The sequence below is a fragment of the Meriones unguiculatus genome, chromosome 1, assembly GCF_030254825.1.
Source record: "Meriones unguiculatus strain TT.TT164.6M chromosome 1, Bangor_MerUng_6.1, whole genome shotgun sequence".
Lineage (NCBI taxonomy): Eukaryota > Metazoa > Chordata > Mammalia > Rodentia > Muridae > Meriones > Meriones unguiculatus.
The window spans coordinates 13,786,092-13,930,270 of NC_083349.1; positions in this window are offsets into that span (position 1 = coordinate 13,786,092).

Consider the following 144,179-nt stretch of genomic DNA (forward strand, 5'->3'; position numbering starts at 1 on the left):
TTCCAGCTCTCCAGAGTACAGTCCTAGGAATATGGCTGCCTTGGATGAAAGCTCAGCTTCACTGTTGATGAACTGTGTATGAAAGTCACTCAAACCCTCAAGGCCTCAGTGCTTCACAGGCTCGATTTTTATCCTGCGTACTGGACTGCTAATATGCTTATATGTGATGTGTGTCTACCTACCCAGTCATGGGACCATATCAATCAGCACTCAGTAAGTGGTGAATGCATCAATAGAAGAAACTGTGATAAGTGAATATTCAAAGACTCCAGTTGTATGCCCACGCCAAGCCAAACCTAAAGAGAATTTTTCTGGATCCCTGATACCTCACAGATGGGCACAGAGTGATATTTCTAGGCCTGGGGTTTGGAGTCTCTGGGTAGAGCAGGATGGAAAAAAGAACCAGCAAGCTGTTTTTGAGAGGCTGCTGAGAGCCCTCCAAAGAGGAGCCCAGTGAGAAGAGACAGTGAACATTCCTTCATTTCTACTGACTCCCATAGGAAGGTCTTCCAAGCTCCAGCCAGGTGGCAGCTGCAATGCTAACCTGAGGTAGAAATCTTCCTTCCAACATCTGATCATGGTTTTGGGCTGAAGTCCTGGCTCCCTTGGAGAAGTTCCTGAGCTCATGGCCTTCTTTCCCAGGTTCAGTATGACTCACCCTCCAGGACGCTGTGGCTCTGAGCATCTTTCTTGATACCTCTGCCTGGCCCAGAAGCTCTCTGTGCAGCACATCTCAGCTTATGTTTTTTTGAACAAAGCTTCTCTGCTCTCTTATAGCATGGGCTCCTGAAGCCAAGATGCTGTGTATATGGCCGTCTGCCCAGCATTTAGCACCAGGCCTGGCACATGACAGACAGTGGAGGACCATTAGTGGAACTAGCAACAGTTGGCAAGAGGTCCACAGGAAATGTCCCTGGCTGGTGATGGTGACGTTGATGACAGGCTTACGTCAGCACAGTGTGTATGGCTGGGCCAAGTGGAATTGGAAACATTTAAGCTGGAACCATCTTGGAGAAAACAAAGCTAGTGTGAGCACCAAAAACCCAGCCAGGAGTAAATGGAGCCAGTCAATGTCGGCTTGACATCTCTGTAGGCTGGTCTGGTGGGAGCTGGGGCCACCTCCACCTCTACAGCTTGAGGACTGGGGTGGGTTCATTCAAACATCTGTGTGCTGGGAGCAGCATTGTGATGCTGAGCCACTTCAGAGACATTTGCAAATAGATGACACTCAAGGCACCATATCCATGAGAGCTGGGAACAAATCCACAGCCAAATACAAGAACAACGTGTTTGCTTTTGTTCTTCTTCCTTTCTATAAAGCTCACTGATTCTCAAACCAGACATCTATGCACCTCTGAGGCCCTGGCTAACTTAGGGAACATTAAGTTTGCAGATAATTGTTTAAACAGGAAAGTCGGTGAGCTTTCCAATGCGTTTCCATATTTGTAGCACTGAGCAAAATGGGAATCTGCCTGGAGCACATCCCAGGATTGAATTCCAAATGACCTGGAAAGAATCCTAAACAAAGAGGGACTTGGGCCGTTACAGTCCAAGCTCTGCTCAGGGAAGTATGGAGGGTAGGGGGCAACTCGAGAGGAGATAAAAAGCAGAGCAAAGGGGTAGAAGGCAAGTTGACCTTGCAACTCAGCCCCGCTTCTCAAATCAAAGCAGCATTCTTGTGAGGACAGGGGACCGTGTTTACTGTAGCACTGCTTGGTACAGGCGTGGCACACAGGGCTCCTGCTCTTCATGTGGATGTGCTCTTGGCCACATCAAGTTACTTGGCGCACTGCGTGTAGACGGTTGACGTCTACGGTAGGCTCAGTCTTTACCACACCACTCTCTGCGTTCTGCCTTAGGGATCTTCTTGTGACACTGAGATTAGCCCAGAGTTTGGATCACTTTTTCATCTAAACAGGGCCCAAGTCATTAACAAAAGAACCCAGACTACCCATGTGACCGCCATATACTCATATGAAAACCAGTGCAGCTCTCAGCTGACCAAAAGCTGTGGTTTCTCTCTCTGAAGGAAGAATTTCATTGGGAGCTGGGGATGCTAACATATTGCCACTAGAAAGTCCCAGGAACCCAGATTCCTTATCGTAGTAACTCATCTCACTGACTCTGAGGAATGAGATCTCTGACTCAGCCCGTTTGGGCCCTGAAGATTTGTTTATTATTTTTTGTGTGTATATATGTGTGTCTTCATGAATTTATGTGTGCTACATGTGTGCAGGGGCCAAAAGGGCAGCACTGAGTAACAGATCCCCTGGAACTCGAGTTACAGGCATTTGATGTAATTGTTGGGAGCTGAACTGGTATCTTCTGTAAGTGTAGTGAGTACTTGTAAGCACTAGGCCATCTCTCTAGGCTCTCTGAGATGCCACCTTGTGCCTGAGCCCAGGGCCTCAAATGTGGCATCCTGAAATATTTTCCCAGAGTACCCAAAGAAACAGTGGTTGGGGGACCCCTTCGCAGCCTGAGACAGGCACTTGGAGCTACTGTGCCAACACATGCCAGGTTTTCCTCAGGGAGCTCTGTCAATTCACTACATCGCCTCTCATCTAGGAGTGAGCTCACGACAGGCTAAGGCTGCAGAGGTCCAACTGTCTTCCAGCATTCCCTTAGAGGGTATTAGGGCACCACTGGCCAGAGCTCCTTCCTATCACAGACTTCCTGACTATTCCCCAGTGAGCTGTCACATCTCTGAAAGCAGAACCTTACATCCTACATCTGTGTGCATCTCACCGTCCCTGGCACCTAGAAGGGCCCACCACAGGTATTGATAGGTTGGTAAATTGAAGTTGGCCAGTCATCACCTCTATCACTCAAAATGATGGGCTGGCTAGGAGCCCTGTGTGGCTTTGACAGCTCAGACAAGAGAGTCCTAAAAATGCAAGGCAGGAGAAAAGGCAAGAATGCCACAGGCTACAATTGTTTCGCTCAGATCTTGGAGCCATACCTGGGTGCCATGGCATATGCCCTCCTTGTCTAAAGGAAAGATTAATTCAGTGTCCTCAAACTATCAAGCATTACCTTACATTTGGTGTCTTTTAATTAGTGGGTCTGATAATGCAAACTCATTGCTAACAGCCCATCATTCCAGCAGGTCCAACTAGGAATAACCACCTCTGCTGAAGAGAATCAAAGAATACCAGGAGGAGGAAGTCAAGGGTCAGGTTGTGTGAGCCATATTTTATCAGTACATAAGAGGGGGCAGAGCCTCATGAAAGGATTCAAACAGTGACATGCGCCCTCGTAACACTGTCCTGATGTCACCAACAGGGCCAGCCAGCTCATAAACAGCAGCCTGCAGTCAACAGTGCAATTCTGTGCTTGTCAACAAGAGACAGGGTCTGGGGTGGTAAGAACTGGAGACTCATCCCCCACAGTCACATCAGGCAAACAATGGGCTTCTTTAAATTGACTTGTGTGTGTGTGTGTGTGTGTGTGTGCTAGTGTGTGTGTGGTATGTGCTTCAGTTCCGCGAATGCGCTTGTGGAGGTCAGAGGTCAACACCCAGTGTCCTCTTTCTCTCTCCACGTTAGACTTTGAGACTGGGTCTCTCAAGGAATATGGGGCTCCTGATTGGTTACGCTGGCTGGCTGGTGAGCCCATGGGATCCTCCTGCCTCTGCTTTCCAGAGCTGGTATCACAGGCATGTGTCACTGTGCTGAGGAAGAGCCAAAATCAGCTCCTCTTTTTACCTGCTGAGCTCCCCATGCCCCACACTTCTAGGCTCCCGCACAAGCACAGACAATGGGGGTGGGGGGCCTAATTCTGGTGCCTCTGCAGTATTTTTATGAGCCCGTGCCTCTTAGAATGTCAACCCCAGATAAAGGTCTGTAAATCATGCTTTAAAATACTTAATAAAGAAGTAATTTGTGTTCATTACCAAAAATTAAACCGGAGAACAGACTAGGCAGAATACACAGGAAAAGGAAGTTTCCCTCCGCCCCAATCATCAAACTGCACTGGCAGCTGGAGCAATCACAAGAAGAGTCTTAGAGTCTTTAAACACATGCAAATTAATGTGAGTCTGTGTGTATAGTATGCATATTTTAGCACATCTTGATTGTTTCAATTAAAAATGTAACTTGGAGATTGGTTTCATATCAGGGCAGAGCTCATTCTTTTAATGTTTGATTTTGTATTCTAGTTTGTGGATAGACCAACAATTATTTAATGAGTTCCTTACTGTTGAGCGATTATTCTTCTGTTCTTTTATTGTTATTAAAATAAGCGTGTGCATACATCTTTATAAAATGAGTAGCGAAAGTGAGTTCCTGGGTAAAGAGAAACACGCGCAATCATCAAACTGCCTTTCTGGAAAAAAAAAAAAAAAAAAAAAAAAAGCCCAGATTTATTGTTACACTGCAAGCCCACAAAATACTAATTTTCACCCAACTTTACCAAGATGGTATATTAAGACTTTGTTGTTTTTGTTTGGTATTAACCTTATAGGCCAGGCCATCTTCTGGGACTTATTTGTCCTTCCAGAACCCATCGCTGGTGTAACAGTGTCAGAAGACGGGCTTTAAGAAGTGTGTAGGGAGATATCAAGTGAGTTAGTTATAAAAAAAAAAAAAAAAAAGAGCTCAAATAGAAGGGAGCTCAGATTGCCAGGCAGTGGTGCCTCCCTGTAAGTTTTAGGACTTAGAAGACTGGGGCAAGAAGGCTGGGAGATCAAGGCTAGCCAGAACTACTTAGCCAGAGCATGTCTGAAAACACAGGCGCTTCCCCAGCCTCCTCTACACATGCCTTGCATGTAGTATCCCCTGCTGTCTTCTACCAGAGGAAACGCTGCAAGGAGCCCCCTCACCAGACGCAGTCTCTGTGACACACACTGGACATTACAACCCTCTGGACATTGAAAAGTGCATCATTTTTTCCCCTTCTAAATTTCTGTGTGGTGTTCTGTTAGAGCAAAACAAACTGTCCCAGGATGGCATTTCCTCGTTTCTCCACTCACCTTATTTAATAAAGAATGAGGTCGGCGTTTTCCCATGTGCACAGAGCTGTTTGTATTTCTCTGCACGTGCGAGTCACTCCAGTCTTCTGTAGAATTTCCTTTGGACATGGATTGAAGAAAACCTGAGGAACTCAAGAAGAGAAACTCAATATTTGTAAGTGGCCAAACTATCCCTCCTCCCTTTTAATTTTTTATTTTGAGCAATCTTTCATTCCAAAATGAGAAGACTGTTGAGTACTTCATGGAGATTCTTTTTTTTTTCTTCTCTCTTTAGTTCTTCCCCACTCTGAAATTATGAATAAAATTGTCTCATTTTTGGCTTCAATTAGTTTTGACAGTGAAAATTTCACCTTCAGCTCTTTTATGAACTTTTCTATAACAGGTATAGTGGTTTGTGACGCATGAGCTGAGGTCCCCAATTAAAGCTCTTGACAAATAATTTGCTGATTTCAAGGGAGCCTCAATAGATTGGCATAGTCCGTGGCATTCTCACTGACCTTACTGCCACATTTATTATATAGTAAAACTTATATATGTAAATTACTTTGGGGTTCCACTGTTGCTTGCTCCTATTTTTCTTAATCTATTCCAGCTATGCTGTGCCTGTAGCATTTGAGGAGGTTTCTTTTCAACTACATTTATTTTCACCTTCAGTTATTTTTTTTCTCGCTGTTTGCCAAAATGACATGTTTATAAAGTTTAGGGTTGGAGAAATTGAAAAACAAACAAACAAACAAACAAACAAACAAAAAACTGTTGGAATTTTTATTAGTTTTACATGTTATGGAGGTACCAGAGTATTTATTCATTCCCTAAATAGATACATATTTTCTTTGAAGTCTGATAGCAAGAGTTTAGTATTAGTTTTCTTCAAATGGATGCTAAAATATATGCTTGATGTAATTTGACTTATTGTTGACTATTTTGAAATTAATAAAATTCCAAATGAGATCCTTGTTTCATGAGAGAAAAGAAACATGCGCGCGCACGCACACACGCACACACGCACACACGCACGCACGCACACACGCACACACACACACACACACACACACACACACACACACAAAGAGAGATAGAGATACACGCCCACTGTCAGACACATAGACACACACAGACACACAGTTGTTACCCATAGTTTGCCCTGCAGAAACACTACATAGAAATTCTCAAAAAGCAACAATAGTGTTGAGTACCTTTGTGAACCGTGGCACCTGCTTGTCCACTCAGGGGGCAAACGCTCCCTTTGTTTAGTTTACCCAGTGTGTGGCCTACACTGCCTCAGCAGCCATCTCAGTTCTCAGATGAACTGTCACAGCCTCACAGATATCCTGCTGACTCAACCCCAGTTTTACTGAATAATAGCCATAAAGCACAAGAATAGCGATGGCTTACTATGATGAGCCACTGGATTGTTCTGTTTTGTTAGTCATTATTGTTAGTATCTTACCGCACTTATTTTGTAAATTAAACATTAACATAGGTATGAATGGATATGAAATGATGTATTATATAGCACACTTGCACTCTGCAAGGTTTCAGGCACCCATCTGAGTCTGGAAATGTTTCTCCTGCAGATAATGACAGCCAGTGTATGTGCATCTTAGAGGAGGATTCATTGTTTAGAACTAAGAAGAAAACCAACAGAGATCTATCCTGACAAAGGCTAAAGCAAGCTGGCAGGATCAGGAGGAACTGCCAAAAGTACCACCACAATTCAGAGCAAAGCTTAACAGCCACTAACAGCAGCCTGGCAACACTCCTCACAGCATATCAGAAGAATATTCAGCACACAGCCAACCATCATGAGACCAAGCAGCAATGCGTGAACCATAAGTTGGGCTCAGTGGCACACGCCTGTAATCCCAGCATAGAGGCAGGAAGATCTCTGTGAGTTCAAGGCCAGCCTGGTCTACAAAGCGAGCCCAGGACAACCAAGGCTACACAGAGAAACCCTGTCTCAAAACAAACAAATAACAAACCAAAAAAGTGTGAACAATAGTTATGAAGAAAAAAAGGCAAAAATTAAAGAGAAGGAATCTCATGGGTAGACAAAAACTGTCAGTCAGAGGAAGACAGCTAAATTCTAAGGCTGAATCAGAAGTACCTGAAGGAATTAGAAATTCACCCAGATGGCCAGTCAGCAAGCTAGAGAGTGATGAAGAGAGTACCCCAAAACCAGAAAGCAGAACTGTAGAAACTCAGCAAACTGAATACACAGAGGAGACTGGTGTTTTTGTTTAAACAGAGTCTGACATCCAGTAGAGGAAACAGGAGCAAAGGAATAACTGTACAATCAGAATGCCAGAAGGAGAGGCGAGAGCATTAACCTCTGGAGACACAAAAATCCACTAACTGGGCAAATGGAGCACTAGGTCTGCCACAGAAAAACTGTCAAAACTAGGGGGGAAAATCAACAACACACTAGATACACAGAAAATAACAACCAATACCCAATTTCTCATTAGAGGATGAAACAAATCATACAATATAGGCCATCAGATAAAGAAAAAACACTGTTAAAGCACTGGGAGTGAGGAAGCCCCAGCCTCCTGTTTCAGCACCAGACGTATTGAAACTTTTGGGAGTCAGAGAAGTGTTGTGTGAGATGATATATACACACATGGAGCTGAAATGGCTCTTCTCCCTTAAACACGGGAGAATCAATAGCTTTCTCCTTTAAATGGGTGTAAAAGAGGAGCAAAGTCCCAAAGCTCATGTGAAAAATAAAGACCAGAGAAATAGAAATTGTTGTAATTAAAAAGAAAATAAAAACTTTTGCAGCTAACAATTGAGGTGTTTGAAAATAGTAATAAAATCAGTATTTTGTCAACTCCAAATGGATTAACCAGGCAAAAATTGGGAAGGGGAGATTCAGTTACCAACAATGTGACTCAAAGAGAGAATGCTATTGATTATTGACAGGACAGTCATGAAGAAAAACAATACTGAAATATCATGGACAACTTCATGTGAATAATTACTTCAAATCAGAAGAAAAGGAAACCGTATTTGAAACATAACTTGCCCAAATTGAAACAAAACTTTAACATTTTAAATGTAAATTGTACGTGTTTATATTGTATTCTCCAACAAACTAAAACTTCCCTCATTTGTGTGTGTGTGTGTGTGTGTGTGTGTGTGTGGTCATGTGTTGATAGCAAATAAAAATCTACTTGGTTTAAAAATATTACAAAAATTTATCTAGAATTGTATTAGTTAAATCAACTGAAGTCATGGAAAACATTTTGTTTATACACAAGCACATACACACAGACATTCAGACACTACAGGCTTTGGCTGTACACAGCATTAAACATTTAAGGGCAGAGTCAGTACAGCAACACACAGACCTCAGAAAAGCAGTGTAGATGGAGCCACTTCTTGGTTATTGTTTTCAGAGCAGCATAACCCTGATCTAAAAAACTAAATCACGAATGTAAAATACTTAATAAAATAATAAAAATTCAGCCATAAATAAAATAAATAATACACCCATCGTAGTCATTTTACTTATTTTTCCAACTGTAACAGAAATATGCTGGGAAAAGCAACTTAAGGGAGAAAGGGTTTTTCTGTGGCTCACAGTTTGGAGCACAGTCCATCCTGGGGGCAGGTAAGAGATCACAGGTACAGGAGCAGGATGCTGGCTGGTCACACTATACTATGTAGCCAGAGAGTGGACAGGCAATGAGGCTGAGCTTTGAGGCTCTAGAGCACCCCACTTCCACCTTCTAGAGGTTTGGAAACTTTCTCAAACAGCACCACCATCTGGGGACCAAGTGTTCAAACACCTCAGCCTTTCGGAAGATCACACAATGAATCCACAGCATCCTTAGAAAGAGGTTTCTGTCTCTGGATTTCATCATCCATGTAAGATCCAAAAGCCAGTCAATTTAAATCTTTCCAACTTGCCAGACATAAAGGGAGAAATGACCATTTCATTATACACAGACCAAAGCATTTGATGAAATTCAACAGCAATTGCTGAAGAATGAAACAGAGCCCCTGGACTATAAAGAGCAGTGATGTGCTCCATTAGCTGACACACATCCACAAAGCACATCTATCCTATGCTGAAACTGCCAGTGTTTTCCCTCTAAGCCTGTTGTAAAGTGATGTACTTGTTTTTAACAGTCCCAGTAAACAGAGCAATATGAAGGTAAGAAATAGAAGCCACAGACCTTTAGAAGATATTGCCATGTTGACCTGGTAGTACCTTAGGATTCCACAAGGGTCATAAGCCCTGCTAGAACTGGTATGTGGTTGAGGAAGATCACAGGATGGACAGAATGGGCGGACACTGCTCTGAATCACACCCAGAGAACACATTCCCCAGCCCAGTGATCAGACCCATTGACTTTAGCATTGAAAAAAGCAAAACATTTAAGAATAGTTTTAATTAAAAAAAAAAAAAAACACCTATGACCCATGCTATATATCTATGCAGAAAACTAAAAAGACGATTTCTAAAAGAAATTTTTATCAGCTAAATAAGTGGAGAAATACAGTTCATGGACTTTAAATTCAGGGTTACAAAGAAACCCCTCCATAGCTATCTATATGTTCAACATAATACAAACTGAAGTGCCAGGACACATTTCTGAACCATTAACAAGATACTGCCGACACTTATACCGTAATAAAAATAATCTAGGTGGCTGAAACAATCATGAAAAGGGGCAGGGAGAATTCTCTCTCCCTGATATCAAGGTCTGTCAGCTGCAGCTAGTGAGCTGGCATGGCTTTGATGTAGAGGCAGATAAACAGATCAAAGAGGCACAGTAAGAAACTCGGGAGTAGCCTTACATATGTATGGTCAAGCGACTTTTGATAAAAGCCCAAAGAAATTCAGCAAGGAAGTCTCATTTTTTTTCATCTAGCGGTGTTGGGGCAGCCAGGAAAGTACCATAGAAAAAGAGTCAACTTTAAGTCCTAGTTCTTATGCCAAAAAAAAAAAAAAAATGTATTTGAGGTGGCTTACAGGTCTAAATACAAAAGCTTAGCCTATGAAATGTCAGAAAAAAAAGAACAATTTCTATTTTCACAAGCTTGAGTCGGGGAAGAATTTAGAAGAGAGAGTGGAAAGGTTCTAGCAAAACAGTCACCAGAAGCCGGCATGGCACACAGGTGTAATCCTAGCACCTAGAAACAGCAGGAAACTTGCTACACATTACAGGCTAGCTAGGGCTACATAAAAAGATCATCTGTTTTTAATCCACAAACTGAACATCGCCAAATTAAAATCTGCAGCGGTAACACCAGGCAAATCTACTAAGAAAGTGAAAAGGCAAGCTACAATCTATCTGGGGAAAGTATTTTTGATAGACATGCAGATTCATCAAAATCTTGTCTCGACCATGCGTAAAGGACTCTTGAAATTCACTAAGTAAAAGATAGCCCGCTTTTAGAATACAGTCAAACCGTAATAAATGCATCACAAAAGAAGATGTAAAATGAGCAACAGACACATGAGAAGATGCTACATTCCATGAGCCACCACAGCACTGAAAATCAAATCCATGCTTACATGCCATGGAGTGCCCACCAGAGCAGCCACAATTGGAAAGACTGACACTATTAAATGCTGGTGAAGGTGAGGAACAGCAGACAGAGTTAGGCTTGAGTAGAGCAGCGCAAGGTGATGTGATTTTTGATCAAAACAATCTTTTTGCCCCTCTGAAGAGTGAAGTCAGGGTCTCACAGCTGCTGGACAAGCACTCTCCTGCTGAGTTACAGCCCCACATCCGACAGTGCAATGCTAATCACTTTAGGAAGCCAGCAGAATCCTATAAAGTTAATGGTGACTGGAGGTTTCACTCTTTACAGTTTACTGAAAATGAAAACAGAACCACAGGGAAAAAAAATCATACATAAATTTTCTAGTAGAATTTTATTCCTATCCCCAAACTAAATCTGATAGCAATATCTGTTAGCCAAGTGATGCATGCCAATGAACCAGACTGGCATGTTCTTGTAATGGAATAAAAGCCAACCCACACTGTTGTAAGCGGCGATTAATACTTACTAATAATTATCGTTTAGTAACGCTGCTGTTAATCCTAAACAGCTGTATAACCCAATCACCACACAGAGACTATGATTTATTTAATTAACCTAGAACACAATGCTGGGTGATAGTTACTCCATCCTAAACCTCCAAGCCCTCATAGTTTCCTAACATTTAGGTTTCCCACATTATACTTGCTTTTAATGATATATTAGGTCCAGTCCATCTCTCCAAGTCATTCCAAGATCTTTCTCCCTGCCTCTGTTTTCCCAGCTCTTGTCTCCTCCTCCTCTGCCTCCCACCTTTCTGTTCTCTGGCTCCTCCCTCTCCCTCCTACTCTTTCCTCTCTATTGCTCAACATTGTAGCTAGTTGTTTTATTTTGTCATGTTTACACAAAGTTGAGACAGGTGATGCTTAGAAAAGGTATCACAATGCAGTGTCCAAATTGAAACCAGAGAGTGGGGGAGAGAAATCAACATTTGAATGAACAAGGGTAAAGTGTATACATTTCAAAAGAACATTATACCAACAACACACACACACCCCTAAATATATCCACCTATCTATGCAGTAGCACACCAGCTTGCATATATATATGTGTGTGTGTGTCTATACATATATATGCAAATATATACACAAGCACATGCACATACACGCATTTACACACATAACATACACTAACATGCACATGCATACACACAGACATTCACAATACACTATTATCTATGTATTAACTGCTCAACCTCATGTCATCCATCATCTTTAATATCAACCCATCAACCATCCCAACTGATTACACTTGAACACTGCCTACAGGTACCTCTTTTTAAGGTACCCTACACTCTGCAGCCTTCGTCATCACAGTGAGGGTGAATCACTGAGCACCCCATGGCCTCTGAGCATTACAGAAATCACCATGAACATTTATGAGCAAAGGAGATATGTCTGTGTCCGTGAGTCAGAACACTTGTCAAGCAGAGGTTGAGGGGCTGTGTGTGTAGAGGCCAAAGGACAATCTTGGATGTTGGGGCCTCTCACTTGGAGCTTGGAGGTTGTCTTTCTGGCTAATCTGGCTGGCCAGGGGCTCCAGGGAACTACCCATCTCCCCTTCTGTGCTCTGGAATTACAAGTGTTTGACACTATGACCTTTTTTTCCCTAGTGAGACCCTGGGAAACCTCCAAGAGCTTGTAGAGCAAGTATTTCACCAACTAAGCTACCTTGTCAGCCCACTAAAATAATTTGAAGCAAATCATCTCTATCAGTTTAAATTTATATTGATTTTAATGTTATTCCACATGAAAAATTACCAAAATCAAGATACATTTTAAAATCTGCAAGACAAAGACTAAACAGACATCTCCACGGCTCTAGCTTTAGAGATGGCAGGTTGCTAGGGGAGCCATTCCTCCCAACACTTCAGGCGTCTCAGGGCCAGGCCCTTCCTCCTTAGTTGACTTGATATATCAGCACACTATAGTGCCCCAGCATTGGTGCCTGCCTGGTCCAGGGGCAGCCACCAGGCCAGTACGTCCAAGAAGAGCCAGCAATGGCCTTCCAGGAGCTGGCTTTCTTTGCTAGAGACCAGTGGTAGATGGTGGGAGAGAGACTGAGAATCATTTTTAGGACTGTGTGGAGACAGGAGTGTGGGTTTGAGCAAGCACAGAGTCAATGAAGCATAAGCGGAAGGAAAGGAAACCCAAGAATCTGGAGTCTACTAGTATCTACCAACTACCAGCAACATGGCAGAGTCTATGGCTGATCAGGTGGCGCTTCCTCTGGTCCAGATGATTGAGTCCTTTTACTTGCAGCCCAAAGACTGCCTGATTTGAGCCTCCCCGGGGAGGGTTTAGGTTTTGAACTGCTTCTCATTTGGAAGCCCTCGGTGCTGAGGAAAGACAGAGTTAGAGCACTGAGGTTTACATCCAGCCTTTCCACTGTGGGCATTTTGAAAACATGAAAGGACATGGGGAACCTGCATCTGTGATGATGAGATGTTTCCTTTTAAAGACAAATCCAGCCAAACAAAATGACCACTGAGCACTGTCTTGAGGCGGAAGGAGGTGACCTCCAGCAAAAAACTGGGCTGCACTCCTAAGTCTATTCTCACTGTTAAAGTTAAGACTTAACTTTCTAAGCTAAAAATGGATGGGACCGGTGCACAGAGACCATCTCATCTCTCCTGTGGGCATTAACAGTCTCAAGAGTCACACAACAAGACCAGAGATCCACTGAGGGTCACACAGCACAAGAGGACATAAGCTCCAAGCCAACCTATCTATAGGACCTTATCAGTGAAGGTCAAAGGAATAAATGTCCTTTCCCAGAGAGGTGTTGTGGCCATTAGGCACCCACCTCTCTCTGGCAGGTCTGTGAATTTCTCCCAAAGAGTGACTCATTTGAAGACCTTCAGCTAATACAGAGGAAAAAGTGGGCTGTAGCACATTGTTCCAAGTCAGTAGGAAGGCTTCCCCCTTCTGTTCCTGGAGCCCACTGGCTTCCTCCAGGGGCTGTATCTAGATTCTACATTTCCCTGGAACATCAACCTACACTCTCTGTCCCAACTCTGGCTTAGACCTGCCCTTCCCAGCATCCCCTGGCTGAGCCTAAGTCCTAAGGTTTAAACTTCTGCAAAGCAAAGTGCATGCACTCTGCGAGTCGGAGAGCTTCCCTTGTGTCCCGCCACCCAATTGCCCAACGGCAAATGAACCCCAGTTCCATCCAGCTCAAGTCAATTTCCTCTCTCTGCCTTCTGATCCAGAAAACCAAACCAGACAACTGGCCAGGCTGACTTCACACTACAAATTAAGGGAGGGAAACAAACATTGTAGAAAAATGTCTTAGCTGTTTCCAGAGCTTAGAGAGATGCACCACCCCCTCTCCGCAGAGCATCCCCAAGAGGTTCCAGGACTAAAATGTGAAGAATGGGTGCCTGAGGAACAGGCTCCTCCCTGGCATGTGTTTTGTACTTTCTTTCCCATACAATGCAGGATTACCACCCCGGAGCTCTTTGGGTCCCCTGAGTTGCAACCAGGCCACCCCTTGTTGTACTTGAAACTAAACTTGGCAGGATGGCCACCACCAGGTGCAATATATCAGCCATCAAGGGGACCTTCACTATGCTGCAACTCTCAAAATAGCAAAGCAATTCACATATTCAGGACAAAATTACTGAGAGTCCCAGGACCCGTTACAGAGCATGGTGCAAGAAGTGTGTGTCTATGTTGAAAACTCCATGCCCAATGTGATCAAATCAACACGGTGTCCACAACTACTTCTGGGCAGTTTCAAAATATTTCTAAGTCTTTTTACTGAAACAATCAAAGTTTTCATTTTTTTTTCTTCCTTTCTAGACAAAAAGTCCTATTTGTTCAGTCTGCTGGAAATGTCCAATCTTTTGACATTGTGACCTAATATTTTATCTACAAATGCGTTGATCTGCACTTATGGCTATTTTGTAATGATGCAAATCATGACCTCAAGTGGGACTCCTGGTAGAGGGACAGCAGGTCCATGATACCATATACTAGAAACTTTCAGGGGAAAAAGGAAGGACAAAGGACAAAATTCTGGTCTTGTGATTGAAAACATATGAAAGCTAAACGTTCAGTCATCTGGCATGGCACAAGTGCTACAACCAGAAGTTGCCCTTGCTGGGGGCACTGGAACCTGGCACAGGACCGTGGCTATGGCCCTTTCTCTCCTACTTTCATCCTTTCTGGCATGGGCACCCAGGGAAGAAGCACCAGGACTCATAATGGGCCTTGTCTCAGAGGCTGAAAAAGGAATAACCAGACTGGACAGACATCAAAACAAAGATACCTGCCAACACTCCATAGCAAAGACCTTCTAGGGGATGTTCTATCTTCCCCAAGACACTCTCCTCTACCTGCTCCACTGTCTCTCTGGTAATTCCCATGAGAGATGTTACATCAACTGGCATGCCCCAAGCCCTGGGCTCTAACCCTTGAGAGGTAGAGACAGGAGCATCGGATGTTCAAGGTTATCTACAGCTATACAGTGAACTCCAGAGCTGAATGCCAAATGTGGTTAAATGAGATCCTGTTTCCCCCTAGGGCCCCCGCCCCAGGAAAAAATTGGAAGAATGGAGGCTTTGAGATAGCTCAGCAGTTAAGAGCACCTGCTCTTGCAGAAAACCCAGGTTTGGTTACCAGCACCTATAATAGTGGTTCATCAGTTTTAGCTACAGGGAATCTGACAGCCTCTTCTGACTTCCTCAGGCATCAGGCATGCACATGGTACACATATACACGTGTAGGCAAAACACTCACATATATAGTAACTCTAAAACTAAAACTGGAAGAAGGGAAGCAATTGATGAAGAGAAAAATGGGGCCCCAATGCAATCTCATGTCTCTCCAACCACATCTTGCTTGGCTCTCCCAATAATTTTTATTAATTCTGACCCTGCTGGTAATATATTTCTTCTCTGCAATCGTGTTAGATATATTTTATTTAAATTTAATGCCAATAATCTAAAAGTTTCCAGCTGGTACAGAAAAACAAGTAGATAAAACTCATAAAAGTCACTGTGGGAACCAGTGAAATTTTCTCCATCCCGTGGAGTAGGAGAACATAACAGATACTAGCTAGGTACCGGACCGGACTTCTTCCTCCCAGGTCTCAGGTCTTAGCTAAGACCTGAGGGTCTCAGTGCCTCCAACTAATCAGCTCTGGACATCATGTCCGATAGGTCTCTGTGCCACTCAAAAGGGTCAGGTCACTCTGTTTCGTGGGGATGTAATCTTCCCACCCTTGGGGGCTCATATATTGTATGTGTCATGCAGGCTACTGTATGGACCAGGCTCTCTGGGCCTCTGATGAATGAATGAGGTGAAGACAGCCCCAACTCTAACTCCAGTGCCTGAGGAGATTCAGGGGCAACAAGTTAGGCTTGGCAAAGTTTAATGAACTTTGGTAACCATACCTGAGAGGAGCATGGTTACCAAAAGGGTGTGTTCCTGAAAGGCCTCCATATAACCTTTTCATAAGTAACTTCTGTTAGGAAATGGGGCTGAGTGAAGGTGGCGGTGGACTGACCCAAAAACCTGTTCTAATAACACGAGGCTCTCAAGAAGAGAGGGCTTCTATTAAGCAGCCTTCTAGTTCTGATATCAACTCAGACAACCTTTAAGGAAATGTCAGGCAGACTCACAGACTCCCCGTGTCAAAGCCAGACCCATCTGAGAGTTCTTGGCTCCCGTCCTGATTTCTGTACAGTGTGCTGAGTCTCATCCTGGAGAGGAAAGGCAGGAAGATCTAGGCTTCAAAAGCAGCAGAGGTGACCCTCTTTGTCTCTGTTCCTGAGAGAAGAGTGTCCTCAATCTATAGGGAGGAGAACTCAATGGCTAACCAACAACCAAGCCCAAACCCCTGTTTCTACATTTGCTTCCTGGAGAGCCTAGGGTGGAAAGGCGTGGGCCATCTAGGCTAGGGTGGAGTCTTTTATTTGGGAAGTCATGTTTTTGATAAAAATAGCAATTGCTTAGCCTCTGGCTCATCTTCACTTATGAATTAAGAATGGACAATTTGACTCATACAGGGATCCTTGGATCCTCTGGTTAGAGGCTGGTCCCTGGGGTCAAGCACAAAATAGCATGGGGCACATTTATTCATGACTTGTCATTCACTTTTATAGCATCTCTTCAGTCACACCTAACCCTGCTCATTCTCAGGGTCCATGGTTCTGTGTGCCCAGGCTTCCAAGCAGATGGCCCTGATAGGGTCTGTTAGTTACTTTTTTGTTATTGGGACCAAAGGGGCTTATGAAGAGTTTATTTTGCCTCATGGTTTCAGAAAATGATAGTCTATCATGGTGAGAGGTATGGCAGCAGGCAGCAGGATTTGGAGAGGTCACATCTTAACCACAAGCATGAAGCAGAGAGAGCAAATAGGAAGTGAGGAGAGGCTATGAACATTCAAAGCCCACTGTAAGTGGTGAACTTCCTGCAGCCAGGCTGTACTTCCTAAACCTCCCCAACAGGGCCACCATCTGGGAGGCCCAGTGTTCAAGTATAGGAATCTATAGCGGACGTTTCTCATTCAAACCATCTCTTAGGGCCATCGTTTTCCAGAGGTCTGTGGTAATAACCAGATCCCCAAGCCCCTTTTAAAGCACCGTGACCCTCCATCCTTTCCATTGTTTGTCTTATCTGTCCTTCAGACTGTGAGTATCCTCCCAGGCTTGGGAAGTAGGGGAGCCCTGTGAATGAGCCAGGTGTCTATTTTCTCTTTCTCCTCCCACAACTGTTTCTTTTGGAAGGCACTGGAATTGCAGTTATTAATTTCTCTTCATGGGATTTCCAGCTGCTGGTCACGTGTCAAACCAGATACAAATGGGAAGAAGTGATGGCTAGAGAGCGAGGCTTTTGTCCAGTGAAAACAGGTTTCATGTTCCCAAGCCCTAGTACCCACCTCCTTCCTCCAGGAGGCACCTGTGCCCAGCATTTGAGGAGGGTGATGGGCTCAAAAGTGGGAAAGTGGGGTCAGGGAATCTGCATATTATGGGGTCACCTCTGGTGTGAGGAAGGCAATGGCAGACAAGGGAGGTAACAGCTGGCATCTGTCTTCTTGAGTACAGTCTAGCTTAAATCCAGCCTAGCATGGATTTTAATCACTGCAGGATCCTAACCCAAGATTGGAAGGTGTTCTACTCTGGAGTAACTGAGAACTATTCTTTGGAGACGCCCAAAGCCTGGCCTTAGCTGGCCTGAGAATACCTCTTGACAAAAATCAAAGCGCAGAGTCAACCAGTGGGGGTAAGGATGCACACTTCACCTCATCCGGTAAAAGAAAGAAAATCGGATGTCCTTCAAGAGATACATACAAAAGCCATAGTGAAGTTTAGCTACCCCTGGAGATCAAGATCAGGTGAGAAGTTTAGAAACCTGGGGAAGGCCACAGCTGCTTAGAGATCTGGAGCATAATGAATGTGCCCAGGGAACCTCTGAAGGCATGTGTGTCTGCGGGGGTCAGGGAATGAGGATACCCCTCAGGACATCTGGAGTCTTGGCACCCAGACCAGAGGGCCTTTACACAGTGGTCTGTGAGACACTGGCACATCTGTGTATGCAGGAGAACCAAGGGACACTAAAAGTGATAGGGTGGTTGGGGTTGGGGGTGAGGGTCAGGTGCTACTGAGGTCCTGACGAAGGGAGTCTTCTTACAGAGGGGTGCTGGGTATGGGAATGTCACCCCTTGCAGGAGAGACATACTCCCTAGTAATTGAGCTCATCGCCTCTTACAGTAAAATCTAACACAGGTGATTTGCTTATCACAAAGAGAGTGCAGGACGCTTGCCACTTGTTTACACTGGGATATCAAAAGGCCCCCAAGTTTAATGTACCTCCAAGGACAGTGGAAAAATTGTGGCAAGCAAACCCTCTACCCTCTGGGATGGTACCCTCCCTTCTCCTGCAGGATAGCAGTCCTTGTCCCCAGAAGCCTTGAAGACAAGGGCTCTCTTGGGACCCTGCCTTCTGTGTATATCAAGAGAGGGAACAGGCTTAGAGAGACTGGAGTCTTAGTTGGCCTTCCCTTCTCAGCACTGGCGAGGTATGTGTAGGTCTCAGGGCCAGCCATTAGTGCCACAGCGCCCTCTGTTTAAACAATGGCCCAGGACTTTGAATGCCAAGGAAAAACCCAGCCGGAGGGCAGGGGCTGCCTGTCATGATGAAAGCCCACAGTCAGCAAAGCAAAAGTCCAGTTGCAGGCAGGACGAGCTTTGGCCACACGGCTGTATGGGGACTATCGTAATATATTCTGAAATGGCAATTCTCCTAAGTAAATCGCACATCAACTCACTTAAACCTAATCATAAATGGTACAAATTGGGCCCATGTGCAAACAGAAACCTGAGCCGAGGCTAGAGTTAAAGCAGCCATTGTTTCTCGCCTGACCTGGGCTCGGGAAAGCCTTGCGTGTACGATTACATCTGTTAAAACGATTCGAATGCCAGCCCTGTATTTTAATTATAAATATATAAAAATTTTTAATAAGACGGCATTCTGGGCTTGCTAAGCTTTTAAAATGCTCATTGGGGGTGGAGCGGGCAGAAGAGAATTCCATGTGCCCCTGATCCTGTGCCAGCGTATAATGATTGAATGTTTTCCTGTAATAAATGGGAAAAATCTGGCTTGTATGAATGGCTCCCAATCACTTGGCATTAAAAAAGGAATTCGTTACCTGGCTTCCAGCACACTGCAACCTGGAGGGAATGGTGATCACTCAGGGAAAGGACAAGAAGGAAGCCTGTGATCTGCCCTGAGCACCCCACCCCTGGAAACTGTGTGCAGGGTGTCCCTCTCACCTCATTTTCCCATGCCACCTTTTCTTCGGGCTCCTGAAGCAGAGGTTGCTTGGGCCAATGGAAAAGGGGGCTGTTAAGAACCAGAGCCAGCTAGCTCTTAGCCACCTCCTTTGTACCTCTCCAAACCTCAGGCCTGCTTAATTATGATTAATTGCCACATGGATAATCAGATACAGTTTCAGAAGGTTGGAAATGACATTCCAAGGACACCAGGGAAGACACAAGGTATGCCTTTGTTCGAGGAAAGAAAAGGCAGGTCCCTTCCTCAGCCCTGTAACCTTTTCTTATTTTAACAATTCCAAACAGAATTAATACCATCAGTATATTATTCCCAACTCCGGGGAATTGAGCTTCAACAGCACAATTTCTGCAGCTGTCAGGGTTTTCAGAACTCCTGTCAATAACGCGATGTTGGGGTGCCCTTCTGCTTGAATGAAAGCCGGCTCAAGTTTCTGCTTTATGTCTGTGCTTGCTGGGTGGTGGGGCACGATGAGAAAGAACCAGAAAAAAAAATAATAACAGCAGTTAAAAAGCTCCACTCTCAACCCAAACTGGATCAGATGTAATAGACTCGTTCTTTTCTCCCAATTTCCTCTGCTTGTTTTAGAAAACACTGAAAAGTGCAGGAGATTGTGTCTTGCCAGCTCTCCCCTCCATTTAAAATCCCTTTGGCTAAGTCAAGGATCACAGTATGTCATTTCCAGTCTAACAGAAGTGCCGGGCCGCGCTCAGCTCCTATTACCAGGAGGCAAATCCCTCGGTTCCAGGCGCCAGTGTTGCGGGCTTTGGCTCTTAGCCCAACATTGTTCCCTTCATTACGTTCCAGAGGGCCTCTCAGCCAGTTAATGTTTGCACTGGGAGGTCCAAATATCCAGCAATCAGCACTGAACTTTTCTCTTTCTGTTGAGAATTGCAGTTTTCAAATGCGATCACTGGCTTTGGAGAAAAACTCACAGGTGAACACAAAAGCCCTAATTTACATTTTATTCACAAACAATAACATTTGCAGCAGTTTCTCCATGTGTGCTCATAAAGGAGTTTTAGAAGACGCCTGGCTTTTTAAGACTTTATGGTGGCTGGAATTGGTTTACCAATTTAAGGGCAGTCATTCCATTTATTTACTTTTTAAAAAATCCTAAATAGCATAAGAGTATTTTATTTTAGCATGCTAGAAGCATGGTATGTTCCACATTGTTAGTGCATGTGTTCACGTGGGAAACAACAGTCAGAAATGGATAACTAATTTGAACCAGTTTCAAGCACAGTGCTTAATTAAATCCCCATCTCAGAGAGGATTTTAAAGGTTGGGATTTTTCAGAGCCCCTGGACTTACACGTGGCATCTTGGCCTAAGCCCTGACACATTTTGCCAAGTGGCCACACTGACCAGACAAGACTGGAAAAGAACACTGAGGGTGTACAGAGCATCCTGTGTCTTGCAGGAAAAGGGGGTACAGTGGGTATGGGTTGGAGGTTTGCAAGCTGAGTATGTAATCCTCTACCCATAGTGGGTGCTTGGAATCTAGAATCATCCACAAAGCCCTGCTTAGAAGGGGGTGTTCCTGGCAAGGTGGCTTTGAGCCTGCAAGGCACAGGATTCTCTAGAGACCCTGACCTGGGAAGGGATAGACTGAATGCATGAGCTTCCAGAGGCGGGTGGGTGGTGCTGCCATCTGTAGACCCAGGGGCCATACTGGAGGGCATTCACTTCCAGAGAGTTCTCCATGGTGCTCTGCTAAATCTACTAAGCCGGACAAGGAGCAGAGAGGCCCCTATTCCCGCCTTCTTCCTCCACCACCTTCCTTCCTCCACCTACCTCATTCTTCTTGCAGGCCAGCATTTTCTTGAGCTCTAAGGGTAACTAGGGCAAAACTACTCTCACTTATCATGAACCCAAAATAAAAAGAACCCTGAGAAAGGGTCCGCACCCCAAGTTGATTTCACCCATCTTTTGAAAAGCCACAGTCTGCTTATTTTTACTCATAGTTTTGTCCATGTTCATAATGACTTGTAGTCCTTTCTGCCCTGTGCCCTGGTCTCGTTTTCCCCTCCTGCTATCACTGAGCCCTTCTCCTTCAGGATAATCCACACTCCATTCCCCAGCTACCATTAATTGTCAATATCTCCCAAAGAGGAGTGGAGCTTTCAGAACTCCTCTCCCTTCCATGACAAAAGGCTGACAGTCTCCTTTGGTGAAGGACTTGTACAGATAACCATGGCTGTAGGGAGCTCCTGAATGGAATTGCATGTTGTGTCCAGAAGATGTTGTTTGCAGCAGCCTCCTCAATCTCTCTGGCTTGTATGATCTTTATACTCCCTCTGCTCTCCATTTTACCTGAGCAGTGCATTAGACTCTAAGGCGAAGGGTGTGACCAGAGGCTGTTCTGCTATTTCTTCCACAGCTGGTTTTATAGATCAGTGAGAAGAAAGAGCTTCCAGCCTCCATCCTATCCCACACTGCTCCTCCCCTGCTGCAGGATCACTACAGTGTATTGGAGGGTCTCAGAAGCCACAGCACAGTGCATGAAACCAAAGGTATCTGCTCATTTGCTGAGAGGATTGGGTGGGCAGATTTATAGAAGAGAAAGGGACAGGAGTGGCTCCTGAGCCCAGGTACAAAGTGTGATGGCCTGGAAGGCCAGGCAGTGGAGTTCAGACACCACCCAGAGCTGCAAAGACAACAACAGCTAGAGGGGAGGCCTTTGAGGTGCCCCAGATGGTTGCAACCTGGAAGAAAGAAAGCCGGAAGCAGATTAAGGTATCTTGCTGTGAAGATGGGGTTCACATCTTCTGGCTTCCTCACTAGCAAAATGGGCTCTATTCCTGAGGACAGGGTCTTGGGGTGAGATCTTGATTAATCATCTTTCTTCTTTCATGATCCTTGCCAAGATTCCCAGGGAAGGGTCAGGACCATTGCATGTCTGCCTTTGGTGAGATAAGGGAATTTCAGACAGCCACCCAATTCCTTGGCAGAGAAACAAGATAAGGTCAGAAAGACCTTAACTCTGAAGCAGCTACTCAGCCCTGAGCTTGTCAAAGCATGAATCCTTAGGGTACTGTTTGTTCAGCTCACTCCAACACGTGATTGGGTAAAGGGGTTTGAAATCGAAATAGATGTTGACCATTTACTCATTTCTCCTAGTTTGATGATAACAAAATCAATCAATCAATCAATCTATCTATCTATCTATCCATCAATCACATATTTTTATTACTCTCTGTTTACTTCTCCTGAGGATCACTGAGATAAAATCTTTCTCCTGTCCCATCCTCCTTTTCTTCTATGACCCTCACGAAGTCCTATTCTGCCAGAAGCTGTCTCCATGCCTGTGGAGACTACACTGGATTCTGCCTCAGGCCATTTTACTTCATTGAATGGCTGAGGGTCCACTTACCCTCTGTGATGATCAGTCTTCATTGTCAACTTGATTGGATTTAGAGTCACCTAGGAGACTACTTCTGGGTGGGAGGTGTCTTTGAAGTTGTTGTCAAAGAGGTTTAACTGTGGAACTAAGACCCACCCCCGAGTCTGAATGGCACCATCTCTTGTACTAGGGATCTATAAAGAAGAAGAAATGAGAAGGGAAGGGAAGGGAAGGAAAGGGAAAGGAAGGGAGGGGAGGGGAGGGGAGGGGAGAGAAAGGAAGGGAAGGGAAAGGAAGGGAGGGGAGGGGAGGGGAGAGAAAGGAAGGGAAGGGAAGGGAAGGGAAGGGAAGGGAAGGGAAGGGAAGGGAAGGGAAGGGAAGGGAAGGGAAGGGAAGGGAAGGGAGGGGAAGGGAAGGGAAAGGAAGGGAAATTGACCTTCCTTGCTTACAGCAAGTATGTACAGCAATTGCTTCTTGAACAAAGGTAAGCCACATAACACAAATGTGGTTGGAACTAGAATAATAAGTGGTAGAACAGAGTAGCCAGGAAAGGTGTGAAAGGCCTTAGACTCTGAGTTGTGGCAAAAAGGCAGACAAAATGAAAGCAAAGGAGACTGATCTGTGGCATTCTACAAGAACTAAGAACCTCTAAGTTTTCTTATTCCAGGGCCAGGGTACAATACTTGTCGGATTTAACTAACCACAATGAGACTCCCTCAAGAGCTAAGTAAACTCTTTGCTTTACCCAGAAAGTAGAGTTCCTTCCAGAAACTGCTGAACAGAGACTAAAAGCAACAGGACACTTCTTAGAGTATGGGGTATGAATATGCCCACTGCTGGATTCTTTTTTTTTTTTTTTACTTTTTCTTTGCTTGTGCATATATTAAATTTTCAATTAAAATTATAAAGATTAATCTGCACTATTTATGACTGGTGATAAAAACCATTTAGGAAATTATCTCCAAAAATGCATACAAAAAGAAGGTAGCAGTAACAATAACTCATGGGAAATGTAAGGAAGCCCGGAGCAGGAGACTGCAGAAAGCATAGAAGAGACAGGGCAGTGTGGGAGCTGCCACAGCACCCCTTGCTGCCCTTTCCTCTACCTTTAACGAGAACATCTGGAGGGCAAGAAAGAAAGACAGCAGAGAGAGATGGAGGGAGAAGAGCAGCCCTCATCAACAGAGGAGGCAGCAGGTCTGTTCTCAGGTTGAAAGAGCTCAGATGGGAGCTTGCACCCAGCTATTGCAAGGTGACCAGCATATTCAAGAGAGGGAGACACAGATGTTCATGTGGTGTAGGTTGAGATGCTCAGGGAAGACAAACAAGACCATATCTCCAGGACCTGGAGTCAGCTTTTGACCCTAGAGTTTGTCTGTCTGTGTCTCTGTCATTTCTAGATCTGCCATGAGGCTTAAGGACTATGCCCTTATTTCCCTTCCACGTGCAAAGTGGTTTTTACCCTCTAATTTACTGTTGCTCTACTCTTGCAGATCTCTTTCTTCTCCTCCTCCTTCTTCTTCTCCTTCTTCTTTGGTTTATACATACATTAGTTTCAAATTAAAATTAAAAATAATAAATCAGCAATATTTATGATTGGTGGTATTTCCATTTAGGAAACTATGTCAAAATTACACCAGAGGTGTGCTCCCAACCCTTCACAGCTCAATTGTGGTGCTCTTTAATAGAGAGATAAATGTGAGGAGATATCTTGAAAAGAAATCAAATGGATAAAGGGAAAAGAAAGGAAGTGGATGAAAAATGGATACTGGCTAGGACATTCTTGGCACCTGTAGTCCACAGAAAAGACAAAGTAGAAGTCGATAGTGGGGACTGGAAGGGTGTCTGAGCTGAGCTGAGTCCCCTGATTCCATATGCTAAATGCTTAGGGTCTAACTCCGGGTATCTTGGTAAAGCTGCATCTGGAGAATTTCTTCCAAAAAGTTGGGAAGTTTTTTTCCAATATGGCTGGTGTCAGCCTAAGAAAAAAAAAGAATCTAAGAAAAGAAAAAGCACTGTTGAGAAAAACATTCATCTAAGCCTTTGTCAAAGGCAGTGAAGGAGTACTTCATTCAAGGGAAGCTGAGAAGGCACAGGTTGCTGGTTAGGACTCACCACTGATTCCAAAAGAACACCTGGGGGCAATTTATAACCAAATAATAGGCTGTGGGTCAGTGAATGGAGGTTCACAAAGAGGAAATGTCAGGGTGGACAGGGGGTTTACAGCCAGACTGACATTACAAAATGAAATAAATCAAGGGGACAACCTAACAATAGTTCTGGATGCAGAAGGGTAGGAGATCTTTGCTACCTGACTTGGCAGGATTCCTAATCAAACTGAATTCCATGAGGACAGAGGGAAGGCCTGATCAGAGAGGGCCCAGAGGAGGCCTTTGCTTGCTATGGCTTAAGGAGAGGGCCTTTGTCAGCACAGATGGGGTGAAGGATGAGAAGAACACGTGAAACTACAGCGAAGATGCCCATCTACCCGCTGAGGAGAGAGAAAAGAAGCCAAGTGCCAGACTTGCAGTACAAACATGATTGAGGGGCTTGATGATTCCTAAGGATTGTGTCCTGGAGCCTGCTTGAAGTTGAGGTGTATGAAAGGGTGACCTTCCCTTGTCAGGTGGCCTCTCACTGGTTTGGCTGGCCCCCTTTTTTTTAGCACACCAATACACAGAGAAGGAACAAAACAAAACAAAAACAAAAACAATTTCACCTTGAGATGAGGGCTCCTGTCTGCTTGTATCTGTGAATGTGAAGAGGTGCTTTGTTTAAATGAACTATTCCCTAGCTCCCTTGTTTGTCTCTCTTCACACTTTCAGAGCTGCTGAAGACACACACACACACACACACACACACACACACAAAGGGACTCACACACAGGTAGGACACACATGTTCATACACATGTAGGACACACTTGCACACATACATGCACACACAATTTCCTATGAATCACACACACACACACACACACACACACACACACACAGAAACCCCCCCAAAAAACAAGAGAGACAACTAAAAGCTGGCAGGTGCTGACTTTTCTACTTAACTGCACAGATTTTATGATATTTCTCTGTGTTTTTCTTCTGGCTCCCACCTGACCTCACTCACTCTCCAAATTCTCTCCATTGTGACCAAATGCCATGGATCATGTGAGGTGGATTGAGCCATTAAAACATGCTGTAAATGAGTGCCTCTGCCCTTTGATCTCAACCCGTCTCTGCCTTCTGCAGCGATCTCCATTGCCTAAATGAAAAGCCCTTGATTAGCCAGCTCTTCTGACTTGGTGACATAGAGAAACCCCTCACATGCCCTGCCCTCACTGTGCTAAAGGAAGCCAGTCATGGTGTTGAATATATTTGCATACGAAGTCTCAGAATTTCAAGTAACATTTCAAGAACCAATGGAAGAGTACCAGCCACAAATGCCCAGCCGTGCACCCAACCCCACAACAGGACAGAAGACAAAGGTCCGCTGAGTCCTAAATCCCTATTTTGAATGAAATGGAAATAAAGAAAAGGATGGCTGGTTCCGTGGATAAAGTAAGTGAACACCGGGTTCAGATCGCCAGCACCCACTTAAAAGTCTGGGTGGGTTTTATCCTGGTTTCTCTGTCACCCATAACTTTACTTATTTTCCAGTTGCTGTTTTAAGTCTGTGCTCTGTGTTTCTAAAAGGGAAAACTGCTGGGAGCAGAGGCAGGTGGATCCCCAGAACTTACTGGCCAGTCAGTCTAGCCAAAATGGTGAGCTGCAAGCCAAGGCATGAGCCTGTCTCACAAAATAAGGTAGAAAAGCATTTAGAAGACGATGACCTAAGATCTTCCTCTGGTCTCAGCCAACGTACACATACACACACACACACACACACACACACACACACACGCACACACACACACACACACACACACACAGAGAGAGAGAGAGAGCACGCAATAAAGAAAAGACAATGCCTTGATTAAAAATTTCAGTGACTTCAACATCCAATTTAATGGAAAGCCCAGGATTTTGGCATGACACTGCGCCTGCGCACTGTGCCGTGCTCTCTCTCTCTCTCTGGCATCGAGTCCTCCATGCATGGCTCGCTGTTCAGCCGACTGATCTAGCATTTTACCGGTGGACCTAGCGAGGCACAGCCACATTCCAAGCTCAAACATGACTCTTTTTTTTTTTTTTCATGAGATATTTCTTCCAGACATCTGAGTAGATGTCCCAATTTTAACCCAATTTGAGAAGGTTCATATGCAGATGGGAAACGCCAAGTCTGAGCTTTCTGTCTCTCGGAGCGCAGGGTTGTGGCTGGAGGGAAGAATTCTAATTGTGTCTCTTATGAAACCCATGAATTATCCTGGTTTCTCACGTCACCTGTAACTTTGCTTATTTTCCAATTGCTGTTTTAAGTCTGTGCTCTGTGTTTCGAAATGGGAAAACTGCTGTGAACATGAAAAATATCCTTGGGAAAGTCTGTTCTCTGCTACTTAGCATGAGAGACCAACTGCCGGTTTTAATCTTATGCCCACTGGGACTGCGCAGAGCTCTCTCTAAAACTGCGGTGCGTTCAACTCGCCACATTTTTTTAAGCATGCGAAAAAAACAAATTAAGAATAACTTAAGAGCTCTTGCTCCCCTCTGCTTCAAAGACACCTACAGGATCTTCGGGACAGAGCAACGAAACGATGATGGGGCCGATACATGGAGCAGATGGCAGGAGGACAGGATGGCCCTGCCGGCCATGGTCTCAGTGGCAGGCTGTACATGCTTAGCCCTGATTATCCCTTCTCCGGTCAGTGGGGCATTTTGCTCTCATACTCGGGGACTTCCCACTACGAAGCGTAAGAATACAGCATCATCTGTCAGGCAACCTGCCTACCCCCCGCTGGCTCAGAAACCATTGTTCTGCTTTAGGTCCCAACTAAATCCGTGGGAATCAACTGTGTGATTCTTCAATGGTGTGGAAAGCCTCTAAACAGAAGCATGAAGATCTATGCGCAGCGTGCAGAGTGCAGACTTGAACACCTAGTGTCATTCCAGTGTTTACTAGTTTTTGCCTTGGGAAAGGCCCCAGCACAGAGGATACAACACGGCAGCCATGCTGCCTCCTCTCCTGGTTTCACATCAGCTTGTTCATATCAGCCACAGTAACTGCCTTCAGACTCTCTTCTGACCACCATCCGTTTGCACTCTTCCACCAGAGGCTCTCAAGAAGGGAAAGGAGGAGTGAGCGACTGTGATCAAAATGCATGGAACAAAATTTATTTAATGTACCGTAATAACCATAATGTAGCATTTGATATTTGAGCATATATATTGTGTAGCTCTGGCTGTCCTGGAACTCACTCTGTAGACCAGGCTGGCCTCAAACTCAGAGATCCGCCCGCCTCTGCCTCCCCAGTGCTGAGATTAAAAGAGTGGACAACTACTGCCCAACTTTTGAGCTAAATAATGATAATGATAATAATAATAATAATAATAATAATGTTGTATTAGTTCTTTGAGAATTTTCTGCTGTGTATTTTAATCACATTCATCCCTTTCCCAGCTCCACCCAGGTCCACCATCCTCTTCCCTGCCCACCTGCCTTTGTGTTTTCCTCTTTCTCTTATATCTATCCAGAACAGTCTCTGATGCCTGTATATTCTTGGATGTGGCCTTCTGTGAGAGCAGGGAAAGGCTACCAGGGATGACACTCTCAAAATAAACTGCCTCTGCCTCCCCCAGAAGCTACCAATTGTTAATGGCTCCTCAGCTAGGGTGGTACTCTGCCTACCTCCCTTCTCTGTGATGAGATTTGGTCCCACCTGAGCTTGCATTAGACTTGTTCAAACTGTCATAAATTTCATCAGTTTTACGAAGTTATTTTTGAGATTATAATTATAACATTTTCCTCCTCTCCCTTTAATTCCCCCAAGCTCGCATTGCTCCTTTTCAAATTCATGGCCCCCTTTCTCATCAGTCAACATCGCATGCGTGTATGTGTATGACTTATGGACGTGCCACAGTTTTCACTGTCACAGTTCAGTGGCAGTGGCACTCTCCCTTCAGTGTGCATCCTGCCACCTTTACTAATGCTTTCAGGCACACCTGGGCTGGCACTTTGTCCTGAGTTTGAGCAGCAAAGCAGTCGGGGACCCTTTCTTCTTGTAAATTCATAGAGATCTGTGAACTTCTTTGAGGAGGGGATATTTTATTCAGTTAAGCTGTTCTTTTGTTTCTGAGGATCAGACCCAGGGACTCTCTCACACTCAAGCAATGTAGCGCTAGCCACACCTCCTGCCTTCAGAAAGGTTGGTTTCTGCAGGAACTTTTCCATTACTGGTATTTTATTGACCTTTAATAATCAAACATACTTACATAGTGTAATGGGTTGGTTTAGCTTTTGTTTATTTTTTTTCTAAAGTAAAACCAACATTTTCTTTTTTCTTTCCTTTAAAATATCATTCATAATCAATCTCTCTCTCTCTCTCTCTCTCTCTCTCTCTCTCTCTCTCTCTCAGACAGAGGTCTCATATCTCAGGCTGAGATATGAGTGATCACTATATAGTTGAGAATGACCCTGAATTTCTGAACCTCCTAACTCCACCTCCCAATTGCTTGGATCACTGCTTTATGACACTACAGCCCTAGAAATGGAACTCAAGGCTTCATGTGTGCTAGAAAAACACTCTAATACATGAACTGCATGTAGATCTTGTTTTTAAACTCTATTTGACTTGAAGTTCCTTAAAGCCTCTTTCTTCCAACCCCTCAATGCTAAGTAGGAGAGAGCAGGTTAGTGGTGAAAGGGGGTGCAGACCCATTTTCTTCTCCCGGCTGCTTAGGACCCATGGGTTCTTTTAGGGTTATACCAATCTCTGGCAACAGCAAACACAGCCAGCAGTCTCCTCCAAGTTGCTGGATGCCAAAGAGGTTCTCTCCATCTGACTGCTCTGAACCGCCATGCCGTCTGTCTATTTCTGGTCTCTTCAAACTGCCACTCGCCACACGCCACCACCTCACTCCATACCTTTTCTTTCTGGGCGCTCATATTTATATCCTCAGAGCCCTGGGCCATGCCCCTCTCCCTGCTGCACGAGGCAGGCCTTTACCAGATGTCAAAGGTCATGTCCCACATAAGACAGTTATGGCTGTGGATGAACTAAAGCCCAATTAAAATCCCACACTTGGGATCAAAACAAAGACATGTTTACACAACATAACTGAGTTTACAAAAATTTTCATTACAGCTACATCCCTGGCCTGATTTAATTTTATTTTTTTTAGACAGTGTTTCATACATTGTCCAAGTTGTCCAGAAACACATTATGTAGCCCAGTCTGACATCAAACTCAATCAGGCCTCAACTTCCCTGGTGCTAGAATTACAGGCACAAACAACCAAATTAGGCAAGGTAATATTTCAATATGTGGTTGCATGACACTAAGGAAATCGGGATGATTGGCAAACCCACCATCTTGAAACGTTCTATCATTTCTTCACTTGAAGAAAGTTGAAAACCCTCTTTCCCAGCTATTTGAAATGCACAATGCATTGCTGATAGCTATAGTGCCTTGACTAAACTAGGCTTACTTCTCCTTCCCAACGGGAACACTTTCCTATCGACAGACTCCTACATCCTCAGCCAGGGTCACAATTGTTCTGTACTCAGCTCCTATACAGACTCCTCTAGCATCTGGGTGTGTGGGAGCTCCTGAGCTGCTGCGATTCTGCCTGTCCCTGACTCCCTTCACTTAAGTGGGGATGGGAATTAATGCAATGTGATTGTAAAGAACGGAACCTCCCTCTTCATTATGACGGAGTTCCACTCAGTTGTGCACATGTTCTGCATTTCCTTTATCTGCTCACCCAGCGGCACCAGGGTTGATATGGTGACTATGAGGAGCTGCGGCATGTTTTGGAAATTTTTATTTATTTGTTTTAGTTGCCACCCTCCGCCACCCCTCTCTTTCCTCTTGCTGGACCTCTTTCTCCACCTAACTAGATTCCCCCTTCTGCCCTTTTGTTACATATCTGCTTTATCCCCCCCCCAAGTCTCTTTTCCCTTTGGTAGTCTCATTTCTGATTTTGTGTGCTACAAATTTAACACATATAGGACATAAAAATTGAAGTCTTAGGGAAAGGGGGACTAGCCATAGGGGATGGGGACTATGAGTGGCCAGGGGGGAGTAAATACAGTCAAAGTACATGATGAAATGAAAATGAAAGAACTGAAATGAAAATGTATTCAAAACCTACCATATGGACAATGATTAATGAATATTCACCAGGAACAAAAAGAAGAAAAGCAAAGGCCAAGGGGCCAGGCAATGTGATTTCAGCCAGGATGCTCAGAGGACCAGGAGCTGTTGCTTGTCTTAAACATGTGTGAGGGAGAAGAACAGCTAGCCGTGACAAGATCTCCAGAATTCTACTGTGAGCACAGGAAACATCAAAAGAACCTGAAAGCAAAGCAGGATGTACGTGAAGGACAGAAGGTAGCTTCCGGGCAGGAGCATGGTGAGCCACAGGGAGGCAGCCTAGGTCAGGGATGGGCAGGAATCAGATCCTGCAGGCTGCACAGAACTGGAAAAGGAACGTGGGGCAGGAGTGCAGGGGCTGTGTGGTGTGCTGGGACAGGTTATTCCAGACACAGTGACAACAAAGGGTGACTGGGGGATAAGAGGGTGTTTTGAAGGTTCTTTGAAGTCTCACGAGTGGGTGGTCAGCATAGCAAGTGAGCATGGACTATGGATGGGCTATGAAACAAAGTTAAGGTGCACACAGGTCTCAAGGCTGAGCAGCAAAATAAAACTAACTCCGGCTTTCAGAGCAGGAGGACACAAATAATTTTGTACAAGTGAAGGCAGGACTTCTGTTTGAGAGGGTTGGCCTCTCTTCTGTGTGCTCCGTCTGAGAGTGTGGATCAGCACACAGGCTGAAGAGTCCCTTGATAGGCAAAAGAGTCAATACCTGGCAAAGTACCTTGGATGCCATGGAGAACGGATCGTCTGTAGCTCTAGACTGGAAAGGACTTCTTAGGAAAATACTTTGTGTGATTAAGAGCAGAAATCAGGGTGTCTCAGCCTACAGCCTTGGGTAAGTCCCAACACTGCCTTCCATCTGGAGAGCAAGGAGGCTTGCGCCTGGCCACGGCCAAGAGTCTCTCCAGCTCAGGCAGCCAAGTTTTCTTCTTTAGTCTCCTTCCAAGAACCTCGTCTTTCACATACTCAAAGACGCCTCAGAGCCATGCACAGTCACCCTTGGAACTCCCCTCTGACAGAGCTTATCACTGCAGAGTGGAGGAAGCCAGCACTCTTGTAGGAGAATGAATTCTGTGTCTGTTTTTCAGAGGATCTTGAGGCCATGGTTGAGAGTGCTGTGAGGATGGGAGCAGGAAAAATAGGAGAGTATGGGGTCACAAAGCATACCTTCTCACAATGTTTTTACTGGTTTAAGATCTGGGTCATCTCTCTCTCTCTCTCTCTCTCTCTCTCTCTCTCTCTCTCTTTCTCAAACTTCCCCTCATCCTCCTCCATCCACAGCCATTCTCTAATCTTTCTGGCTTCTCCAGGGACCATTAACAGTGAACCCGTAAGATAAGCAGGGACAAATTTGAAGCAAATCAATCTCACAGTTTATTAAAAAACTGGCTATTGCAGAGTGTTTTTAACTCCTTGGGGAAAATACGCCCAACAACCATATAAATCCCCTTGGCCTTTGGCTCTGAGCAAACATACCACATATTCAAAATGAACTTGGTTGTAAGCTACCCAGGCATTCTTGCCATCTCAGTGATAAGTGTTCGATCCTCAGAAGGCCTAGGAAAGTAGAAAGAGAAACTGCCCCGGATCTTAAATGTTTTTTTTTTTTTTCCCTAAAAACATTTTTTTTTCCTTGGGTAACATCTGGTACTTCTTGCATTGACAACATACTGTCTGTGTTTGGCTAAGAGAAAGGCTCGAAGCTATGGCACAGCTGGAGACACAGCAGGGGGTCCTTGGGCAAGAAAGTCCAAGTATCTCTTTGACCTTGGCTGCTGATCTATGAGACGGGAATCATGCCTTCACGTTCTTGAGGGGCTAATTTTTTTTTCCTCTAAGTTTCAGATTTCTTGGGACTATTTTTTTACTGTTGTTCAGGGCAGCTAGAGTCCTCAGAACTCTCCAGCCTGAAATTAGAATGTCCATTTGTGTATGAAATATAATGGGTGGGTTTTCTGACCAATATTTCCTGAAAGTTTCTTCACAATTAATATTGTTCCAAGAGTGTTATTTGGCAGTGGGGAAAGGTTGAGATCAGGGCAGGAAGGGCCCCAGTGGTGTGTTCCATAGAGTGGCCAACAACTGTCACTGAGTGAGATATATGGAAGGGCCTCTCTCATGGTGAACAGGGTTGGTCAGAATGTGAAGAGCTGCAAGAGATCTGCAGTCACCTTCATCACAAATGGAGTAGGCTATCACTAAACAAGGAGAAGCATCCACACACAGGCTCACAGAAAGACATGGTGTGAGAGGAGACTCTTTGGTTAATGGCCATCAGCACACAGGATCAAAGAAACCCCTGGGGTCAGAAACACTAAGTGAATGAAGGAAAGCCATACTGTCCCCACCTAGTACAAAGGATTCAGGCCAGAGCCCTTTCTCCATGGCCTGTCATAATGGTCCTAGTCTATTTCTATACAGTATGAGAGCTCTGTATCTTTGAAGGACCCCCGCATTCTGATATAGAAGGATACTGTGTGGAGCTCACCCATCCACTGCATAGTAACCAGAGTAACAAAGCTGACAATGTCATGGCTGAGCAAAACCGCAAGCAGTGTCTTCACAGAAGGCACTGAGCTGTTCCAGACGCTACAGAGAAGATGGGAGAAGCATGCTCTATCATAGGATCCACTGGGCAGATGAGGGGCATGGCCCTGATAGGATGAAAAAAGATTAGAAACTGAGAAGGAGAGGCTGTGATTGCCCAGGCTCTCAGCTCCTTGGATGTCACATACAGCAAAGCTCACCTCACATGTGCAGTGGTCATGTGCATTCTAGAAAGTCCAATTGCCCCTTCCTATGTGCTCTGCGGGTGTTAGGAATGGATTAGAGAGTGAGACTCAAGGCTTTCATGGGCAGAGTGGATGGCTGGGGGAAGACTAAAGACTAACTAAAGAAACAGGATGACACTGTCTCCCTTAAGCCTGAAGAATGGGTGATGGCAAAATGAAGCACTGTAGATGGCTAAGGCCCTGGAGTGTTGGGGAGGACCGGATGTAGATAGATGGCCAGGGGCATGTCTTATGGAGCGAACACAGAGGGGCACTGGTGTAGACTAACTGTGTGAGTGGCTGAGAGGACACAGGTAAGAGGGGCTGCAGGGGTTGTCTGGTGGGTCAGGAGCATGAAGAGAATCAAGGCAAGATGACAGCTATGCAGGTGTTTGCCTTCACTGAGGGCACAGTGGAAGCCAAGGGGAGTTTTTAAATTGGCACGGCAATGCCTGAGTGACATTTGGGAAGACAGAAGATGGGGTTTGGCTAAGTAGCCATCTTGGTTGATTTTGACAGCAAGTGAGGACCAGCAGTGTCAAGGAGACAAAGTAAGAGGGTTGTCTCCAGGGGACCAACAAGGCCACCTGCAGATGCTTAGTGCCCAAGCAGAGCAGCCCCAGGTGGGTGTTTTGGTTGAGAGGGTGGGTCTCTCAGTCATTCTTTATTAGACCCCTGTCATTTCTTCATTGGAGACTTTGAAGGGCGCCTCACATGGGGGTTGCAGAGCCCCCCCTCATCCCCAATTACTGAATCAAGGAAAAGGAACGTTAGAGTAAGGTGTCAATCTAGGGCAGTTGAGGAAGTTCTCTGGGAGGCTGTCAACTCCAAGCCTCTCAAGAGATGGTTCAGCATCCTTAGGGAACAGCTGTAAGGAACTCGATATCAATCTAATTTATCCTCCAGGAGTCATCTCTCTGCCTTCCCTAAAGAACTGGGAAAAGCTAAGCCCTAACCTGTTCTAAAATATACATTTTCTTAATTCCAGTGTCAGGCTCTTCCAAATAGAAGTAAACGATGGACTCGGGGACTCAGGCCATACTCCTGAGAGTCGCTGCTTCGAACATCTTGCCTTGGTTTGCAAAGATAATGGTCTCCAGCCAGTCGGCAGAGCCAAAACCAGGGAAGAGATTGAAGAGGCGCATTGATATGGGTGCCAAGCACTGTTTTGTCATAATTTAGGTCATGTATCCTGATTTAACTTAATCACTATTTTTTGCAATATATGTAGATATATCAATCAGCTTTTACAGTCTTTTATCCGGTTGCTTAAGAGGAAAAAAAAAATCACAATCTACTTATATAAACAACAAAAAAGCAATTCCAGGCTAGACATGTCTCTGCTTTCTAATGAGAAAAACTTTTCAAAAATGGATGGTTTTGTAGGAAATTTTATTCCAAAAGGTCTACAATTATAGCTAAGCATTGAGATCTTTGATAGCTAAGGTTAATATGAATTTTTTTTTTAAAGAGCTGTGTTGTAGCTTTCTTTCTTACCAATGACCACCAGAATGGTCTGCTTAGATTAGGAATACTTGCTAGCATGAAAGTCTCATTTCTTTATTTCTTTGTTTATTTGACAGCTTGTGAAAATATACTTTGTTGGATTAAGTGACAGACGTATTTTTGTCTCCAAATAGAAGGGACTTCAGAGAAGTTTCTCTTGCCAGTATTGCTAGCCTGCATGGAAAGTCATACATGGAAAGATATGAACGGGCAGATCAATACAATTCTGTCCCCACATCAAAAACCCCGAGCAATGTTGAAATCCCAACAAAAGTTTTTTTTTTTTTTTTTTAAGAAATGTTTCGATTCATATGCCACTCACAATCTGCCACTACAAAAAAAAAAAAATACACAAAACTTCCAGATAAATTATAGCAGACGTGTGGAAGTCACACATATTGATTAAAACATCAAGTGGTTACGTACGAACCAATAATGAATTGCTTCATCTAGAAGATAAAACTTTGTGATATTTAAAATTACAGACTTGAAAGTAAGTAAAATTACCCCTAATTATGCAGAGGGGAGCAACACCTTAGCAGTAAACAAGATAAGCACCTCAAACAGTGCTAATAATTTTAATTAACATTTTCTGGTTTCCTTTCACCTCACTTCAAGGTCGCCTACTGCGCTTCGAGGAAGGCATGGCAGCTGTTGTGCGCAGCCGCCCATCATCTCACGCCCTAGTGCCAGGATTAAGCAGCAAGAACGTTTTCTAAGGCTGACTCGGAGAATAAGCAATTGTGCACAAGAGTAAATATTGAATCCTGGCAGCCTGTTAGCAAAGACTTAAAAATGAACCACAAATCTAATTTCCTACGCCTGTTCAGATTGTAGCTTTGTCATTACTAAGTCCCTCAATTTGAATTATGAAATATGCCGGAACCATTGCATATTCAGATTATAATCTTAGTAGAGGAGAATTTAGCTGCCAATGCTGCATTTAACCCTCATATATAACAGGACCCGTCTACACCGTATCTGAATTCTCTGTTGAGTGTCAATTAAAATGTTCATTTGCTGAAGATTGATGATTTTGCTTAACTCTTTTTTTTCTCTCTCTTTTGTAAATTAAGAAACCAGTAAGAGTAGGGCTTTGTTATATCAATGGGTTTGTTCCATGCCACAGAATTCATGTACAGGGTCACTTGGAATATAATGTGTAGAGAAAGAATCTCATTAGGCTAAAATGAGTGTAAAATGTGTCAATTTGATCCAAATGAGAATTGTAGTAAAACCATGTTTGATGTTCATGTGCAATAAATCTTTAACATTTGCTGTAAAGTATTCGGGAACCCACAGGGAAATCTGTGTTTGCGATGGGGGCGCCTTTCCTGGGGTTTTCTCAATTATTCTTCATTGGCATTAAGCGTACAGAAGTAAGAGGCTGAGATCTAAAATGGAGGTTGTTAACTCAATTCTAAAACAAATAGAAATATACATTAATGCTAATTAAAGTATTTTAAGGGAAAAATGGACTAATTTTGCTTAAGTGAAAAGCAGGCCTTTGAAGACACTTTCTTGCACGTTTTGAAAAACACTACCAAGTTCTCCTTGTCAAGCCTGGAGATGAAGCACCATACCTACAGCCACTCTGAGCGTCTGTGACACTTCTGTTGGGCTTGGAGGATATGCAAATGTTCCCATCCTATGCGGAGTACAGGATGGCCATCTTCTTTCCGACCCATTTTTATTTTGACATATTCCTACTGTTAATTACTGCTGTGTTTCAATTTCCTCCCTCACATTCTGGTTCCCTCATAATGGCTTCATGGTTCACCGGACCGCGATGAGTAAAATGAAAGATTTCTGAAACTTCTGGAGGTAATTTACAAAAACCACTACTTTTTAATTGTTCCTGGATGTTTGGGGTTGGACGTCTGCTTCAGAAAAAAAATCACCCTCCGTGTTTCAGGTGCTGAACTGAGTACATTGTCTGTTTCAAAAATCTTGATAATTAACTCTCTTTTCTCCTTACATTATAAAAATTTTCTTCTATTGTCTGACAGTCTAGCAGCTTAGAACAGAACAATGTACTTCCTATTACTGCTACATTAATCAATTCATTCTGGGAGCAGAAACTTATTTTGCTCTCCAATGTACTAAAATAATAATAGCAGTACTGAAAAATAGTCACAAATATGAAGCCGCAAATGATTCGGAGAAAAGAGCTTTCTCACCAAGAGGGGGCTTCTATGGAAGAATGAAATAAAATTAATTTCTTAGGGCTACTACAATTAAAATCACCTGCAGCATCTAACATAAAAGGAGAAAACGCAATATACAATCCATTAAAAACACTTCCTGGAAGGTGAGTAAGCTGCAGATCACCCTTTGTCACTGATAAGCTTGAGGGAACCAAGTACTTAGGAGCTGCCAGGCTAAGGTTCTCTTAAAAGGCAGGCGAAGTGACTCTTTCAGAAAAAGTTAATCCACATTCCCAGGACATAGGCTGATTTCTGTGTCCAATTGCTATGTGGCTGGTGGCGGGTGTGTGTGTGTGTGTGTGTGTGTGTGTGTGTGTGTGTGGAGATTACTTAATGCCTTTGCCCTGGTGTCCTTTGTTTATTTAGTAGTGACACATGTTACAGTGGCCTGTGGCTACTTTCTATATTAGGTGTTCACCTCTTTCACAGACAGTATTCAAATCACTGCCTACTATTACTGTTTATGTATTTGTTATCTCTTTATTTGTTTATTGAACACAAGGTCTTACTATGTAGCCCCAGCTATTCTGGAACTGACAATCTACTAGTCTTAGACTCCTAGTGCTGGGATTCACCATTGTGAATACACCATTGTGCCTATCTATCGCCATAAGACTCTGCTGTTAATGTGTGCGCTAAGTTAAAATATCTGCAATTAAAAAAAGGACCAAGGCAAAACCATTCATCTCATGCCTTAAGGACGGCAATATGGCCAGGTTCTGAGGGACAGGGGAGTAGAGAGGGAAGGAGATCTTGCAAGGCCAAGTTGTACAGCCTAAAACTGGGATCAATTTAGCTACTGAGCTTCTGCCTATTACTTAATAACAAAATAACAAAGAAGGGTTTGTCTGTGCCTTCTGTTTGAGCTTGGAGTCTATTCCCTGGCATTGTTTATATCAGATTTAATTTTTTATTTCCTAATTACAATTGCCTTTGATTAGTATTAGAAGTGTCACCTTCTCATGAATGCACACTGTGATGGAAGGAGACCCAGAAAATTCTTGCAACCCAAAGGAAGATTTAAGATTCAAAAGAAGTTGTTTGATTTGAGGATCACAGGGAGTCTGGGCCATTCACTTCATCCAGGGCAGTCTCTTCTTTCCAAAATTTGCTGCCCATTTGCAAAAGCCATGATGATCTGAAGACCCCCTTGGGAGCCCTCCTTAAAAATTTTCATAACTGTTACTCATCATTTCAATGGTTTCAACAATTACCCAGGCTTTCCACTTCCCCCAATGGTGGAATCATCATGTACTCTGTTAAAGCCACAGATTTTGTTTCCCAATTTTTGTTTACTTTTGTCTATATATTTGGGCTGGGATTGAAAACAGCCTATTAACCTATTTGGAGGCAAGGGGAGGGATGAGAGTACTTGTCTCCCTGGGGCACCAATTGACTTAAGCAGTTTGCTGATGGGACCCTGGAAGAGAGCCAGCTCCTACATGAGATGCCTTCCCTATTCTCCTTGCCATGCCTGAATTCCTAGGCACTCCATCCCACTTCCCTGGTCATTCTAGTGCCTACTGGGCACCAACAGAAACATTAGCCGTCCACCTTTTCAGCTAACCTCTCTAACCTTCTTGATTCCATTCTTTTGACCTCACGCCATCACCAGGACATACTGCCTGATCCTTCTTTCTACAAAATCTATCACTCATATGACTAGATTTTGTTTGGTATTGGTGGCCTTATTTAGTCCTGCTTCCAATGGCTCCTAGCTGATTGTCCTTCCACTCTGCATACAACCCTCACTGTAGGCAGATTGGAGAACTAGCCATGACCTATCAGGAGGTGGATCCTGAACTGCTTCTAAACTGGCACATGCATCTAGGAGATTTGTTGAGTTTTTCCAGCTACTATCTCTTTGTCCATAAAATTATGAGCGAAACAAAAGCCATTTCCTAGTCGCTGTGGGCACTTCGCAGTATAAAATTTGCAAAGCTCTGGTCACTGTGTTTGGGACACACAGTAGTTACTCAATGACAACCTAGCCCTTTCTCCATATTGACTGTTTCCTTTGTGCACATCAGTATCTCAGTCACTTGTATTGTGTCAATTTATAGAACACTCTTCCCCTGGCCTCTCTTACCTGTCAAAATCTTCCCTGTCCTCTAGACCTATCATGTCTCCCACACTTGACTCTGTCATCAACCGGACAGGGTTGGCTCTCAGTCACTTCTGCCTCCCCGGGGCCACTTCAGCACCTGAACAGTGCATGCAATCAACAAATTAGCCTTCCATGAATAAATGTGATACAATACATCTCCTTCAATGAGCTATGCCTACCTCCCCATCCCAACGTGAAGCAGCCCCCCTCCCCCAGTGGTCATGGGCTGTGTCTAAGGTGATGTCTAACCTTTCGGTCTTTTAATTGGGAAGATGAGCCATACACAAACACAGCCATATTATATTGAGCTCCTTGGGGGCAAAGGCTGTCTCAGCTGCTATGATGGAAACATCCATGACATTCCCCGCAGACCCTAAAGGATTATTTTGATGGAAGGTGCTCCTCGCTCCATGTAATAGATCCAATTTAGCCAAGTGCTCCATCAAGCAAGTTACCAGTTCTCTCATTGACTTAATTATAGATGTATAAAATTTGGCACGGATTACATGAGTGACTATTTAACCCCTGGATCCCTAGATAAATCGTTGACATTGTTTTGGAAATGATCCCTAAAACTTGAGTTATTATTTTTTTTTCCTCCTGCCAGCACAAAGTTTAGAGCTCAGGTGGTTTTTCTTTATGAGCTCCCCTCCCCCCTGCATTGTCCTGATCCTTATTCTTACAGGTCTCCTTCCAGACATCTTCGCCCAGTAATAATTACAGTGTGTTCCCAACCTAGCTGATGGCTGGTGTCCTCATTAAAGACCATTACCCTGAAAAGGGTGTTTATTGAACCTGGCAGAGTGCTGATATTTGTTAGACCCTGTCATATGGTTGATGGCGTTTAGTCAGAACTCATTGGGAGACAGGAGTGAGCTGTTCTAACTGGTGCCGGCAGCAGGGATGCAATGTAGACTCAAGATGGCCGCGTGAGTCTCCTTGGTGCCCACAGGCCAGGGAAGGCTGTTCTGTCAGGTAGCCTCATTCCTCAACCCACCCCCACACCAAATTCCATTAGTTGGATTTCTGTTGACTGAGAGGCACTCATAGCAGTTGATAGAAATTGGAGGAACAATGATGTGTGTAGATCCTATGCCTACTTTTGTATCATATGCACTGAGACTCTGAAAGGATTCTAACTCAATAATGAATTGATACCATTGGGAAGACGTAATTGGATTTTCTGTAAAATTACAAATTATTAAGGTCACCAAGAGGAAAACTACCCCCACCATGGTCTTACTGGCTGATAGAACAAAGATGGAGATTTTTCATGTCAACTTCTTCAATTGACAGACCTTAGTATTTGTTATTCCTTAACAAGTTGTAAATCCTAGAGTTTGGACAAAGACCAAAGCACAAATGGAGTCCATCTATGATCCCAACATTTCCCATTTACTGGGGTACTCAGCATTTCCAAATGTAGTTTTCTTCTTAGCCAAACTCATTGACTCCTGAGACATTTTAGAACATTCTTGATGTTGGGCTCACAATCTAGTGGGTGAACAATGTGCCTCTGTCAATGTACCTTAAAGTGCATACCTTTTACATGGATGTCTATAGACCAGGGGTTATAGAAACACAAAGTCAGAAAGACCTAAATACATGCCAGAGAATGAACCCAAAGGTGACAGCTGCTGGTGGTAGCTAACATTTATGAAGAGTTTATGTCATACCCTGAACCATTTAGCACCAATAAACATTAGCACACTTGATATGTTGAGATGGTCTAATTCTCTAAGACATTAAGTATGAATTTTAGGTCTTCATAAGTAAAACAAACAAATAAACAAGCAAAAACAGAAAAGAAAGGAAAAAAAGAAAGAAGGAGATTATGCAAAGGAGACAAGTAGTCACTGTCCTTTTGTGCCAGGGGTGTAGAGGGAGTTGGACAGAATGCTCAGTGGGTGGGCTCTGGTCACACCTTCCAACCCCACACTCAAATGATGTCACTCAAACAAGGGCAAACAGACTCCATAGGACTTGGTGCAATGAGCCAGAGACTATCATGAGGAATTAATGTGGCCCAGCAGACCAGGCAGGGCTTTCATAGACACAGGCATTGGTGTGCTACACAATGGTATGATGGCTGCATGGAGAAAGGAATAAACGAAAGATGGGTCTATAGTACCATTTCCAGTGGTTTATGCCTCAAAAAATGATGATTCCTATGGCAGAGGCTTTAAGAAACCAGCAAGTGCAAGTTCTCCTTATAAAGCAGGAAAATAGAAGCTGGGGGTGGGAAGAGGGTACCTCAGTGCTTGCAGCTAAGATGATCTTCGCTTCTCTGTCACCCTTGTTAGAACTTCCATTCCATTGGCTACTTATGTCAATCACAGGCTCCTTTAGCTTCCTGCTCACATCCAGGAAGGAGGATAGAAGAGCTGAAGACCTAGGAGGCACCTGAGGAGTCAATGCCCCTTAGACAACACTCTCTCTATCTCATCCATCAGAACTGTGTCTTAAGACCACCCCTCGGGGCAAGTGTTCGAGAAGACAAGTTTCATCCTATTTCTGGGTTTGTTTAGTTTTGCTGGGCATGGTTTCTTACAAGTAAAGTCAGATTATTTTATTAGGAAAAAAAACAGAGTATGAACATTTTCAGGACACGTAAGAATATTTACCATGCTGCCCCCTTGCTCTTCTAATGCTCATGTTACTGTATTTGGGGTATCGAACATAAAGATTTTTCTAGGCTGTTTCCTCCTTCATGGCAACTGCTTCAGAAGGGGAGTTTTTCTCATCACTGATATCTGCTATCTCTCAAACATCTGGAGGCACTCATGGCAGCTGTTCCTTCAGAGCTTGTGCTGAGTTGGAAAGTTAGGAGAGAAACTAGAAGGCCTCTGGGATGATTGTTGTTTGCCCTGGGAAGAGACAATGATGCCTCTGACTGGGTGAACAGACCTTTGAAAGGGACACTTCAGGGCTGAGGCCTAGTCATTTGTATTTTTAGTAATAGGAACTCAGAGAATATAGTTGGCAAACAGATGTGGAGTATAGGAGAAGGGTATAGGAGTGAGATACATCCAGGAATAGGCAAGGCATCTAGAGGGTCCATATTGGAAGGTACAGAGTCTCCACTCGCTCCTACAATGGATATCTATCAGTGCTTTCTACATGGCAAGCCTTGATGCATATCTTGCTGTTCTGAAGGGACAAAACACTGTTTACTTCTGAAGAAACAAGAAGCAGAAGAGACATGCATGATTCAGTGCAGGAGGTGGAGGGACTGAGACATGCAATAGACTGTGTGTGTCTCAGGGGTGAGATGACATCAGGATATGATATGATAAGTTGGAGTTAGTTGGGTGGTAGGGTGTGTGGTCCAGACAGCAACAGCCTTGGAGATTTGGAGATAGCATGGAATGCGAAATAGGAGCTATTCTGTAGAAGTGGCATGTGACCAAAAAAAAAAAAAAAAGGCTGAACAAAAGGACCAAGAGCTGGTGGTTCCTTGGAGGGAGAGCAGAACACAGAGAGGAGACAACTACAGGTTCCATCTTGTGGGAAGATGTAACTATAGGATTTCAATGAAAAGCAATGCTGTGTGCATCTATTTGACTGTGTGCATCTCAAAGTTCATATGCTGCCTGTACTCCAAAGGATAGGAGGATCAAGGCTTTGTGGGTGACTACTGAGATGCAGTTGGTAAAGAGGTCAAATGTGACCAAGAAGGAAGACATTTGCAGAAAAGATGCAGTGTGGCACACAGGTGTGTACAGGGCTACCTGGGCCTCCAGATGGATATATCTGTTGCCAGAAGTAGAAATCAAAGCATCGGTAGTAAAGATCTTTGAGATGACAGGCAGGGGAAAAGGTTGATGAAGCCAAAGGATCAGTTTAGATAACCAATGAGATGGGTTATACCTGCTTGGAAGTCAGGCATGGAAAAATTGCATTAGTGCAAGGGATATGTAGGCACTGCAGACCTCCAAGGGACTATGTTGTGGCACTGCCAGACAGTGAATGTTGTTAGCTACCTATGACCTTCTACAGCTACACACATGCTTTGGTTACCAGAGGCTACAGTTATACCAATCTGTGAATTGCACATGTTTCCTAAACTCAAATATTAGTTTGAATATTAGTTCGTGTCAGCATGCACATGTTACCTTGCTTCACACTCCTGAGATGAAAGGACTTCATATTGGAGCTTGACAGAAGAAGCTCAAACCATCTAAAGATGAGCACTTGGGACTGCCCTAGAAACTCTGGCACCTGGCTTCCCCAGCATCATCACCCAGTGCTTGATGGGGAGGAGAAGCTTGGAGATTAGAAGACCATTCTCCATGAAACCTCTTTCCCACAGTTAGATACATTCACCCAAGACACACTGAAAAAAGTATTAAACTTGTTTTCATGTTTGCTTCATTTCCCAGGAGATCACTGAAGCAAACCTAATGGTCAAAGCCTCTTCCTCTGAATTGCTTCAAACTTACATGGACTTCCTAGAATTAAGTACGTAGCCTAGTTTTTTGATTCTAAATTATTTTTCAGTTAAAAAAAAAAACCAGTGTGCTTCCTTAGCATACTGTATAAACCTGTCACCTCTAATGACAATGGATACTGCACTGTGCCATTGTGTGCTCAGGGCTGGGCCCTGGACATGACTTGAGCAACCTTCATAATCAGTGGGGCCCTCTGCCCCTTTGACACTTCTCAAATTGTGTGTTCATCCCAACAAAAAAGAAAAGGGCAGGTGAGTTACTCTTGTCTCTCAGTATCACCTGGGTCTTATTTAACAGAAGGAGAGAACTCATGATAACGTGTCACAGACTAGCAGGCCATTGGGGAGTGGCCCAGTGAGCATGGACATCCAAGGTGTATTTTTCTGGAAAGGAGGAAGCAACAGAGCCATTGAAGGACCATCACTAAAAGTGTCAGGGAGTGGAATGATCTCACTCTACAAGCTGGCCCAGCCCCTTCTTATTTCTGAGTGGTAGGCACACATTTTTTTTAAACATTGAACATCTCTTCTCCTAGCATAAGCATTTTCCCTCCTGGTGGTCTCAGATGACCCTGTCAATTTCTTCCTGGCCTCATGAGGTCATCACAATAAACAGGCTTTTTGTTCCCAGGAGGCTCAGGGCAATCCTCTGCTTCCACTTGGTTCCAGTTGTTAATTATATTATATGCAGCCCAACAGATGTCTCTTCTTACAGCCAGAATGCATTTTCTCTCCATTCATATATTTTATGCTTTTGATTTACAGTTTGCATCCATTCTTGGCTGTGGTATGTGATACTGAGACCATTCACTGGAATGCAAAAGCAGTCAATGTGTGGTGAAAGGCTCTGCCCTGAGGAGCCTCTGAGTGACACTGGGCTGCTAACTGGGACACTGGGCACCTGCTGGTCCCCAGTGGTTTTCACTTTATCACTAGTTTGAATTCCTTTGTATCCATGTCTGGGGCCTCCATCAGAAAGGCACAACGGGACACCTGAGCTCTGCCTTCCAGCTGCCACCCATCCCAGGGTGGCACCTGCCATCAGATGCCAGCTGGCTTTACTGCACTGAATGTGGCTCCTTCTGGTTCCAGACTTTGCTCCGATAGGCATGCATGCTCTCAAAGGAGGAGAGCTACTCTAACCCTGAGACTGATGAGGGCCCCACACAATGGTGTCAACATTGCTGCAACCTGTGTGGGTTCCTGTCTAGGCTTAAAGGGCTTAGATGATGTCATTGAGTCAGCTGCCTGGAGTGCCTAGGCCTGAGCAGGACATGTGTTGCCAGACTTCACCTCAACACATGCATGCTGATCTCATGTTACAGTGGTGAGACATGAAGGGCTCTGGTGGGGTGTGGGGTCCCAATCTGTGGCACCGGGGACTTTGGTACCTTCCCATCTCTATCTCCCTCTTTGTTCTCTTTTCAGCCCACATCTTTCTGGATTCTCTTATCAGGTTTGTTAAGATCTCTATTAGCTCTGGGTCCCCATCTGCATCCAGTGTGTACTCTCCAACACAGTGCCTCAAATCTAATCTTGATATTCCCATGAGTCCCTGAGGGCTGACCCCAGCCTTCTCAGCCACTGCAGTCCAAGGCTTTGAAAGCCAAATGTCTGTAGCCTGGCCACTCTTACAAAGTCTAGACTTGTGGAATTAACCAGACCTCAGCATTGCTCCCCAGGCCCAATGTCACTTGTCTCAGGCAGAATTCTTATCCTCCCACGTCAGTTTCTTTCCCACTTCTTTGCTCTCATAGCATAGGTGACCTCCTACCCTTGGCTTTCATCTTTGATATTGTTCACTACATCATGTCATAATTACTTTCTCATCAATATGATAAAAGAAACTACTCTGACAAAATCAACCTAAAGGAGAAAGGATTGATTTGGCCTCACAGTTCCATACAGCCTACAATCACACCTCATACTCAGAACACAATACTGTCTCCTCCCCAGGACCTGTAATTAGCAATGTACCCTGGGAATTTGACTACTCATCTGCAGACGACGTGCTTTCTGGTCACTCATGTTCCTGTCCTCCTGCTGGGAACCACTGCCTCCCATTGAGCTGACCCGGTGAGTCTCCATGTTTGTCCCACCTTCTCCTGACCTCTTCTCTATAGACACAAACTCACAGATACCCTGTATTTTCTGGAAACCCTTTCACAAGTGCCTTTTTCTCTGAGGGAACCATTCCCAAGACATGTCTTTTGAGCTTGCATGGTCACCCTGTCCACGTGTACACCTTGTTTTGGATCAGCCAACAGCTAGATGTATATTCCCACACTCAAGACCCCTCCCATGCTCAATACTGCAGACACAAGAGTTTGGTCTGACAAAGGAGCATAGCTCTATAGGGTGAGGGAGGGTGGGTGATAGAAGACTACCACAAGACCTTAAACACTTGCTGTGCTATTTTTCACTCCTAAGACTGGAGGTGACTTATACAGTGGTAATGCTGATTAAATTAGAAGACAGCCATTGAAATGTGAACATTGGACATTTGTTTGCAGAGAATTTTAGTGGCTGGAATGATGACCGTATGTTGAGGGGGAAGATAATATTTTTAAAAACGATTACACTAAATCGTGTATTTATCAAATTAATATAAGTATATAACATCTCCTGGGCAGTGGGCATATGGATATCAAAAGAAACTTTTAAATGTTTTTGTTTTCTTCACGCTGTTCTGTATCATTCAAGTGTTTTATAATGATTATATTTTGTTGTAGTCTTAGATGTCTACCCAGCACGCAAGAGGCGAAGGACTGAGAGTTGGAGCCCAAATGAGGCTAATAGCAAGACACTGAAAGAAGAAAAAAGAGAGCGGTGGGTGAAGGGAGGAAAAAATGAAAAAAAAAAAGAAGAAAGGAAGAACAGAGGAAGAGAAAGAGGAGAAAAAGAAGCAGGCTCTATGTCATTTCTCCCTAATTCCCGACCACAGGTATAACATGGAGGGTCACCTCACCTTCCATCCCCCACTCTCCAGCAGCACCTATGCCTCTACCCACATCCTTGTTTGTGACAGTCACATCCATATCCACACCTGTATCTACACCTTCAAACCCATATCCACATGCATACCTGTGACCTCACCTCCAACCAGTTCCACACAGACACCCCACCCACAGAAGACGGATGGAAAATAATCGATAATTATGGGGAAAGCTAATGGCCATTAATGTATCAAAGTAGTTTCACTTGGACTTCTGACTCAGATCCCTCTTTTCTGGGGAATCTACACTAGGGTGTGGATAGGATTTTAAATGCTGTAGAATGGACTTACACTTATTTATAATTGGAAGGCATTAAATAACTAAACAAAACGACAAACTAGTAAGGGTTGTTGTATAACTAAATTGTCTGTAGTCATTAGAAATTATGTTTTTAGTATTTGGGAAGCTGAGGCCTAAGATTATGAGTTTAAAGGGTTGAAGAGATGGCTCAGTGGTAAAGAGCACTTACTGCCCTTGCAGAGGAAGCAGGTTTAGTTCCCAGCACCCATATGGTGGCTCAAATCACCTGTTACTCCAGTTCCAGGGGATCAGGCACCCTCTGACATCCGTGGCCACCTACAGGCTTGTGGTAGACATATACTCATGCAGGTACGCACAATAAACAAACAAGTGAACAAATACTGTTTAAACAGATTGTAAGTTTAAATTCAGCTCGATCAACTTAGCAAGAGAATTTTTTTAATGGCTGGGGATATACTTGGGTACAGCACTTGCCCTGGGATGTGTGAGCCCCACCCATAGCGACAGCAGTCACAGCACCCACAGCATCCCTAGCAACGCTTGGTGATGAGCTTTTAGTTGGATATGGCACCAAGAAGCCTTATGGTGACAAAAGACTTGTTAAGTCAAGTTAGAAGTAGAAAAGGGATCAAGGACCCACTTCTCTGCATACCAGAAATGTAGCATGTCTGGGAGCCAGCAGTGACCAGGTGTTGAGCATTGTGACCCAGTCACCAGAGGAGAAGGCACTTGATCCAGAGAAAGTCAAAATAGGAGCATTTCTAAAATCTTCAGTGGAGAAAAAGGAGATGCTAGAGCAAGTGCTATACCACGGAGTTATCCCAGATATTTTTTTTTCATTTTTTTCTTTCATTCGCTAAAATATCCACCTATTTTAAAAGAATTGGGACATAAAGGTGCATTAGGACAAAGCGGCCTTGTTCATGTAGGCTCAGCAGAAACTTTCAAAGATGTAAATCAGAACTGAAGCTGTTCAGGTACTAACTTGGAAACACACTCTTTTGAACATGCCGACAGAAGTAAGCCCTAAGGACAGAATGAGAACTTCCCATAAACAGCATTAAGAAAATAAAGGAAAAAAAAGGCAAGAGGGGGGAAAAACAGGTGGGAAGACAATTTCAGACTCTTCTGGAATTGCTAAACATCAGTGTTATTTGAAATCCCAAATGCAAAGATACGGTCTACAGTAGACAATCTGAGAATATGATATCCAAGAATCACCCCAAACTGAAGACACATGGAAATCCTTAGATTTAAAGGGTGGTTTGAGAATTCACTAGAACAACAACAACAAAAATCAATGCTTAATAATATACTGTAGGAAAACCACCGAACACCAGCAAAGCCAGACTGACCAGCTTTGAGAAAACCTTCTGGGAAGTTATTTACCATGAGAAAGGCTGAATGGACAAAAAATGTTTTTGCTGCAGAAAATAAGCCCAGAGACTATGAACAGCTTTGAGCAGTTCAAAGTTATGAGGGGAAAAAATTGTCAGATTTTGAATTCTGTATTTAGATGGATATTGTTCAGGAACAGAAAAAAAAATTAAATAGAAAAATAAATGAAATAAACAATACTTGGAAGATAGAGGCGGGATGATCATGGGTAGCCTGAGGTACCTGAGAGTAAGAGAAGACAGAGGAAGAAAGAAAGAAAAAAAAAAAAAGAGGAGGAGGAGGAGGAGAAAATTGAAGTTATTTTCAGGGTAAAAAAACAAAGGGTAAAAAACTGCCACCTAAAGAGCCTCACTGCCAGAAGTGTTACAGACTTACTTCAGCAAGAATAAAACCAAGCTCAGAGGAAAAAGGGGTGCCACAGATACTGGTAAAATACATTGGTAGATTTAAGTAATTATTGATGATAAGGAGTCATAATTAATTGTGTGTTCTTTATACAGTGAACTCAACCTCAGAAAATAATAACAAGGAAGATGGGAGTGAGGCAGAGCATCAGTTTGTTTGTGGTTAAAATTACCCAGAGCCCCAGTTTTGCACAGAAGTGAGACATAGATATGAAGTGACAAGGGTTATTTTATTATTTTGCAGTGGTTCTGGGGTTTGAACCTGGTGCCTCTTGCTTGCTAGGCAAGTGCTCTCCAGCATATTTGATTTGATTTGATTTTTTCATCTTGAGATGTGGTCTCAGTCAGTTCTCTAGGATGACCTTGAATTCACCCTGCAACCCAGGTAAGCATGAAGTTAGGATACCCCTACCTAGTATCCTAGGTAACTGTGGTTTCAGGCTCATACCACCAGGTTTGGGCTCATATTTATTATTTTGCAACAAAAGTTAAGGACTTTAAGTTACCCACTTAGGCAATATGCAATCTAATCTCCCAGATCATTAGAAAAAAATTATTAAGCATACAGAAAAAAAAGGAATGAAGTAAAAAAAGGAAGGAAGGTAAGAAGGAAGAAACCCTTGGAGGACATGGAAGGGGAAAAGACACACACAAAAAAATATGTGTTGATAAATGGAGTGTAGGAAGCTAGGAAGTCCTTGTTCTGAAGTTATACATTAGAATGGAATAAAGCTATGTTGAAATCAGAACATCAGTAGCATTTAAAAACTACATGCTTCTTATAAGAAATAGATTCTAAACAAAGGGAATCAGCATCGTCCTTAACCAAGACATGCAAGAATATAACCCAAACTGAAAAAAGTCTACTACTGATACACAGAAATTACAATTAAAATAAAAAGAATTACCTCATTACAGCAAAAACAATCCATCAAGAAAATATTTGAGTCATCTTAGAAAAACAGAATGAGGTGCATTTCAAAAAACTAAGAGAATTACCAAACAAACCATAGTTTAGGGAGGAAAATCATAACACAATGATGGAAATGTGAAATAGTGGTAAGTGGGACACCCATGAGTTTACTACATGCAAATATAAGCTGGGGCTAGAGAGGCCTGTGGAGGTAAACTGTAGGTTTAAATTCTATCAAAGAAAGATTAAAATTTATATAGTGGCATTTTTCAAACATTTAGAAAGAACAGATAATTCTCAATTACAAGAGATGAGGACTGAAAGCAATTGAGACATCAACCCAATTTTGTCCAAACAAAAACCCCCCAAAAACAAAACAAACAAACCAGGCTTGATTCCAAAACAAACAAACAAACAAAACAAAAACAAAAACCAGTAACTGCAACTTATTGAAGCCAGCTTTTTCCTGATCGAACAGCCAGAGTGGTCCTCAGTGGAGACCAGTGAGCAATGGGGTCTTCACAGCCATAAGGGAAATCAACTTAGATAGTCATCGTGAGGTGGGAGTTGGAACCAAAGCAAGACAAGAAAATACAGTTTAAAATGCGGAATCACAAAATGCCGGTGTTCCCAAGCCATGTTGCCAGGGGACGGGGCAGTTCATGAAAAAAATGCAACCAGGACTGTCATCATGGGGCTCATCGGCAATACCATTAAACAGTGACATCAAACTGAGCACCTTGAATACTAAACCTTGCAAACCAGTGCTGAATCTGTGGATGTTTTCATTGTCTTTGGAAAGGAACTGCATGTAATATGGCTTTTCTAGAAAGCAACTCATAGAACCCTGTTCATTTTACGTGTGTGTGCTAGTGATAGTTCCTGGGTGAAGAGTAGTGTGTGCGTGCACGTGTGTGTTTCTCTTTACATATCAGTTTTATTAGTTCTTTGAGAATCTCATACAATGTGTTTTGATCATGCTCACCACCACAACCACCACCCAATCTGGCAACTCCTCTCATAATGCCCCAGTGCTCTCAAGTTTCTGTCCTCTCGTTCTCTACCCACTCAAGTTTGTACCCTCTCTTGTAGCATTGGTTTTTAATCTATCAAATCCAATTTGTGCTACCCAAATACCCTGGGATGTGTGGCCTTCAGTGGAGAAAGAGCAAGCTACCAGGGGGCACCCCCTTAGAGAAAACTAAATTTCCTTATCCCAGGAGCCATCAAATGCCCATTGTTCAAGCCCGCCTCCCCTCTGCATGCTGGAATTTTGTCTGGCTTCAGCTAGCCCACGTCTTGGGTATACAGTCACAAGTGCTGGGGATTCATATATGAAATTGCCCTGCTGAGTCCAGGAAAAACAAACAAACAAACAAAAAGGTTTTCTTGTAGATATCCACCAGAAAGGGGTAAGGGAATGGGTGGGCAAGGTATAGAAGGAGATAACACTCAAGACTGTTTAAAAGTGTCACATGGAAACCCGGTAGTGTATAAATGAGCAGTCTGATATCCACACTGAAAGGCAGGGCCCTCCATTTTGGCAATTGGGAAAATTCTTGTTATATGAGTGAAAGAAATGTGCTCCAACTGTCCAGTGGTTGACCTAGATTCATTTTTTTTTTTTTTTTTTGTAAATATTTCCAGTGGAGACTTTGGTCTTGGAGGACTTGGTTGATGGGTGCTAACTCAGGGTCAGGCAGATGGGGAGCAGAGGAGCTGTGTCCCCATCCTGAAGCCAATGCTATGGTCCAGGACAGTGCATTAGTAATATGGCTGTGCAAGTCAAAATCATTTGTAGCACGAAGGTTTCCTGTGCCCTCAGCTAAGGACTGGGGCTTTTTTGAGTCGCTCCTTCAGGTGAAGCAGGGCACAGCAGATTAATAGGTTGGTGTGTAGTAGAGGAGGCACTGGGGAGCCATTTTAATTTAATAATTGTAAACGGGAATAACATGATCCCATCCCTATTTTTAGAGGGAGGGAGGGATGAAGAGGTGAGTCACAGGGGATTCTTTTAGGGCAAGGAGCTCTTCTGTGTGACGATGCCAGGGGAAGATCCCATTGTTTCTCGTTTATCAGGACTCATAGAATTTTCTCCCCCTGAGAGGGAGCGCTCATGTCTACTGGGGGCTAGCTCATCATCATCTGGCTGTCCACCTACTGTCACAGTGGTCCCTTGCTAATGCAAGGTGTAATATGAGCAGGCAAGAGTGGGAAAGGCTGCTAGTGTGGATGAGAACACTGCACATGCCAATCATATTTTTTTTCCCCTCAGAAGCTAACATTGTTTGGAAAATATGCTACATTTTTTTAATTGTCATGTTTTCCAAAGTGGTTATACTACAGAGGACCTAGAGCCCCTGTTCAGATGTATCCCATAGAAAATTCAATCTCTATGTGGGTTCCCTAGTAAGGGGAGAAGAGACAATCTCTGACATAAACTCAGTTGCTTACTCCTTGATCACATCTCCCTGGTAGGGTGACCTAGCCAGCCCACAGAGGAAGAGGATTCAGGCAGTCCTGATGGGACCTGATAGGCTAGGGTCTGAGAGTAGGAGAGGAGAACTTCCCTGATCAGTGGAATAGGGGTAAGGGACCCCTATTCCAAGGAAGAGGGAGAAAGGGAGGGATCAGGAGGAGATGAGGAAGGGGACTACAGCCGGGATACAAAGTGAATAAATTGTAAAATATCATAATAATTCGTCATGTTCACAGTGAAGGAGAGGCTGGTGTGTGCAGGGAGGCAGTGATGACCTTACCATCTCTCATGCCTGGGGCACTCCAGGCTCATCTAGACCATCTGTGTCATCTAGTGAGGAAAGGGGGAAGAACCCAAACCTCTTTCTGGCGCTTTGTCTGGGAAATTAGAAAAATTGCCAACATAGTGAATACACACTCCAAGAATGTTCTCAAACTTCCAATGGAGGATGTGAGGTCCTAGCATGGGTCCGAGTTAGTTTTCCTCACCACGAGGACTATCTATTGACGAAGAATGTGACCCAGTGATCTGAAGGCCACTGCAAAAGCTGCTGCTTTGTGTGTGGCTTTGACCCTAAAAATTTGAACTGAAAGGCTAGAGGGATGGCTCAGTGGTTAAAAGCACTGCCTGTTCCTGCAGAGGACCTGGGTTCAGTGTCCAGCACCCACATGGCAACTCACAACTATCTATAAATCTAATTCCAGGATAATCAGACACTCTCTTTTGGATTCCTTGGACACTGGAAGCACACAGTATATATCATATATGATATATATGCAAAACACCCACCACCATCCATGCACATAAAGTAAAAATAAATAACTTCTTGAAAAGAAAATGGAACTGAGATGGTTTTGAAAAGGACCTTTAGCTTTAGCAAGCACACACAACACACTTGAAGTTTGCCCTGTATGTTTAAGAAAAGGCTAAGGATTGGATTTAGTCAACCAGATGGCTGGATTGACCCAGCAGAGTTAAGACTTACTTTAACAGAAATTTTCAGTCATCCAGAGATCAGGAAGGAAGTATGCCTGTGTTTGCAGAGGAGGCTTCCCTTCAACTTGATGAGGGCAGAGGCTCTTTCCAGACTTGTGTCAAACAATTTTACAACATAACAGCTGGCTGGAATCTGTATCCCCCACAACCCAAGTGTCCCTGAAGTACCTCAGGCCACTTTCCATCACAGTTGTTAAGACTTTTCAGACTTTAAAAAAATAATGTGGAAGCAGACAGCTATTTGTACATTACATGCCATTTATTATTCCAAATGTAATTTTAATCAGTTAGGCACGAAAGCATCCTAATATTCTCAATAATGGCACTGACAACTTTAAATATTAAAACCCACATTAGGAATTCCCCTGTCTATGAGGCAACTGCAGTATTTGTATTATGGGCTGGGAGTTTGACCCAGTCTCTGCTTTCTGAACTCAATTTTAGATGATCCTCCTGCTGGCTCCCAGTCCCCCGGCAAATGCCAGGGAGATTAGAGGTAAACAAGCCCCATACACATCAAAATTAAATGTTCCTAATTATTAGCCTTACACAGATTGTCCTTGTGTGGTGGGGGTGATTCCTCGCCATTCTCTGTGACACTCAGAGACGGCTTCAGGACACACAGCATTACCATAATTTTTCCGACTGGAGTTCTCATAGGACGTTGGATGTAGTCCCTTCTCTTCCTTTTAATTGCCTAGGCTGCATCCTTAATTAAAAGCTGTACAAATGGATTTCATGCCATGCCAAAAGAAATCCGAGTTCATTAGTTATAAAACCTTTTAAAAATTGATGCAAACACACGAATTCCTTAAAAGTTTGAACTCAAAGTCCTCATTTCATGGAGAAGTTTCTTTTTACCTAGAGAATAATAAAGTCAACATAAATTAAAGGTTATTTTAGACTCACTTTTTGAATGAGGTTGTTTTCTGTCTTTTTAATGTTTCTGGTTTTTCTTTTTTTTCATGTAGAGTGAGATTTGTTTTAAATTCAAATACATAAGAGGTTTGTAGGTGGGTATTCCTGTTGACCTTTTCTCCCTGGGTTTTGCCAAGAAAGCTCATAATCCCTTTAATAATTTTTCTTATTAAATCACAATTACATCATCTTCAACAACAATAGAAATCAAGCTTGCCAGCCCACTGCATGGAGACAAATCTTCTCTGAATGTGCAGATAGTCTTCTTATGAATCCCCAACTTTCAAATTTAAGTAATTTTACTCCAAATGTTATTAAAGCCATCTTTATGTGTGTGTGCACGTGAGTGTGTGTGTGTGTGTGTAAACAGTCTCTTGCTAGCCTAGAACCATATTAGTCTAGTTGGCCAGTGAGCCCCAGGAGACAGAAACTCCTGTCTCCAATTCCTTAGCAATGGGATTGGAAGCATATGAAACAACAACCAGTATCTTAAGTGTGAGTTTTGGGGATTAATCTCAGGTCCTTGTGTTTGCAAGGCAAATAGCTCACTGATTTTGCAATCTCTTCAGCTTCACTCCAGTATATTATATGGGCAACACAGGTTCTGAGGCAGCCAAAACAGGCCAGTGGGGAAGTACTCTCCATTGTTCAGGGGAAGAGCTGCCAAGACCATTGCAAAGGCCTGGATCCTGGAAAAGTGAAGATTACGACTATTTCTGTCTTTTCAACATATCAGCTTAATTGGGACAAAGTTCACAAATACACAGTCCACCCAGTTGTTTTCACATATACCCTCAGAGTGGTGTGACCACCTTCACAATCAACCTGAGAATATCTTAACCCCGAATGAAACCCCGTGGCCATTACCAAGCACATCCTGTGGTTACCCCAGCATGCACTCACACGCTCATGCACTCAAGCACTCACATACCCACATATGCACTCATGTACAGCTTCCTGTGCCAGGTTAGGGAAATGCTTGGCTGCTCTCCAGATCCCAGGCCAGAGGACGGTGGCTAGAGTTTGCAGCCCATTCATGCACACATCCTCAAGCTGACATGAAGCACCCTCTATGAGCAACAGAGCATGTATCTGGTTGGATATGTGGCTTAATTTCTGTTTCTGTGACATTAGCGAAGGGGTAATGCTGATGAAGGGGTGACAGGGTCGAAAGGGGAACCCCAATTTAAGGCTTCCAGGACGTGGCTGGAAACGACTGCCTTCCACAGGAACTCTGTGTGGGTAGCAGATCCCTGAGTGGTTTCCTCAGACAAGGCAATTGGCTCCGGCTGAGGAGGCTCTGGCCCACATCTTCATGTTAAAGCTGCAATAACTTCTAGGTTAAGACAAGTTCAGCCGTGTTTTTCTCCCTTTCCTCTTCTGCTCCCTCTCTTCCTCTCCATCTGCAAGTGAAAGCCTGAGTGTTGAAATGTTACAAGGGGGGAAAAAGAGATGTTCTCATGGTATTTCTGATCCAAGCGGAAGCAGAAAGTGCCAAGGGGTCCCTGGGGAGAGCCCCTTCTCCATGCTTCTCAGTTGAATTTTTACTGGCCCACAAGATTATGAGACTTAAACAGAATCTGTATAAATACTGCTGGCTTTGTGTTCATTTGTGAACTAACCTTTCCATTCCTTGGCAGTTCAACCATCAGCATTTCCACAGGCCCTAAAAACAAAATGTTTCCTTACGATTAGAATACAGTGTTCAGAAAACACAATAAAACGGGAAATAAAAACCTGGCATTTCACTGAATAGAATTATTCAAAGATGTCTTCATAAGCATTGTTTATCCTGAAATTCATTTGGATCAAGTTGAGAAAATCAGCATTTTGATAGGCTGATTCCTGACTTCATTCAGCAGTGTGTGGAAATCCTAACTTCCTGCCCAGTTGGCTTGCCTACTGTGGACTTCAGACACCGAACAAAAAAAAAAAAAAAATAGCCAGGAGAAAACTGTAAATGTGACCCTCTGGGCTAGAGAAGCAGCTGGTGTTTGGCACAACCATGGACCCAAAGAGCCGCTGGAATGACATGTGGCCTCAGGAATCACACTGGGATAGTCTTCCAGAAGGCTCTCTTTGATGACTGTCCTTTTGCTTCAAATGGAGGACAGCAGGAGCCAGGCACACTCAGAGGCATTAAATTGAGGGCGGGGAAAAAGAAAGAAGAAAAGCAGGGCTGGGGGATGGAGAGGAGGGAGTGGTAAAAGGAAGGAGGATGGAGAAAGAAGATGAGGGAAAAGAAGGGAGAGGAGGAGAGTAAGAGAAGAGGAATCAGCTGGAGTGGAGGAAAGATGAAGAAGTGGGAAAGGAGGGAGATGGGAAAGAGGGTGGGAGGAGAGACAGAGATAAGCCAGCCAATGGATATCTAAGCCCAGAGCACAGTGAGTCGTATTTGTTTCCGCTCTTCTTGCCAGAACCATTAAAAAAGTGGAAGACAGAAAAAGGAGGAAGAAAAGTAAAGATGAATGTTCAACCCGGCGTCTTGGCGTTAGTCTTTGGGGAAACAGTAAAGCAGAGAGCACAGGGAAGCAAGCGAGGAGGGAGCAGTTCTCTGCCAAGCCAGCCTTTTCTCTGTAAAGCCTTTGTTCCTTCCAAGGTGCCATAAAGCACGAAAGGAAACTAAAGGATGAGCTGGAATGTCCTTCTTTTCAAATCTTTCTTTTGCCGTTGACTTTGGTTCTGGGCTCCAGATCCTGCCTTCTTGGCTCTGTGCTCCTTCTCCACCGTCTCAGGGGCGGTGAATGGGGTTTATCACGCAGGAGTGGGCTTGTAGTGAGCCATCCAGGTAATAATGTACACGGACTGCATTTGTGTGGATTCTTTTACACCCTGCAAAGCAACATCTTGTCTTGGACTTCTCCATTTCAAAGACTTACTTGAGACTATTCTGCAGAATCTTGGAACTGAAGTGTCCTTGAGGACTCACACAGTGTAATTGTTCGACCGTGTGCCAGGAAGAAAAAAAAAATGCAATGCACCAACCTTCTTGATGTGCCCCACAATGGCCAACTTTCCCGAAAAGCTTCAGATTGCTCCAAACGTGCCTTGGCTCTGCTCCCAGGAAGAGGAACACTAGGAGAGTTAGGACTGCTTTGTTACCTTTCCTTCTATTGTTTTTTATTTTATGTAAATATATGTGTACGTATTTAAAGAACAAATAAACACCTATGATTGAGCCTGCACTTCCTCTTCCTAACCTCAGGTCCTATTTCTGTCTGCAGCTGCCAATTCCAGGGGCTTTTGATCTTTCTAGTTCATGTAGTTGGATATCTGAGTACTTGTGACTTTGAGGCCATGTGCAAAGTGCTGAAAGTACCTGGGCAAGGAAGACACAGCCCCTGTCTCTAGGCATCTGCTATCTTGGAGAGAAAATTGCATTTGTGAGAGAGAAATTCGAGCTGGGGGCCTGCGCTCAAGTTACCTGGAACCTTAGGGAAGACAGACTCCAACTGCAGCCAAAAAAGCAGGTCAGATACTGTCAGGGAAGAAGAGGAGTGCTTCATTACAGGATGTTAAGTGCTGGGTCAGGGTTTTCAACTGGGAGGAAGAAGAAAGTGCAACTAAAAGAGTGTGCTGTATGGTGAGTTCAGAGGCCTAGCCTTGGCTCAGCAGAAATGAAGGCTGTTGCTCCACTCTGCTCAGTGCCTGCTCTCACCTGCACGAGGACGGCAACCATTGTGGCCGCCCTCACCTGCCTGACCTCTGCTACTTCGACCTCAGAAAATTCACCTTTCAGCACATGTGCCTTCACATAGCAAGTAGTGGTTTTCTTGTGCATGCATGAAGTATCATAATGATGAGGAACACGCAAATGTAAAGAGATACACATCAGACACCCACCCACCTTGCTGACTCTGCAAGGGGGCAAAGGACTTCAACACAGCAGCAAGAGATGAGATGACCTTTAAACCGGTCAATGCAAGGAATCCTTAAGAGCATTGACAGAGGTGAGCATTCAGTGATTATCTTCATGGGTTGTGGGCAAGAATTTTGAGAGTTACGGCAAGAGAACAAGAAGCAAAAAGCAAGCTCTTCAGAGAAAGAGAAGTTGGAAACCATCGCTAAAGGTGTCAGGAATTCAACAGAGAGGAAGCAGGTGAATCCCTGTGTTTGAAGAGGAGAACGATCTATATAGTTAGACCTTGTGGTCTGGGTATGGGTCCTGCAAAGCTGAGGAAAGAAGTCAACAAGAGAAGAGCATGACTCTAGCTTCCCTATGGGAACTGGAGAAAGAAGAGAGCCAAAGGAAGCTGCTATTAGCATCACCATGGGCCACACCCACTTCATCACCTCCTCGCAAACTGAGTGAGAGATCATCATTGTCACCAATATCAACAACAGCCACTATTAAAACTTTGGCAAGTTGGACCCACACATCCATACACACACACACTCAACATATATAATAAAAAGTAAGGTTTTAATTGTTATATTAAATATCATAGCATAAATGTGAAATGCCCCCGTGGGCTCAATTGTTTGAGCAGTTGGTCTTCAGCTGGCGTTGCTGAGTGGGAAGTTGTGGGTACTTTAGAAGGTAGAGCCTAGTTGAAGGAAGTGAGACACTGGAGAAGATTCTTAGGGGTTATATCCTGGCTCTACTTGAGGTTAATTATCTTTCTGATTCTTTGTCAACCAGAGTAGCAAGCAAGCAAGCAAGCAAGCGAGCAGGCTCATACTCCATTGGCCATAAGTATGAACCATCGTAATCTGTCATGCTTTGTCAACATATGGAATGTATGCCTTTAAGTTGTGAGCCAGACTAAGTTTTTTCTCCTTGGAGTTACTTTTTAACACATAATTAGTTACAACCATAAGAAAAGCAAAGTGGGGGGGTGGGGTGGACAGGGAGAGAATACATACAGAGAATTATTATGCACACTCAAGTATTTATGAACACATATCAACTTCAAGTTCTTGCAAATTTCCAACAAACGTTTTACTTCTAGAAAACCTGAAGTATGATGACACGTATTTGTGAAAAGGCTGCACTACGATCTATTATGGTGAATTCTAACAACAAAATTAATAGAAAGTAAAAAGAAAAAAAATAAACTTAAAAAAGAAAGTCTTTTTAACCAGACACACTAAATTTTCTCATGTACCTACTAATGATACCTCAGTTCTTAAGTGTCTGCTACATGATTTCACCAGTCTTTCAGGGAACAAAAATGGCTGTTTTCTCATTGACATTTTATTTATTTGTTTGTTTATTGTGGGGATGAAGGGCCTTGCTGTAGAGCCTGGAAATCCTGGAACTCACTATGTAGACTAGTCTGGCATCAAATGTATAGAGGTCCACCTTGTTGCTTCTGCCTCATGAGTGTTGAGACTAAACTTGGGTGCCACCCCACCCAGGTCTCACTGGCATTTTAATTAGAATAACTAGAATTTCTGTCACGGTGTGTTTTTCAAGTTCTGGACGTGAATGATCCCTCAGACATGAAATACAAAGTCTACATGAATATTAAACTCAGATAGTGGTGGAGTTTTAGCTAACAGTATCTTCCAGAAATGTTATCTGCAAAAGATCATTGAACAACTATTACATAATGCCATCACTCATCTGGACTGATGGATGATAACACAACTGAGAACCATGTGTATTTGCTAAGCAAACCCATGACATCTATGAGTATATTACTAGGGTGAGTTTTATGATAGTCCTTCGTTCTACCTGTGAGTCTAACCAAACATTTTTTTCCCAATGAAGTGGCTTAAAAGGAAGCACCATCAACAATGGAAAGGCAATCAAGAAGAATTTGTAATGCAGAATTTAAATGTGGTGCAAACTTGAAAAGGCTCACTTTTCTGACACCTCCTTACCCAGGACCCCACACCCATGGAAGTCTTGTTGCTTCCAGAAGGACCCCGGAACAGAAATGGAGAGCCACATAATGGTCACTATGTGGTGAGTTTGGAGAAATACAGAACATATTGGGCAGAAAGGGTCTTCTGAATTCATGGCCTCCAAGTTCCACCCAGCTATGTCTACTGCCTTCCCCATCAGAACCTAGAAAAATTCCTGGAAATCAGTTCACTATTGTCTTATCTGAAGATTCTGCCTCTCCTGGAGAGGTGGGATACCTTTCACAGCCTGGTTCCCACCCTAGTGATGAAAAGGAAAGCAAAATGGATGCCTCCTGTGGGAGCCGAGACCACTCACAAGTCACCAGGTAACTTGACTTTTGGGAGGTGGCAGCCTCTGATGGTGGCAGGCCTACCAAGGGTGCCACTTTGTGAGAGCATGAAGCAGAAAATAACAATTTCTTAAGAGCTGAGTTTAGACTTTGAATCCAATCTGCCCCATCCTCAGAAAAGCACCACAGGCTCTCATAGAATCTTCTTCAGTGGACCCTGATTGGTGTCGTAAGAAAGTGTGGGAGCAGGGCCAAAGCCAATCAATACGCTCCCTTCGTTGATGTGTAAGGATAAACCCTGCTTTCCAGAGCATTCTCTCATATTAATGAAAAGCTTCACTGAGAAGGGATAGGAAGCCCTCAGCCTGCTCCTAGGTGACAGCAGCCTTGATAGAAGAGGAAAAACAGGAAGAGAAGAAATGAAATATGCCTTCTCTTGAAGGAGAGCCAGGAACCGCTCCATGCCCCGAAAGAGAGATAAGAAGTCTACAGAGGGCAAGTTTGTCACTCATGGCATCTTATTCATTATACAGCATGATGTAGCTGCAGGGTGGAGAGGGGATCTCCTAAAATGCAGACAGACCTTGGTTGAGGCTAAGCCAGGAGATCTTAGGCTCAGCTCTGGTCCATCCTGCATGCTGCAGCATGTTTCAGCAGCAGCATTATACAGTTAGAAAGTGCAGGTCATAGGCCAAGGAACTGTGCCTGTGAGCAGGGACACCTGAACCATGGGAACCCAGGTCAGATATTAGCAGCCTAGCAACTGACAGTTTAAGCATTTAAACTCACTGAGTTTGGGACACAAAACTCACTAAGCCATGAGACTTAAATCTAACCCAACAAGTGACCAAGCTAGGTCAGCATCTTGCAGTAAGGAACTGGTATAGGGAGGTGTAGGCTGGCTATGAACACAACATTCTTCTGCAATATACTCTGTCCTAAGGTTTGTATACAGTCATCAACTGAAACATCCTAAACACATAGGAGACAAGGACAAAGCAAAACAAAAGACTTCAAGAGTAAGACCATCATTACAAACAGACCCACAGGTGTTAGATTAGCAGAGCGGATTTGAAGAAACCTTAACAAGTATTTAAAAGTGTAGCTGAGGGGTGGATGATCTGTCCAAGGAGACAAGGAATGCAGTTAAATGACAATGTTAAATAAAAACTAGAATCATAAAATAATATTAGAAATGACCATTTCTTTCACATGACCTATCCATAATCTAGACCAGGCAGCCAAATAGTGTATTTGAAGCTGAATCAACAGAAATTATCTAATGGAAAAAAAATGTGAGATGAAGAAACAGAATTGATACCAAACTGAAATATGCTATCAAGTGGTCTTACTCACTTGCAAATATAGTCCAAGAAGAAAGAAATATCAGAAGGTGTGAAGGAAATCAAGAGATGGTAGTAAACATCTTCCAAAGCAAATGGAGAATAAAATCCACAAAGCCAAAAAGCCAACTAACTCTCCGAAGAGCAAATCTCACACACACACACGCACGCACACACGCACGCACACACGCACGCACGAGAGAGAGAGAGAGAGAGAGAGAGAGAGACAGACAGACAGACAGAGACAGAGACATACAGAAAGAGAGAGAGAGTGGAAAGGGGAAATAGAGAGCACTAAAAGAAACAAAAATAACCCAATGAAAACAAACATTGGAAATGCAGAAACAAAGGTGACCGTCACAGGAAATTCCTAATAAACTTTGAAAGCAAGAATAACAAGAATGCTTTTTAAGAACTGGAAGAGGGTTGGGTGACTGCTGAGCATTTAGTAGTAAAATTGCTCTTAAAGAAGCTAAGTAAAAACATTTTCATAGAAACAGAAACTTAGCTGAATATAACACTTAGTGACAAAAAATACTACAGGAAGTTCTTCAGACATGAGCACTATGATATCAGATGAAAAAAAGTTCCTCTATATAATGTTATAAAATTACAGAGAATATGAAAACAAAGGTAAGTATCAATTCTTTTTAAGTTAAAAAATATTTAAGTGTGGAAGCAAAATACTAAAATATATATGTATATGTATAACATGTAGGAAAATGTATGATAACAATAGCACAGTGATGGGAAAGAAAGAAGAGATGGAAGGATGCTTTATAATTGATAAATGTTGATAGCAGATACTCAGAATAGTCTAACAACATTTTAAAATATCTGCATGCAAGTGTGAGGGCTTGAGTTCTATTCCCAGAACCCACATACAAATCAGCCATAGTGGTGCACACTTGTAATTTCATTGCTTCAAAGGCAGAGACACTGGTCTCTGAGGCTAGCTGGCCAACCAGGCTATCCTAATCAGTAGGCATCAGATGCCAATGAGGTTCTGTTCCAAAACACAGCTGAGTGTCTCCTGAGAACAATGCACAAAGTTGACCTCTGGCCTCCTTACACACACACATGAACATATACACAATGCATATGTGCACAAACATGCACATACATGCATATACATGTACACACACATGCACACTTGCACACATGCACACAGAGATGACTTTTAAGCCATATATATACATAAATATGTATATTGCAAATTTAGAGGAGCTGAAATTACAAGAAAGAAAGATAACAAGAAAGAAAGAGAGAAAGGAAGGAATGAAAGAAAAAAGAAAGGAAGGAAGGAAGAAAAAAGGAAGGAAGGAAGGAAGAAAGGAAGAAAGAAAGAAAGAAAGAAAGAAAGAAAGAAAGAAAGAAAGAAAGAAAGAAAAATTTTTTGCTCTCTTTTTGAAAGCAATTTCACTGGCTATCGAATTTTTAAGTCTTCCACTATCCGTTTCAGAAAGTACAAGTGTTAAGGAAAACATGTCAATTATAAAGCTAAACAGAATCATAAGATGTAATCTCAATAACTATAGGAAAAGAGGAAAAAGAATAAGTGGGGAAGACAATGAATAAGTGGCATCATGATGTACTTAAACCCAATCATAATAGGAATTACATTAAATATAAATGGTTTATGAACACCCATTAAAAGCCAGGGACTTTCAAAGTGGACTAAAAGGTAAAGCTAGCAACACTATCTCCAACATTCATTAAAAATATCTGGCCAAGTTGATATCAAGGGAGACTTTGGTTAATAATATTATCAGAGATATCAGAGAAATATGAAGAATGTCATAATAAAGAGGTGACTTTATCATAAAGTCATCTTTTCCAAATGTGTATTACTTAATAACAGTTTCAAACATATAAATAAAAACCTGTAAGACTGAAAGGATACATGGCTAAGTTCACAATTACAGCTAAAAGTTAGAAGACATTGTTATTGAACAATATTTATTTATCATCTAAGAGCTCTTATTTCTATGGGAAAACTCAGATTTAGTCCTTTGGATGTGGGCATATATGTGGAACTCTAATGCATAGCACAGAAAAGAGGCTCAGGAATCACCTAGCCATTCTGACCTCAAGACATTGGAGAACATAAACTCTTCCTCATATTTCTTGTTTCTTTATTATTTTTTTTTATCCACACACCCATCCAGTTTCATCATGAATTGCCACCTTTGTAGATTTTTTTACACCTTTCAACTCTTCAGAAGGTGCAAGTGGTCAGCAAGCTACCAATGAGCCAGGTATAAATTACTTTGGAAAAATACACTAACAACACAAGGCAGTGACCCGGATAAATTTGTTCAACATACCTCCACATAGATCAAGCTTCACATTTCTCTTCATCTGAGATAAACTGATTTAACCATAATTTGGATGAAAAAGAGATCAGGAAACTGTCAAAAACAATATGTTATCATCTTATCATCAAAATAACAGTAATGGGAATAATGATAGTAATAGGCATTGCTGGAAAACACCATATGTCCTTGTTGGTCCTTGGGGACCTTGCTGATCTCTCTGTATGGGCCCATTCAGTAGAGGAGGAAATAGGAAAGCAAAGAGTCAAACCCCAGTTTGCCCGAAAGAGCAAACGTCCGGTAAGAACAATGATGCCGAAGCCAGATATTTGCTGGACCCTTCCCTCCACTTGATTAGCTGATTAGAAATGAAGAAGGAGCTTGGGCTCTTGGCAGCTTTGCAGGTAGTATAGTAGCACTACAAGTAGCCTCCCCAAATAAGGCCTTTGTCCAGGACTACAGTTGGAGAGCTCCGGATGCTGGGAGAAAGTTGCTGATGAGGATTTTGGGAGAAAACATGCAGGTCTACTCCTTTGCCTTTTCAGACACAGTACTTATTCACTGGGAGAAAGGAGGAAAGTAGCATTTAAATGGACTCCATCATATGCTTGGAATGATTTTATATAATTGAAGCATTCTAGTTTATCATTGCAAGCTAATATGATAAGTAAAAGGAGATACAAAGAGGCTCTCTGTTTTTATTTCTTGCCAGGCAGGGTGTGAAAGGCTTCTAATCTCAGCACTAGGGGTCAGAAGCAAGTGGATATCTGAGTTTGAATTCAGCCAGGTCTACATAGTAAGACCCTGTCTCAAAATTAATTAATTAATTAGTTAATTAATTAATTAGTCTTTTAAAAGTCTCTTAGGCTAAGTGCTCACCTAAGTTTTCCTCTAAATGAAAGATCTATCAGGGTGGGAACATCTAATTCTTGCCTCAGTTTCTCTTACTATAAAATGATTCAGTGCTCATTGGTCTACACATCCAATGTTATTACTTCCTGTTATATTTAAACTGTATTTCTTCTTTTAATTTTAGAAAGTAGTGTGTTGAGTAGCGAAAATAGAATAAAACATCATTATATAAACAGCTTATTTATTTTTGTATTTCCAGTCATTTTTAAAAAGTAACGTAGGATTGCTTCTGCTTCGAGCCCTTCTGGGACTCTAATTTAAGCCACCACACGTGGAGTCACTTCTGAGTTGTTTTTCTTTAAGGACACAACTCGTTTTACATTTAAGGGAAACTGAGGCAATTAATTTTTCTCCCTAACAGCTATTTTTAATTTAGGGGAGAAGTAATGTGAAACTTGGCGTTGGGACCTAAGAACCTTGGGTTTGGGGGGCTTGTATAGTTCTGCTTTGTTTTTCTTTTTAAGACAGGTTCTCACTGTCTGACTGACCTAAAATTGCTATGACCTATCCCTTGTTGCCTAAAACTGTTATGTAGGCCAAGCTGGCTTTGAACTTAGAGATCTCCCTGATTCCTGGACACTGGGATTAGAGGTATGTGTCACCACACCCAGCAAAGAGTAAAAGTGATGGCGCTGGGAATCTAACCAACGGTCTGATGCGTGCTAAGCACACACTCTATGGCTGAGTTGTACCCCCAGAGGTTTTCATAGTTAATTTTGCAAGTAATGGAAGGTGGAGAACATGCCCATGTTTGGTGTTACCAGGAGATGTGGCTGTGTCCTCTACCCACGCAGACACGTCTCATCACCGCCAGGCTGATGGGAATTCTGGAGACCACTGTAGATCCCCAGCTGCATGCTCTGCAGCTCCTCTGTGCCTGGTTCCTGGCCACACACACAGCCTCACACATGGTCCCTGTAGCTCAGCTCAATCCTGCTTGGTGCACTCAGACTTGGCCTCTGGTACCGGGAATGATGTGGGCTTAGAACAATTGGACTGCCTCTGATATATGATGTGAGGGGGAAGAAGGCCGAACAAGGGGGGTGGCAGGGAGGATTACCTACCAGCCCATTTCCAATTTCCTGGCTCCCTGATCTTGGCATGTGTTTTTGACTGGCTTTAGAAGAACCCTAGAGGTGTTTGCAGGTGGGCAAGAAGGGGTAGGCACCTCCCCCCTACACTGCTTATTAGGCATTCTAACCTGAAATTTTGCAATAATAATAATAAACAACCATTGACCTCCATTCTGTTTCTGTATTCCTTCTTGTTGCCAATCCACGCATTGCATCAATCCTGACAGAATCCACGTTTCTAGGGTGGGGATATAACGTACCAGGACTAAGGGCATCAAGTTCCCAATACAATTTACAACCTGCCACCACAATTTCACTAGCCATCTTCTCACTTAGCTATAATGCCCTGTTTTTCATTTTCATTCATTCTTTCAGGATTCAGATAAACAATCTGTCATCAAAATGTTTAAAAAGAATGTGGCTCCCAGGGCGACCAGGATCCCCGTTGTTCCCAGACTCACTAACACCCACAAATCAGCCATCAAACAATTGTTTATATCCTGACAAAGACATGTACCAACCTCATAAAGAAGAGCAGACTAAAACTACTGTTGTCCAAACCAGCTCCAGAAGAACAAGCCAGTCTCCTTTACTTGTTCCATATCTTCCCCCTCCGACCTGGTTCCAATTGGCAGGGTCTTGGAAAGCGTGCTGGCAGGAGAGTTTTAATTTATTGATGTTTTTGCCCCTACTGTACATTCCCAGCTCCTACTTGAGTGTAATGGATGGAGCAGATGTTTGACACTGCAGCACCCCTTCATAACTTCACTCTTCAAACACACTTTTACAAGTACTTACTCGCATGGGTTCCCATTCAGTACAGGAAGCTGAGGTCACCGTGAAACACGAGGCTTGGGCAGGAGTCTGAACTCATGTGTTCTGCAGCTGGGCTTCCATCTTCTGGGCACGTTAGCAATTTGTGAAACAGCCATAATTTTCAGCTTATGGACAAAGAAATAAAAGTGTTGACACCATTATTGTAACATCTGTGAGGAGGAAAATACGGGCCCATGTCTGAGCGTACAAATGGCACCAGAGTTATAAAGCTCTTTAATGCCTAATTGTATTCATTATCAGCAGGAACTGTTGGTAACGAGAGTAATTTCTAACAACTTAATGGAACCTGAAAGGTGAAGATGCTGCACCGGTGGTCTCTGACTCGTGAGCTGTCACATCTGCATGCTGCATGAGTTCCAACACTTGGACGTGCCTCTTGGAACTGGCCGTCCTCCAGAATGGCTCCTCCAGGTAGCCAGAGCACAGGAGCTGTTAACTTCCCGGAAGGGTGCTGCTGAGGAGAGTGTATAGTGGTTCTCATTTGTAGGCTTCTGGAATGTTGTCGTTGGTGGATTGATTCCTGAAGGTTCCTGTTGCCTTACACAAACATCCAAAATTGCCCATAGATGTGAGTGCTGATGCCTGGGGCATATGTGGTGGAGGAAGTGCCCTTTATAGGTGAGAAGTTGGCTGAGCTAGATGAGATGATGAGCTAGTATCCACCCAGAGTCTGCAGAGAAACTGCCTAGGATCCAAGACTTGCCCTCCACAGTGGGCTGGGGGTGACCTTGGGATCCAAGGCCGCTTCTGCTAGCAAGCGGCCATGCCTTTATGTCTGGCCTGTCTGCAGCGGGTGGCCACTAAGACAAGCCATGGACATGTAGCTGATGGGACTGTCATGGAACTGGATAAACACACCCTACCCACCAGCTGTGTGTTGTATATGCATGCACATTTGTGCATATCATGGGAATAGCCCTATCATCTCTTTCCAAATAACCTCTGAGTTAACCCACATTATGCCTGAGACAATATCTCCAGGTCCTTTCCCCAGCCTCACAGTGAAGCCTGTAGGACACAATTCAGGAACCCGGTGTGGCTTTCTGCAGCCCACCCATTGCTTCCTTCCTTCTTACTATATCCATGAATCCGTGCTGAAAATCTGTTTTCAAAACACTAGAAACCTGACCATATCTTTAATTTCAGCTGCTTTGAGTTAGTCGTTCCTTGGCATTCACAGTGAGATGTGCTCCCACCTTTCCACAGGATGGGATGTAAGACGGAAGTGATATGTTCCTTTCCTGGCCCTGCTAGGCAGTTTTAGCCTACCTATATTGCTGTGACTGACAGCTTTTTTTTTTTTTTTACATGGTTTCTAAAAATCTAACCAAGGTCTTTATTCTTGCAAGGTAAAAACGTTACTAAGCTGTTTGCCTCGTCCTTAGATGGGTGTGTTGAATAGATGAATGAGACAGGGTTATCAAATGATAATTCAGAAGCTGATATTTCTAGCATCTTTCTGGGAACAGGAAAACTATAAGGTGATGGGGGACACTTTGGGGATCAAATAAAATGAATGGTATATCTTGACCAAGAGTAGAAGTTTGGCAAGGGAAGGTCAGAGAGGGCAGAAACAGGGCTACTGCCCCGCGTACCTGATTTTACTCAAATTGTCCTATATAGGTGCCCCATTCATCTGACCATACAATGACATATTGGTGACACAGTCACCAGCTGGAAACATGGGTGGTAGAGATGCTGGTACAGAGCTGACCCTGGGTCATTTCCCAAGTGGAGTCTAAACATGTAAGCACAATCATGGGCTGTCTCACCACATAGTTTGAGCCTTGGCTTTTGATGACAGGAATGAATGGCTCAAATGTGTAATTTACACATTAAGAAACTTTAATTAAGGAGACCATTCATGAAAGGCTGTCTGTCCAAAATTACGTGTTGGAAGTCTGGATTCCTGTGAGAAGGGTCAAATTGTTGTCCTCACAAAACAGGTAAGGAACTGGGGTCAAGTAATTTGCCCCAGAAGGTTCCGTTGGCATCCTCTAGCTCGCAAGTGTCTACCTGCCATCTCTGGTTCAGCCCCTGCTCAATATCTGCTCTAAGAGCCAGAAACCTTGGTTCCTAGCAAGAGTGATGGTCACCACAATGGTGTCATAGTGCATTTTCTAGAGGAGTCTTGAGAAGCTTTTCAGGATATTCTCAGAGATCCCTGGAATGAATGCTGACTTGGAAGCTGTGTTCTATTGACCTGGGTGTGTGTGACTGAATGGACTCTCAGGCTCCCGAAATCCAATCCATTGGCCTCTTCAACCCTGAGGCTCAGACATTTAAGGAAAGGGTGTTGAAGACCTGAGTGACCTGTGTCTAAATGCTAATAATTTTTTTTATGGAGAATTCTGCCACTCTACTGACAGCTCAGAGGTAGAGATACCATTGCCTGGGGGCATTGTTTCTGCTGGGCTAACCAAAAATAGTGCCAGCAAAACCATGTCATGCCTACAAAAGCACTGGGCAAGCTTTTTACAGAACGAAGCAAATGGCCCTTGATACCTGGTGCCCTCTCTGACAGAAAGCTGTGTGATTAGACACAATGCTTCACTTCCAGGGAGTCACTTGGATCTGTGCTGAGGGAGAGCACCTGCCAGCTTGCATTGTGCTCCACTTTCTTCTGCCCAACATAGCAAACTCAGGTGAGGTAATTAGCATCTGTCTTCATGCCTTGAGCCTTTTGAATTTCCACAGTATTAGGAACAAGTGGTAAAAGTTCTGAAACACTCCATGATGTTGGCATTGCCATGGGAACCCTCTTCTTGGAGTTTTCAGGCTTATTCAGAGTATCTAAGCAGTAGGTGCTCCAACCACATATCAAAGGGGTCGTATAAGGGGGAACAGGAGTCTGAAAGGTACCAGAACTTGGGTCATCCCTAGAAGTAAAACAGAAGCAGGGCATCACGCTCTCAGGCAGGTGACAGGACTCAGACTTTGTCACATGTTAATTAGGAAACTCAGGGTGAGCTTTAAACGAAGGTGAAGTGCGAGCTTGTATTTCTGTATCCCTGACCAAACTACTTACTGACTTTACCTGCAGCTCCTACACCCTCCCCAAGGTCTGCTGTGGCCACTCTGAGTTTCTGTGATTTTTGGTCTTAGCAACTTCACTAGAGTGGAATGGCTTAGAAGATACAACTCTGACTGTGTCTGAGAAGATGTTTTCAGGGAGGATTAACTGAGGAGAGAATGGCGCTAGCCACATTTATGGTGGGCTAATATTCCCTCCTTGGTGCCACCTTCCTGTTGGCTACATACGCAGAATAAATACAAAGGAAAAAAAGGGAACTGTGTGCCAACATTCATCTCTTGCGGACTCCTGACTGCAAATGCAACTTCAACTTCTGTTGCCTTGTTTTCACCTACCATAGTAGACTGAACTGAGCCAAATAAACCCTTCCTTCCCCGAACTACTCCCTGTTATGCATTTGGTCACAGTCACAGGACACGATACTGGCACAGCTAACTCTGTGACTCTTTACAAGTTGGTACTCTAGGCTGGATCACACCTGATGTCCCTTCAGCTGGAGAACAGTACCATGCTTGTTCTATAAAGGGAAGGGTGGGGCTCAGCTGGTTCTGAGTCAAGTGAAGGCATTCTCTTGTAGTTGAAGAAATTCAACTGGTCTGTGGTGTTGGTGTGAGATACCCTGCATCCAGGAAAAAAGCACATGTCAGATGTCAGAGGAAGGGCATGTGGCTCTTACCTTCAGCTGGCTTTATAGGAAGCCATTGCGTTTGAATATCTCACCCATTTCCAATAGTGCTGTGAAGAGTATGGACATGAGCTAAGGGGAGGCCATTTCAGTGCTTAGAATGAGCTTGAGAGAGGGCTGGCAGGCAGCCTTCCTTCCTTCCTTCCTACAATGAGGAGACAGAGGCTCACAAAAGATCAACAACAGCCACAGAGACAGTATACACAGCCAGGCTCCCAGGCTCCATTACAATTCTTGGGTGCTGCCCAGTGTTGGTCTCTATATGAATAAAACACCCACTCCATTTGTGAAAAATAAACACCCATCTGGCCCTCAGGAAGCACATTTTATTGCTAAGAGAAGACTACATACTTGAACTTGAACCATCATCGCACTGTTTACAAACTAAGAGCCTAGCTCTGATGAAGCAAGCATGTATGTCAGAGCCTTAAGGTAGACCCTGGCTTAGTGAAAGATCAAGAGAAAATATTCAATCTGCTGCACAGCCAACAGCCCACAGCACAGAGCAGAAAAGAGAGGGTAGTAAGACCCTCTCTAGAGGGTAATGGACAGCTTTGACTGCCAAGCCTTTAGAAGGTAAAGAGGGAGAAAGTGAGCTAGAGACAATCTAGGTTCGGTGTGGGTGGCTGTTGCGTCTCCTCTCTTCCAAAAAGTACACCCCAAACTTCCGAGGACAACTTTCTTCATGTGAAAAAAAATTGAACAAAATTTAAAGGCCTAATTTCAATGCAGGGTTGGAGGGATGATGAAGGACAAGGCAAGGGAGGATGGTGGGTTTAAATGAAAGCAAAAAGCCCACTGCCAGCCACATACTGATTTAAGCCTATTTTTCTTGAATTTAAAGCTGCCTTATACCACCACATACCCAACTGTGCAGTGAATGTCTATGGCTATTTGGAATTTGTTTCTGATATTTCAGGTTCTAAGTAGTTTGTTCATATTTAGGAACAAAACATTTGCATTTTAAAATTGATTTACAAATATAGACTTCTGCAAACTGATTTAGAATTCAGACTTCTCCACCGGATACTGGATTAAAATAGAGACATCTGCCAGGAGCAATCAGTTGAGATGGGTTTAAGGCTTGGGTTTGTTTTTGTTTCTGTTTCAAAGTACAGTGCAAAGCGATCTTAAAGTTCCCAGGTATAGGTTTCAAGGTGAAAACAATTGAATGCCCATGGAAGCCTGGTGCCAGCCTACTGTCTGGATCTTGCCATGACCTCTCTATTTTCAAGCCCTGGTACAGTGGTCTCAGAGCTCTATGCCCTGGCACTTAGAATCCAGGGAGGCTTCTTTCCTGCTACAGAGGGACTTCCATGGTGGCATGAAATCATCCAATGACACAGTCCAAGCTGTCAACTAAGAAAGCATTTCTACCCCTGTGATGGCTCTCCTTGTTGTCAATTTGACTATACTGGGATTGGCTAAACCCCAAGCAGCTGGATACAGCTGTGGGAGATTTTTTTTCCTTAATTAAATCCTTTGAAATGGAAGACCCACTTTAAACCTGAAGTGTTTGAGATGGGAAGACCCACCTTTAATCTGGGCCGTACCTTACGCTGGCAGCCTATATAAAGGACATGGGAGAAGAAAGCTTGCTCTCCTTGCCTGCTTTCTCTTACTCTCACTAGCAAGTCTGCTTCTCCACTAACATTAGAGTCTACTTCTATGGGATTCTGGTGTATACTGAAGATCAACTGAGACATCCAGCTTCATGGGCTGAACAATTACTGAACTCTTGGAACTTTTATTAGTAAACAGCCATTGTTGGACTAGCTTGGCCACAGCCTGTAAACCATTCTAATAACCTCCCTTTATACATATGTGTGTATACATACATACACATATATACATACATACATATGTGCATAGATGCATACACACACTCACATACACACATGTCTGAAAAATCTTAGGGACACAGACTTTGGCCACTACTGAGGTTAGAAGTAGTTGGGTAGATTAGTGTTTTTGTCCTTGAGGCAAAGAGGCCAGGCAGCTCTGATTTTACCAATAGGAGTCTGGGTCCTCTTGTGGGAAGGCAGGTTACTGTAGATAGTGGTGACCTTTTCACACCAGGGAACCCCAAGTCTCAGAAGGGATTGGGGACAGAGACATTTCTCCCAGGTGACACTGTTGATGCCCCTCATGTCTAATCCAGTGGCCTCACTGGTTATGATGCATACTCGGGGGCCCCAGGCTGTGGCCCAGAGCTGTGTGTGTGCCCCCATTCTCCATCCGTCTTTCCATGGCTCTTTTCCAGTGAGATTACTCTAGGAAGCTGCTGCAGGCTTCCCACTGCTCTGGGCCCTGCTTTTCCCACCCTGGGGCCTCACCAGATTGAAAAGGCATTTCCTAAATACATAATGTTTTAGACATACTATGTCTTAGGTTCAGGCTGTAAAGTCTGCATGCGCAGGGGTCTGGCCTGCCCCTCAACTCTGGCCGGGTTTCCTCAAGCAACTGATGAATGCAAACACTGCACTTTGTATTTTGACAGCTGCCTGCACTTTCTCACTTAGCTCTCACGACTTGGGAGGCAAGTGAGGCAGGTTATTCCCATTTCTCAGATAAGGAAGCAGAGGTTAAAGAAATATAAGTGACTCATACTTGAGGGGATTCAGCAGTAAGAATAAGTACCGCGAGACTCTGGGCCACAGCACAGCTCGCCCCACCCACTATGTCTCCACAATAGATCACTGCAGTAGTAATCACATGGTTCCAGCAACCTTGGGTGACAGCCATGTCATCACCCACCTCTCTCTCCTTCCTCCAGAAGGCCACCTGGCAGAAAAGGGGTATTGAGCAGAATCCTGGAGAACACATGCGCATTATGTCCTTTGACCTCTGACCTTCCACAGCTTCCAGAATCAGCATGCACACTTTCATACCATCTTCATTGTGTTGCTGAATGCTAACTCTTAAATAATGCTCACTCGTGTGTGTTTCTCTGTGCATGTGGTTTGAGTGTGTGTATTTGCACTTGTGTGCATGCACGTTTGTGAGACTCTGTGTGTCTTTGTGGATTAGGGTATCTATAGAATATTTCTTTGTATGTGTTTGGGGTGTGTGCATGTTTGTCTGTGGTGTGTGTGTGTGTGTGTGTGTGTCGGACAATGGAAAGTGAACAAGGACAGAGGCCATCAGCAACCCAGGGAGCCCCAAAAGTGCCCAGGAAGGGAAGCTTGTCATGTATCAATCAAGTCTCTGTATTTTTTTTTTTTTTTTACTTTAAACAAATGGAGACTGAGTCAGGACTGGACATCAGGATATCCTAGAAGGTCTTTGCAGTTCGAACTTTATCTCTAGGGTGCCCTCTATGAATAGTGGGGAACAAATGAGGACTATTGAGCAATAGTAGATCTCTGTTTTGATTCCTGACAGGGAGCTTTCTCTCTGGAAGAGAGAAGCAAGTGAGAAAGCTCGGTGTCACTGAAGCCTGGAAGCACATGCAGAGGCAAAGGGCACTATGGATGAGGAATGACCCCGCCAGGGACTCTGGGAGAGGATGGAGAAAGTTCCATCAGGTCTGGAGGCTCTGGGCTGGATATGGCCTTAAAGGGCCAGAGGAAGACAGCAAGGGTGCCCTCAATAGAGAGAGGTTTGAGGACAGCTCAGTAGTTGTGCCCCTAGGAACTCCTTGTTAAGCTCTTTACTCTGTGGGATGCTATCCTCCTGCTTGGCCATTCCCATTCACCCTGAGAAAGGTTTCTCCTCCCAGCAGGAATGCTGGAAGAGTCCTCTGCTGGAGCCAGGTTAGACCCTGCAGTTTTCCTCTGAAGTAGGCTCAGGGAACATGCTGCTAGGAACTGAGGCTCTACATCTGAATAAATGAGGCCAGAGGCTGGGAATGACGGCCTACTCCAAAGGACAACTCCCTCTGCGTCTTCTACCTTGATTGTGCTGCTGGATAAAGGCTCCACTGGGGCTAAGACCAAAGCAAGGGCAGGCACCCTGACTGGGTAGGAATGAAGGGCTGGGTGAATATAAGGTGGGGTAAAGTGTAGGCCCTCCCTAGGTGCTGTGGGGACGGGGCTGAGGACTAAGGACACTGTGACAGGGTAGATTTAGATGCTCCGTGCTTTCTAAGCACTCTCTGGTGCTAGCCCAGCTCAGCAGTTTGGAGAAATGTGTATTATCTGCCCATAAAGCTTCCCTTCCAGCTCCTTCCCACCAACTGAGAGACCAGCCCCCCCCTGTCTTCCAAAGGGACAGAAACAGCACCTTCCTACAGTGGCTCCTTGGATGGGGGCCCCCAAGAGTAGGCAGCATGTTGAGGAGGGAAGGCCTGCAGTGCTTACTAAAGACACAGGTCTGCTTTCCTTCTATGCCATGGTAGAAGGAAGGTGACAGACACTAGGCACTAGAGCCAACCTGAAAATTTGGCAGGGAAATTTTCTTAAGAATTGGCTGGGGGCAGGGCAGGGGCTGGAGTGATAGGTCAGTCCAGAAGCACTTGCCTTGCAAGCATGAGGACCTGAGTTTGATCCCTAGAATCCACATAAAATTGATATAATTAATTAATTTCTAATTTTTATTTTAATTAATTAATTAAAAAGAACCATTTGTGGTAATGCGTGCTTACAGTCCGAACACCAGAATGGTAGAGACATGTGGACCCATGGGGCTCACTGCACAGAAAGCCTGACCTACTTGACAATTTTCAAGCCACTAAGAGACCCTATCACTAAAAAAAAGGTGGATGGTGCCTGAGGAACTATACATGAGTCTCATCTCTGGTCCAGACACTCATGTGTACCTGCACACACATGAACATGCACATACATGTCACACATATGTACATGAACACACAGAGAATCAGGTAAGAGGTAAACACAGATAACCAGGCTGCATTTAATTAACTATATCCACAATAGAAAGCATAAATTGTCAGAAGCTAAAATTTTTAAAATGCCATGTGGACAAAATGCTGGTCCATAAGTCAAAGCCTAATGGCCAGTGTATTTGAGAGAGAACAGTTATTGGGGAAAAAGCCAAAATAACCTGGAATGTTAATTCCCAGTTAACATTCTAGCAGCTTAATATGGCAAACATTTCTATTGTTATTTTAACTTAATTTAACTGAATTATCCCTGGAAAATACTTTCACAAAAATAGATAGATAGATAGATAGATAGATAGATAGATAGATAGATAGATAATTAAATAAAAACCACAATGATTATGTAGTTCTATTTCACATATTTGAACAAACTGTTATAGATATGTCTCTAGGATAAAAATAAGAACAGAAGCTTGGAAATATTATAAACCAAGTTCTGGTTCTAGACAAAGTGGAGTCCAGTCCTCAAGCCCAGCTGAAAATGTCAGGTCTTACATACACAGAGAACCATGGCCACCTGGGGGGGGAGTGGAAGCCGGAGCATGGACTACAAGCAGCAATGGGCTCTGTGGTTTCTTTTTCCTTCCCATGTCTCTTCAATGGAAAACATTGCAGCCCAGACACACCAATCCGCAGAGCAGTGAAGAACCCAAAAACAGTGGTTCTTTTGAGCCCAAGGCCAACAGAAGCTACTGTTTCACACAGTAAAGACACGATCTACAAGAGAACAAAGTGAACATTTGAACACATGAGATTACCAAAAATTTTACATTTTACTCTGAAATGATGCTTTTTAAGATAGTTTTTAAGGAACATATGAGAAGAAATATTTACAAACCACACTTATGTCTAATTTAAAACTACACAGATTCTCAAAACTCAACAGTAGACATTTAAGCAATTCAATTAGAAAATGAACCAAAAATAGATAGCAAGTAAGTGTATTAAAATATACATAACAGGGCTGGGGATATGGCTTAGTTGTCAAGATGCCTGCTGCATCAGGATACATTAGATCTCCAGTGTCTGCTACCCTAGCATGTCAGGTAGAGAGATGTGGGGGTGAGGATGAGGATTCCAGGAGCTCAGTGGCCACCAGGGTAGCCTACTGGTGAACAACAATTGCAGAGAGAGACTCTGCTTCAAAAGAAGGTGGAGGAAAATAAAAAACACACACATACACACTCACTCACACACAGACATACACACACACACACACACTATCCATATACATAATCCCACACATGTAGGTTAACAAATAAGATAAAATGCATGTAACATCATCTCTTGTTAGACCAGTTTTGAGTTAGACTCACCGTGAGCTATTGCTTCAGTCTTACTAAATATAGTTTTAAGACGTGGCATTCCCAGACACAATCGAGGAGAAAGAGAAACTGGTGGGAAAGAAAGATGTCCAAAGCAGCATCATGAACCCTTTACATCATAGGGTGGTTCCACCAATCTCTGCACCCCTAAGGTGGGAGCAAAATGGATAAAACCATGTCGCTTCTTTTCTGGTTTTGATACTCTGCTAGGATTACATAAGCAGTTAACATCGACCACACAGGGCAAAGCACACACACTGTGTGTGTGTGTGTGTGTGTGTGTGTGTGTGTGTGTGTGTGTATGTGGGGGGTTACTTTAGTCCTTCTGAAAGTGTGTTTGTGCAAGCTTGTGCACCTTCAAGCCTGGACTTGAACATACTGGTTTCTTAGGCTTAGCCCCGAGATCTCTGACCTGACACATCTTGGCTCACTCCCAAGCTCAAACTCGAAAATTAATAAGGACTGTTTTCAGATTGAAAATATTTGCCATTCCCCAAACCTTGCCAATTCTCTTTAATCCCTGTGGGTTTAGATATGCTGTTTTATTCTCATTAAAGAATATCATTTTCCCCTCTCAGGCACAATGTCAACTTTTCTCCTTAGAAATTCAGTTCAAAATTCATTCCTCTGGTGTATGCACTTTAATGAGAATTAGATATATATAAATCATGTTATTGCTAGGTTAATTATTGATGATGACTATGTGTTTCTACGTGTGCATATATATTACATGTTGTGTGTCAGTCATGAGTCATGCAGTGTGCCTCCCACTCTAACTGAACTGTGGCTTCCCCTTGGGGAGCAGTACCTTTTATGGGAATGGATGGGTAACTGAGATTCAGTCGCAGAAAGACAGATGGGTGCAGGAAGGCCTGAGTGCTCCCATCTGTACTAGAAACCTGAAAGCTGTGTGCAAGCAACATGTGCACACATGGGTGATTGTTATGACACAAAAATGCATAAATAATCACATTTGCACTCTACATTGCCCATGTATTCATGCATATAAAACATATATGTTACATGTATATGTTACTATGATGTGACACAGGCATATGGGCCATCTTTGTATAGTCTACATATATGCCTATTCATAGGCATATATGCATTACTAGGAGTGTATATTCTATGCATAACATGCTAAGGTATTATTTCATGATTTGGCATGTGTGACACATACTTAGAGTCTACATGCTTGCATATAAATGTGTATATGCATTTATATGCACATATGTGCTAACAGTTTTGTAGTTATATATCAGGATATGTACTATATTCCGTGAGAGAACATAAATTGGAACAGTTGTAAACCATCAATGCAATGAACACAAAGATATATATTGTTCTATACCAATACATGAAAGACTTATGTTTACGCGCATTAACACAGAAGCTACCATCGGTCATTGGTCTCTGAGAGTGCGATGAGAGTATTCTGATTGCCCTTATCCCGTTGCCCCTACAGCCACAGCATCTTTCTTCTAGCCAGCATCCTGAGGGAAGGAGGGGTGTATTGTCCCTGGACTCCAACCCTGGTATTCATTCAACCTGTGACTTTTGAGACCTAACCATGCAGACTCCTGCTGTTTATTAGTGTAGAGCTGCTGGCAAGCAGTTCTCCTGGACCCCAGGCCTCACCCCACGGGTTCTCGATCTGACCCTTGGGGAGGGAAGCTACTTCCTCTCTGTTGAATGTCCCTAGCCCATCCCCAGGACTGCTCAGTTTGAGCCAATCTGTGACCCATGATCCTTAGCCACAGGATCTGATAGTCTACTCAGGACCCATTTTAGTAGGTGCTCTTTCCACCTTTGGAGAGCAGAGGTCACTGAGTGGTACCTGCTCAGCCTCGTGGACTGAGCAACTGTTGCGACCTCAGCTTCTCCAATGTGTAGGCAGCCACTAACTCAGTCTCTACTGTGTAAGCAAAGCTGATTCATTCCCTACTAATACAGCATTTCCTTATTTCATACTTTCACATCTTCCAGTGAGGGGCCTGAGGCCAGTCAAAGCACATCTTTATGCTTGTTTCAAACTCTTTTTAAATGGTTCCTAGAACTTTCCAACTGAAAACAGAACATACTTTGTGTTACCTTGGACGTTAAGAAGTGAAGACAGTGAAGGCCTTGGGAGTACCCGGTGCTTTGAATTCACACGGGCCTGGTGATAGCAAACAACTGTTTGTTCTGTGACTCCACCTTCCTTTCTGTGTCATAGCCCCAGCACCGTGGTGGCTTACCTGGTGGGTCTGTGCTCACACAGACCTCCTCAGGACTATTGCTGCCTTTAACACCATCCGAACTGGGACATTTGGAGACACTTACTATGCAAGCCAGACAGACCAAGGATAAAAGGCAGGCATGCCACCTGGTCCTTGCCTACGAGATACTATGAGGGCTGACAAAGTGTGCTGATCACCTAGGAGGGAGCGTAACTCCCACTCACTGGCCTGAAGTTCCGTTTGCAAAGAGCTGCTGGCTTTTCTCAGTTACAGTCCTTAGTGAGCAGGTGAAGACACCCTCTGGCCAGGCAAACTTGCCACTCCTGGAAGAAAGCAGAAGTAGCACTGTAAACCCCGCCTTAACAAAGCCCAGGGCTCTTACATTTTCGTGAGGGAACAGCGCTTCTCAGAGAGATCCTACTTGAGTCCCGTGATCCCCACTCTGCCAACTCAAAGCCAGCCAGCTAGTGAGAATTCCTGGATTTTGCTGGGGCTCTGACGGCTGAGCCACACAGGGAGGGTCTGGGCCCAGGAGTAGAGGCAGAATCGCAGCACGGAGTCCTACCACGGCTATATCTCACTGTAAGGATTCTCTAAGCTGAGAACTCTGAACTCGGCTTAATCCACACGTTTATAGATGCTAGGAGCTCACACTCAGTGTGGATTTGAAGTTGGTATTTTAAATGCCCCCACTGACTTCCTATCTGTTAGGTAACCCTGCCCCTGCACTGTGATTCTTAGAGGTGGGCTCAGCGTGTGGACTATAGACCTCATCTGGCAGCCTGGACCCCAATGTCCAGGGGAATGTTGGCCCTGGGTCCTTACTCGGGCTTTAATACCTTAATAAACATGTTTTCAGTGATCCCTGATCCCTGATATCTGGCATATTAACGAGTAAGTGCCGTTGAGGGAATAGAAGTCTGAATCAGCCCATAAGAAATCACATTTGGGGGAAAGTCCTTTCCCTCCAATGACTGCAGCCTGGCCCTCTTACTCTAATAAAAGGCAGCAGCACAGATCAGCAGACCCACCCTCAGCGGCACTCCTGGGGGTGTGTTTCAGAGCTTGGCATTCACCTGCAGAGCCGAAACACAGCACTCCCAGAGGCCTTTGTTCTGGAAGCAAATCAAGGCTGCAGAGTCAGATGACAGGGAAGAGAGAGTGAAAACAGGAGAGCCTGAGAAGGAACTTGGATGCCAAGCCCAGGTTTAAAAAAAAAATAAACAAAACAAAGTGGGTCCTCATACCTTATAGAAAATAGAAACTTAGTATTTCTTTTCTTCCCCTCTCCACTCTGGGGGCCTTGGCATGTGACACGGACTCTCTCTCCTTCCTCTGGTGGCATCTTTATGCCCTTAGCCCTTAGATGCTGCAAGGAACACATCCAGGCATTGGACAGGCTCATAGATTAATTCCACCAGGCACACACACACACACACACACACACAAGGTATTTCAATCTACTCAGGTCCCTGCCATCTACCTTGATTCCAGGCCAGGCTTTTAGTCACCAGGACCACCAGAGACTAGCCTTCTCTTTAGCTTTGGCGCTGAATGCCTGTTTACTTGGTTATGGTACCAGGCAGAACGGTTTTCTTTATGTTCCAGCAGTCTCTGGAAAACCAGCTGTTCTAAATTTGGGTTAAAACATTTGTTAATGTCGACAATAAATGAAAAGGAGGCAAACAGGCTGGCTTTGCAATAGGAAACGGCTCTCGCATTTCCTTCAACAAACAAGATGGCTTTTCCTTCTAGATTGGTTTATTCTTGAAGAGGTCTTGAGGGAATTGTTTGAATCCAGACAATGATGGGAGAGGTTTTTCCAGTGGACATCCTCCTAAGAGTATCCTAGCTGACCTGGTGTTAGAGAGACTAGTGCCACTCCACAGAAGGCTGCAAGGAGAGTGACCTTGGCTCCCAAGGTAAACTCTGTGAGAGGGGCCCAAAGACCCCAACCCTCTGGATGGTGTTTAAAGAACGCCTTGTGCGTGACCATGGGCCCCCAGGTCAGGAACATTTTTGCAGCAAATGTGATTGAGGGAACCACTTAGAAGGAAGGCAGAATCCTTCTCAAGGCTTTTGAGACCACTAGCTTAAAGTACTGGTCTCTTCTAACACATAGCAGGGCCTACACGGCAGAGCTCACTTGACCTTACACCCACTGTCCTGTCTCATGGAGGTTGGTCAGGCCCAGGCCTCCATATTTGAGAGCTACTCTGCTCTGAAACATTCCCTCTGGGAAGCGTAAACAGCAAGACCACGACACACACCAGGGAACCCAAACCTCTATTCCTGGAGGCCAGAAGATCTAAATTCGTCATAGAGAGAGTGAAAAACTTCTAAAAGTTGAGCTCAATGTGTCTTAAAGAACCGAGACTCCTGTGAGTATTCTTTTTCTGCAAATGGCATGTACACCACAGGGACTTAGAATGACCTTTTAAAAACTGCTTTGGAGCAACAAGCTCACATGTGGAGCCTGACACCCACTCCTACCCAGCTGCCAGCCCTTGATGACCCCATTCTTGCAAAACCCTCCTGGGTCTGTCTCAGGCCCAGATGGCAGTCCTTGCCCTACAAGGTCCCCAGTGGCTGGTTCATACAGGAGGCATTGCACTAACCATTTTAGGCAACCATCTTCTACCACTGAGAGCAAGCTCCTGTGACCAAGGATGGAGAAAGACACTGGGCCATGGTGGTCTCTGGAGGAGGGTGTGGATCATCGATACTATCATGATGTATATTGCCAAGTACCACCTCAGAAGTCTCGGGGGCAAAACTACTTTTTTACGTGGAGTTATAACATATTGTAATGACAAAACCTTTTTCCAGGAGCCTGCTGCATATGGCAAGTGAACACTGAATGCAAAGCGGCACCGCACTGCAGTTCTCTTGACATCTCCAAAATAGTCACCAATAAAAGTTGCTATTTATGCGTGCCCTACTGGTGACACTATTAAATCTTTTGGCTGCTCTGTTTGGGGAAGGTTAAGGGCTGAAAGCAGTGTGAATTGGAACCGTGTCTAAACTGGAATTTTTATCTGGCACCGTTTGGCTTAAACTTGGATGGCTAACCTTCAGGTTTTACTCATGCTGGAATATTCCATAGAGGGCTCACTGCTGTGTGGCATTTAAAAAAAAAAAAAAACTGTATATATGTAAAAGGAAAAACTTGGGCAGCCTGCCGACACATGTGTTATGCTTGGAAGGAGATCCTCCAAACTTGGGGGATGAAAAGGAGACCTCATTTATTAGCATTTCAAAACTCCGGGTAAACAAGGCAACTGTGATTAATCCAAACTGCAAAGGCGGATTTTGTTTATTAGCTCCCTCAAGTATCCATTGTACATTTTTTTGTAATAGTTCAGATAATTTTTTTTTATTCCCTACCCTTCAGAAATGACAGAGAAAAATCTATTTCTTGGCTGAAGTAATCTCAGATAAATTAATATCATTTTTCATACACATTCGTTTGGGGAGACTTGAAACTGTAGCATAAGCTATTGATTTCATTATTTGAATTAAGTTGAAGAAATCCTACAGCTGTTTGCTGTCAAATTTTAAGTCCACTGTCCATCTTCAGCTGGCCACTTAATCTACATTTCACCTGGAGGCCAGAGCAGGTTTTAATATAAAAGTGCACATATTCAGAAAACATATGCTCCATGCTCCCCAGAAGCCCGAGAGTAGCAGAAAGCTAACAATTAGCAGTTTTGTTTTCCTGAGTATACACAGTTTAAGTTGAAAAGTTTTTCTTGGGCTGTTTCCAAAAAATCCAATTCCTCATTTCTTGACCTTTTAGGAGTTTGGAACGGGTGAAGCACATTGCCTTGCATAAGAGTGTCAGGCAGAGAATAAAAAATTGTACCACGTCATTTTTCACCGTGGCCAGATGAGGGCTGAGTGGAGGAGCAAGGAACAGGAAGGAACGAGCATCTGAAAAATTGGCTCTGCAAGCTGGAATGTGGTTCTGCTCCAAGGGGCCACTGCCCCCCCTCCTTTCTTTGCAGAACGGGCAGGTTGTAGACAGATCTGGGTCTTAGCCTGCCACCCCAAGGGCCCCAATGTCAAGAAACAGTGATAGAATACTGTTCATTTATGCAACATCTGTAACACATACAGCAAATTATTAATAGCTCAATATGCCAATCTGCCACTGTTCGCTTTTGACATAGTAGGGGCCAGGCGCACGGAAGTTTTGCAGCTTGGAAATGAAAACGGTGCTCCTGGTGAAAATTAAATACAGGTGCTCAGAGTTTGTGTACTGGAATGTGAAAGTGAACACCGCTGCCGGGTGGATGGGGACCACAAGAAAAAAAATGGCAGTTCTTGCTGTCCACTCAAAAGGTTAAAACTCCTCATTGCAGGGGGCCTGGGCACTAGTGTAATCTATACCACCTTGTGTCATTTGATGCTACTCTCATCAATGGTAATGGCACAGTGAATAGATGGTCATGCCATCTGCACCAAGCACGGTGCTGGGGGCCAGAGTGGCGACTCAGTGCTTGCAAAGGCTCTGAAGCCAGGGCCCCAAAGGCAGTGGACGTAGAGGCTGTTTGTTTTTCCTCACGGGTCCAACACTCATTATGAGCTACCCCTTGGACTAACAGAACCAAAGTTTCCTCTCTTCCAGGGCAACCTTTCACCTCAGTTGCCATTTTCTTTCAATAGAGACCAGTGATAAAGTCTTTGTTAGTTTCTCGTTAATTAGCACAGCAAATTGTCTTGTTTTTGTTTGGTCCCCCCCCCCTCCTTAGAGTATCACTCATTTGAATTTCTTAAACCTCTGCATTCATGGGGATCTGAGTACTTGGCCTGAGCTTGGAGGCAGCTTGGTTCTGTAGGCAATCAAAGCTAAGCTCTCTGGCATAGTATTTTAGTATCTTTCCCTTGACTCAGCTGTTTGATTTCATACGTTAGTTACCTTTGTGCCACAATCATTGCAACGCATATCAGGAGCAACTGTGCACAAAGATCTGTATTGACTCATGGTTTTAGAGCGTTCCATCCATGGTTTCTTGCCCCGGTGTGCTTAGGCAGGACATCATGGTGGCAGGAGTCTGTGGCCTAGGAGCTTCCTCACCTCAGACAGGAAGTAGAGAGCACGAGAAACAGGAAGGGGCCAAAATCCTCATAAGGACCCAGTGGCCCTCATTCAGTTTGATGCTGCCTCCTAAAGTTCTCAGAACCTCCAAAACAGCATCAGAACCTCCAAAACAGCATCAGAACACATCAACAGGCAATGATGTATCAAGATCCCTGACACAGAGCCTTTTAGGAGGCCACTTCTCATTCAAACCGGGACATTTGCCTTGTAAACAACTTCACTGTCACACACTGAGCACAGCCCTGTGAGGTTGAAGATAACTGCTCAGCACTGAGGCACCACCCCAGTCTGGACTATAAACATACCTGGGAGCACTTCTTGCCCCCATTTTATTTTTAGCTCTTCGTGTCTTTCCTGCTTTGGTGGGAAGAGGGTACAGTGTTAGACCTGCAACCCTGGCACATGTTTGAGTTTCAGCATTGTAACTATAGCAGTCTGCCTTCCCAGGATGCCGGGACTGTCTTACAAAGCCCATCTCTTTCCCTTCTGCTAATTACTATTCTACTGGCTGATCCCATGAGTGTCTTTTTAGATTGCTCATGAAGCAAAGACTTCACAGTCTGCATCTCTCTCTGCCTAGTCTCTCTTGGAACCAAATTGGGTTCTCTGCAAGAGTAAGGAGGTCTCCTAACCATGGAGCCATTTCTCCAGTCCCTATGCCTGGTCTATCTTAGTGTCGGGTAGGCCTTCTCACATACCAGATTCAGGATTTCCTTTCCTCTAAGGCTAAATACTATTCCATTGAGAACATTACCATAGATGGTCACAGAAGTTATTTCCATATCTTGGCTATTGTGCACAATTCTACAATGAACATCAGGGTGTCCAAGTTTTTAACCTTGAAGAACACACTTTAAATAACTGAGGGCTGGGAAATTAGAATTGGGGTCACAACTTAACCTGCCCGGTCTTCACACAACTCCTGATTCCTCCTAGGCCTGTGCTGGGAATCAGATCTTCAAGAGCAAGCACAATGGCTAACCCCCAACCTTAGTTCTGCAAAAGCAAGATAGAAACCATGAGCAAGGAGGCTGTGTCCTTCCCAAACTCAGCCTGGAGCTAGGCAATGTCCTGAATGTGTCTTGATATCGCTTTAATCATTTTCCATTATTACCTCACATTCCCAACTTCTCGAGCAGTTTGTGAGGCTTGTCACCCAAAGATGGGAAGGTGGAGCTGGGTGCTGCCAGCTCTGGAAGCACACACATGGAAAGACAAGGCACCACAAAAGCCCTGCGGCTATGAGGGCAGGTTGAGTTGGCAAGGTACAGGGATCTGCTTGTGACAGTGCCAGCCCATCTCTGCATCGGGAGCTGACCCTATTGCAACTCCTCTCAGAGAGGAGGCTGGAAAGCTCATAGACAAGCATTGTGTTCACACTGAGGGGAGCTGTGGGGCCTTAGAGAAGGGCTTTTGCTTCCCGCTCTGTTTGAGATCCTAGAAGACAACCACTAGTGACTGCCCACCCTGTCTTCTGGTTTCTCAACCCTCAGGAGCCAGGAGTTTCCATACACCAGCTGATGGAGTTGCACAGTCATGGTGTAGCATCTCTCCTGACACACCTCTCTACAGGTTCTCGGGTAGGAGAAATGTAGGGACCGGTGCAGTCTAGGAGCGATGGCCGCCCTTCCCCAAGACAGCTGAGAACTACCTTAAGGTACTTTTATCTCAATGGGTCTGAACAGATTGTGACCAGACCATCTGTTTACCCCTTCCCCCAACTAATGGGTGTAGAGCGGCATGCAAAGCACGTTGGATTTATTAAGAATAAAAGGTTTCCTTTCTCTTCACATGACTATGTTACATCAAATCCTGGGGCAGCTTCACAGGCCAGGAAACGGTGGGCTTATCAAGCCTGTTTTCTTTCAGACCTCATAGAAACACCAAGATGAACAGAAGGCTGCTCCTTAAGCAGAGCCAAAAACCTCTGGACTTAACCAAGGCTCCATAGCATGCATGGCCAAAGCTATGAAAAGATAGGGCCTGAATTCAGATGTACAGTGAAACCTCCATGGGATGGGAGCCCTGCTTGGCACCAGAGGAAGACCCAAGGTCCAGAACGGTTTCAGTTAGTACACAAGAAATATTTGTATGTAGGACAACTGACAGTCTCTGACAAACACTCTTTCTAGCTAATGGGCAAATGCCATGGGTGCATTAGAAACTGATTCACCCAGATCTGACACTTGCTTTATTGTGTGAATTTTTTTTCCTTTCATTTTTACTGGTTTGATTTAACAACAGTCCTTTCTTATCTCCCTGTTAACTTGGACCCTGCAATTATTCTTTTGTAATAGGGTCATAGGGCTCCATGAACCTCAGGCTGGCTTCAAATTTGATTTGTAGCCCAGGATGATCTTGGACTTCTGATCATTCTCCTTCCACCTCCCAAGTGCTTGGATAACAGATGTGTGCTGCCATGCTAGGTTTATTCTGTGCTAGGGAAAACCCTCAGCCCTGCTAGATGCTCGGCAAGCACTCAACCAACAGAGATGCACCCCAGGCCAGCTCTATGTATTATGACACTTCCATGCTTGCACACTTGTGTGCTGAGCTTCTCTCCCCTATCCCCAGCACCCATTTCAACCTGATTTGCCTGTCTTATGGGCTGCCATATGGCCAGGCTTCTTTGTTCCCTGTGTTTGGTGACAAAGGCTTTTTCCTTGGCCAGGCTTTGTCTGGGTTTCTAGACTTCCGCATGGATCTACAAACATCCTTATAAAGCCCAGATTTGACAAAAGCCCAAAGCCTGTCAGAACTGCTCACTACCGTGTCCACTCGCCCTCCTCTTCATCTCCTAGGAAGATTCTGCCTCAAAACCCAGGTCTATTTTCAGAAAGACTCCTGTACGTTGGATTACCCTGAGTCCTCCTTGCCCCTGACACCCTCCTCGCTGTTTTCCAGCCATGGAACCACCTGCTTCTGGGCTATAAATCCCCACCTGTTACTGCTGCCCCCAGCTTTGAGCCATGTCCCCTCCCACTGCAGGATCCCATGGCTTTGGCTTTATCATTCATCGTGATGGCCCTGAACAAAGTCTTCCTTTAGTGCTTTAACTGCTCTTTGAATAGATATTTCTTTAGAACCTACTAAGCTGGGGCCATGTGGGATCTCAACAGGCTAACTGGAAGCAGGCTTATATGCTAGGAGCAGGCCCCCCCACCTCCTGTGTGAACCCTAAATTGACTAGAGCCCCTCTCCCATGTCGTCCCATGAGGCCCCCATTCCTTTCCTCATCCTCTAGCCCTCAGATGAGGCCATGGGAATGACTTACTCCTCCTTCACAGCTCCTACTCCCTTCTAGCGTTGCTGGGGTAATTTATTACTTTACTTCAAGATGTTATTAGAGTTTCTTTTGCAGTGCGTCTCTTCTGCTTCACGAAGCCCATGTGTCTGCAGAGTGCCTACCATTACTCACAGAGACTTAGTAGTTCCGTGAAGGCAGCACCTTTTCCCCCACTGCTCTCTAACTGGAGATCCTGAGCTGAGCTGTTCATCCAAGCACTGCACTTTTGAACATAACACTTAGGAGTAATTGTTTTGGATCATTGAGAACAGTGTTACTGCTCAGAATCACTTTCAAAGGCATTTCAAGTCCACCTAGTATGGGCAGCTTCAGCCTTCAGTCAGGCTGTTGTTTGCCCTTATTGGCTAGCAAGTTAAAAACGGCTAACTGCACCCATATTCTATTGGCATTATCAGGTTCTGGCAATTTGGTGAAAATGTGGACCCAAAAATTTTGTGGGCCCAGAAAACTCATACAAGAAGCTCCACAGCTTGGCCAGTTGTTTTTGATATCTGTTCTCCTCAACAACTGGATGGCTCAATTTGAAACATAATGAGATTATATTAACCCTTTGCTTGATTGCATTTGACTCTGAAAAGAACCTCCATTCTATTTGGTTTCCCTGTTCTTTTACAGGGTTACAAGACCCCAATACCATGTCATCAAATCCTTCTGATAATGTTTAATAAAGTCATCAGATGAGCCAGATGTGGTGGAACATATCCTTAATCCCAGCAGTTGGGGCCAGGACACAAGCGGATCTCTGTAAGTTTGAGGACAGGGCTATATAGTGAGACCTTGTTTCAAAAACAAGATAAGACAAAATAAAGCAGGTGTTAGAGAAGATACAGATGATGGGGCTAGGAATCCATTTGTCTAGGTCATAGTTTGGTATTTAAAAACAAAAGAAAATTTGTCATCTGACTTTCTCATTGTGACTCACATGCCACTTTCACATGCTGATTTATGCCATTCAGGAGACAGACCTCTGTATTAAGCCATCCCAAGTGGCTCTTTAGGAATGACCAAGGAACAAGCAGACACAGTTATCCCCATTCCACATTCCAGAAATTGTCCTCCATAGCACATTCTGATAAAATTCCACCCACCTGCTCACACACTGAAGCCAGAGCTCTCCCTGACCATTTTACTGACCTCAGCCGGAGGGCCGGAATGCTCCTGATAATGAGACAAATTCTGAATGGGTCACAGTCATAGCCGTCTGTACCAGGGGGAAGGAAACACAACCACCAGGCTCTTCTCAGAACATACTGCTCAACTTCATCACACCTACAAAATCACTGTTAACTAAATTATAAAGCTCCAGGAAATCCATCCTGATATATAGTTTAAATTAGCTCCAAGCCATAAGCAATCTTGCTTGCTAGCCTGTTTTCTGTGCGGCTACTATATTTCCTGCATTGGTAGCATCAGTTACCCTGCAAGACATGACCAAGTGTCTGATGCTCTTCACACCCTATGCTGTGACCTTTGATCGCCTGCTGTAGAGCCCCTGGCTTCTTTCTCCCAGTTCTACATGAGAGGCAAGGCTTTCAAATGTGTTTTTTCCTCTCTCTCTCTTTATGGACAGCACAGATCAAGCTGGTATCATTTATTTCTATATGGTCTATTTGACTATTTTCTTCTCCACCCATTCTCCTACTGTGCAGTTTCCAAACTGGCTATAAAGTAAGGACCACAAAAAATGGCTTTTTTTCAGGGCAAACGTGTCCAATTATTTTTAAAAGTTGTTTTTAATAGCACGGGGTGTTTATACAAACTAATGAGCTTCACTATGACCTTTCTATACATGTAGGTACTGAGTCTAAATCATTTTTTGAGGGGATTCCCAACATAATTACTGAGAATGATTTTGCTTTTCAGCCAAGATCTCCCCACATGCCCTTTGAACCCACTCCCCACAATCGTACTTGTCATGGTTTTTATGCCATTTCCCTGCGCATTAGCTCTGACGTGATGTCATGAGGTTAGGCTTAGGTAGAACCATGAAGCCAGTGTTTACTTTTGTAAAAACACTGATGAAAATCAACATAGTGGGACTGACATTGACTTTCAATGTGACTTGAGGGAGAAAATGAAGCTTCCCCCACTGAGGAAGAGTGGTAGAGATAGACTCTGGGCTAATAGTACTGGGCCAACCCTAGGGTTGCAGAGAGATTGCCAGAAAATCTTCACTATTCTAATAGCTCATGGATAAGAAACAGATGCTGCCAAAATAGTAACACTTCCCTTCTAGAACCCAGCTCTGTAACTGCTTGGAACCTTTGCAGGTGAATCCATGGGCTACAAGGTGTGAGATGAAGGCTCTCTTCTGGTCTCACCTCTGAGTTAGACCATCATTAGGTCAGTCATTGGGCACCCTAGCCCTATGTATACCAGGACCCAGAATGACACAAATGGCATTTCAAAGGCTGCTCTGTTGCTTGGGGACCAGTAAAACTGAGCTCATTCTGAAGCCAATATATTCACATTTTTCCAGGCACAGAGTCATCCTCAGCATGGCCAGCTCCCTCTGGCGTGGACCTCCTCCTGACATAAAATCACACTTTTAGACAGACTTCAGAACAGCCACCTAGGAGCCCCACAAACATGTCTGAGGCCTTAACTCCATGTCTTCAACTTTTTGGAGTGGTTCAAAAGCAAAAAAATATAAACATTTTGATAGTTTAATAAATACATACACAGAATATCATTGTCTTCTTGGAGATAGAAAAAATACATCATTGTCATATAAAAGCTGTATTTGTCTAAGTCCGTTGGAGGTATACTTCCTGGCTCCGTTTTATGTTTCTCTCTCTCTGGATTACAGATAGAATCACAAGCCTGTTTCTTATATTAAAATGTTTCCAGGAAGGAAAAAAGCTGTGTTCGCTTACAAAGCTTGAGCCATGGTGGCTAAGCCAAAATCATTAGAATAATCTAGACAGGGCCAGGCATGCTTCCCCAAGCCTTCCTCTCCTGCTGCTCTGCTCTGCAGAATCCAAGGTTCTGACCCTTTTCTTTAGTCTTTGAACTTTGCAGAGATGGGTCCCTATGTGACACTAACCATCAAGGCCCTGGGCAATGGGAAGGGGCTGTCTGCAAAAAGAGCCGGACTAAGCTGCAGGGTGGAGTCAGAGGACAAAGAGAAGAGCGGGGGAGGCAGCAAGCCAGAAGGGCTGAAAGGAGGGCCACCCATGGATAGAAAGGCAGGCCTCATGCTGTACTGTGGTTCCTTTCTTTGGGCATAATAGGATCATCCACCACAACTTGGAATGGAAATTCTGTTTGCCTAGTAACCACAACAACTAATCCAGAAGAATGCTATAGTCTCCAGGGTGTGGTGATATTGATAAGCCACTGACACCTTCCAGCAGAAGGGGAGAGGAGAGTCACAGGAGCCTCACCTAAGATTGCAGCCATTACTCCCTCTTGTCCTCCTCTAGCTGCAAGCCATCATGGGAGATGTTAAAATGCATATGAAGTTTAACTGACATAGGGACTCTGTGATGCAGCTTCCATGAGCTTGTCATTCATAATGGGATGGGTCATCTCTACAGAGATGGAGTTCTTCTGAGGGTCCTCTATGCTCCTATAAGTAACCCCTCAACCATGCTATGTAAGTAAGCTCCAAAACTCTTTAGTTTGTCAAGTTGGACATTGATGGATTCACTAATTTGCACTGTAGTTTGTATCCTATCAAACAAAAATTTGTACACATCTCCCCAAGAAATGTTAACACGGCACTAAAAGCCAAAGATGTCTCTTGGACTTGCAGGCTATTGCACCCCCCCATACACACCCACATTGTCTCAACCCAGCAGGGTGCCCCAAGTGGGAGAAGATGCAAGATCCATGCTTTCTGGATCCAGCCCATTCTTTTTATGACACATTATCTGGTTTGTCCAAAACACATGTTTTATTACATGAGAAAGAAAAACTTTGGCTGAATTGCTTGAATTATGAAGGCTCAGTCCAGCAGTTTCCAAGGGCTTTTGAACTCAGATTCTTTTACGGTTTTATAATCCCGAGCTTTGGAAGCCTCTCCGCATTTTCTCCCAGTGTAGAAGTGTAATGGATTGCCATTCCAAGATGTTTTTATGACAAGGTGATTTCCTCCCGGAGCTCAGGGTAAATTATGAGGTTGGAAATCTTGGTGCATCACGCAGGCTCTCGTATTTCATATTCATATACAGCAGTTCGTATTCTCAGAGTCCATTTTCTACTTTTTCTCATTTTACCCTCCCCAAAACACATGAGGCAAGGCAGGAAACACAGCCCTTCTTTGCTTGGCAGGTAAGAACCAAAATGCAAGCTGGCAAGTGACCGCAAGGATCTCTCCAGCCAAGGCTCTCCCTGTCCCTGTGGCTCCTGAGATGAGCTTCCCAGCTGTCAGAAGGGATGCTGGCTTATACTCTCTTACTCAAGTCCTGTATGTCACAAACAGGATCCCCACAGCCCCCACTTAACTGTTTACCCAGCGTCTCTTAGCCATCGAGATCCTGGCCAACATCCCATGGTGAGTGCCTCCTTGGTACTGGCTTCTCCCAACACTTCTTGATACCAAGCCTCTCTCCTCCCCCAACAACAGCAGATCTAGAAAGAGCCATATGTTCTGCTGTGGAAGGGACTCAATACCGAACCTGGCAGTCATATTTACCCCTTCCCCTTGCTTCCTCCAGTGCCTTCAGAAAGAAACCCAGCTGTGTCAGGGCAACTTCTCTTCCATCCAGGGAAGGAGATGCGAAGTTAAAAGTCCTTTAAAAGGGGCTGGAAATTTGTAAACAAAAGTAACCTCCTTGGAGGAGGCCAGTTAGGGCAAGCCCACCGGGATAGGTTTCCAGATGTTTGAGAGAGTAGAGGAAAGGTCTACCACCGTGAGATGGTGAGTCCTGCGGACTGTCTCAAGGGTCCAGGTCTACATGTTCTCAGATCTACATAAGACTTCATGTAATCAGAACCTGCTTTATTCCACTCTTTCTTCTAAAAGAAAATGAATCTGAGCTTAGCTGTAAGAGCCTGTGGACTACTTGAAAAAAAAAGCCACAATTTTAACAGCGCAAAAAATAAAAGGCACTGTGACTCTGAAAGCAGAAAGAGCCCCCATTACCTGAATTTAGACGATGAGAGAAACGAGGGGATATAAGACCACATTAGAGAAAAAGATGTAATATTCTATTACTGGGTTTATAGCTGTATATAAAACCCAAGTATGCTGCTCTCGGCTCCTCACCCTCTCCTGTTCCAACCACTAATAAATGGAGAATTCCCTTAGTTTAAAGATTGCGACTCTCACCTTTAAGCTCCCATAACTGTTGGAAGATAGAAAATTAAAACTACATCACCTCAGCTACTGTTTTTCAAAAGAAAAAAAATACGTTAGTGAGGTTTAAATCTGTTGCAGGGATGACAGAATTCATTTGAAGAACCTCACACAGGTAAACAGCCGCTGTCTGGTGCAGTTAACACTGTGCCTTATTTTGGTAAAAGCTCCCAAAGGCCTGGGGTTTACAAGCACACAGAGCTTGGAGGACTGTCACTGGCAGGTCCCCACATAGGAGGAAGGGGTCTGGGCTCACAGGAACCAGCATCATTTGCCTGTTGCAAACAAGACCCTCTAGTAATACCAAACAAATCAGACAGCCAAGAAAAAAAATTTTTTTCTTGTTCCTAACTTTCCCATAAAAAGATTCAGGTAAATGTAGCATGACGAGCCAATTTAAGCCAATTTCAAAGTTATTTGAGTAATTGGTTATTAAGATAACAGTCTCAAATTTCAATTCAGCAATTATTGCCTTAAAGACACAGAGCCAGACATCAGGAGAAAGTGTTCTGTGCATTAAAGGAAGAGTTGCCTGAGTTCCCTGAGACAGGCAGCCCCAGGGACACTTCCCTTTCTTTCAAAATATGGCAGGCAGTTCTCCAAACATAAAGACTAAAGCTGTGTCTTTGCCTTGGTTATTGCAAACACCCAAGGATCAGCAATTTCCTCTGTATGCACTGTCTGTCTCTTACTCTGGGTCTTTGCCTCTCTATGTCTCTGGCTCTTTCTCTCCCTCCCCCCCTCTCTCTCCCGATATCTCTCTCTCTCTCTCTCTCTCTCTCTCTCTCTCTCTCTCTCTCTCTCTCTCTCACCACAAATATTATCAGGTCTTCACCCTAAACTGAGACGCACAGAGGGATTTCAGGCTGTCCCCTGAGAGACCACCTCACACTGGGTCCTGGTGGAAAAGATAGCTTTGGCAGGGGTTCCTGGTGGAGGGCCAAATTCGCTTTTCTAATGATGGGTGGAATTACCTTCAAAAAGCCTTACAGCAAAGAAATACAAAATGTTCAGTGGATTCCCTGCTCCTCAAGCTCTGAGGATAGATGGTATAACTGATTGCAACAAGCTGCCAGATAATCCCTAAGCCCATGCTGCATGGACTCTCTTCCAAGCACAAGCAGCTTAGAGGATTTTTTGTTTTGTTTTGTTTTGTTGTGTGTGTGTGTGTGTGTGTATTTTGTGTTTTGTTTTGTTTTTTAAAGAAATCTTTGGCCTTGGATGATACTAGGGAGGACAATCATCAAAGCAGCAAGGTGACCTGGTAGAGATGGCAGTTAAAAGCAAGAGTCCTGAGCTGGTTCAGCAAACAGCCTCAGCAGGCAAAAACACCATCCCTGAAAACTGGGAGCTGAGGGAACTGACTCCCACAGCTGGTCCTTTGGCCTCTACCTTGACATGTGTACACACACACAAACACACAATAAGTAAGTTCATAAATAATTAAATAAACAAATAAACAACCAAAAGCATAGATTTTAAAACTCATTGCTAGAAGAACTGGCTGTTCTTTCAGAGACCCGGTTTTGGTTCCCAGCACCCATACAGAGGCTTGCAACCATCTGTAACTCTATTTCAGGAGATCCCACACCCTCTTCTGCCTTTCACGAGCATCAAGCAGCATCCATGCCACACACACGTATGCAAAACGCCTACACACACACAATAATAAAACATACTTTCAAAAGAGAAGACAAAAATCACTGCTGTCTGTAAGTAGGTGGTAACAACCCCTGGTGCCAGGCTTGGCAAGGTTTGTGGGACGCTGCTCATGAACTGTTCAGTACGAACTGCAGGGAGAGACAATGGGGTTGGTAGAGCCAATGCATGGAGAGCATCCTTCTCTCAAGTTAACAGGACAGACCTGCTGGGACTTCCGCATTCTTACATCACCAAGTGAGACTGTCCTTGCAGTCTCATAGGGGGAGGGTCTCCCACACCCCTTTGATTTGGGCACACAATTGCTCAGTGTGTGAACACTCACTGGGTGCCGACCCTGGGCCTACAAGGCTGCTTTGAATTCAAGTGAAGGCTTATAACCAATTGAGAGCACTCTGAGGGGTAACATGGCTCTATGAGTCGACAGGACTCTGCTAAGCTGAGGCTAGTGGGCCCTGCAAGCCTCATACTCGGCTGTGCTGCCTCTCTTCCTTGCGCTGGCCCCCAGCTACCCAGTTGAAGCTCTGTGGAAGGGGACATCTCTTACCAGCATACTTACATCCCATCCAAATACACCTGCTTCATATAGGAGCACCATTTCAGCCCTGAGCCTCACCACAGCCCACGAGACTGGGAAAAGGTAAGGCTGTGGAGAGAGCAGCAGCACCTACTTGGGGCTTGCTCTAACTCCTCTCAGGTCCCAGAAGGGAACCTCTGCATACCCCTGAACACCTGACCTCAGACCTCTACACTGTCTTCTGACTCACTCTGTCAGGTAAAGGAGTCCCTATCCAAATACTGCCTCTCTGAAGTCTACCCCTCCAGCCTCACCTCCCGCCAAGGAGGTAATGCACCTACAGGAGATGGTGCATTACTTAAACCTGGAAGGAACGGGGCTTTGAGATCACAGCCTTGCCCTCTGCCTGTGGCCTTGGCAGCTCTGCCCTCCAGCCTCAGGGGAATAAAAATAGCCCAGTTTGCAGGGACTTTTAAGGACATTCACATTCGAAGTCTCCTACAAGCCTCATTAAATACCCTTGAATTCAGTTTAGTTTTTATTCCCTTTCAGATGTGGAAAATGAGGCTCAGGGTTGGAGGCTGGCTGGCAGTGAGGGTGGGCTGGCAGTTGAGAGCTGCCTGAGCTGGCTCCTCTCCTTCCCAGCATACACCTCTAGGGAAAGAAAGCATCCCGGCCCTTTCTGAGAGAGGAAGCCAAGCCCCAATATCCTCTGTCCCTCATCCAAGCCATCCTGGCTGACTCTGTGGAACCCTTCTGAGTCCCCTGTTCCAATCAGGGCTCCCTTGGCACCTCTGGGAAGGAACAGTATTCTAGCTGACACCTGTGTTCAGACCTAACTCACTGGTGTGGACAGTGCCCCCGTGCTGTTCACACCCCGCAGATTAACTGGTTATTCACTGTGCATGGGTGTTTACTGCTGCACAATCCTAGTCATCATGAAGAGGACCGGCACCCACCCTCCCCCTGCGCAAGCTGCTCCTCTGCTCGTCAGTTCTGTGATCCCGCCATTTCAAGAGCATTGAATACATAGAGCCCTCCCACAGGTCACCTTCTGAAACTGATATTTTGTTCACTTAGTCTGATGCCCTGGAAATGTATCCAAGCCACTGCAGGGGGACATGCTCCTTCTCATAGCTAACTCATATTCTTTCGTTTGTTCAAACACTGGCTAACCCAAAGGACATAAAAACACATTGGCTTACACGGAACTTGCACATTTTTCACTAGGGCTGAGAACCTCACACAGGGACTCCTTTGCTTCATGCCTATAAAACTACGCCTGATAGAAGGGAAAGTCTGATCAGGGTCCTAGGCTCCTGAGCCATCCTCAACACATAGATATTTTCAAGATGCTAGTTCAGCCCAAGTGATTTCACTGTCTTTTGTTCTGTAAATTCAACTTTCTGGCTTGCAATGTTAGAAAAAGTCCCCACGCTGTGGAATGTGTGGGGAAGTATGATCACAGAGCTTAACAGGCCCAGAGAAAGAGGACTGCCAATATTTTATAATTTTATTGAAATAATTGACTCCCCTCTCTCTCTCTCTCTCTCTAACTCAAGCAAAGCAAAGACAAAAGGCATAAGATTTATTAACGCAGGGTTAATCCTGTAGGTTAAGACACCTGGGATACTTTAAGGATGAAATGCAAAGGTGGCCTGTGTACTTTCTAGCAACATCAGTTTATCACTTTCTACAGTGTAGAGTGGGCCATAAATTATTAAGTGCTAACGAAAAAAAATCACTTTTTTTTCTCAGTGTCTTCTGTGCTTTTAGGCTGATTCTCAGCATTGGTGTATTTGTCTCTGATAGCACCAGAAACGCCAAAGCATGGAAAAGTGTAGCTAGAGGATGTTCAGTTGACCTGCCATGTTCCAAGTCAAACAGGTCTCTTCTGGCTGGCTTCAGCTACAGGTGATCTATTCATTGTTTAATGGATGGCTGCAAACTGGTGATGTCCATGATAGCAGGCGCTCTGAGCCTTTGCAGGTCTTCAGGTCTGGTGCTAGCCTTTCGCATAAAACTGGGTATAAGGGCTCACTCTCATTTTATGTCTCATGCCTCTGGACTCCTGTCTCTGACATCTCCTCTAGTATTATAGTGACACTAACCAACTACACCCCCTTCTACCCCAGAGCCAGGTAATGGTGGAGAGCTCTTAATGCACTGCTGTTTGAAGGGGAGGAGCTTGGGTTCAGAGGAGGTGAGAAGCCATGATGGAAGCCCAACACAAGTCACAGAGCTTTGAACCTCTGGCCAATGCAAACTCGGCACCCAGAACCTCTGTTGGCTCACCTCTGTCTAAGGCTTGTTTCTGGTGTCCCTGGTCAGAGTCTGATGCCCCATGTACCCCTATAGAAGCAAGGCTTACACAAGCCAGCTTCTGAATTTCACAGGGAAATTAAACACAGGATGCAAATGTTCATGGTACCGTCAGACCCTAGGAAGGGGACTACACTGAGGTAGGGATTCTCCACCCTGAGGTTTTGTGACCTGTATTTTTCTCTCCTTGACAAAGAGATGTGTTCCCTGACTGTGTCTGGGGAAAGGTCTCAGACCCCAGCTACCACATGCAGGTAAAGCAATGAACAGAGTCTCCAGAATTTGGGAAGTAGGAGGAGAGGACTGGTACTCCCTACAGCTGACCTATGTTCCTGGGTCCAAACATCATGTATCCTACTACTGATGAGAGAAAGGGGCAGCTGTGGGAAAATAGCTGTCTACAAGGAAGGTGGGCCTAGCCTGGACTGAACCGCAGAGGGAGGCTGCTCTCTGTCAAGCCCATTATAGCCAGAGTACTCCATATGGAAACTGAGACAAATTGGAGATGCCCGGACCTGAGCCAGATGTCCTTAACTGTAGACCCACAGAGGCAAAACAAAGAGGACTCTTGCTGTGTCCCCTCATGCGCTACCATAGATTACCTATGTGCAAGGACACAGGGATCACTGAAACGCAGGAAGGGATGGTGTGTCATAAACGCCAAACTCCTGGGGAATGGGGATAACTTGTCTGCTATGCCTAAAACAAGCATCACAGCCATTTGCTCCATGGATACAAAAAACCAGCTTCATCTTGCTGGGGTCCAAGGGGATGCCAGGGAAATAAAGCAACTCGGCTTCTCTGCTGGAAGCTGCCTCTGAGGCCAGAACAAAAGAGAAACTCTGTCCCCACCCCCTCCTCAGAAGCTGCTAGGCCATAGCTGTACTAGAGGGGTGCACTCCTGCTGGGGCATGGTCCAGCCAAAGGGGAACACTGGAAAATACCTAGCAAGGCTCAGACCAGACAAGCCAGATTCCAGAGAAGAGGAATGTCTTTTCCTCAGTCAGTGTACCCTTGCAGACAAATTGTCCTCCTGCCCTGCTCCTCACTGGTTCTGGTCAGTATCACAAGTAGCACCAGTCTTGGGATCCTTCCCTTGTCCCTTTGGATGATGCAATGCTCTCATAGGCTCTGTGAATGGCACAAGACTCCTTCATAAAAGTGGGTTCCCCCTGAGGGGGGAGCAGCCTTACCAGGCCCCGGAGGAAGACAATGCAGCCACTCCTGATGAGACCTAACAGACCAGGATCAGAAGGAAGAAAAAGAAACCCTCCCCTACCAGTGGACTTGGGGAGGGGAGTGTGTGGAGAAGAGGGAGGAAGGGATGGATTGGGAGGGGAGGAGGGAGGGAACTAGAGGGGGAATCAAAGTAAATAAAGTATAATTTTTTAAAAAATGGGTTCCAAAGAAGCTGTTTCACAGTGGTCAGCAAGGCAAGCCCACCAGTGCTTCCCCTTTAAAGCATAAAGACTCTCAAAGGCCCGCCCAGGATCCAAGGAGCCTGGCTGGGTTGTAGAAGGGAGTACTTTTAACCACATAGGCCTAGCCTAAGGTGTAAAAATCCATTGCTGTTGCCTACCACAGAGGTCCTAGGTGCTCCTAGCTTCGGAAGACCACATTTGGTCCAGCTGCCCCTCACATGGTGTAGGTGTGCTTCCTGCCGTATCTTGGGACTGGAAGAGCATTAAGATCCAGAAGCAAAAATTGTGGAGGGAGCCAGGTGGTGTGTGCCTAACAAGATGGTCTCCCAGTGCCTTCGCTGGAGCCTGAGAAGGACAGTGATCCTAAAGGCCTTCTGGCTGGACTCTCCTCACCCCACTGTAAAGTTGCCTCCTCCCCTCCAACACAAGGGCCTTTCCAGAAATAAAAGTCCACCAACCCACCCTGCCCCGATCCAGACGGCCACATTCCCCATTCTCTCCTCCCAATCTTTCCCTTAATACTAAAGGAAAGAAAGTATCTGTTGTCTCATTTGGTGAGATGCCCAGAGGGACACAGACTCATTCCCTTAATCCAGTAAAACGATCAGCTTGAGCTGGCATGTTGGCCATCCTACACTGCTTCTCTGGTCCTAGGAACTGGCCTCTTGAGCCTCTAGCCTCAGCTTTACCTTCAGAGCTTAGATGTTAAGTGCGCACACGTCCCTAGAAATGCTGGACAGCACGAAATTGCTTAGTGACCAGATGAGGAGCCAGGCATCAGGGGATGAAGCGAACTCTATTTCTCCTCACGGCACTCAGGACCCAGAGGCTGCTAGGGGCTAATTGGTCCCCAGGTGGTCTAAGGAGTACAGCCCTGCCCTCCAGCTGTTCTGGAGTCCCAAGGGGCAGCTAGGCAGACCCCAAGCAGCCCTAGCCCTCCCTCTCTCCCAGGTGTTCAGGGGCCCAGGTGACAACCCTGGGGAAAAGAGAAAATTGCAAAATTGTTGCTGCTAAATCAACCCCATTAAAAACAGCAATTATCCTGCTTCTCCTGGGCAACAACACTCCAGCCGGTTAATGAGAAAAGCCCTTCTCTTCTGGCCACTTCTCAACCACATTCCTCCCTGCCATTTCAAGGCTTGCCACCAGTCACTGGGCATCCCGTTGAGAGAGAACAGAGGGACGCTGAGGAGCACGGTACCTCCCATCTTCTGTGTGGCACAGGCTTCCTTGCTGATGCCTGGTCATGTCTGATGGGTCATCTGGCTGCACGGGAAGTTTCTGGGGCTAAAGAAGCAAGTACGGGCCGGCCAAGGCACCAATCCTGAGGTCAGACATGGCTCCCTTCCAAGGCCTGCTCTGAGCTGTGGTCAGACTTGCCCCTTGTGATCAGAAAGACACTCACACGACTGAGAGGCACCTGCCTCACAGTGCCCACAACAGGGAGCTTGACAGGCTCCCCTGACCTTGCTCAGAGAGCCCCAGGGGCCCAGCGTTCTGCTTTGCTCCTTGGATCCATTTTGCCGGTTGTAAATGGCTTGAAACCAAAGTTTGTTCTTACCTGTCTTTTGACTCAGTCCACGCCCATTGCTGTGACCCTAACTACCTCCTTGTGGCAAAGCTCACAATCCGCCTACAGGGTCGTCAAAGGAGAAGTCTGCACCGAACTCAACAAGGTGGAGTTAGTTCTTCTTTGTTGTTGTTAAATAAACCAAAAGAAGTAGCCATCCGATGCCAGTTAGGGTGTGCAAAAAGGATTCACTTCCAGAAAGAGCAGGATGATGTCCTGCCTGCAGCAGGTCCTGCTGCAGTATTTGTTGTTCTTAGGATTGTTTGTTTTGTTTTGGGGTTTTCTAGACAAGGTTTCTTTGTGTAGCCTCGGCTGTCCTGGACTTGCTTTGTAGACCAGGCTGGCCTCGAACTCACAGAAATCCTCCTGACTTTGCCTCCCTGAGTGTTGGTATTACAGGAGTGTGCCACCATACCCAACTTTTTATTTTCATTTTTTAAAGTCATAAAAGTTGTGATATCCTTGATCTAGAAATTCCAATATCAGATGTTTATTTTAAGTTAAAAATAGCCTGCATATATATTATTTTCCAGTGTGATTTGTGGCTCAGTAAGCTTTGAAAACCCTGGAATCCAATAGCAAAGATGGCAAATCAACTCAGGACAATACATCCTGGTCACACTTGAATTATAGAGACTATGAGAAGTCATTATACTGTAATGTGTAGACATTCACAGAGTTAGGTTAGCTTTCCCCTGGTAAACCAGCCTCAAACTAGAACCTTTAAAAAAATAATTCCACTTCTTTTTCTTCGATGAACTTAATTTTTTTGAGCAGCTTTAGATACTCATTAAAACTGAACAGAGAGCTCAGGGTTTCCACAGCTCCTGTGCACAGCTCCCTGCTATCATTTTGGCACATCATCGTATATCAGGTATTATTCATGAGCTTGTGTTGAAGAATTATTTCATCACCTATTTTGCAGTTTACTTAGATGCCCATTGTCATTTTTTCTTTTGCAGGATTTGTCCAGGGCTCCATTGGACATTTGCCCTCACATCTGCTTTTCCCAGACTATCTGTGGTTTGGATGACAATGACAATTCAGAGGGAGCTGTTTAGGAACTTCACAAAATGTCCCTATATTGGCATTGATCTAATATTTTCCTCAGAATGGTTAAAGGTCCATGTTTGAACAGTGATTTTCAACCTTTCTAAAGCTCTGACTATTTAATACAGTTCCTACTGTTGTGGTGACCCCCAACCATAAAATGATTCTGTTGCTACTTCATAACTATAATTTTGCTACTGTTAAAAATCATAATGTAAATACCTGATATGCAGGATAGCTTATATCTGACCTGCACAAAGGTCACAACCCACAGGTTGAGAGCTGCTTGCTTAGGAAGAAGCCCACAGAGGCAGAACTCATCATCAATTGACCCATCAAGCATACAGCTATGGATGTACCAGCTAGCTGAGTACATCCACTGACATCAATACCTCAGGGATGAATGCAACTGCCCTCTGAGGGCAAGATACTTCCTAAAAATGACCAAGATCTCTGCCACTCTCCCTACACCCTCATCTTTGGAAGGTGGAGAATGCAGGCCATGGTTAAAGAACAGAGATGCAGTCACACTCCACCTCTGTGAAGGTGTAGTCAGTATACCCAGGGCGAGTTTGCATCATAGATTTGTCTGATCTATGTCCATTTTTATTTAACGATTTATTTTCATAGTCTGGACTTAGAGGTGTTTATCATATGCTTTGATTATAGTTTGCTACTATTGTTTCATCTTTAGCCATTCATGGTTTTCAGTTAGTACCTCTGTGCCTTTGACATGCATGAAAGTGAGATTTCATGGATTCCATTGTATGTGTTTGTATGTTTTGTAGAGTATACATGTGTATATGTACATACTACATATGTTTATCTATCTTTATGTATCTGTTTGTCTCTCTGTCTATATATATTTATATGTTTATATGCGTAGCTCTGGTACATAAATTAATTCATACAAAGACTATGCTTACTTTTGCCAAGAAATAGTAGAAAGTTTTGGACATGAGTAGCCTGGGGTGGGAGACCCTCTGAACTTGATCGTGAGACACAACATTCTGAAGTTCATTGTCTTCTTAATCACAATGCATTTGAAATAGGTGACCTTCTTGTATGCTGGCCTTCTCTGTGGCCATTGGGAGATATTCTTCCATGGCAAGCTCTAAGAGGATCCCCCGTATCTAACACCCGACCACCGGGTGGCAGACCTAGATGTTAACCTAGTTTCTATCAAAGATGGAGAAACGGGGCTGGAGAGCTGGCTCACGAGCTGAGTGCTTACCGAGAGCCCACTTGTTGATTCACAACCCTCTGCAACTCTACTTCCAGGGGACCCGATGACTTCTAGGTCCTCCTAGAGCACCTGAACACATGTGATGCACATAAACTCACACAAGAATACACACACACACACACACACACACACACACACACATAAAATAATAAATAGATAAACATTTTAAAAGAAGCAGAATCTGAGAACTGGGAACACCCAAAGATGAAAGGGACACAGCATTGCTTGATGAATGCTGGGTGTAGCCTGTGATGCCTGGTAGCAACATATCTGGGAAAGCCTGGGGAAAACTCAATCTGGCTTTCACCCCACCTATACACCATGTCATGGTTGGTGCTCACACTTACAGGAAAGCAATGGCTTAAGCTAAGAGTCATTGGCCAGAGGTTCAAAAATTGAGATGAGCCTCTGACAATTTACAACTTGGTTAGGGATCTTCCCCATCAACTGCACAGTTCTTCTGCTTGGAAATGACCGAGGTCAATATGCAGCAAATATAAGGGTGATGTCACCTGTACAGGTGCAGATGGGCACACACTCTGAGAGCAATTAGAGCTCCATGGAGTGTTTATCCTAGGGCGGTCTCTGGGGACGTGAGTGGAGGGTCTCACTATTGTTGATGCCTGCGCTCAGTGTTTAGAAGTGCATTAGTTAGTGTTCTTGTCGATATCAGGCTCTTAGGTAGCCCAAGCTGGCCTTCAGCCTGCTGTAATGCTATGAATGATGCTGGGTTTCGGATCCTCCTGTGTCCACATCCCGGGATCAGAGGAGTGCACCAGGGTATTCAGTGTTTCGAACCCATGGCTTCACACGAGCTAGGCAAGCACTGTTTCCCTGTGGGCTTGTGATGATGGGGTGGGGAGCATTTAAAGTGAGAGCTGGAAACAGTGGCGGAGGATGGTATTGGGAAGGTGTTTGCATTGAGCACTGAAGACTGACAGGTGATAATATTGGGGACACGGTTTACAGTGAGCCTTGGGAACAGTGGCAGATGATCGCATCGCGGCTGTGCTGACAATGAGCATTGGGACAATGACATTTGGGGATGTGTATATTGAGCACTGGAAATCATACCGGAGAGGAGAGAGGGGAGAATTTTCAGCACTAGAAATGAACTTCCTATTCAGTGACTTGCAGATAGTACTTTAGTTATTTGACTATTTTTGCCTGCGTTGTTGAGGCCTTCCCTCCCTGCCTGGGTCATAAGGGCTGAGTGGAGCACCTTTGCCCCGTCAGGATTGTCTGGGCTTCCTGAGCTGGTTGCTGGACACTCCAGGATGCTTTTCCCAATGTGGGAAGCCAGCGGTGGCTAATATAAACTGTGTAAAGATAACAGAGGTGTACCCAGCCACTGGTCCTGGGCTCTGCTTTGCTCTGCTGACATTTCCCCACACACACAGCTCTTCTCTGTGGCTCATGGAGAGCCAGTCACCAGGAAGGAAACTGAGTCAAAGCCATGTATATCAGGGTGTTTGGCGTGAACACTGAGAATGTGCTAGTGACCTGCCCAGCAGAGCGAGACTGTCACTCTTCCCACATCCTTCCATCTGTGTTTTCCTGATTGTGGCTTTGGTATTGCTGCTGCACCCATCAGAATAGAAACTTCATTAGGACAAATGTCAGTCCTGATCTGCCATAGTTTCTTCCTTCCCGAGGTAGGGGAAGGTAGACATAACGCACCCATTCTATAGTGTCCTAGCATTGGATCCTCAGGAAGTATGGAGGCTCCAACTCTACCCATTCTCTTGCCACACAGAGAGCTTATACAAGGCCTCTGGCAATTTCTGGTATGTGAGTGGGTGCATGTGTGTTTGGGTGTGTGTGTGTGTGTGTGTGTGTGTGTGTGTGGTGTCTGCGTGTCTATGTGTTTGTATCACTGTATAAATATGTGTGGTATATGAGCACATGAGTATTTATAGGTTTATGCAGTACATATACCTATGCCTGAACAGAAACTTCCTCTCTGGCCCTGGAGCTAGGCTAGCAGCCAGCAAGCCCCCGTGGTCCTCCTGTCTCGACCTCTCCAGATGTATCTGGCTTTTGAGTCATCTTCCCAGCCTCTCTGGCATATTCTTAGGAAGGGCACGCCATTCAGTGTGACTGATCAGTGTCTGCCTTTTGGAACAAGGTAGAAGACCCAAAGTGGAGTTTGACCTTTGGCCTTTGGCCTCCTGTGGCACCACGGAGTCCCCTGCCATTACCTTCCTGTCCCATGCATTCTCTTCTGGGCCACTTTCCCACCTCATATTTTCTAAGACCAAACCAGCTCTTCAGAACCCAGACTATCACCAACTCACCCATTTAATGTTTCATTTTCCTTTGGAGCCAAAGTCTTCACAGACATCCATGGAAGGCCCTGGAAAAGAAGGGGCCCCTCTCAACATAGGGAATACTAGTTTTATAATTAAAATATCTGATCCAGACAAGGAGTTGTGAAATATTCATTAAACCAATTTTTATTTAACCTACACGGGCCAATCAAAGGCAGCGCACACTGCCTCATCGCCACTTGTCAGAGAAGTAAATTGAACTCTTGATGGGGCAGAGCGATAGGTCAGCAGGCAGACGGCTCTGCCTTCACCCACTTTCTGCAGAGCATGCGACGCAAGAGGGCAGCCGTCAATCCAGCTGCGTGGCGCTCATTACAGGTCTGCAGTGAAGCAGAAAAACGCTGTAATAAACAGGTCCCGCTGCCTCCGCTTGCTCCATTCATCCTCCCCTACAAGAGCTCGGCCCTTCTGGCCTTGCTGAGAGCTAAATCCCTGTCCAGCTGTTTGACCCTATTACGGGAACATGATAGGCGCCCCTGTCATTTGAAGTGCCTGCAACAGTCGGATGCACCGAATCTATCTTCCCGACAGGTAAACCTATGGATAATTTATTTTTATGTGCTTTCAAAGGATGTTGACAACAGTCGGGAACATCGGTGTTTAGGAGAGTGGGTCTGGCCATGGCCGGGGTCACTCTGAATGATGGTGAGGCGGGAGGCCAGGGAGAGGCACCTGCTTCACCAGCTTGCAGGCACCCTGTACATCCAGGTGGCCAGCACGAAAATCTTGTTCCACCCATGGCTTCCCTCTCAGAACCACGAAAGGCTCTTCTCAGTTGCATTTAGCCAAAGTCACCCACCCACGAGGAACACACCATAGGGGACAGAAGTAATCTGGTGGCAGGGGTGGCAGGAAGCCAAGGTCCTCAAACCAGAACAAAGCATCGTTAGGATGTTTCTTAAGCTAGCACAGGGTGGGGTCAACCAAGATATTTGTCTGGCATCTACACAGTCCTGAACCATCAGCCCTACAAGATGATAGTCCAGGTAGTTGCTTCTTAAACCCATATCACCTTTGTAATGTACTTCATGACTGATTGTAACGGACGGCCCCATAACTCTCCCAAGGATTTCCAGTGTGTTATAAAGTACAGAAAGTCTGCAGTACCATTCATTCTTTGCAAAATTCATGAGATATCTATTTAGTTGTTTGTACTGGGAAATGTAATGAAATATCTTAATTGGTCTGATTGCTGTGGGAGGAGGGGCACAAAGACATTTCAATCAGAGACTTTTTGAGATAAGAATTAAAAGCGTCCTGGGGAGGTTTTAGACTTTGCTGTTGCATATATCACAAAAAAGTAACTGCACTTTTTTTTTTTTAAATGGAATCTTTTGCAAGGAGGTTCTAAGCAATCCTTGCGCCCATGGGGCCAGGCTCATGGAGAGAGAATGACTTCTAACTCGCCCTCCGATCACTGTTTGACCGTGGGCTTCACAATGGGTGCCATTTAAGCCTACAGAATCCAATCAATGTGTCAGTTAAATTGCTACTCATCTGTCCAGATTAAGCATCCGACTATTACCTCAGATTTAGTAGAAGTCTCCGATACTGGCACATTTCACCGGAGCCATTAGTAACACCTGGAGTCATTCACATTAGTTTAAGATCTGGCACCATAAATTCCCAGCCATTAATGATTATTCTGACTCCTCGGGATAAATGGCTTAACGTTTTTGATAATGAAAATATACATTCTGCGGTAGTTCCTTCTTAAACCCATATTACCTTTGTAATGTACTTCATGGCTGATTGTAACGGACGGCCCCATAACTCTCCCAAGGATTTCCAGTATGTTATAAAGTACAGAAGGACTGCAGTACTTTCCACTCCTTGTAAAATTCATGAGGTATTTACTTAGTTGTTTATATCGGGAAATGTAATGAAATATCTTAATTGGTCTGATTGTCATGGAAGGAGGGGCACGGAGGCATTTCAATCAGAATGATTATGGAAGCTTCCCTTATGGGTGCTAACCAACATTCAAGGCGTGTGCTGCACAAAGGCAGAGCAGGCGACAAACTTCTATTGGACGCTATCAGAAAAATAACAGAAAAATATCATTGCGAGAGCGGAGGGTGCCAGCTTAGTTATAGCTGAGAGAGATTATTTAAATATCTCAAATAAATCTTCCCATTCCCAGCACATTCATCTCTTTTAAGTGCTCATTAAGGTGGGGTGTGACAGTCTTGGAAAATGAAACACTAATTCTTTTTCTCAGAAGCCTGAGTGTACCGCTCCCAAGGGCAGCTGCAGTTTAGAGGGGATCACAGAGCACGGGCAGAGAGGTTCTTCTTCTATGTTGCATCCAAAAAGTGATGGAAGGGGTGTTTGTTTGATGCCACTGTTCTTCTTGCTTATATCGTGTGATCTGCTCAGATCAGAAGAAAGCACGTGCCAGTCTGCGGCGTTTGATAAACGGCCCTCGGAATGTGGTTGCGCCGACCTCACCTCACTGCAGCGTGGTGTAATTTGCAGCCACTTGTCTTTGCTTGATTTAGACGAAGTTTGCTGAAGACAGAGACGGAGGGAAGGGGGTGTCGCTTCACACTCTGGCTATTTTTCCCCCAGTGATAAAGAAATTGTGTCTAAAAACATATTCTATCATGTGTCTGCCACTAAATCCTAATAAATATACGTGTTTGGGTCTACTGTGAAAGCATTTCTATCTGAACAGCTCAGAGACAGGCAGTCAAGATTCCCTTAAACAATAAAGGCTCATAAAACAGTGTCCATGAACTCTTTAGTGAACTTGGAGATGGTTATTAGTTCGCATTAAGCCTAATTTGCTTAAATTCAACTTGAAATTTTACATGCAGTATCAGAGAGCAATTCACAGAAGCCCAGAAGTGAGCTAGAAGCCCTGTGGGTAGGACCTTCTCCCAGGATAGGCAGATTCTCCAAAGCCTGCTCATTCCAGCCTTTGTGGTCCTTGCCCAAGCCAGGCTCCCCACTCTGTAAGAAATTTTTCAGTACAGATGAGAAGTTCATCGAGATTTGCCTCTCTGGCAGAACAAGCCATTCAGAACAATGTATATAGGATGGAGAGGTAGAAAAAAGAATGGGGACAAAATTTCAGCTGCAATGTTTTCCTGCAGCAGGGAAGATTGAATGCAACCTTACAGGACAGCTGGAATAGGAGGCACAAGAGAGAAAGAGAAAAAGCAGAGGAAGAAAAGAAAAGAACGTTCTGAGCGGCATTTAAAAGAAGATAAAAAGATATTCAGAGTACTTTCAGGAGAAGTATAAAAAGCCTGCAAAATGAAAGGCAAGAAAGGTTTAATCCAAGAATCTAAAAATCACTAAAGCATCACATACAAAGCAATTTGGATGAGGACTGAAATTTCGGACCCTGGTGGGAACTGTGCAAATAAGGTCTTATTGAAACATTAAACCCTGAGTGTGCCAGGGCCACTGGCAGGTATGCAATAAATAATAATGGATAATGATGATGATACTCAAATCTAATTCCGTGTTCCATGGGAGTTCCCCAGGGCATTGTGGGAATATCCTTAGGAGTCCCCACACCCACTCTTCCAACTGGTGGGGAGAGGACATATTCACCCCATTGGAGAGCCATGATGCCCTGCCTGGTGGGCCACAGGTGATGCCCAGGCCTGTGCCATGCAAGGTAGCTCCTGCCCTCTGCAATGCTAAAGAAGAGCAGAGGTCAGTGCAAGATGTCCCTAAAGCCTCCTGATGAAGGAAGTGGAGGGAAGAAAAGATGCTGCAGCAGGGCCAGCTGGATGCTGTCCTGACCTTGGCGGGGGCAGAGAAAATGTCTGCTTTGGAATGTGGGGAGAGGGATGCAGGCTACAGACTCTTTCAGGTCCATCTGGAAAGTGAAAACCTCTAGACCTTATAATTCTCCCTGGGATTCAAGAGGACAGGGAACTGGGTCAGGAGAACACTGTCCAGGATGACCTAGGGACCTGAGAGGACAAAAGGTAATTCTAGCAGAAGCAACTGGGAGGAGATTGAATTGGGGTAAAATGGGAGAGACAGGCATGCTGAGCCAGTGGGAAACAGGGAGGGAAAGGAGGAGAAAGTGAAGAGGCAGGAGGCAGGATTTTTAAAGCTTCTCTTTGTGCTGTCCCTGTTCAGAGAGCAAGTGGAGAATAGGATTCAGCAACTGACACTGGGGTATTTTTAAACAGCTCCAAAATGACTAATTATAAAAAGCAAGGCTGGTAATAGAGGGTAGCTGGGAACATTCCAAACCCTGCATTGTCTCTGCTCCCAAGCTGAGCTTATTTAATTTACTTTAGAAGGAATATTTGAACACACAACGAATAGCAGGCCTCCCCAGATGCACCGACTCCTTGTTTAGAATGCAATTTCATCTAGGCACATGTGCAGTATGCCTGTGACACACATGTGTGCACCTATTCAGACATGGACATGCCTGTGCACACATGTATCAAGTTGCATTCTGCATGCATGAATCACCCACACAGAGTTGTGCAACCTCTGTACATATTATTTTCCATGTTTTATGCATATACTACATTGACACACATAGCCAAGCACACACCTCAGTGCACATTCTGGAAACATATAGAGTCATTTTCCTCTCACCATTCCCTTCATAGTTGCCAGAAAACCTTAAGGAAAGACCTATTAGTACCTGGAGCTATATTAACCCCAGTGAATAATGCTCTCAGCAGCCCTGATCTCTTTCGACAGCATGCCCTAGAATTTTTGGAAGGTGCAGAGAATTTGTAGAAATAATGATTATGAGGAAGGAAACGATGGGGGGATGGATTGGTTCAATTTCTACTAATAAGTGCTTCATAATAGCTCAAAAAAAAATCTCTGTCAGGCCTCAGCCTCTTTCGAAATGCAAATGAGCGAGGGTGGCTGCAAAGCTTGAGGGGCACTGTGCACAATACACAGACAAGGGTAATATCCAGTCTGTGTCATTCCAAATGATATGGAAACAACGGAAGGTGTTCCGGCTGTGGATAATTACAGAAGAATGACAGCTTGGTAATAAGTGCTCATGGAGGGTCTCTCATGCAGGGAGGCAGAGGGTGGTTTGCATGCGGGGATGCTAGAATCTAGTGCCACCGGCATGAGTAAGCAGGTTGTAGAGATGGAATTTGGGGTGAAAGCTCTAAGCATGAAGATTTCAAGCCTCAAAGCTGATCATTTTATTAACCTTGAAAATGTATAGGTTCCTCGCCTGCCGTCAGCAGCAGGGACGGCAGTTTTATAGGCTCTGGCCCGTGGTAGCCACTCGACAAGTTCCGGGATGTAGGGCAGGTTCTCTAACCAGCTATCTCCATGCAGGCCAAGCGGGGCTTCCTTGAAGATGTTCTTAGGCAAATTCCCAAAGAGATGCCTTCAGTGTAGACACAAACTCACAGGGTGCCTGTGGGAGTCTGTCAAGTTTATGGTGGAGTCAGGTGGGAAGCTTGGCATTATTGATGCAAATTATTAATTATGGAAGAATGAGGAGGAGGAATATTTAAAAAATGGCCTTGACAGGCTGGATGGCTGCCTGGCTATGGTATTAGCTGTCACTCAACTCCTGAACATGCAAGACTCTCAGGCGTCAGAGGGGAGTGCTGGGCAAGATTCATTCCAACCAGAAGGGTAACTCCATCTGCAGAGAGGGCTCCTCTCCTAGGCCCCACCATCATCGTGGGAACCTTCAGAGCCACTCAGGACCCTGGACTAGGCAAATGTAGAACAACCAGCATGAAGCAGGTGAGGCATGCAAAAGTGAAGCTTCCACCCTGACCTGCTTCCCAACTGTGCCCAGCAGGTGGGCATCTTCTCCTGCCACTTATGGTTCTCTGCCAGTAACTTTTGTTGAGAGCAAGCTTGACAGGCCTTTTTTGACATCTTGGGGCACATCGGTTCCACATGTTATGTTTGAACAAAGGAAAAAGTACCTTACAGTCACACCCTCCTCTTACCTTCTGCCATCAACAGACTAGTACATGGACACCTAGATGTGGATCCAGAGGAGATAGACAAGACTAAGGCCTTAGGTGTGTATCTTTAAGCAGGAGACAGGGGTCTCCTTGTGAGGCACATAAATGTGGGTTCCTTCCCACTATCTTTCTGTTCTGTTTCCTCACTGAGTAACTGGGATCTGTAGAGACAGTAGTTTATGCTATCACCTTGATCTTGCCTGATATCAATTGATACATGGCGATGGCATCAGAACAACATGTCCTTCATTTCCCCTAAAGGCCTCTGCTAAATACATGCATCTCATCCTTCTCCCTTGTAAAGGGGTGGAATTGTCATCCCCAAACTTTCAAAGAAGGAAAGGAAACAAGAGCCCCCAGCCAGTCAAGAGACACTCATGGTCAGGACATGAGACGTACTACATTGAAAGTAAGAATCCACACCCAGCCTTGGTTGCTAATTTGAGGGCCCTCTCTGTGCAGCACTTGGGCACAGGGGAGGAAAACAAGGGCAGGACATGAGGGATTCTAGAGCTGCTAGGAACCTGTCCTGCTATTCCAAGCCATGTATGTTCAAGGTCACCCATCTTCATCTCCCATGGATGGAATCAAAGCCAGATGCATAGGAAGGACCATCAGACTCAACAATGACTTCCAACTGAGAGAATGGGGACTCCTGCCATGGCCTCTTCCTCCTCCACAACACCATTGCTCCACCAAGCAGCCTCTATCAAGATTAGAGTTTCTTTTGCCCCATTCTTTTATGAACAATTAAGTGAAGGACAGAGGAGGTATCCAAGGTCCCTGAGTCCTTGTCAGTCGCTCAGTGAGCTGGACTAATCTGATCTCCATCTTCAGGTTGTCCTTTGGAAGCCTGACATATGACAAAGACATTTAAAGCCCAAACTAGAAACCAGCCACATTTGAATGGCACAGATGTCATGAATTACCATGACTTCATTTTGAATGGCTGCTCACGATACAGAGCAACAATTTTATTCTGGGTGAAAAAGAGCAGCATTTGGTTGGTTTTAAGAATTTCTTTTGAAAAATAAAGATAACCAAGCAGTTAAAAGGATCCTTGTATATTTGACCTGGCTTCCCCAGTAATTATTCTAATTATTCTTGTATTATTTAGGCCAAGAGCCAAAGGTCCCGAGTGCATAGAAAGTTAATAGCGGACGTGAGGTGCGAAGGGGAGGGCAGGTCGGCATATGTTCATTAGAGTATGCTTTCACTTACGGGTTTGGTATCAAGCAAGCTGCAGGCGCCAATAATTTATCTTAAAGTCTATTTACTCAGTGCAACGGGGAAATAATAAATTGTCCTAATTCCCTTCCTAGCCCCAGAAGTGGTTGTTTCTTGCCTTCCTTCCCAGGAACACCACTGGGGTCTGTGTGTTCCTGGGGCACTGTAGTAGGGGTGAGCCCCAGATCAACTTGGAGGAGATGTCTTTGGGGGAGCCTCATGGGTCCAACAGCCTGTGTGTTCATTAGCAAGTGTGCGAGCTTCCAGAAACCGCTGCTGTCGCTGCTGAGAAATTAGATACTGGATGGACTGTTCCAGCTATTGAGGGCTTGTTTCTACTACAGTACACACACCTGGACTTTTGGAAGACATTCCAAAAAAAAAAGTCACACCTGCAAAATCTTATTGAATACCTTCTCCGAAAATATCCTAGGATTATGTGGAAGACTCCCAACAGGCAATTGGGAGAAAGAAAGCCATGACCTGCCTTGCCACTTCCTGTGAGTTCCAACATTTTTCAGGGCAGCTCAGAAGTGATTTGTTCAAGGCTGTTCAGAATCCTCAACTGGCAACATCTAGAAAAACCCACAGCCCCATCTCCCTCTGGGTGAGTCTCAGGAGGTCATGGATTAGGGCAATGGTATCCCTGAAAGAATGATCTGAAAGAAAGAATCCCTGAAATACAATGATCTCTTGGTCTGTTTAGAGTTGAATAGCGCCAGATGCCTTATTGCCACCCAGCAAGGCAATGGTGTGGGCAATGTGAAAGCCAGGATTTTCAGAACTGTGATAAGAAGAGGGCTGTAAAGATAGACCCATGGCAAGGTAGGGGCTGCAGAAAGGACTAACCCAATCTCACCTAGACACAGCCACTGTTGAGAAGTGTTGATGGGTATGCTGTAGGATGAGCCAAACAAGCCACTACACCACCAAAAGGCTGAAAGACACTTGTATGAACTGTTGCTGCTGCAGCACTGCAGAATGGTACAAGCCGGGTTCCATAACCAGCCTCTGGAGAGGCAGACTAACCAAGCAAAATCTGGTATTTCTCCATAGAATCCTTCATGGAGCCTTCCTGGGTTAAACAAGGATGATCAAGGGAAACACCTAGGACAGGGGAGCTCCAGGCAATAAGGGTCAAAATGAGGAGTCAAAGCATTCCAGGTCATGGATGCCTTCTTGCTAAGGGCATACTTCTAGCACACCCTGTGTGGCATGCTCTGCCAAGGTGACATTTCTCAGGGTCAAATGGGTTCCAGTCCAAATGAAATCTTTACCAGGTGTATTTTCCTGAATGCACTTACCAGAATCCATTATTTCTAGAAGTTTTCACTTAGTGATATCAAAAGCTATACTTTCTTAGACTCTTAGACTCCCCACAAACATGTCCCCGACAAGAGTTCCTAATTGTCTGGTAATGAGCCATGGGAGGGGCCTGAAGAATCTGGCTAGCCCAACTTGGGGTCTAGCACAGTGGTGGGTCCTTCATGCTACCAGTCATCAGACTAGGACTAGGGAAAGGACAGCCGTTCACTTCTGGAATGGCTTTCCAGGTTACCCAATTGGTGACAAGCTCTCTGGCTTTGTGGCTTTATTGGCTCTGTTGCATCTGGCACACAGGCCTACACAAAACCAGTGAGCTGGTGTAACACAGAGAGAAAACAGCTCTGGCTCACCTAACAGCCTGCATTGTTGATAGCCTAGGACCCCAAGCCTCATACTTACTCATTTTGAGCAATGTGTTGTACAGATGACCTGTCCACAGCAACCCTTCCCAGAATGTCTTCTTTAATCAGAACTCTGCTCCAAACAGCCCAGCTGATCAAGTGAAGTAGCCTTTTCCCCACATATCGACGATCTGTCTCATGCATTATTTCATAAGTTTCCTCTTATTTTCTCTCCCAGCCTAGAGAGTCCTCTGTTTGAACCATAGAAGCTGGATGTGTTTGGATTTGCCACAAATATGCACTTCACTCCTCCTGCCCAGCTTGTCTGAAAATTGGCAAAAGAACCATGAAAATATAAAAAACCCAGAAATAAGAAGATGTATTGAAATAACTTGCCTGTTCTCTATGACTTATGTGGACCATGGGGAAATGGGAAATTATTTTTCAAGGCACTTGGCCTTGGAGATTCTGAAGTTGAGTACATATCTACAAGCCTGGGAAGGAAAGGAAAAAGAGAAAGAAGAAGAAAATGCCGGTTGAGGGGTGGACATCCTTGGGTGAAGCCGTGTGGTCATGGCCATTATCATTGTCTGTGAAATTAAAGCAAAATAAACTCACTGCGTGTGTGATTATCATGCAGGTACTTCTCACAGGCTCTGAAATGACCTCAACAAATAACTGTAATTCACAACCCCTACATATAACTGTTTCATGTAGCTTACACAGATATATTTTGGAGTTAATGTCAACATAAACTTGACACAGAGTGTTTCTGAATGAATGAGTCCATGGGCTTTCATTGTCTTTTGTAAAGCGCAGACTTTCCTGGCCAGCCTCTACAGGTCCAGTGAACTGGAACACTCAGGATTCTAATCTATGAAAAGAAGGCAGGATGGAGACCTGAACCCAGAGGCGGCAGCTCTGTCCTCAGAGAGTGGACCGATATCTGTGCACTCCTACAGCTTCAGGAAGGCAAGAGCCTAAAATGAGCACAGGAGAGCCTCATAATTTAACCAGGAAAACAGTCTAAATTGGGACTACAGATATGACACATATTAAAAGCAATTTCTGTTCTTATCATGGTCCCAGAGTTGGTACATAGGTCCCACACTAAGGCATTCATGGCTATCTATAATTCCAGTTGCAGGGGATTCTACACCCTCTTTGAGCCTCTACCATTACCTAGGCACATTTGTTATAAATACAGACCATCAGGCACAGGCATGCACATGTTTGAGGGGAAAACTAGTAAATGCCAGAGCAGAAAAACCTAGAAACAGTGCCCTTACAGTGGCCTGAGACAGGAAGGAGACAGCAGTAAATTTTTATCCGAGATCTTAGAGAGTTCCAAGGAGCCAGAGGCATGCTTAGTGTGTGGATCTCTCAGGAAAAGGGCGAGTTAGCTCAAATGAGGGATCATTTCTCAGCCCACGAGGAGTTCAGATTTGCAAAAGACAGTCAAAATCTGAAGTGTGAAGCCACCCACAGCAGAATTTATTAATTTAATCACAGGCAACAATTAAATTTTTCCCATTGAAAATTGCCTGGAAATAGGTCAGACCAAAGGTTTGAAGGCATCTTTTATGAAATGTGACTGACAGTGCTTGCAAATCAGAGGGGTGACTCTCATTCTCATCGCTGTATCTCACTTCATTCTGAGATGGGAGCATCTCCAATTCACAGGGCCAAGTACTGAGCTGAAGCACTCTGTTATTAGAATCCAGTCCTTACACTGTGGCAAAGCTACGATGGGAAAAATACCTGCACAGCTTAGGTCAGAATGTATATGAGTTTTACCTTGTGATGAATCTAAACAATGTTCTCATAATAAATGTAACCATTCTGTCTCTGGCAGAGCCGGGCTGCTGGCAAGTGGACCTGGCTAAGGCTGCATACTAAGTTTCTTTGTCATAAAAGAAGGAAAGTACATGTCTGGTGAGCCAAAGTGCACATTACTTAGGTAATACTTATCACTGGGTTATGAGACTGTTTCCATGCATGAAACCAGAGCACCGAATGATTGGCCAAAGCTTGTGTTGCTCAAAACTGGTCCTCCACTCAGCCCTTTAACACAGTAGTTATGAAGAGTATCATTCCTATAGTGTACAAGTCAATGAAAGTAATTGGGATTGTATTGATACTTTATATTTAAATGGGAATCTTTGGGCAGCCATGGGTGACTCCCATGTGCTTCTTTTCCTCTGATTTGGATTCTCTGATGTTTTAGATTGTTTCCAACAGTACAGCACCCTGGGCTGCTGGTACCACAAACTGAGGGCCAGAGTGTTTTAGTAAAGTCCAGAAATCAGAAGCTTGCTGAGTCTGACAACGTGTGTGAGCTTTTCCCATCCCAACCCACAAACTTGCTGCTTCTTCCTCCCTGATAACAGGGAGACCAGCCAGAAAGAGGGTTGGAATTTTAGAGTGAGTCCACCCTGAACGAATGGTTTCCATCACTTAAGCACTGAAATTATTCTCCAGTGATGCCTCACTAATTCCTTTCCAAGATATACTTCCAAGGATCTCCCACATTATACCGCCGCCCCCCAACCAAAAGCGATACAATCCGAAGGCTAGGGTAGAAGGTAAGAGCAATAGTAGGTTCCTAAGTACCCTCTGCCTTCCCCTTGACCGTGACGTGTAGCATTTCACAACGCTGTCTACTTCTAGTCAAATCACATTCACAAGAATGACACAAAGCCCATAGCTGTCACCCTGTCTTAGAGAGGAATGTACTCCGAGACAATTAAAAAAAAAATAAAATAAAACCGTGTATACCTGTAATCCCAGCACTCCAGAGGCCCCGGCAGAACTGCCATGAGCTCAAAGCCATCGTAGGCTACATTGTAAGACTCTGTTTTACATACTTAGATACATATGTACCAGATACATACATACATGCATGCATATATAAATTCCCAGGGGAAAAATACAGTGCACTCACAGCACAGCACACAGTCACAGGTGTCAGGCACAAATAAAAGCAGAAAATGGTGGCTGTTAATTAATATTCTCCAAAATGAAGTCCCTTGCCTTGTGCAATAGTTCTTTTGGGAAAGATCCCCAGAAATCCAAGGGTGGAATTCAAAGTGAACCTGGCTGTGGTCTGTGCTAAGTAGGTGGAGGATGTCCCTGTTGGAAACCATAAACAGCACGAAGCCAGGGGTTTTCTTCACCCTGCTCAGTGTGGGCTTTAAATGCAGTGCTGGAGTGGTGGTAGGAGATGTTCAAGGAGAGATGAGAAGATGAGGTTGTAAGAGCATCACTAACTCTCCTGTGACCTCCAGAGCCTGATCTGGCTTTAGGGTGGAAGGGGTCAGAGCTGCAACTTCATCTCTGGTTCCTGCTGCTGTGTTTCAGGACTGTAGTGGTCCCAGTGAGCTCTGCATACTTGGAACACAGACATGCACCCTTCCTTTTTCCTTTTCTCCCAGTACGTGGGAACTGGGACTCCTAGGGCTAGCTATAGCACCTCACACTGTCTAGTGATGAAGAGGTCATTTGGATATTTTCTATGGAAATCCTGGGATTCCTAGAGAGCTCGGTAGGGTCACCATGTCCATAGTAATGAAAGCACTGCTGGTGAACAGCCCTTGCAGTGCACCACATAGTTCCTCCTCTCAGAAATGGAAGGCCCAAATACTGGGTGCTACTCGGGGTTTATCTGTAGGTTTTACATGCTTCTCAAAGTTTTTGAGAAGCAATTCTTTTTCTCTTATCCCAGCCACATGCCACAGGAACCCTCTCAATCTTGTTTTTCAGGGGTGTGACAAGGAAGCCATGATGACTTTCTATATATAAGTCACTGTCCCGCCCTGTAGCCCAGGTACAACACTGCGCCCGACCAATCCGTCTATCTGCTTAGGCATTAAATTTGGCAATTACAGCTGCGGAGCAACCATAACTTTTGCACAAATGGCTCCTGTGGCTTTGTATGACAACCACAATGTTGTGGTTACAGGACTTCCACTTCCTCCCAGACCAAGATCCTTCTTTATATGTAAATTTACTCTAGAATTGTTTATTTAAAAAATTAGTTTCTATGAGTCATGAACCTCGGGTTTGGCTGAAGTTATTTTCCACCCTTGGTTTTTAAGATTCACATTCAAAAAAGCACAGAGGTGGTGGGAAAGAGGAGAAAATGACTGTTCAAGAGAAGGGACATCTCACTCCTCCATCCACCTGAGTTTCAGGCAATACAGGCCACTGTCTCATCATTCCCAGGGCCCTGGGAGGACAGGGTAGCTGGGCTTTGTGGATGAGAAGGAACATCTAGACACAGTTATCTCCCAGACTCAAATTCACCTTGCTCTCTGAGGTGCAGAATCTCTAGGAGATGCCCACATAACTTGAACACTCAATCACTAGTCAGTGCAAGATGCCACTGTTAGCCTCAGAGAATGCTAGAGCCTAGGCACCGAGAGCCCACAGTCCTGGAGTGTTCTGGCAGGAGCTCCTCACTTCATACCATATGTAGCTTTACAGTTGGCAGGAGAGAGAGTGATGCTCAGAACCTGCATTTCTTTACCTGTAATATAGTGACCATTGTCATTTTCCCTCCTTTGCAGGGTGGTGGTGACATTAATGAAGGCATGCAAAACCCAGGAGTCCTTTTTCTTCATTCTTCTCAGGAACAGGATGTGTTGTAAATGTTTGGCGAGTGTTTCCAGGGTTGGTAGGGTGGCAGATCTTTGAAATGAGAGGCAAATGGCTGGGATGAAGACCACAGAAAGCAACTGCACCTCAAAGCTGAGCTGCAGCATTTGTTGTCATTGTTTTCTTTCCCTTGTTGTTTCATGGCACTGATAAGGGAAGGCAGTGAGTGAGGAGAGGGATTCTAGGGAAGATTTGGAGAGAACATCTCATGCATATTGATGAACACATCAGTTTCACATTAACATCTGATGAAACATTTCATGGGCCTGAAACCCCTTTCCCAGATTAAGAAAATCCTGTTCAGCCCACACACAACACTTATTTCTTTCTAAACTCTTGTTTGAGTCCTGGAGACACAGATATGCGGCAGCTTTGTAAACTGTTCTCTTCTTTTTATCTTTTTTGTCTCTCCCTCTTTGTGTTGGGTGCCCCATTGACTTCAGAAGCCATCGAAGCACAGAGAAATGCCATGATTGTGGCTCCCTAAGATTCAAGGACAGGCAACTAGACCAGGCTGTCACATTGAATCTTATCATCCATACCAAATTATCAAAGTTCAGGGTTACCATTTGAAGGGAATTGTTCAAAAACATCTGCACTTGAAAAAGTCTAAGCATTGCTAACACTTCCCTCCTCCCAAATTTCTAAGGCAAGTATTAAAGGAAAGAGAATAAAGTGGGGGAGCTTGGCTCTCCATGGTGGAGGAGTGGGTGAGGGATTGGATCAATTAATGCTGTCTGTGTCCCATGTGTTGTCACTAGCCATTCCTAGCATCATGGTTGAGGGAGCCTAGCCACGCCTTGGATGTTCAGCTGTTGAAACTGATGGTGACAAAAGCCACATTCCAAAGAAAACCAAGTCAAATTTTTCTGATTGAAAAGATGTGTGGGTGACTCATTGAAGCTTTATTGCTGTGACCTATCAAAGGTTTCTAAAGCCAAAGGCTATGGCAACAATATAAAGCCAAAGGAACCAAGCAACTGAGTCAAATTTGCCCTGGGGACCATCAGGGGAAGTCAAAAGTGAAAGGGATTCAATAAGAAAGCACTGGTCAATATGACAGCTTTCTATACACTTCAGAAGGAACTCTCATCTCAGCTGCCAGACATTTTCCAGAGTGACCCAGATCCATCCCTGAAGCCAGGTCTCTCTTAGCCTGAGAGTAGGGACCTAGCTCAGCCTGAATCCAGTAGATCTGAAGAGGACCTACCACAGTGTGTGGTAAGGAGGCATCTCTGTCTACACAAAAGAAGGAAAATGCCCGCAATACATGGTGGTTTCCTTCACGTTTTTAGTGTGACACAACTGGCTCATCTTGGAACTGGACTGCATGGGGTTTAGGCTCATTGGGCAAAAAAACAAAAAACAAACAAACAAACAAACAAACAACAACAACAAAAAAAACACGTTGGCTGGTCCCAGGCTGCAAATGGAGTTTCATGAAGGCAGCATATTTCTGGTGGAAGGTCTCCTGTCAGGGGAGAATGAAGACTACTGGGATCATCTGTAGACAAGCTTTTAGTATCTTAAAGTGACCAGAGAGCCACAAGGCCATGCTTAAGAAACCATGCTCTCTCTGGCTCTGCTTGGCCTCCATGATTTCTCCTATGCATTTACACAGTGGAAGGAGACATTAGAAAGCACTAAAGATTCTTCCTTGTTTGGTGGTTGAAGGTTGGGTTCAAGGCTTTGAGCATACTAGGCAAGTGCTCTACCACTAAACAGCATATTCTTTTTCTGTTTTACTTTTTGACACCCATCTCAGGGAGTTGCCCAGACTGGACTTGAGCTTGAAATGCTCTTGCCTTATGAGGAGTTGGGATTACAGGCTACCTGAAGTGTTAATATGTCAAAAACCTCCTCCATTGGATTTGGTGTGCTTAGATTTACTTAGTGTACCTTGCAGTAGGCCAAAGGTTAGGAGCTCTGGATAATCTGGAATGCCCTGCCCTGTTCTGTAGAGAGGTGTTCTGAATTGTAGCTCTTCTCTCTTGAGGCTGGGATAGGTTCACAGGAAGGAACAAGCTTGCCTGCCAGTTTTAAAGTACGGAATCCTGATCAGCTTTTGTAAGGTGTCTAGGAGTTCAGGCTGAGAAGATCCTAGGAAAGAAGAAGGAAATTGAATCCGAGGGTCCAATAACTCTTGACAGACAGCTGAGCTGCCGAAAGCCAGGCATGAGATGCCCTTTCCTTAAGCACAGCACCGGCCGCAAGCTCCTCCAGGACAAGTAGAGCACAGCTGTGTGTACAGCTTTCTGAGGCTGCTCTACCTGCTATCTGCTGTCCACTGTCCAAGGTCCACTGCCCAGAGCAAGCCAACCGAGGCTGTGGACAAGTAACATTCAGTCTAGAAGACACAGGAATCACTTACACCATAGCCTGGTGTAAGAAAAGACGCAAACTCCCATGGGGTGGCTGGGCATTTCAGTGACAGTGGGGAAGTGGGGATGGAGACACTGTCTCATTCTGTTATCTGCAGGTTATCTGCAGGCCTGAAAGGTTATCTTTCAGGAACACTGAAGCAAGTAAAACTGAATCCATAACTTCAATGCAGAAATGAACTTCCAGATACTCGCAGTGAAGCAAGAAGCACTTATTAAAAATAGAAAGGGGGATGAAAACAATGGAGCAGGCCAGTGTGGCTTCTCTGAGAGGGATCACAAGGAGGTACCTTAGCATGAGTTATATGTACAGTTTAGGTGGCTCTCAAGTCTCCTCCCAAAGTTCCTAAGAAACGTGTTTGTGTGTGTGTGTGTGTGTGTGTGTGTGTGTGTGTGTGTCTTTTTAATAAGTGAGATGTCGGGGTGGCTCATGCAGAGGTGCCTTAGACTGAGCAGATCCCATGAAAGAAGAAGGAAATCGAATCTGAGAGCCCCTAGGGTCACACAAGTGATTTAGGATATATCTTTTTACTGAAAATGGGCTTTCTGGTGAGATTGCTAGAAAACCTTAGATTTATAGCCAGGAAAAGAGATGCCTTCAGCCAATGTTAACTAGGCTAGGATTCTTGATTCCTTGCTTCAACCAGATAGGGGTGTCACTGCCTTCCTCTCAGGTGTGTACCCCCCTCCCTCAGTCACAGCTCTTTCCTCTCCTCTGCAGAGCAGGCTTCCTTGCTCAGAGGCGTCATCCTCTGATTAGGCAGCAAGTTCTACCACTTTAGACACTTCCTTTGGCCAAACTTAGCTTTCCATTAAGAGCAACACCTGAGATGTGACTCTGCCCCCTCAACATTTTAAATAACTGACTCTTGAGCATAGCATTCTTGAAGGAGGTTATCGAATACTCCAAGGCTTTTTACTATTTTTTTTGACCAATATTTTCATCCCTTGCTGGCCATACACTTAAAAGTTTGAAATAGAATTTTTACTCCTACCAATTTTTTCCCATTTATGTCCCAAGAAATATTGATTAAAAAAAAAAACCTTAGGGTTTTAATGGACCTTGAAATTAACATGGCTTTTATTTCTTCTCTATAACACTATTATTGACGATGTCACTGTGTCTCACAGAAAAGTCACCAGCCGATGACTAGCGTTCAGAGTGGAGGCACCAGGGAAAGGTCCTCACTGCTGCATTTACTATTTAGTGGGCTCTCCTTCCTGGAAGGAATGAACTACTTCAGAGAGGCAGTGGCTTGCAAACTTTTTTTTTCCCAGCCTAAGCTGGTATACCTTCTTAAAATACAACATGACGCCTCAGCCATGAGTCCATGGCCTCTGCCTGTTTGAAACACGTCAGACATTCAGATACACACCAAGACCTATTACTACCAACAGACAGTGCATCCTATGAGTGGCTCATTCAACGCCACAGGTGTTTCTTAGATGCCAAATAGGTGGCCCTCAGTGGATGATGCTAGGGAAGAAACAGATACTGAGTGCAGGGGCAGGCATGCAAAGGAGCAGAGCAGCAGATCTTCTCCAGCCTGCAGCAAGCTCTAGCAGGCCCAGGCATGCTTCCTGCCCTTAGGGAGGAGGACTCCTGAATGGGGTCTGCCTCCTCCGGAGAGAACAGAGGGAAGAGGGGAAAGACTCAGGAGGATGCACAGCTGGAAGGCACTCACCACCCTGCTTGTAGTAAATAGGTAATGAGAGGGGCAGGTGGCCCTTGGGAAGGGTGGGCAGGATCTGGTGGGGATACTCAGCTGCTAAAGGAAGAAGGAAAGTAAGGAAACTGTGGAAGACTCTGACACGTATTTGTTTTCTAAGGCCAAACATCTGTCCCTGGCAAGCCCCAAGACTCTGAGTCCATGGGCCTGGCCCTGCTCTTCCAGCGTCATCTGGCCCCCATGCTCAGTTTACCAGCCTGCCTACTGCTCACAGTTCTTTAGCGGCATCAGGTTTGCACTCTCCTTTGGACATCTGAAGGCTATGGCCTCTCCTCACTCCTAAAAACACCATCCTTGCCACTACCAAGTGCCACACAAACCACTTCACTGTCTCCTTTACCCTAACTGCTCTTCTCCCCTTTCCAGCCTTAGGTCTGAAACATTGATCCCACCTGCAGGGAGTCTGAATTTCTTCACAACCATAAGTCTGTGTAAAGCCCTGGAAAGGTCTGACCTGTGTCCACGCACACAGACAGAGCCTGTGCCTAAGCAGACAAAGAAGCAAATGCCCAATCAGAGAAAAGATGTATGGCTGTTGGCCTCTAGTCAAATCAACACTCATGGAGGCAGCCATTATCAGGATCAAGCCTGGAGGGAGAAGAGAGCTTTGCATGGGGCCCCTTTCTCTCTCTGCTATTAACACATGCAAAACTTGGGGCCTCACTTGCCCTGCTAACTAGACCTCCTGTCTTACTCAGCGTTCTGTTGCTGAGAAGAAACACCATGACTTTGGCAAGTCTTATAAAAGCCCCAACTATTATAAGTTGGGGCTGGTTTAAAGGTTTAATACATTATCAGCATGGCGAGAAACATGACAGCATGGAGGTCTAGAGAGAGGAAACCACTGGGCCTGGTGTGGGCTTCTAACTCCCTAAAGTCACCCCCAGTGACGCACTTCCTCCAACAGAGGCACACCTGCTTCAAAAAGGCTATACCTCCTAATTCCTGTCAGGTAGCACCACGTCCTAATGGCCAAGCATTCAAATGTATGAGCCGATGGGGACCATTCCTATTTAAAGCACCATACTCCCTAGCCAGAGAGACCCAGCCATCCTTCCCTTACACCCCCAATTAGGAAAAGATGCGTCCATGGTGAGAGAAAGAGGCTTGGAGGTTGGAGGTTAGAGGTCAACGTGGTATTATTATGAGTAACAGGAAAGCCCTTGTTTCAGACACTTGACCACAGTATCTTCATGTACCCTTTAGAAGTTTTTGAACCTACTGCCCATGATGGCAATGTTTGGAGAAGGGGCCCAACAGGAAGCCAAGAAGATGTGTGTGTCTTCAATGGAATAAGGCTATGGTAGGAGCAAGGTAGCTGCCTGGGCTTCTGATCAAGGCAAGCTCTCTCTCTCCAGTGTATGCCCCTGACTTAATGTAACATGACAGATTCTGCCATGTTGCAAAACAGAAGATGCCATGCCAGTGCCAGCCCCATGCCCTTGGGTGACCCCGTCTTTAGAATCAGGAACTAGGTTTATATCTTTTATAAGTGACTCAATCTAGGGCATTCTGTTATAGCAAGCAAAAATGACCCAGAACAACTACCCCTCACACTGATGACAATCCTGTATCCATTATCTAACTGTCACAGGACCCTGAAGAAAACTCCTCTCCCCTATCCAGGTGGTGGCCCCTGGCCACTGACCCTTTTAAGTGCTAAGTCCCCAGAGAGGACTGCTGGTCATGGGAAATGCTCCTTAGGGAAATGTTTTCTCAAACATCTGAGTGAGGCTGCCTAGGGCAGATGTGGGTGAGGGCTAGCACAGAGGTCACAGAGGAACATACTGTAGCCTGGTTGCAATGTTTTGCACTCATCCTGCCTCCCAAACTAAGGGCATCTTCGGCCTGATGCTGGCCCCTTGCAATCAGTTCTCCGGTCAGTTCTCCTGGCCCACAGAGGAAAATGGCTCAGAGCCAGAACACACATGCCATTAGGATGAGAAGGAACTGTGATCCAGGGAGGAGGGGCTTCCCACAGATGACAGCCTCATTCCAGGCATCAGCAGTGTTGATGGGTCTACAGGGTAGAGGACTCCTGCAGGGGGCCGCATCTTTTATTAATCACAGAGATGTGCAGTTGTGGGGTCCCCTTTTTAAGGGCAGCCAGAATCTAGAGAAATACCTCCCCCAGAATATAGCAATTTTGAGGAGAATTGAATCCAGAAAGCATATACCACCCAGGTTGCTGCCACCCTCTCCATCCCTCTGGAGGGAGTTGTAGAATTGTGTGTGCGTTAGTCTCAGAGCCTGCCTGCTTCAAACCAAGAGCAGCCTGTCTCTCCCTGCCCCTCCAGCTATCCCTGCCCCCACTCGCCAAGACAAGGCCTAGGAGGACCCCACAATACAGGCTACACTGGAATGTCCCTTTCTACACAGCCTCAAGAATCAGATGAACAGCTGCTGTGGCCCAAGACTAGGCAGAGAGACCCAGGAAAATAATGCCCATGTAATTCCTATGTGACAATGGTACGCTGATTCCTGCACTGTCCTGGAGGAAACTGCAGTGCCTCTTTTACCAGGGCCTTTGGCACGTGTTCTGAGATAGAGGTGGAAGGAAGGGTCCTGGTTGATTTCTCGGGACTATCTGGTGAGCTCCCTCCACAGCTCCTGAGTAGAAATGTGTGCCTGCTCAGACCCCAGGAGAGCAAACCACCACAGAGAGTCTGCCTGCCTTCAGGGAAGCATCAAGGAAGAACAGTTGGGTGGGTACATGTGCACCTCCTAGCACTCATGTGGAATTCATATTGAGAACATCAAAACCCTGTCTTCTTTTAATATGGTCCCTAGACTGCCCTGCAGACCCTTCCTCTCATCTACCTCGCATCCTTAGAAGCCAAATTCCCCAGTGACATTGGCTCCCAAACCTTGACAAAAGAGGGTTCTAAGGCTCTGAGGTCCAGCCAGCAACCTGCTTCCAGCCGCATCATGCTGGGATCGGGTCTAGCCAAGGAGAACTGTCTGAAATGAGGCCTCTGTGCGGGACTCTGGGGGACATGCCAACCGGGCATGACAGAGAGGACAGCTAGTCTAGACTTAGTATAGACATGGAATTTGATTAACCTCTGTGTCTTGGTGCCAGGTAGAGACCAAGCTAGAAATAGCTATGCCCCATGGGCAGCAGAGAAGAAGCAGATGTGCGGGGCCCGTCCCCTCACTGATGATTTCTCTAAGGCTTGTGGGTGTCTTGATACTGAACAGTGGGGAGGCTTTCTGGTTTATGCACCAGGATAGGAATGCTCTTTGATAAGGAGCACATAAGGTTTGCCATGTGGAGGAAGCCTCCCTCTTATATAATCTAACCCAGGAATGAGGTCAAGGAATGGGCTAGGACAATCTTCATGGGTTTGGCCAGCTGTGGTTCTAGGAGAAATATCATTTGAAGCAGGCTACCTAGAAGCTCACAGAGACAGATCCACCAACCAGGGAGCCTGACCTAGGCCCTCTGCATATATGGTACAGTTGTGTAACTTGGTCTTCTTGTGGGACTCCTAACAGAGGGAGCAAGAGCTTTCTCTGACTATTTTGCCTGCTTTTGGGACCCTTTCCTGGCTCTCTATTGCCTTCTCTAGCTTTAATAAAAGAGGAGATGCCTAGTCTTACTGCAACTTGATATTCCATGGCTGATTGATACTTATGTGAGGTCTGCCCTTCTCTGAAGAGAAAAAAAGAAGTAGAGAGGGGTGAAGGGGGAGGACTTGGAATAGAGGAGCAGGGGAAACTACAGTCAGAATGTGATATAAATAAATAAATGAATGAAAGATAGATAGATAGATAGATAGATAGATAGATAGATAGATAGATAGATAGATAGATAGATGGATGGATAGATAAAGTAGGCTGCCTTTTTAGGAATGAAAACACATTTCCCAGCACATATTAGTTCTAGTTAGTGTCCTCTGGGATCACTGTTCATGTTGAAGTCTTCTATAGCCACAGAGGCAAGGCTGAACCCCACCAGATTCTTCAGGAGGGGGCACACCCTGAAACAGACTAGGTAAGGTTTCCCAGATAGTCAGGGGCTCTGGGTCAAGCATCATGGGAGCAAGTAGATGCTGAGCTAGGTGAACGGAACGTGCTGCATCCCCTCTTCATGTCACATGTGTTTGAGATGGTGGCTCTATAAGAGGCTAAAGAGCTGAGTGGTCACAGCATAGGGGCTGCTTCTGATGCCTGAGCCCCTTTGAGGCAGCGGGGTATACTGAACTGGCCTGGTTGATGGAAGGCCCTGCTTTGAACTTGAGAGTCGAAGGTGGATTGTATTGTGTAGGGGCCTTGGGAGAGAGCATGGTCCAGTGGTTTCAATAGTCCACTTGAGAGGTGGCTGGACTTCTCAGCCACAGTTTGTTAAATTTGCAAATGCCCTCTGGGAACCATCTGGAGGAGCGGTCTAAAAACATAATGTCGGGATTATGAAGGGAGTAATGGCAGAATTTCCACTTGCTTTGAACCCACTGACCTCGGCACTGCTCACTACATTCACAGTCTTAACCAGAGAGGGTAGGGGTGGCTGGACAGGATGAGCATCACTGCCCTCTGCACCCTACATCCTCGGGAGTGGGGCCGGTTTCATTTCTGGCCTCTCAGATAACCATGAGCCATGCTGTGCACAGAGAAGCTGGCGATGGTGATTGAGGCAGGGATGTGGAAGGGAGCACTGAGCCTAGGCATACGTGAAATTCTGAATCCTTAAGCATAAATGCTGGAAGGGCAAGTCGCCCTTCGGAAATTTAGGGATTTGTTAGCTTATCTCCCTGTGATTCCCATAAGAGGCTCCTGCCCTCTGTAAGGTCTCCCAAGATGGCATTTCCATGGACACTTCTGAAAGCTGGTTAGTCAGCTATAGGAGGAAATGTGGCTTCTGAGAGTCCCAACTAAGGGCTCCAAACTCCCCCAGGTACACCTGCTGCCCTCTCGGCTTATCCTCAAGACCATGCCTTCCATCCAGGACTGGTTGAAAGTCTACCTTGTTAAACTACTGGAGCTGGTTCCCTCAGCTTAAGGCAGCTGTCTTCCCCCCACCCTCCACCCCCCATCTAGAGGAATGCTTGGGGTGAGACTTCTCTCAGCAGAAGAGAAGCTGCAGCAACTTAACCCAGGCAATTCACCCTGGCAAAGCCACAGAAGTGCCAAAGTCCTGTGAGTGCTTCCCCAACTAAGCAGAAAATGGAGCGAGTCGCAGAATGCCCTTGACTGTGCAGCACTTATATAAAATATGCATGCTGGTGGAGATGTTTTCCCTAACAATGCTCTGGGAAATTACATTAAATTTCAAAATGATCCCCTGCTTTCCCGCATCGCCCACAGAGACTGACACCAACAGCGCCATTAAGCAGAGGTAAAGTAGCCGTCTTGTTACTGCTGCCTTTACGAGAGCCAGGGATCAAATATTTTTTCACAGTTTTATGTGGATAGTTTCATGAAAATTGATCAGGTCTAAAAAGTCACAGTCCAAATGAAGCTAAGGTTAAAGATAATTTATACATGATATTCCTAATTTTATTCCAAGCCCTTTTATTACTATGCAGGCCTTTATGACTTTAAAGAAAATGTCAGTAGCGGCAAATGACATTGTACTGAATAATCTCGTTATGAGGGACGAGACATTTAAAACTATTCCGAGCTGGTGTCGCTGAGTTCTGCTGAACGTACACTTTTCCTCAGCCTGGCTGTCCAAAATTCCTGGCTGCTTTTAAAACCCTTTTTGGATGGACTGCCATAAGAAGGCCCACTTGTGCCCTCCCCAAGTTGTCCTCAGATTAAACTTTCTCTTGGCTTTCCATTTTTCATTCACCTGCAGGATACAGGAACTCAGTGCCATTTACAAATCATATTCTCACTGCGGCCCTGAATCCTGTTCACATGGCCAGCCCTGCATCCCAGCACTGACTACAAACTGCTCTGCCAGGTTTCCGTTCAGGCAGGCAGTGTCTACAACTCTTAGACTCCAAGCATCCCTCATCGCCTTGCCATGTCTAAGCTCACAGATGTTTGCAAACTGGCCTCTCATCAGAGAGCTGCCTTTTACAGATTTCTTAGAAGGAGAATAATAAGGGTAGCCACCTCTGAGACAGACCAGCATGGCACACCACTGTGCCAGCCTCCTCCGCCTCATACCTAACTCCTATCACAGCACAGGGTGTTGATGCCAGCAGATGACTTCAGCTTCCCAAGAAAAATGACATAGTAATCTAGGCTTCATTGCAGCTCTCACCTCTCAGGCTAGGGCAAGGAAGCTGAAGTATGCAGAGACCAGTTGATTCTGGTTTCTGCTTGGGTACCACCCAACCCTAGGACAGCATCCTCTACCACCTCAGCTGCAACCCCTCTGGTCGGCAATGCTACACACCATGGCATGGGAACAGGATGCACATCAGTCAATCAAGTGGACTGACAGCTGCTCTTCTGACAACTCCAGCCAGTGCCACCCAAGCAAAAGTAAAGAAGAGTCCTGCACATTCACTGTCACTCACACCAGGTCTCACTTCAAGCTAATAACCCATAAGACAGGGGAGAACCGTTCCTCATTTTCCAGTGAGGAAGGCATAACTCAAGGAGCTTTAGGCAGGCCATGTGACGTGGTGGCCACACACTCTGAAAGGAAGCTGATGACATCCCTCACCAAGCCACCGCAAGTAACAAGCAGATACGGCTCAAAACACAAGTTCCTGAACGCTGTCTCCCAAGGAAAATTGAGGTACTCAAGCCATAGTTTCTCTCACAGCAGTGTCAGTCCCCATCACTTCACAAAGTCACCACTAACAGGGAGGAGAATCCCTGGCAGGATGCAGCCACTTTATCAGAACGGTACCTTTCAATGTTGCCCAGGAACAGGGCAAAGAGTATAAAATGTCTTTATCCAGAGTGATGGAGATTGCTGTCTCAACTTGCCTTTTGTGGAGACTCCCAGTGTCACCCTCACAGGACAATTCAGTCAGAGGGCTCACTGGTTATGTGCCCAAAAAAGCCAGAGTGAGCATACACTCAAACACACACATGCACAAATATGCACACAGGCACACGTACACAGGCCTCCATATGGTTGATACATGCATGCTCTTTAACAACTCATGGTGGAGGGCATGAGGCTCAGACCAGGGCTCTGGATTCAGAAATTGCAAATGGAGTACCTTGCTTTAGTCTCCTATCTGCCAAAAACAATGGTGCCCTTGGGGCACGTTGTAGAGCCTCTTGTAGAGGTGATATACACCCCTACTTCCTGAAACATACAAGTCTTGGGTAAAAAGAGAGAGAGAGAGAGAGAGAGAGAGAGAGAGAGAGAGAGAGAGAGAGAGAGAGAGATGGGGACCTGAAAGTTGTCTCCTGGAACCCCAGAAGACCCTTCAGGGCCCCATACATTTGTGTGGAAGTTTGTTCACCTTAACTATTAGCATCATGTCCCTGGTGAGTTGAACAGGCTCTGGCCACTCATCGGCACACTGAGGCATCCGAGTAGGAAATCACAGATTTTCTTAAGAAAACCACATCCTGAATGTTAATTTTCTCTTCCTCTACAGAGGGGAAGACCAATTAGAGGCAGACAGTGATTCTGCCAGGGATAAACTCCCCCAGCACTTATCCCCCCGCCTCACACTCCAGGCTCCATCTTGCTGGGCCAGGGATAGGATTTGCTTCATCAAAAATGTGCTGTGAAGTCCCCTTCGCACCATCGATCGGCTCTGCGAAGCCATCCTCGACTATGTCCACAGATGCTGTGTGCATCTAGCAGAGACTCGGAATCCAGTGCCAAATAGGAAGGGAAGGAAATTAACGGATGCTTCAAAACCTGGCAGGAAATTTAAATGCCAGTGCTTTTCTGGGGCAGGCCCCATTGGAGCCTCTCTGCTCCAGCTGGACTGTCCTCCTGCCCAGTTCCTGTCTGGCCTTGTCTCTCCTGTACATGCATCCAGCGGTGACTCTCATTGTGTCCTGGGCCTGGGGAGGGGAGGTGTCTTCTCCAGCCAGACTCTTCCTTCTAATCCCTCTCCCAGGGGCAAGGAGGACCCCTGCCTTCCTGGGAACTTGGCAGTGCCAAACACAAAACGCAGAATGGGGATGTGCCCAGCCCACCCAGATGCAGAGGCTTTCTAGCAATGCTATGAGCAATGCCCTTTACCATTCTAGAAATGGGTCTGGGCCCTAGAGGAACAGCCAGCATCACTGACCTCTGAGTCATGGGATGCACCATGTATTTGCTCTGTGGATGCCCAGAACCTCGCAGTACTTCCTTTTAACCAATAGCTTTGTGAGCACAGCTTTCTTGCCATTTAGCACATGAAAGTGTTGATATTTCCTAGGAGGTAAGAGGAGGGGATTCTCCATTCTCTGAATTAAAAACAGAACATCTACCAAGTGTCTGAACCACAAGGTAAAACCTAGGCTTGGCTTTTTGTTCCCAGGCTTCTGTCCCTTATCCTGTTACGCTGTAGATCTTGGCCGACAGACAGACACAGATATGCTACAGGCCTCTCCTATCTCTTATGGAAAGCAAAGTCTTCAGCTGATGAACTAGTAAGCAAAATGTCCACCCTGAGTTTAGGTCAAGAGGCCAAATCTAGAGAGGAGATGGAAGGTATTGATGAGCAAGTGATTGACCTGCTGAACTGTTGTTGATGAAGATCAGGGCTAGGGTGGGGAGAAAATTGTTTGTAAACACACAGAAAGGGCAACCCCCCTGAGGTCTCCCTGCACAGCTGGTGGAGGGGACACAGCCAACTTGCTTTTGGAAGGCCTGCTCCCAAACCCAGCTAAGATTCCTCCTGTGTTGGAAAGAGCTGGAATTATTTTATGGGCTGAACAGAGAGGCTGGAGGCATGTGAGACAGGCTTGGCACATGAGCTTAAGAAAACTTTATTCTACCCAGAGGACTGGAAGGGTATGTGGCCATTCATCTTATCCCTATGTCCAGAGGAAGACTCCTAACCCAAGCTCAGAGACAGAGAAGTCAGAACTTCCTTATAGAAACCCAGTGTGCCAGGGAGCCCCCACCCATCCTGGACCTCACTGTGGTGACTGTTGGAGCTGTGGGTTGGGAGAGGGGGCCTACTGGCAGCCCCTGTGTATAGTACCGTGACAGGTGTCCTCATGAGAAGACTCATGAAAGAGGCAGCACCATTCCCAAACTGTCTTCTAGAACTCTTTACACTTCCAATTCGAGGAGGGCCTGGAAGCCAGTGTGGCCTACCTCTTAATACACACAGGGACACTTGGCCTAGAAAGGAGAATGGACATGCAGAGACCCTCAGCTTTGGCCTAGCTTCCTGCTCTTACCACAGCAGGTGGGTGGTATTCTCCCCGAAGCATGTCCATCCTTACAAGGTGAAGAGCCTCACAAACAAGGAGACTTTGGCTCGATGGTTGCAGGGACAGCCCCATTCTCTCATCCAAACATCTTTTCAGTACATATGGATTATGCATAATTGTGGGTTTTATTACATTTCACACATTTATGTAATCTATTTTGATCATATTCACAGTCTACACTCTCATGTTCCCTTCCCACTCCTGCTGGACCCCTTTCCTCTTCCCACCTTGTCCTCCTCATTTCACTCTTCTTTTTGTGATTCAGTGATTCAGTGACTAGGGCTGCCTACAGGAGTGTGAGTGAGAGGCTATTTACAGGAGCATGGGTGCCTTACCGGTGACTACAGCACCATCAAAGAAACATCCTCTATTTGAGGAAGCGTTGCCTCTAGGAAGCCAAGTATCTTGTTCAAGGCCAGGGTAATAAAGAATGGTGTCAGCTTCCTGGAGCCACAGTCTGTATCTTCATCCTTAACCTAAGGTGCAGTTGGGTTCCACCTCTGACCCACAGAACCTGCTTTCATTCTCCTACCCACAAAGCCTATCTTCTTCACAGCTACACATTGGAGAATGCAAAGAGAGGATTCTCTAGATGTTTTATGTATGCAATTATGACAGACAGGGAGGGGTGTCAATTTATATCAGAAATGAGTGCTGCCTGAAAGGTCTTTCCGGTGTGGTAGAGTCGGAGCTGTTTTGTTGGATGTTTTGTACACAAGACCACTGTGAGAACTCCTGCACACATGGATAAGACTAAATCCAGGACATTTACTAGAATGACAACCAAGGTCAAATTGCCTTGGCTGATGTTCTGAGCTACATTGTACCCAGGGCCCACCCCAGTCAATATGGAGGAAAAAAATGCACTTGCTCTCCCTGTGTGTGCTCAAGTGTTTGAAGTGAACTGATGTGCATGGTATTGGGAACTTAGGTGCATCAGAGAGCACCCACAGAAAGCCATGAAGCATAGTATCATTGGTAGCTATGGTGGGTCATTTTCTTTGTTCTATCTTTTAAAGTCCTCTGTGGATTTGAAATTTCTCGTGGTAATAAGATGGGAAAAGCTATATAATACAGACTTAGGGGACAAACTTGAAATGGCCAATTGGTTCAAAGTGCTTCAAGAGTCCCTGTTTCACAAATCAAGGTCCTGAGCATTCTGTGTTTGCCCAACACTGCCTGCCCTGACTGGCTTTGGCACCGGTGCTCTGGCAGCCTGTGAGACTCAGCATAAAGCTGGCATGACACCTATTATAAAGCGGCCGGGAGCAAATAGAACTCCAGATCCCTTGGTAAGGCCTCTGATATCACAGGCAAAGATAGGACTCTGCCTCTAACCAGGCCATCTCTAAAGTAGGCTTCAGATCTTAGGTGCCTTTGACCTCCTGTTCTTTCCTTGGAGTCATCTTTTCACTGAATAAATGCTCATCAAACATTGTGCTATATTCAATAAAAACAAATATGGAAATAGAAAATATAGCTCAGGGACAGTGTGTTTGCCTGGCAAGTGCAAAGCACTGGAGCTCTGTCTTTGGCACTGAAGAAACAGGATAGTGAAAGAATGGTGTTCATGGTTACAAAGTGTGATCGAGGGTCTCAAGAAGACAGAGTAAATGGCAGATAGCTGCATCTCCCCCAGGACATGGAAATGTATAGAGAAAAAGATCCGAGGATCTGCCTAGATATTTTTAAAAGAAATTTGGAACCAAAAGAGAGAGTCACTTTGTGAAATTCATCTAGATACATGGCCATAAATTCTCCACAACCTAACCTCAAAAGAAGCCTAGAAGCTAGCTTGATAGCTCAGTCAGGAAGGTGCTCATTCTGCAAGCCCAACGACTCAAGTTCAATCCCCCAAACCCACATTAGCACTAACTGTCAGTTTGCCAGGATCTCGAGTTCTCTGTGAAGTGGGCCTCTGAGACCACCTGTGGGGCATTATTTGTGTACTTTACATAGGCCTCTGGGCAGGTCCACACTGGCTGCTTTGATTGCACTGATATAGGGAGTCCCATTTTAATTATGGGGCAGAACTACTTATTCTCTGGGCTGGTGAAGTAGCAAGCTGAAGCTTAGCATCCATTCATCACTCCCACTATCTGAATACACGTGCAACATGATCGGCCAGATTCCTGTTCCCTGTATTGAGCCTTCCTTAACACCATGTCTTCCCTGCCACGATGGACTAGACACAGTAGAGCTGTAAACAAACAAACAAACAAAAAAATGCTTTCTCCCTTCAGTTGACCTTCTCAGGGCTTTCAGCGTAGCAGGAGAATAGTGACTAAGACAAGTTACAAAAACAAAACAATAATAAAGAAAGAAAGAAAAAAGAAAATAGATGAATCTGGGTGTGGCAGATGTCTTGTAATCTCAATGTCAGTGCTGAGACTGTAGGAAGATGTAGGTCCCTGAGGTTCACTGGTTGGCCAGCCTAGGCCCTTGGTGGGGTATAGACCAAGGAGAGAGTCGAATCAAAAAACAGGTAGACAGTACCTAAGTATAAAACCACAAAGTTGTCTCCTGGCCTCCACAGGTACATGCGCACCTGCGAACCCATGTGAACCTGCACACAAGGGAATGTGCGTGCACACTCACACAAAAGAAGATATACAGTATTCTTTATGTGTGCTATCTCAAAGAAAAAGGAAGCCAGCTGGATAGGAGTGTGAGGACATGGCCGGGGAAGAGACAGTAAGGAAGTGTCGGTTAAAGGTTTCAAGAGTTAATTAGAAGGAGAGTGGGTGCCAGGGGTCTAATGTTCATCCTGAGGACTGGAGTTCCAAGCAGGGGGCTACGTTCTTGAAAACTTAAGAGAGTTTTTCTCTAACACAGGAAAAAAGTAACAAGCAATAAAATCTAATTAATTGATGTTATTCATCCGATAGGGTGTACTTGTGGAAGTCTCTGAGTCACCCCAGCATGTACTAGAAACATATACAATTGCATCTGTCAATTATATCTCAATGACACAGAGAAAAAAATCAAGATACATATATAAAAGTAAAATAAATGTCTTCCTCACAAGTACAGTCTGGGACTAATTAAAAATAAAATGCGGTAAGCTGGCAAACATGCAGAATGAACAAACAAACCAAAAACCAAGACAGGCTGCCCTGATCTTGGAGAAACACTTGTGTAGAAACCAACAGGATGGTTGGATTGTTTTGTGGTGGTCCAAAGCCTGAATAAGAGATTAGTCCCAACCACAGCATGTGTGAAGCAGCTACCAAACATCCAGGATGGTCAGGGACAGCAACAGGTTTCTGGGCAGCGACAAGCAGGTTCGTGGGCCCTCTTCAGGGAAGCCCGCTAGGTTGTTCAATGATGCAGCCTGGGTCAGCAAATACACCCCTTTAGCACTTGTTTCTCCACTGTGCCTAGACTGAATGGAGCAAGCTTGGTAGTGAAGTCAGAAGGTCTCAAGTTCTTTCCCACCCTGTGGTCCTACCCAGAAGGATAACTACTCTTTCCTTCTCCAAGTTCCCAGCGTTGGGAGAACAAGGGTACAGAAAACCACAGTTCATGGCATTACAGCATGCATCAGAAAAGGCTTTCCTGGTGCAAAACCTGCACTAAGTCTGTGCTGGAAACTTCTGTGACATCGTTTGAATATTCAAATTGAATTTCTTAAATTCCAGATTTTGGCTGGCCTGACTGTGTACTCTCTTGATTTTCTGCAGCCCAAATACTTTGATCTCATAATGTCTCACGTGCTTCTGTCCCAGGTTGAGCTGGGAAATGTGGAGTATGTGGAGTGGCTAATGGTGGACATCTCTATTCCCCTGGCTTTTTCTTTTTTTAAGGTTTAAAAAAAGGAAGAAACTTTTCCCTTCTCTAAATGCAAATCTTCCCAGTAACACTGTGCCTAATCTCCTACAACTAATTAATCTGCTAGAGCTGATGAAATGTTACCTCTGCATTTTTTTTTTGTTCCTTGTATACAATTATTGTAACAGTGGTGAATTAATCAATATTCCCAATCCAACTGTAAAAACAATCAAGAAAAGCAGTGCTTCTCAGGGAAAAAAAAAAAACACCAAATAATATTTATTAACTCCGTCTCAACCCACAGCAGAAGCAAATGCCGTTCAGGCATTTTCTGCAAGTGTAATAAGCAAACCCAGATACATGATGAAGGTGGCATGTGCCAATAATTTTGCCATTTTACACTGCAGAGTAATTGAAGGATTTAATGAGAAACAAACCAATAAAAATAAATAGACCATGCTAGAGGAGGAGAAAGTGATCTGAAATGGAAGTTGCTCCATTGTGAGTTGAAAAAAAAATTTTCTTGCTTGGTTTGACCATGGGGTTGGGAGGGGGCACAGTATCAAGACAATAACTCTTACCCACATTTTCAGAGAAAAGACTAGAATGTTTTGTTCCTGCAGATGACTTCCTGGGTAGAGTCAGTGTGACTTGATGGATGGTAATGCGGTCCTCCAGAGCCCAGCAATCTTGTGTATCTCTCCTAAGATACCCCACAAGGAATACTGTGCTGGTGGCCACAAAGCTGTGAGTTTTAACTAGTGGTTTCCAGACTGAGGCGAGCTTGGCCCAGAGTGGTGGCCCATGGGAAGCACTACCCTATGGGCATTTTCAGTTGGCTCTGGGCTGAGAGTTTAGGGACCCTGCTTTTCCTTAAAGCATCAAATATGGCAAAGGGCCTGGGTCTCAGGACCTCTACTCCAGAATGAATCAGTGCTCTTCAAGTGTGGATGGGTAAACACTGAGCTCCATCTGCAGCCACCTGCATACTTGGATCAAGGGTAAGCCAAGCATAGTTTCTGTCTATAGAGTTCATGGTTAAGCTACGAACAGAGACTAGATCCTACCAGGGTTTTGAGAGGACATGATGTACAGTTCCTAACCAAGATGCAGAAGAAGAAGAGTGTGTCTGGATCTGGTGCAGAAGGAGACTTCGAGCAAGCAGGCTCAGCTAAGAGGATGTACAGGAGAAGATCATGGAGGCATGCAGAGAGATACAGCCACGAAGATGAATCTCTCCAGGAACAGAGGGGATCATGGGAAGGTCAGCCAAGGCCAGGCTAGGCCAGGCCAGGGAAGAGCTAAGCTAGCACCTCATCAGAAGAAACCAGGGACAGTGAAACCCAGCCCTTCACACAGGTTAAGCATGGTGGGGCCCTGGCCATAGATCTGGGCTCTTTCTGTTTTGTACACTGTAACAGGGGATCCCCAGTCTATTCGCAAGCCAGAATTGCTGCTCATCCATCCCTCGGTGGATAGCTGGGCTGGGGCACATGATATCTTTCCAAGGACATGCCTTATTGCCCATCACACATTTATATTTGAAAAAGAGCACACATTGACTATTATTCTTTCTTCACATCAGGAGAATCCCATTTACCAAGAGTTCTTAAAAATGTTCTTTTTTGGCTTCTTTTTTCTTAAGCCTTATTCTCCAAAATGCCCCATTTTAAACTGAGGACATTTAATTGCATGAGCACTCAGAAAGCAAGGGAGATAGAAGATGAACATAGACAGCCAAGGGGGGGGGGCTTCCCAGTTCCCAGGCACGTGGGGCCAAGCAGTAGTCAGGCTCTGCCCCCTGATTCATCTGCTGAGCTCACTTGACAAATACGGATGGAACAAAAGCATTCCATTTCAAACAAGTTCAAGTGAGCTCCTGCTAACATCTGCCATGCAGGAAACAGAGATGTTTCTATTCATACTCTTGGTGAGCTTGGGGACAAGAGCACCCCTACACAAGAACAATTTAAGCTTGCCTAAGAGCTCACAGCTGGAAAACATTCTCTGCTACCCATCCCTCTATGTCACCACCGTCCTAATATGAGAGTTCAAAGTGGGGATCTGTTTGTATAGAACCTACTGAACTCACCAAGACTGTTCCAGAAGTATTGGCTCCTTTCACTACCTCTGCCTCTATCATATTAAGAGCCAATCTTCTGTTTTAGGAACTCAAGTGGGTAAAATGAAGACATGGGGAGAAGGTAGAAAGGGAGGAAGTCAGAGAGGAAGGATGGAGGGAGAGAAGGAAGAATAGCATGTGTGAGAATGGAATAGAAGGACTCAGTTCAGACTTCAAAAACCCTCTAGAATGAGTTTCTGTGGGGCCGTAAGTCATGGCCAGGCCCTACGATAATCTACCAGACCTACTAACTTCAAGGGTCCCCTGAGCTGTGGAGAGTAGATTCAATGTCCATTAGTAGGTCCTAAACTCAATCCAGAGATGCCCAGGTCTCAGGACCCACACTGTTTGCATCATCCTGTTGCAAACCCAGGATGATGACAAAGTCACCTGTCAGAGAAACGCATGATGCTCTTTTTTAATCTGAGAGCAGCAGTCCACTTTAAGTAGCAGCGCCAGGGTTTTCTCTTAACAGTGCAGGACAGAATGTATTTCTGAGATGCAAGCCCAGGGGTCTGACTTCTTTGAGACCACACAGCTCAACTATAATAATGTGTCTCTACCCTACTCTCACCTGCCCCGTTTCCCACACCCTCCTGAGTCATATGATAAGACAAAATTTCTCCCCCCACAGGCAGATCTTCCAAGATATTTTTCCCAGGAACACACCAGTGCCTGAGGACCAAAGTGCTGTTCTCACCTCCCACAGCTCCCCTTTGTGGACCTCAGTTTCCCCATCTGTAAAGGGTCAGGTTAGTGAGGACAGAACATGATAGCTGAAAGTTCTGTGGATGTTCAATGCCCCACAGCCTGAGAATGACCCTGAGGTCAGATCTCTGTTGATTATGGGTCCACAGTGCGGAGAACACCAAGACAGTGTGTAGCAGGTGCTGCTTACATCCTGAGGAGCAAGAATCAGAGACCTTCAGGAGCCAAGACAAAAGACAGCTCTCAAGAACACACCACGAAAATGCACTTCCTCCAATTAGGCTCTGCCTCTCATGTCTCCAAAACCTCCCAAGGTAGAATCAACACGTAGAAATTCAGCCTTCAGCACATGAACCTTCTGGAGGGAACGCTATATATTCAAACTATAACCTGAGGAAAACTGGGTCATTCTGGGGTGTATATAAAGGCATGGCACCTTCCAGAGGAGCTTTCTGAGAGAAATGCCCACCACACATCCACAGATTTACCATGGGAACAGAGAAAATGCAAAGCCATGGACCACAGATCAGATAGGTCTCTTCAGCCATGCTCAGTTCCTAGGGACAGCTCCTGGGCAAGTATGACCATCTGACTTGAGTCTCAATGGCACACTTACGATACTAGGCTGCTCAGGGACTTCAGCTCCAATGGTGAGTGACAGAAAAGCCACCAGGGAGTAGCCTTTGGGAGTCAAACCTGCAGAGACTGGACAGGATGGGGCTGCTGTATGATGGCAGACCCAGAGCTCCCATGGGACTACTCACTGGCCTGGAGCCTGAAAAACCCCAAGAAAGGGATCCACCACAGCTATTTTGAATTCAGAGCCTCTATCCCAGAAATTAGGCCTGGGCTGCAGAACATCCCTCCCTGAGGAACATGGGTGGGTCAAACTCTGAGCCAGTCACTTCCTAAAGTCCGAACCATTGTACCTCCACTGTGTCATTTTGTCCAGTGAAAGGCTGCTGCCAGCAGATCAACTTGGAGACACCCATGAAGATGCCACAAGATACCGATGCGTTGGCTTCAGGGCCTAGGTGATGATGGCTGATAGGCCATGTCAGGCTTCCTCCCCAGCTGTCCTCACCCCCGGCACCCACAGGTTGAGTCTCTGAGCTGCTGTCTTCCTCATTGCTCTTGGACTGCAGTGCCAGAGATCATCAGTGGATGCCAGTGTGCGAAACAGAACAAAGAAGCAAAGCTGATTTCTCCAAGCTTGTTAGCATGGAAGCTTAGCCTGAGCAGGGCTGACCCTACAAGTTAGCGCCTGGCACTGACCTCCGTCCTCATGTGTTGCCAAATGAGCCCACTGAGAGGAGAGCCTTAACAAACTTGAACAGACACGTGTCGAAATTCAAGCAAAAAAATTAATAATAAGTCATTACTCTACACCAGTGTGAACTTTAAAAACTATTGGCATTGTGATATAAGTTCCCTCAGGGGTGACTTTTATGGGTTAGAACATTTTTATTATTATATATTTTTTAAAAATTCTGCCTTTCTTCATTGGCCAGGATTGAAATTTCCATTTAGTGATGTGTTTACCACTCTTCTTAGCATCCTGAGTGCAAATCAGCAGAGAGCTCAGCACACTTGCCAGCAAGTCACACAGAAGGAGCTGGTCTGTCCCCTGTCCAGTGTGATTGCCTTTTAATGAAATGGGCTATAGCTCTCACACGTGCCTGGCTTGAATAATAGAACTGAAGTGAAAGTACTGCCAAACACAATCATAGTTTACATATTAGTTATTGTAGAACACACACACACAAAAAAAAAAAAAAACTGAGGGACCACGCTGGGTTAAATGCAATTAACACTGACGGCCTGGTGTGGGCCTCCTGGGAGGGGGCCAGTCTGCTCTTACTGGTTGAATCTTGATAGAAGGAACAGACATTGTGCTGTTGCCTCTACTGCAGGAGCTGAAGCTTTCTGAGGATTTGAGCAACACCAGGCTTCCGGACAAGGTAACACATGATGAAACCTTGTTTTCTAAATGCTCTCCAGGAGTATGGTTCAGGCATTGAATGTTACATGTTAAGAGGCAAGCATGTTGAGACCAGATTTAGAGGCGCATGCCTATAATACTAACTACTCAGAATATAAACTTTAAGATTTGCCTGGTCTAAACACTGAGTTCAAGGCCAACCTGCTCAACTTGTTGGGATGCCATCTCAAAAAACTTGAAAGAGTAAAAGAAGAGGCCGGAGATATCTCAAGTGCTACATTTTTTTATAGTATGTATAAGGCCCTCGGTTAAATCTCTAGCAATGCACATGGGTGTGAACACACATGTACGCACACACATACACACCCCACACTATAAAGTAACCACACAAACACCACATACACACATACCACTACAAGGTAACCATATATGGACCAAAGAAGTCTGCCTGGTTTGGGACCCATGGATAAGTGAGGGATTAGAGAAGAGGCTAGGGGCCAGGCTAGGAAGATATTGTTCTCCAAACATGAAGAGACAAAGCTTCCTGTGAAAGGAGAGTTAATACAGAGCTAGCAGCACTGGCAAGCATAATTTCATATATTTTTCCTCCAATTCCCATTTGTGCTCATCTATGAGCTGCCCCTTGGCATTTTGAGGGACAGTAGTTGTTAGATGACAGTGGAAACCCCATTGCTATAGGAAGGGCAGGGACAAAGGAAGACAAGGCCCAAAAGAACAGAGGTTGCCTGGATAAAAGGAAAGTCATAGAGAAGATTTGGGCCTGGAGAGACTTCATGAGAGTCCTGTGTCAGAAGGCTAGCTGTATGAATGCTTTGAGCTGGCTTTGAACCACACGATTCCATGACCCAAGACTTGCATTTCTTTCACTGGATTGCTCAGGTGTCAAGAGGTCATTTACGAGGCTTAGTAGGACCCAGGGATGGTATAGCATCAGGACAGGACAAACAGGTAGTGATAATAGCCAGGAGTACTGGGCTTCTAACAGAGGGGTCTAAGATGGTCACTTGGATGACAGAGGAAGTCAGAAGTAACAATTGAGGGACCAGTTTGGACAGAGAGAAAGGCACAGATGGCCAAAGCATCCACCTTGTCCAAAGTACCCTTACTTAACAGGTAAGAAACTGCACATCTGTAATCGCAGTACTCAGAAGACTGAGGCAGGAGGATCACAAGCTGAAGGCAGGCTTGGTCTACTTAACAAGATGGGTAAAAATCAAATCAAGCACTGGGAAGTATCTCAATGGCAGAGCAATCACCTACCATGATGGAAGCTCTAGGTTCCATTTCAGCGGAAAGTAGGAGGAGGAAGAGGGAGGAGGGAGGAGGGGAGAGGAAGAATGAAAAGGAAAAGAAGGAGCAACGGCAACTACATACATATTAACTGCCCAGTAATAATGTTAAATCTAGTTCATAAGGGAAAAACTTCACATTTTTATTCCCTTCATCCTTGACCTTTATGTGACTTTGAGGAACAGAAAATAAATAGCATTGCATACAACTAAGGAGTCTGTGTATTTTAAAAGTCTGAGCCCTCCTTCTCTGTCAGCACTTCTCCCTTCTTTGAATTGTCAGGTTTTCTTGATTTTGTGGGACAGAAACTTGTTACTCCAAAAGGAAGACTTAGCGGCTCATTTTCCCTGTATGAAAGGATTGAAGCTGAGCCTGGAGGATTGAGTTACCCTCTCCTGTCCTAAAAGCCCTCACCTTACCCCAGGAAGATCCTTTCTCTCTAAACCAGTAGCTTCTTCCTGAATGGTTTAGGTAAAGGGGTGAGACCACTGGGACTCCTCTGCTATTTCACTTTGTGACAATACAGAAGAAAGGCCCTGTACACAAAGACTATCAGACCACCCCTGGGGAGTTTCTCAGTCCAGGCCACATGTCCATTCATGCAATCAATAAGCCAAGTCAGTCATTCATTGAAGCCAATATTGATTGAAGATCTTCAACATGCCAGATAAAGTGCAAGCATTAGGGACACGGGAGTGAACACGACAGAATGACTCTGAAGAAGTTTAAAGAATAATGGGAAAAGGCCCACAAGTGAAAACCAAGCAAACAGAAACTAACAAACAGGCCAAGCCTGACGTCCAATGATCCACTAAAGTCATCCCGGGGGCCTCAGAAAGAGACAGAATTTCCATTTTCAAAGCAGCAGACTAACATGCTTACAGCAGGTCAGGGACAGAGGGAATAAAAATGGGGAGCTTTTCCCTTATGAGTTGGATTTAAAGATATAACTGGGCAGACAAATTGAAAATGCAGAATTATGTAAAGTTCTGGTTTGATAGCTTCCCAGTACCAAATGGGGATCATCCAAGAGGCATAGAACTGAGAAGCCTAATTCTAACCTGTTTCTGTTCCACGCATTCTTCTACTTCAAAGATGCCCAAAAAGAATCAGAGAGAACTTTCCAACCGAAGCTTGGTTGGCAACTCTGGTTGCACCCAGGCTCCTCCTGGTCACTCGTGGATCTCCCAAGCAGACAAACCTAGAGGCTAAGGACTCGCTTCTGCTCTCTCTCTGGCACCTGAGAGCTTGGCACACTGAGTACAATCCATGTGAGTTCACTCAAGTGGTGACTCTAATTTATTAGAATCTCTAGAAATAGCCATATCAAACCATAAAGTATTAAAGTACAATATTAAAAGATCTTAACAGTGGTCTTATAGGCATCTGTTCCTCAAATGATCTTTCTCTTTTTTTTTTTTTTTTTTTTTTTTTGCAAAAGCAGTGAGACTGCATCAGAGGCATTCCTAACACTTAATTTGTTTCAAGGGTCATCACATTGGCCTTTAGTGGCTGTTAGTGGCCACAGACTGGGAAAGGCATAGTCATTCTGACAATACTTCTAGTCTCCAGTGTCTTCTCTGTTCTTCCTAGAAAAGACTTCCTGGCCCTAGCCTGCTGCTCTTCCCCATGCAGGGCCTTATCATGTATCCCCATCTCACCTGTAGTTAGCCCAGGATTTTCTGGACCAACAAGAACAGTGAACCCATGGTCATGATCATTGCCCCAGATTTTAGAACTAGGGAGCTAAGGTGACATCAATGTAGGACATTATGTGTGAGCTACCTAGAGTCTATTCTTTCAAAGCTAACTTACACCCCAGAGAGCTCCTCTCCTTCTATCACATTTCAAATAGATGCTGGCCTATCCCGAGCCAGAGTGACGAGAAACAAGTGCAGCACGGGAGCAAGACAGGGCCCCTATGAGCAAAGATGTTGATAATGGACCTAAGGAGAGGATACCACATAGACATTGGCCAAGCAACTTCAGGTGTCACAGTGGTGAACCTGGCTCCCTGATAATGGATGTGGTGGGCAGCTACACCAGATGTATAGACAATCAAACAGATCTGTAGCTCAACAAGAGGAACTTAGGGACGATACAGGCTGGCCATTACATGGGAGTACGTTATTGCCAGACAACTGACTCTGTATTCCAAAGGCTTCCATTTGGAAGCATGGTTTTAATATGGTGCCCTCCCTGACCCATTTGTGGAAGGTTTCACCTGCATCTTGGTCAAGGATTAAGTCATGCTCATTTTTTATTAGTAACTCTATTCTTTTTTTTTCCTTGAAAAAGTTATTCTAAAAATAAAGAGATGCGTGCTACCATTGAAGGTCTAACAGGCAGCAGTAACTTTTTCGGGGAGTTGTGGGTGCTTTTCTCCTTCCTCAGTCAGCCCATCCTTTTGGGGGCATTCAGGAGACAATGCTATTGAAGTGAAGGTCAGTTTTGACAGAGCTGACAAAAAAATGCAATTGGCCGTCTTGATCGAGGATATTTTTCTTTTGACTGAAAGGGAAGATTCCGATTCATCAC